At 39.7% G+C, this 144,179-nt stretch overlaps 1 protein-coding gene across 1 annotated transcript; it reads right to left on the bottom strand.

Moving 5' to 3' along the window:
- Positions 1–23,175: 23,175 nt before the first annotated feature.
- fgf22 (fibroblast growth factor 22) lies at positions 23,176–123,638 on the bottom strand. Its single transcript, XM_052037925.1, has 3 exons — positions 123,018–123,638; positions 31,164–31,267; positions 23,176–23,739 (listed from the first exon to the last, which is right to left on the bottom strand). Exons 1-3 carry the CDS (start codon positions 123,304–123,306, stop codon positions 23,545–23,547), a joined length of 588 nt encoding a protein of 195 aa, XP_051893885.1. The 5' UTR covers positions 123,307–123,638; the 3' UTR covers positions 23,176–23,544.
- Between the last annotated feature and the right edge of the window lie 20,541 nt (positions 123,639–144,179).

Below are 144,179 nucleotides of genomic sequence, written 5' to 3'. Positions count from 1 at the left end.
TGTTCAAGTAGCCTGCTGACCCCATCTGCTTGGGCTCACAAAATTATTCCTTGACTCAGCTACAAGTGTGATCATAATTGTACCCCATCGGCAGAAGCAGAGATTGTTACATAAACATCACTTGTGTTGAAGAAGGTGGGTATGTTTCCAATTTTGTGGAAGATCAGTTGATACAAATTGAAAATAAATGGGCTTTTGATCTCTTTCAGGCTTTTAATTCACAGCTGTGCATAAGTAAGAAATCTGTACTCCACTTGCAATGTTAGAGGCACCTTGATGTATCAGCACCAGCTTGCCAAGTTATAAGCATATTATTTCTATTAAATTGTCAAACTTCTTGCTGCCCTGTTGGAGAACCTTTCTGAAGTTGCAAGATTGGTCAGCTGAATAAAGCTGTGACTTCTTCCCATCTACCAATTTTTCAGCTAGTGAGCAGGAGGTATAATTTCCAATGGCTGCTGTTGCCATATGAGCATTTAATACATGTGCTGAAATCATTGCCTATTTTAACACTCATGTAGAATTGGTTAGCAGATACGGTTGATCAAAAGCTAAAATACTGGAGGAAATCTGGATTAAAATCAGAATAGCACAACAGAGAGTCATAGAGTCATACAGCACAGAAACAGGCTCTTTATCCTACTGAGTCCCTCTGACCATCAAGCACCCATTTACATTAATGCCTCTTTATTCTCCCCGTATTCCCATCCACTCTCCAGATTCTGCAACTCAACCACACACACAAAAGGCAATTTCCAGTAGCTAATTAACCTACCAATCTGCACATCATGGCACGTGGGAGGAAACCAGAGAACCTGGAGGAAATCCATGCAGTTCAGGGAGAACATGCAAACTCCACGCGGACAGCACCAGAGGCAACAGGCGCACTCCTTTTCTGCTGAACCATCATTGACCTTGTTTCTCTCTCTACAGACGCTGCCTGACCTGCTGAGTATTTCCAACATTTTCTGTTTTTATTTCTGCAGTCTTTTGTTTTTCAGAATCAGGTTCACTGACTTATATGATGTGAAATTTGTTGTTTTGCGGCAGCACAACATAAATAAATAATGCAAAAGAGTAATAATGAGGTAGTGTTCATGGGTTTATGGACCGTTCAGAAATCTGATGGCAGAGGGGAAGAAGCTGTTCCTGAATTGTTGAATGTGGGTCTTTGGGCACCTGTAATGATAAATTAGCATTTAAATAGTGTCCAAGCAGCTTGAGACTATCCATCAGCCACAGACAGGTTAGAAAAGCAGCTACTAGATCTAAGTAGTTCCTAAACACTTTTTTGAATTGAATAAAAAAATTGCAGTAATTTACTTGTGCCATGAGGTACAATTGGGCTAGTGAAGAACTCATTCGAGCTGCTGTCTTGTTTGCCAGCAGATGGCAGTATATCACAAGCAGTGACAAAATAGTGATGATGCAAATGTTTGTACAGGCCCCTTGGATTAAGAATGCTTGACTAATGGACACCCCCCACCCCCCATGTATGAATAAGCTCCAATAATAATATTAAATTCAAAAGTCTGATGCGCATACATATCTCAGTTCCTACGAACGGCTGCACTACTTTCCTCTCTTGCTCCACTTTTAGTAATTGATCTTTTCTTATCAGTCTAATGTGCTTTTGATGCCATTCATTACAATACTGATGAGATATGGTTACCATATCAAGTGATTTCTGTCTATTTTCCACCTTATGGACAAAATTGACTTAAGGATGTCTGTAAAAACGGAGCTCGTTTATTACTGGGGACGGTCTGTTTCCTTTGTCAATGGACTCTCTTAAAATTTCAATGCACATTATTTTCTAATGCAAATATATCAACATGCATGACTGCTTGTTTTAGTCTTACAATAAAACATACTTTAAAATTTTTTTCTGATGAAAAGTTAAAATCTGGAATGTTCAAATGTTTAGAAAGAGAAAAGAACGTTTCAGTTTTCATGTAAAATATTTTCGGGGAAATGATGTTGTCTGGTTTAAATTTTGAACTGTTTTAATTTATTATTGACATGATGTTGAATGTTGAATTATATTAGGTCAGTTTTGTCTGTGCACACGGCACCAGCAATATCTATTTATCTAACAAGATCCAAAATAGGAAAACGTCGCTTAAGGGCACCTGGTCCTCTATACTCAATTTGGTTGTATTTCTGTGCTTCCTTATTCCAGAGTAAGGAAGTTATCTTTCCTCAACATTCCTGTGTTTCTAATTATGCAAGGTTGCAATTATATGAAGTTTTAGTTATATATATTTATATCTCGGCAGAACCTGTTGCTTTTGGTAGGCAGGGTAGTGTAGCGGTTAGTGTAACTCTATTACAGCGCCAGCGACCTGGGTTCAATTCCTGCCGCTGTCTGTAAGGAGTTTGTACGTCCTCCCCATGTCTGCGTGGGTTTCCTCCGGGTGCCCCGATTTCCTCCCACGTTCCAAAGACATACGGGTTAGGAAGTTGTGGGCATGCTATGTTGGCGCTGGAAGCATGGCGAAACTTGCAGGCTGCCCCCAGAACACTCTACACAAAAGATGTATTTCACAGTGTGTTTTGATGTACAGTACATGTGACTAATAAAGAAATCTTATCTTGACAGGGTTGGGTTGTGGATGCTGTGCCTTATAATTAGTGTCACAGAGTCAAAGAGATATACAGCATTGAAACAGGCCCTTCAGACCACAGTGACCATCAAGTACCCACTCTTACACTAAGCCCACCTTAACATATTTTATTCTCCCCACATTCTCATCAACTTAACTCCAGATTCTACCACTCACCTGCACACTAGAGGCAATTTACAGTCACCGATTAACCTACAAACCCATACATTTTTGGGATGTGGGGCGAAACTGAAGCACACAGAGGAAACTCGTGGTCACAGGGATGACGTGGAAACTCCATGTACACAGCATCGGAGGTCAGGATTGAACCGAGGTTACTGGAGCTGTGAGGCAGCAGTTCTACCAGATGTGCCACTGTGCTGCTCAGAAAAAGTGTTTGCAAAGACTTTTTTTGTAGCTCAATTGTAAATAAAGATGCTCTTTAATAAAAATTTAAATGTAGAGAAATAGATTTTGTGGATCGCATTTTAATGCAGCGGATTTGTCTCTTAATGTTAATATTGAAGATGTAGTCAGTAAGCCTTTTAATCAAAAAGATTCTTCATGAAAAATTAGCATCAGATCTTTATAACTGGTCAAATGTTTGGCTGATACCTCAGTGTTGTACACGAGTGCTGTATCCGAGTGTTGCTCCCTAATGTTGTGCCTCAGAGTTATGCCTCAGTGTTTTACCTGGGTGTTGTACCTCAGCATTGTACACACTGAGTTTAACACACATTGTCGGTGAATATTTCAGGGAACATCATTATTGGGTTGAGGGACTGTTATCACTGGCATTTCCAGTTTGCAAGAAAACATGGCAAACACACATGATTGCAGAAACAGTTGCAGGGTGTTATCAATGGACAGTCCATAGACATTTTAAAATCAATCTGCCTCCTCTAGCTGATCAGGACGGTTATTATTTAGTAGAACTCAGCAAATCTGATGGGCGCAACAGTGGTGCAGCAAGTGTAGCCGCTGCCTCACAGCACAAGAGACCTGGGTTCGATCCTGACCTCAGGCACTGTCTTGTGTGAAGTTTGCACGTTCTTCCTGTGACTGCTTGCGCTTCCTCCCACATCCCAAAAACGTGCAGTTTGGTAGGTTAATCAGCCTCCGTAAGTTGCCCCCAGTGCGTAGGTGAGTGGCAGAATCTTGGGGGAGGGGGTTGATGAGAACGTGGGGAGAATTTAAAAATAGGATTAACGTGGGATTAGGGTAACTGGGCGGTTGGCACGGACTCAGTGGGCCGAAGGGCCTGTTTCTGTGCTGTATCTTTCTATGACTCTACAAAAGGCAACAGAAACAATAAAAATGCAAATAATAAGCATTATAAGATGTTTCCAAATTCTTTTTTTTCCTTACGATAAATCTATGTTGCTTAAATGTTAGCTGTGGGTTATTATTTAATTTTAAAAGTGATTTTTGTTTAAAAAAAGCAGTTTAGTGGTATTTTTTATACTGACAGCATGGAAGTAAATGCACACAATTTCACAGGAGGTGAAATCTGTGGCTCTGCTGAATGTTCAAAGCAACACGAACAGGCCAGAGACCTGTAATCCTTAATCCATGTACCAGTGAATCCAGAGACATAACGTTATAACCAACCACTCATCAGTTCACCCTTTCCTCTCCCTAGTCCGTATAAATGTCTCAGTGACAGGTTGAAAAGACAGGTATGAGTGAAGGGAAGGTGCTTTCCTGAGCAACAGGAACGAGGGCCCAAATGCAAGGTATTTCAGCGCACTGTAACACTCGGAGTCCCAAACACTGAAGAAAACGAGACAAAAGAAATAGCAAGAATAGCGTCTGCAGAAACAAGACGGTCTGGGTCACAGTGTCTCAGAGCAACTGACGTGGTGGCTAATTATGCATGGGGAGGAGGGGCTGTCTGCTCAGGGCATTTTGAAAAAAGTTTAAAAAGAGATAAATAGGTTTAAGATGATTAAGGATCCCTTTGAAGGCTTTCTACGGGTCTGAAATAGATTTAGAGGTCAAGTCCTTAAGATACAGCAGATAGATAGACGATAGAGAGAGAGGTGGAATTGATGAGTGTGGGCATTTTTCACAAAGATATTGTATCATATAACAATTATACTTCTAAATAATCACAGAGTCTCAAGGTATTTCGTTTTAATTTCTTGCGTTTGGATTTTTGCAGCTTTGCCATTTTTCATTGCGATATCAATGACCCCCCCCTCACTCCCCCAACGCTGCTCACTAGTGTGTTTCAGGAGGTAAATTCACTGTTCTCTGTGAAACTCACTCAGATAGGTCAGCCAAACTTGAGATTTGGGAGCTGATTCATGTTCGGTTAATGGATCTCAATCAGTGTAGCACAAGGTGGTAAGTAAACCAGCCCATAACAGTTGGCGGAAACTGTCCTGGTGACGAGGATCAGAATCTGCTGTTATTAACTATTAACTGTTGACTGTTGGGCAGCATTGTAGCATAGTGGTTAGCATAATACTATTACAGCGCCAGCGACCTGGGTTCAATTCCAGCTGCTGTCTGTGAGGAGTTTGTACGTTCTCCTCGTGTCTGCATGGGTTTCCTCCGGGTGCTCCGGTTTCCTCCCACATTCCAAAGACGTACGGGTTAGGAAGTTGTGGGCATGCTATGTTGGCACCGGAAGCGTGGCGACACTTGCGGGCTGCCCCCAGAACATTCTATGCAAAAGATGCATTTCACTGTGTGTTTCAATGTACATGTGACTAATAGAGATATCTTATCTTATTATCCCATTGGAATGACCGACTCACCTTCCTGATCCAACCATCTCAGAGGCATGGAAGTAGAGACTGGAATAAGACTGTGCTAACTGTAAGAGTAAATTCTAAGGAAAGGCGCCAGTCCTAATTTGATGTAGAAACCCAATGAGACAAGATAATCATAGATTTCATTAAAAACAGCAAAACCACTCTTTATTTTGCTTGCACACAAAGGAGCTGGAGGAACTCAATGAGTCAGGCAGCATTTATGGAGGGAAAGGGACAGTCAATGTTTCGGGTTGAGATCCTCCATCGAAACTGATGAAGGGTCTCGACCCGAAACGTCGACTATCCATTACCCTCCATAGATGCTGCCTGACCTGCTGAGTTCCTCCAGCTCCCTTGTGTGTTGCTCCAGATTTCCAGCATCTGCAATCTCTTCTGTCCTTATTTTGCTTAAATTGACATGGAAAATGTTACTCTTTTCATCGTTGAAGAGGAAGTAATATAAATGTTGGCAGTCAAGGTTGGGTAATCAATTTCACGTTATTAAGTAGCAAGAGACCACTTAACATTATACTTAAGGAAGAAATTTTACTTTACCAATCTCGAAAGACTTCACTGCATTTCTTGCTTAACAGACACTTTCAAACTATGCTGGCTTCTTCACCAGCAGTGAATTTAATTACGCCATCATTTGGCAGGTGTATATTTAGCTGCCAGAAATTCCCCCTGTAAACCTTTCTGCTCTTTCTAAGGCTTTTTCCTCTTTGACCAAGCTTTCTATCACCTGCCCTGATTTCTCCTATGGCACTAAGGTGTAATATTTTGATAGATTACACCCTTGTGAAATGTCTTAGAACAGCTTTAAATATAAGTTGCTGTCAATTTTGATCTTCACTATTTTCTCTGGGATTCCATCCCGATTGCTGATAACCCAATAACACTTGTAAAAAAAAACCTTCCTCACTTTGAACCCATGTGCTCTTCACCATCCTCTCACAACTTGATTTAAAATAAAATTACCTTTCACATGCTCTCATGTGTATAATGTATCTTTATGTCATCTCTCAGATGCATCTCTCAAACTGAAGGGCAGAAATATTTGCTCAAAATTCATTTAATTGGGATTGACTCAATCTGATTAAGACCTTCTGCAGTGGTAAAATAAAATGTACTGGTGCTATTGAAAGGCTGGCAACATTACATTGACATTCAATATGAACAAAGCGATAACACAATATTTTGATGTACAGTCAAAAGGCTTGCGTGTGACGCTGAGCACACAGATGTTTTAGGAACCTCATTTTTTATCTGTCTGGTGAAAAAGATGACTTGTAAAAATTTAGGTGGATCAAACAGAAGTAATGCACCATGGGGGTATACTGTGTATCTGAGTGCTTTTATCATAAGTGAATAGGGAATGATTTGTTGCAATGAAAACATACAGTTACAAGGAGTAAACATGGTAATCTGGAGTATAGGTGCTTACATGTTATCCAGTGTTTTATTTTAATAACTCAGGTGGTTACAGATACCAACACAGGTGTTTGAGTCTGAGGCCAGATGGTCACATTTGGGTTTTGCAACTTTAGTAGGAATTTAACTTACCATTGGTGAATCTAGGCCAGTATTTCTTCCGATGTAATTTATTTTTGGACAAAATTGGACAATCCACGAGATCACAGTCAGCAATTTTAATTTACAGTGGCACAAATGAACGTATTTTTTGTTTTGCTGCAATCTTAATTCAAATTTACACTCTGAGCAGCTTCAACTGAGAAGTGGTTTATAGAAATCATGTTCAGTGAAGATGTATGTTTTAAAATCCAAGGAGCTAATGTCCATTTTCTAGAATACATTGAAGTGGTGTAAATTAAATGTCCTTCTGACTGGAAATGTAAAGGCATTTTCATTGCTCACAGACCCATTCAAAGACTTCCATAACAATACTGCTGCACAGTCTATAACACCTACCCTGGGGGTCCAATGTTACGAAGGTAAAAATGATGGAGCGTTGAATAGTGGATTGGGGAGGAGGTGGATTTCCCTCATTTAAATCAGAGTACATTTCACCTGCCAATGTACTGACACCTGTGTCGGCATGGGTACATTGGTTGTTGCTGTACCCTGCTTATGTGAAGTTTAAGAAAGCAGAAGGAAAGTCACAGTGAATTCTGCAGCAAATTTTAATTACACTAAAATTCTGGCTGGAAATCTGGCTACAGTTTTTCAACTATGGAATAGCATAACAATTATAAATTCCATCACTACACCCTCATTGATAAGGTTTATCTATTCATGTTCTTCCTTTAGAATAAGTTTTAAATTAATCATTTTATTTAAGATCTAGAAATGGTGTTGTCACACCTGTGAAATGACTTGAGTGCAATGGAATTGCCTTGGGTGTGACTGGTTTTAGGTTTAGTTTTGAGGAGACATCTCCTGGCATGACTCAGAGCTCATGACTTTCACCTCAGGAATCCTGGCTTCTGTCCAGCACAGGCTGCTGAGAGTTTGTAGTCCTCTATTTTTCCTAGTAAAATGGAAGAGAAGACCCGAGCTCAATTTCTACCAGGTCGAGGTAGATATGTTCAAACATTTTTTTTAGTCAGAATCGAGGAACGTCCTTGCACTACCAATTAACTAGAAGCAAATCATTGGGGCTGACTAGTGGGAATTTGCTAATGAATCTAACATAGTTGAGCTGTGTAAATTGTTTTATCTCCTCATCCTGAAGTAAAAGAAAATCGAAATTTAGCAGTTCCCATTTTCACCATGCTGTGTAGTTATTGATTTGTAGTTGTGCCAATGCAGATACTCAGATCTTGTATTCAGTTTGTTGATGAACTTCCTGGAAGATATTACCAGGGCTGCAAAGTAGTCTACTGAGTAGTAATTACCATCTTCACTTCATGAAAAAAACACATCCACACTTACAATGACAGTGGCCAAGAATCTGTGGTCAGTGAGAAAGCAATGGTTCTCTTCGCTGACCTCAAGAAAAACCTGCACACAGATCTAGGGATTTCTGTGGCATGAATGTCCCCTTTTCCCATTTCCTGCTGATCTTACTGATCTTACTTGATAGAGGTGTATGAGATGATGAGGCATAGATCGAGTGGACAGTCAGAGACTTTTTCCCAGTGCGACAATGGCTAACATGAGGGGACATAATTTTAAGGTGATTGGAGGAAGGTATAAGGGGGATATCAGAGGTAAGTTTTTTTACACAGAGAGTGGTGGGTGCGTGGAACACACTGCTGGCAGAGGTTGTGGGGGCAGATACATTAGGGACATTTAAGAGACTCTTAGATAGACAAATGAATGATAGAAAAATAGGGGGCTATGTGGGGGGAAAGGGTTAGATAGATCTTAGAACAGGATAAAATGTCAGCACAACATTGTGGGCCAAAGGGCCTGTACTGTGCTGTAGTGTTCTATGTTCTATCCCCGGTACCCAGCAGATGTGATGTCATCAAGCTGGCCAAGCAGCCAATCATGCTGAAGAACTTGACCAGAAGCAAAAATTCACAATTTTCAATGTATTTTTTAAAACATAACGGGTATGCCAAATAAAGATTGAAACATACACTAATGTTTACAGCACAAGTGCATATATTATAAACAAACTTTTTTTTTGAAAATCCCTCATGAAATATGCATGGAAATATTATAATATATTTGCATAAAATTAATTTTTAACACTAAGTCATTTTCCAACTTGTAATTAAGGCTTAGTGCTCTTTAAACCAAGTGTAACTTAGTGCAAGATTTTCAGGGTATCCTATAGTGCATTGGCATGTGAGTGGCTTAAATTAATGTCAGTTCTAATGAGTTCCCTGGATTGTAATGGAGAAGGCAGCAACCGCCACTCCTTATAGAAGTTTGCTGAATCACTGGTTTTAGTTTTAGTATTGTTGAGATTATCTGTCCTAAAACTTGGACCACATGCCCTTCATCTCAGGAATCTTGGCTTGAACCCAGCTCAGGTTGCTGAGATGTTGTCCTTTATTTTCCTGTGTAAAATGGGTATGAAGAAGCTTAAGATACAAGAGATTCTGCAGATGCTGGAATCTGAAGCAACACACACAAAATGCTGGAGGAACTCAACAGGACAGGCAACATCTATGGAGGGAAATAAACAGACGACATTTTGGGTCGAGACCCTTCATCAGGACCCAATTTCTACAAGCTGGAGGTAGACGTGGACAAACTGCAAGCAACTTGCCAACCATGCCCAGAGTAGCATGGTAACACACATGTACAACGTCCCACAGTTGGTGTCAGTTTCACAGAGTAATGATGATGAACAATGGTAGTTCTGCTGCATCAAAAGACAGACCCTTGTTTCCAGTTCAGCCCATATTTTGATGTCCACCCTGAGGAAGTGAGGGTTATCTTGGCAAGTGTTGCTCTAATAACCCGGCAACTTGCGAGATCACTTCAGAGGGTAGTGTGTGTTCCAGGTTTGGTATTAATCAGTATTCCTTCCTGGAAGGACACTTTAGAGCAATGCTGTCACTTTCTTGGAGATTATTCCATTGCTGCCCCATGAATTGCCAGTGTTTCATTGAGACACATGAGACTGCAGATACTGGAATCTGGAGCAACAAAAAAAAAAACGCTTGGAGGAACTCAGCGGGTCAGGCAGCATCTATGGAGGGAAATGGACAGTCGACACTTTGGGTTGAGACTCTTCATCTGGATTGGGCCAGTCCAGATGAAGGGTCTCAACCCGAAACGTTGACTACCCGTTTGCCTCCATAGATGCTGCCTGACCTGTTGAGTTCCTCCAGTGTTTCACTGAGTTCAATTTCTCATCCTGTTGTGGTGATAATTAAGGCACATCTTCAGTGATGGTAATCCAGCAATCATCTACATTCCAAAGACATGTGGGTTGTTTGGCCAATTGGCCACTGTGTTACCCCTAGGGTATAGATAGGTGGCAAAATCTCAGGGACAATTGATGGGACTGTGGGGAGAATAAAATAGGATTGGTGCGGGATTAATGCAAATAGGTGCATTATGGTCAGAGTGGACCTGCTGGCCTGAAGGATCTGTTTCTGTGCTGTATGATTCAATTACATTAAATATTATTTTTTAAGTTTTTAGAAATTCTGCTTCTGTCTAAAGTAGTTACAATACTGAAACAGACAAGCGAGTAGATTCATGTTGTCCAGATGAAGCATCTCGACCCGAAATGTTGACTGTCTACTTCCCTCGACAGATTGCTGCCTGACTCGCTGAGTTCCTCCAGCAGTTTGAGACACAAGTCACTGCAGATGCGGGAATCTGGAGCAACAAACAGTCTGCTGGAGGAACTCAGTGGCTCCAGCAGTTTGCTTATTTGCTCCAGATTCCAGCATCAGCAAGCTCTTGCATCTCTATGTAGTCTTTGCTGATTTGTTAAGCTCTAATTGGGTAATGCTGCACCCTTGGAACTTACTTCACCTCAGCCGGGGCTCACGCTCCAGATCACTAATCAGTGACCTCCACAGAAAAGAGGACATTGGCTGAGGGCAGGATTATGCTCAGCAGCTATTTCTCCCACTAATTCTATATCTGAGCTCACATATGCCAAATAAAAGGTTGGCTTGCAAGTTCCTGAGGAATAGGGATGAGAAGGAAAGGGAGTGAACATGGGGGAAGGAACTTGGGGAACAAGGAGGCAGGGAGGGCATAGGAAGGAAGGAAGGCTACCATTTTATGATGGGAAGTTACATTTGTTGGGGAAGATTTTCTATTGCCCCAACCTGCTGCCTTCCCCTGTGCCACGTTGTCTGTTCTGGAGCACCCAGGGTGCAGCCTTCTGCTGGGAGTCTGGCTCCCAACACTTCACATGGCCCAGCGCAGTGTGTGGCCCATTGCAGTATGGGCAGCTGACTGCATTTAATTATGGTCTCACCCCTATGTTCAACAGCTGTCACCGGTAGTGGATGTTTACTGATGCCAAAGACAATACTTGGAACCCATCAAACTCTACAAGTCTTATTAAAAATTAAAGGTATATCTTTTACATGTAACACTAAAAGATAAACACACTCAAAACATTTAAAAAAATTGAACTTAACAATTTTGCTCCATTTATCTTTCTCCTTGCAGCCAATACCTTCTCTTCACTTGGATGGTTACAGCTCAAATTGAATCCAACACAGATCCTTCTGGCAAGTTTAATCCTGGCCAGCGAGTTGGGAAGTCTGAGGAAGATCATGCTGTCCTGTTAGGCTCCATGAGGAGTCTACTGATGCTGCCTAGGACAGGTGCAACACTAGTGGCAGGACACAAGGTGGGACCAGCTTAGATCCATGGTGGCACTTGGAAGTGAGAGTTCAGTGGGAAAACATCCATTACCCTTGACATCAATGTTGGCTTGGAGTTGGAAGATCCCACCGAATCAGTAAGAAATACAGCAAAGTAAGTGGGCCTTTCAATTTTACCATTAGATCACATCACGATCCATTGTACTTCTATTTTCCTCCTTTGCCTTATATTCCTTGATAGCTTCATATAACTTAACTTCTATCAAAAACACGATGATGCTGGAGGAACTCAGCAGGCCAGGCAGCATCCGTGGAGAAAAGCAGGTGGTCAACGTTTTGGGTCTGGACCCTTCTTCACGACTGAAGATAGGAAGAAGGGAAGCCCAATATATAGGAGGGAAAAGCAGAGCAGTGAATGGTGGGCAAAAGAGGGGAGGTGGGGTGGGCACAGGGTGGTGATAGGTAGATGCAGGTAAGAGATAGTGGTAGGCAGGTGTGGGGGAGGAGGGGAGAGCAGATCCACCGGGGGATGGTCAAAGGTCAGGAGAGAGAGGGAAAAAAGAAGAAAGAAAAAAGGCTAGGAAAGGGAAGAAGAGAAGAAGCATAGTGGGGGGGGGGGGTTGTTTGTGGGGAAGGGGGGTGGGGATTATCTAAAGTGGGAGAATTCAATGTTCATGCCGTTAAGCTGCAAGGTTCCAAGACAGAAAATGAGGGGCTGTTCCTCCAGTTTGCACTTGGAATTCTTCTGGTAGTGGAGGAGGCCGAGGTCTAGTCAGTATCATTGTGTTTTTCATTTAGATTTCTCCACGGATGCTGCCTGGCCTGCTGAGTTCCTCCAGCATCATCGTGTTTTTCATCTAGATTCCAGCATCTGCAGTCCTTTGTTTCTCTCTTGTAAATTCTATCAATATCAGTATTGGAAATTTCAAATGATCCATCATCCCCTTGTCTTTTGTTGGAGTACAGTGGTGTAGGTCTACTCACCTGTATCCTTCTCCCCTCTTGAAGGCCCACTGATCTGTCACCAATATTCTGGCCTCCTACAACAGTCCTATAGTATGCTGGGGATATCCAAATGCACAAACCCTGCCTTGCTCCCAGCAAAAGAAACATTAGGAATTTGGATCCAGTTCCTAACAAATATAAAACCAATTTCTACTTCTCATACCTCATATCTTCATGACACAGCAGGAGGCTATTCACCTTCTCAAGCCCATGCTGGCTCTCAGAGGATTCCGATCAGTTTCTGTCCTTCACAAATGATTAAAATGACGATTTGATTCATTGAAGCTGTAATATTGGGTGGTGTACATAATGGATGTGTTCTCGCAGTTAATGTGGTGGTACACTCTGTACACTCAGCGGTACACTAATGTGTTGGGATGCTGTATGGGATTACCATATAGGAATCTGGCTAAGATGCCCTGGTTGTGCAAATGCTTTCTCTTGGTATAGAATGACTTACAGTAACGCAGCACGGAAACAGGCCCTTCAGCCCAACTTGTCCATGCCGACCAAGATGCCCATCTAAGCTAGTCCCATTTGCCCATGTTTGGCCCACAACCCTTTAAAGCTTTCCTATCCATGTACCTGTCCAAATGTCTTTTAAATGTTGTTATTATTCCTGCTTCAACCACTTCCTCTGGAGCTCATTCCATATATGCACCACCCTCTACGTGAAGATGTTGCCCCGCAGGTCCCTTTTGAATCTTTGCCCTCTCACCTCATACCTTTATCCTTGAGTTTTTGATTCCGCAACCCTGGGAAAAAGACTGTGTGCATTCACCCTGTCTACGCCCCTCATGATTTTATGCACCTCTATAAGGTCACCCCTCAGTCTCCTACACTCCAAGGAATAAAGTCCTAGCCTGCCCAACCTCTCCCTATAATTCAGGCCCTTGAGTCCTGGCAACATTCTCCTAAATCTTGCAGGGTGCTTTATTTCTGGCAGATGAGTAACATATCAGATATGGAAATGCAGATTTTGAATCTGGTTAGATGACATATCCTAATAAATGGCAAGATAAGAAATTCATTGGCAAAGAAATATTCTTTTCTGTAAGAATGTTTTAGCTCATAGTCACACTTTGAGATGATTTATAATTTTTAAATGTTTATTTTTAAACATTGTTTTTAACTCAACTTGAGATTACTATTTGATCCTCATGATCTTTTTAACCTTCTATTTTCTTTTCTCGTGATTATTCATTTCTATTTTGTAATCTTTTTATTGGACTTATTCTGGTTCTGGCTGAGTTAAAAGCATGCTCATATCAGATGAAAAAATGATGATATGTTGAAATGTAAAATGGCAAAGAAAGTGCCTGCAATTATATAGCACGTTTTCACATCCTGAGGAGTATCTAATGGAACAGTACGGAACCTATTGATTCCTTGCATGCACTATGAAAATGAACAAAATGCACATCATTTATTGGCTGTGTTAAGACCTTGCGCAAAATATTGTTGGCTGTTGTTTATTCATTGATGTGCTGATCCTTCACATTAAAAATTTACTAACACAAACAAGAGAAATGTTAATCTTGTATAAATTGGTAACTGAATGTAGTAAACTCCTTAACTTCAAGAAACTCATTCTTTAGGAACTAATAGGATGGAGTCTTGTGACCTCACTTTTGACTCATTTCAAAATTGAATGGAAACCACTGATCACATGGAACTTTTCTCTTAGATATTATCCACGCCAATACTTAATGACTTCACTCCGTTCTGTGGAGAATGGTTTTGCTTATTCTAAGAATACACTGAATTCTTTCCCTGAAGCCCAACAAATTATCTTTCCTCAAGTGCCTATCTTCTTTCTTTTTGGAATCCCATATCACCTGCTTCCACCAACTGCAAGACAGTGAGTTCCAGACAATTTTCTGCATAAAAAGATAACATCTTCTCCCTTTTCCCTCATCCCCACTCCCTGGGTCTTTTGCCCATCTTTTAGAATTTATGTCCTCTGGTTTTTGAACCATCCGCTATTGGGAACAGCTTCTTTTTGATTAATCCTTTCTAAACCAGTCATGATCTTGTACACTATCAAATTTCCTTTCAATGTCAGAATCACAAACAGAATCAGGATTATTATCACTGACATACGTCGTGAAATTTGTTGTTTTGCAGCAGCAGTACAGTGCAAGACATAAAAACATAAAAATTTACCATAAGTTACAAAAATAAATAGTGCAAAAGAGGAACAATGAGGTAGTGTTCATGGGTTCATGAACTTTTCAGAAATCTGATGGCGAAGGGGAAGAAGCTGTTCCTGAAACTTTGAGTGTGGGTCTTCAGGCTCCTGTACCTCCTCCCTGATGAAGAGGGCATGTCCCAGGTGGTGAGGGTCCTTAATGATGGATGCTGCCTTCTTGTGGCACCGCCTCTTGAAGATGTCCTTGATGGCAGGGAAGGTTGTGTCCGTGATGGAGAGAACAACAACAGCTTCTCCAGTCTAACCTTACAGCTGAAATCCCCCAACCCTGAAACCTATTGACTTAGATGACGTTGTTTTTTACTTATCCCCAAAACGAACATGGTCTCACCTTATCGGAGATTCTCCCTTTCTCCTATATGCTTTCCCCCCTCAATCTTCTTGGCAACTTGTTTTCTCTCTTTCCCAGATCTGGTAAAGTATGTTTGACCTGAAACATTGACTCTGTTTCTCTTTCCACAGATGCTGCCTGACCTGCTGAGTGTTTCTAGCATTTTCTGTTTTTAGTTCCAAACTCTGTCCATTTCAATGTTGGAACTGTTATTTGAACCAATGTTTCTTGGACTCATTTAGAGAACGTTAGTTCTATATTTCTCATCCATCTGTTATAATTTGTGACTAGATTCAAGGATTGGTAATTATCAGGGCAAATAATGTAATTGGTGAATGTGTATCTGTGAAATGGCATTGATATGTTTTGTTTTGTTGTAGTGGATAATCCTCCCATTATCTGTATGGAGCTTGCACATTCTCCCTGTGACTGCATGGGTTTCCCACAGGTGCTTTGCTTTCCTCGCACATCCCAAGATGTGCTGGTTAGTAGGAGTCACAGAGTAAAATAGCACAGAAACAGGCCCTCCAACCCAACTCATCCATGCCAACCAACATGCCCATCTAAGCTAGTTCCATTTGCCCATGTTTGGCCCATATCCCTCTAATTTTTTCCTATCCACGTGCCTGTCCAAATGTCTTTTAAATATTGTTATTATTCCTGCCTCAGCTACTTCCTATGGCAACTTGTTCCATCTATGCACCACCCTCTGCATGAACAAGTTTCTCCTCAGGTCTCTTTTAAATATTTTCCCTTTCACCTTAAACCAGTGCCCTCTAGTTTTAGGTTCCCTTTCCCTGGGAGAAAGGGTAGGGTGTATTCACCCTACCTATGCCCCGCATGATTTTATAGACCTTTATAAGGTCACCCCTCAGTCTCCTATGTTCCTAGCCTGCCCAACTTCTCCCCATAACTCAGGCCCTTGAGTCCTGGCAACATTCTCATTAATCTTCTTTCCATCCTTTACAGGGAAATGAGTGGAGGAATGAGATTGTTGGGATTGCACTGAGCCAGTGTATGGACTTGATGGGCTGAATGGCCTCTTCCTTTGACAGAAGGAAGTATGAGAAATACATATTTTGCTCTATTGAATGCAAAATATTGAAATTACAAATTAAAGTCACAAAAGACTGGATATGTTTTGGAGGGAAGATGAGATTAAAATTCAATTTAAATTCCTGCACATATACATTTAATAAAAATTAACAAAGTCCAATGAATTTGGATACAAAAAGTAATTTTCCACTTTGAGTGAAGTCTCAGAGCGGGATTCCAATATCAGTGAATTAAATGCAAACACAAACTTCGCAAAGAGAAGATTTTGACAGTACTTAGTTTGACCACTAAATATCTATAACTATGTTAAGATTTTAAATTGAAAATGTATTAGTTTGAAATATGAACTCCACTCCCTCCCACATAGTAACAGTACTGGCTGTAGAACAGTGACTTGTACATTTTGCAGAAAGAAACTGCACTGTGGTTAAAGAGTGTTTTATGCTTGGGAGTCCAAAGGTTCATTCACAAAGTACCATAGAACTGTTTTCTTTAAACAAAACAAGCCTAATCCCAAGTTCTTGTGCTTTGAAAAGCAGGAACAACTGCAGACCATAGATGAGGGATTTAGAATGTTTTTTTGTGTTTGTGATGGCTGGGGAATTAAATTTGTGGCACTTTGTCACTCTTGTAGACCCTGTGGGTATAGAGTGGTTCAACCCTTCAGTACTCTTTAAAAAAAAGAATGTGGCATTTAAGGGTTTGTTCAATTTATTCATTCAGTCAAGTCATGAAAATAAACATCTGCCAATAAGAAACAAAACAGAACAAACATTACAGTTTACTAAATATCTAAGTTACAATTCTAACACTAGCCTCATCTGGCTTATAAGTACAATCTGATAAAAAGAATAATGACCACTTAATACACAGTAGGTAGAACATCCTAGTATAATGGTCTTGTGTTTGTCCCTATGTAAAACCACAGAAAGCACCTGCACTTGTATTGTGCCCGTTAAGTTGTGTATGTTTGGTTGAGCATAGCATCTGACGTTCCTTTTGATTCAGACTGGTGTGCCGACTGCAGTTTCTTGAAAAAAAACATCAAAAGAGCCGCTTTGATCTGCTAAGTGCTAGCGCAGAATTCTGCTTGTTGTGCTGCTGACTGAAACACAAAATCATTATAAACAAAATAGTTATACTTTACTTGGGGCTGTGAAGCTTTATCAAAATATTCTCTTTGCGTTGGTTACAATCTCAGAGATACGATGAAAATTGCGGACAGACCCACAGGTAGTGGGGAGAATAAACTTCAGGACTTCAAACACAGCATGGCACGCAAACCTCTATTACAGACCTTTATGGAACATACTTGGAGAGGGTGTGGAGGAAGAAGTACTCTGTTAACTGCAAGAGCAACTCATTCTTGAAGATTTCCTTAGATTGGTACTTCTAGTGTGATCATAGGGGGAATGAGAACATTTGGAGCTATAGTCAAAGTCCAATCCTTTCACCTCTTACTGTTTTGGGAAGCTTGCAGAAGCCATTTTATACGCATCCTGGTCCCACAAGCAACAACCAGGTGCACCACCAGTTTGGTGATATTGATTGAAAGAGGAATTGCATCAGATCAATGGACTCTGCCTTTGCAATTCTATGAATTGTGGGCAAGTCAATTTTCTGTTTTTCAATGATGCCAGGGAATTTTTAGCATTTCTGTTGTGGTCAAGCAGCTCATGCAAAGAGTAGGTCCTCGAACACTTCAGCACCACATGACACTGACACAGTAGCCTAAAGTTGTACACCCAGATTTAGGAAACACACAAAAAGTAGACAGTGCCAACATGTTTGAAAATGTATTTCCAGTATTTTGAATACACAGACAGGATTCTCAGCCTTATCACAATTGCATGAATAACATTAATGTAAGAATAGAAGATAGATGTGATTCTTTGCAAAGTTTCCAATGGAAGTGGATACTTTTATCACTCAATTTCTGGATGCTATTTATAAAGGCAATAAGATTGACCTAAAATTTGACAGGAAGGCTGTTAAGTTACAATGTCGATTTCAAAAAATTAAGCAAGGAATATATTTTGCTGAGACAAGCTGAGGAATTAAAAACTTCTCTATTTATTGTTATTGTGATGGCAGAATCACTAACGTTCAAGAATTAGGCCTACTGTCTTTTTCTTGAGGCAAATAGTGGTGAACACTAAGTGTAGTTTTGCCAACGTCATCTGTCTCATGTTAAAAAAAATCCTGTACTTTTGTGCACTATATTTGGACAATCATTAATCTATTTAAAATAAATGCATTAAAAGCCATCTGAAAATAGATTTCAGAGGGATGCAGTAACAATGGAATCAACCATTTGATAAAATATCCTTAAAACACACCAAGTTCTAGGACTGGAATGTCCAAACCAGGGCCACAGTTAAACTGACCTATAAAGTCCATTGAAAGTACATCTAGTTTGCATTTATGTTACCTTGCTGGGGCCACATACCATAATGGAAATGACTGCACTCAAGGTACTCCTTGCTCAGCAGAAATTTCTAATTGCATTTACAATTTGGGTGAATTGCACAAAAACTATCAGAAAAAGAAAAAAGATGAATCTATCTTTCAAGATATCTCAAAGTGCTTTAAACCTAATGAAGTCCTTTTGAAGTGTAGTCACTGTGGCAGAGCAACGAATGCAGTAGCCAATTTATCCATACCAAAATTTATTTCTTGTCATTTATTACTTCTCCCACAAAAATTATATGATAATTACCAAATAATTTGGTAACGTAACATTGAAAGAAGGATTTTGTAATAGATAGGATACCACAAATAACTCTTCTTTGAAGAAACACCACTGGATCTTTTACATCTGACAGCGCAAGTTGAACTTGTTCTGAGGGAATGTAGATCTGAAAAGGCAGAACCTCCAACAGGGCCGCACTCCCTCAGAATGCTCCTGGAGTGTCAGCCTGGATTCTTTCGTTCTTAGTTTGATTGTGGTGGGTGATGGGTATATGTTTTGCTTTGTCACTTCATAAATGTGGCCTTCATGGCTACATGGAAAGGAACCAGATGGTCAATGAAGATGAAATAGTGCTCTCTTTAAACTCCTGCTAATTGAGTTAAATGTCTTTCACTGGCAAGTTATTGTGCAGGAATATTATTGATGACGTTTTCACTCATAAGGATTAACTTGTTGCTGATTTTCATAAAACTACCAGCTAAAAGATCCGTTTAGATTGCTGTGTAAAATTTTCCAAAGTATGTAAATGCAATTTGCACACAGTGGTGAAGGTTTCAGAAGTATCAGTTACAACCTTCACCAAATCAGTTTAATGCTTTGGCATAATTTGCGCTTATTGTCATGAACTTATATCTGCAAAGATGGTCACCAGTCTCCCCAGAAAGGGTCCATTCCTTCTGGGCAGTATTAACATAGCCCTTTGTTGACAAAATAAAGGAACTAGGAGGAATTAGTTGAATCTATGTTAGACTTGTTTAATTCCATTGAGACAGAGTTGTTTTTACTTACCCAGTTCTCCAGTCCCTGGAGCAGGGTAGGTAATATATGAAGTAATCAAAATGCAAAAATCTGCAAATGTTGAGTATCTGAAAAAATTGCTGGAAACACTCAGTATATCAGGCAGCTTCTGTGGAGAATGAAACAGAGTTAACTTTTCAAGTTGAACTTAAATAACAAATGTTCAGGATTTTATATGATTGCAATTTTTGGACTGTTTCCCATCCACTTAAAGGATTGCATTTCGAATGAATGGGGCTTCGACAATATTACAATTATTGCAGGATTTTTAGCCCTCTTCAACTTACAGCAACAGAGAAGTTTTAGTAACTTTCGTGCATGAGATTCACTTGTCTCAACGTAGTGGCAGCCATGAAGGAGGCAACAAGTGCTAAATATACCCAGGATGGAAATTCCACAACAAATGTTCCTTCCTCAGTGGCAAACAAGCTGCCACTGGTAATTGAGCTCCTGTAAACTGATTATATTTTTTCCTTGTCAAGAAGCCTTGCGAATGTGTTGTTCAAAACCCTGGCCTGCTGTGTATTCTGCTAGACTGTTGGGTGGCGTGCTGGCAGATTTCTTGGGATGAACCAAAACTGGATGCAGACATGGAGGTTTTGGGGGAGTGTCAGAAGACTTCCTGTCCTTCCTATAACATGCATTAAAAAATATTTTTCAATTGGTTGTAAGCTGACAGCTTCGTTTTGCGCCATACTCCGACCTTCTCAATAGCCGACCTGTTTAAATCCCGCCATCCAGGTGCTCAGAAGTCTTTGTCTCAAGCCCACCAGAAAGACTGAGCTGTACCAGAGTAATATGAATTTTTCTACTTATTCATTTTTCAGGATTTGGGCATTGTTGGCAAGGTCAGCATTTCTTGCCCATCTCTGATTGCCCTTTAAGATGATGGTGGTGGCAAATGAGTGGCTTGGTGGCTTGTTAGGTCATTTGCTTTTTAAGAACCAACTACCTTGGGTGAGTCTGGAGTTGTATATAGGGTAGACAGGGTAATGTATGCAGATTTCTTCCCCTGAAGGACAATGTGAACCAGATGCATTCTTAATGTCAATCCGGCAGTTTTTGTGATCAGTATTGCTAAAAATAGTTGTTACTGTTTTTCCACATTATTAAAGATTAAATTCCACAGTCGTCGTAGAATTGACCTTAGGACTCTTGGATAATTAGTCAAGGGGTCTGGATTCCTGGTCAGGTAACGCGATGGCTGCATAGGTAACCTAAGATGTAGCAACAACTGTAATAGATAAGATTCAATCTTATTTCTATAGCAAGGACACTGAGAACTCTCTACTCCTCTTTGGGGTCATGTCACTGGATTTTTTTTATCCACCTGAGAGGACAGGCTAGACCTTTGCTTAACATCTCAGAATACGGCACCTTTAGCAATGTAGTAACAGCATCACACTGGAGTGTCAGCCTAGATTTTGTTCTTAACTCTCTGGAATGAGACTCCAACCCACTGAGTGTTGACTGAGATTGGGAAAGGTGCTAGATGTAAATGTGAAACATTGTCTTTATAATCAGCAGACAATAAGTTTTATTTTTGCTCAAGATTCTGTTTAAAGCAAAATTGGTGGTCACCAAAAAAGTGGTGGGTACATTTGAAATAATTTTCATGTTTTTGCTTATGGCTGTTTGAGCAGCTGGTCTAAGTTGTAGTTTAAGGTTATGCATCAACTCAATGAATGCAGATCAGGTTGTGTGTACCACTATTAAAAATCATTTAGGACAAGAATTTGTAAAATAAACTTTATTCTGATTAGTGTAGCCACAACTGCAAGTGGGATTCTTCTTCACTTTTCATATGTACATCTTTCCAGAGCCATTCTCAAATATTTCAAAGGATAAGACCCCAGAGTTCTGCAGATGGATTCCATACTGGGGCACAGCTGTAATGCAAGAGGTTAAGGAAGTATTGTATCTTTGAACAGGGGGTTAGTCTTCTGTTTAAAGACTGGATTCTAATAAGTTTTATGAAATTCCAGTGTTGATGATGTCAAAACCTGACAGGCACAAGATGGGGCAGTAAAGCCAACACATTATATGTAGCTTCACTGATCTAACTCAACAGAGGACTACAGCTGCTCAAACTGCTTGAAGACTTGCTACACATATTGAGTTGATGTTCAGTTAAGAGTGGCTATGAGAACATTTTCAGGAATGCTGACATTTAGCAAACTATCAAGCCTTCCAGTAAAGTCACAATTGAAACCCTGATGCTTGCTGAGAGCAAATCTTACTCAGAGAGTACAATGGTCAGGTGGTCAATGAAACACAAATAACCTTACAAGTAAACACCACAAATCTCATAGACCATGTTGGAACACAGCTGGTAATCAACTGCAGACATCCTTTAAGTACTGGAAAGGCAGGAAAATAACGTGGTGAGATTTCAAAATCTGTGGCTGATTTAAATTGCGCAGGTGGTGAGGGGCAAAATTGATTGGAATCTGACCTAACTGGAATGCACTGCAAGGGGTGGTAGTGGAGGCAAATATGATAGAGACGTTTAAGAGGTTTTTAGATGGGTATATGAAATTGTAGAGAATGGAGGGATATGGACATTGTGTAGGCAGAAGGGATTAGTTTGGTTAGGTGTTCAATTACTGGTTTAATTAGTTTGACACAACATCGTGGGCCAAAGGGCCTGTTCCTGTACTGTTCTGTGTTCTATGTAACCATACCAAAAGTAAAGCAGTTCTTGCAATTGCCCTCAGTATTTGCCATTTTCCCTAGAAGTGCCAGTGACATTTAAACAATTTTTATGATACTAATTCATTTGCTCAAATATGATCATATAACACAATCAAGGAGTTCAGATAATATTATGAACTACAAGGATAAAATTAATAAGATACCACTTTATTCACTATGTTATAAAAGAGTTGCAACACTCTAATAAACACATTGTAAACCTTTAGAAATCCATCAGAAAACAATATTTCTTGCATGTGCTTTCTAGGAAAGAAAGAGATTTATTGAGTTGTTATGTTACATGAAAGCCAGCTTCCCCTGTTCTGAAGTGATGTTGGTGGTTCGGTAAAACCACCATCAGGAATGTTCCGTGATCGCATTAACCTAGGAGTAACATCACGATTTATAATTGCATAAATATGACCATTTCCTACAAAATTATCAGCCTATCTAACGGTCGCTTTGCAGGGCTGCATTGCCCTTGTATCTGTGCGTAACAGAAGAGTCACAAATCCATCTCTTCAGAGCTCACAATAGTTCAGTTTGGATTTCCCATGTGTGGATCTTCCATGATGAGAGCACAGTTGGTATGCAGTCCAGGAACTTACAGAAGTTAGTTTTTAATGGTTTACAAGTACATTGTTTCTCTAAAGCTGGTGCAAATTACAAATGCTGTCTTCTTTGACTAGAGCATAGTTTTCTGTGCATTGCAACAATTCAGAACTTTGGTATAGGTGCTCAATAGTACTTTAATTCAACCCCTCCCCTGTTATCCCACCCCAGATACAAGTATAGCACTGTTAATCCATTGTCCACACTCTGAGTCAAAAAAAAATCAGCTTCTTTCAGGCTTTTTTTAAAAGGCCAAATTGTTCCATTAAATCCTACTGCTTCACTTCTTTTGTCTATTGTGACTGAAGGGTTTTCCTTTCCTCTACAGAAGTCCTAAGGTTATACTGAAGAAGAGGCACTGCAAATGGTCCCAGTAAAACCTACATTTACAACAGTCTATGCTCTGTTGCCTCCACAAGCTTTACGCAGAAAAAAAAATAGCTCAGTATAAGAGATCCACGACAGAAAGAAAAGAAAATGTGCATTTCTTTCTTTTGAAGCATCAAGTGGCAAGACTTGGTAATGATATAAGTTTCAGGGCTAGTGGGCACAAGCTGACCTTTAAGGAACCATCATAGGTAGAAAGTGTGCTGAGAGATGTTTTCTCCTTGTTTTATGTCCTCGGCGAGGGGACCCTTTCCCATTCAATGAGATGAACATTTGTCGCCCTTTGTGCTTCCATTTCAGTGAGGCGTAGGTATTGTAACCATTCTCTTCTATCCTTTCCTTAAACTTGCAATTGTTGTTGTACTCTTCCTAGAAAAAAAGATCAATAGTTCAGGAATGTTAGACATTCTTTTCACTTATTTTTTACCCATAAGGTGACAATGAATTTTTCTGATTCATCCTACCACAAAGTATTCATCCATGTCATCCTGAAGACTTTTTCCCTACACTGTACCCATGGAACATAGTGTTCAAGTAGGTGACTGCAACAAGGAGTTAGTTTTTAATGATTGGTTGGTAAGGGGTAAACTTTGATTCCAATTCACAAAAAAGTTTAGGTATTTGTTTTTTTATGCTGTGTGCTTGGATTTTGATCTTATTTTCCACATAGTTGCCTTTAAACCAGACCTGACACTTTCTTTTGAAAGGAAATGTAATGGCTTGAAAATGAAAATGTGTATGAAGGTGAGATGGGATTTAGTGGTTCATGGAGATCTGTAAGAAAACTAAATATCAAGATAAATTTGATGTGCTTTAACTTTCTGTGATTTATAAAACCTGCAGTGTTTTTCCCTCTGTGAGTAGATTTTGCAGTTAAGTAGTAGTTGACACTAGTGAGGTCATGTTTTCATATTTCCTCATGAGAGAGAGGGAGGCCATTCAGCCCATCAAGCCTGTGCCAACTGTCAGAGCAATTCTATCATCCTATCATTCCAATTACTTTTCCTGTTACTAATTCTCTCAAACATACTCATTAAAACCTCCCTATTTCGCTTACTATTCATCTACACAAGAGGCAATGTACAATAGGCAATTAACCTACCAACCAGCACGTCTTTGGGATGTGGAAGGAAAGGGGAGCTCTGGGGGAAACCCACACTGACACAGGGAGAATGTGTGAAATCTGCACGGATAGCATTGGAGGTCGGAATCGAATCCAGGTTGCAGGAACTGTGCAGTACCTGCAGCACCATTCACCAGATGTGGGTGGAGGAGAGAGTCCATGAATTCAAAAGGTGAGTGCTTCTCTTTCTCCATTTATTATGTATACCTGAAGTCAGATCAGTTTAAAAAGAAGTAACATAGATGGATATATGTCTGGAAGCAGAGTGGCCTCAGTCACAGCCTGGGAGAGAGTACTTATGTATTATAGAAAGGAGTCATTGGATTTTGTTAAAGAATCACTTTGTTTTTTTTTGTGTTCAATTATTTATAAATGAATTACTACATTTCTTCTTTTTTATTTTCTTGCTGAAAGTGGGGCTGCTTACATGAAGGTTTGACCACTACCAACTTTTCTGCAGGTCCTTGGGAACCAGGCACTCAAGTACACAGTCTTTTTTTCTCTTCTTACTCATTTGTATGGTGTGTACCATTCTATCTGTCTGCCAGTTCCAGGGAAGCGAAAATTAAGTGACAAGTAGCCTTGTTAGCAGTTGACAATCTAATATAACCCCAGATCTAAAACAAAAATGAAACCTGTAATATCTAATCAATCCTTCAAGTTCATGATGTGATCTTATGGGAACCATTAACCTGCAACACATTACCAGTGTGTTTTGGCTATTGACAGAATTTTCTGCTCTCCACATCAAAATGAAGTTACTGAATCTCTTCCATTGCCTTTCATTGCATTTCATCCTAAATTTCATTTGAAAGTGCTGATAAAACGTCAATGATCAAAGTTTCAACCAATCGTGGTTGTCAGTAGCAAACGTGCAAGATACTGCTGCATGGACAAATTTAGTGTTGTAATGCTGAGATTACAAGGATTGGAATTCAAAGCACAGAGTTATCAAAATTATTTTTGCACATTGCTAAAGGTCCCTTGTGTGGTATTGCGGATGGAATGAGCTCCAAATGAAAAACAGTACGAATCAAAGTAGAAATGCTGCATTGGGTTCGCTGCTAGAGAATTGGAAGACAATGCATTCTCTCTCCAAATCTTGATTCCTTTATTCACAGTATTGGACCAAAAAGTATGGAAAATAAGGCACCAATACCTTCAATACGTTTTAACTCTGTACCTCTCCCCTTTCTGTTCAACCTGCCTAATCGCAGCAGAGCAGGGAACTATCCATATGCGTCAGTCTTTTTGCTTTCACTCTGACCCTGTGGCTCGTTGTTGGAGTCCATTTAGATATATCTTCGCATCTACTTACCCTTCATGATCTTAAACCAGTCTGTGGCAGTGTTTGTTGTCTGAAAGTATATTGATATCCAGATCTTTTACATTTTCCTGCCCCTCTTCAGATGTTGAATTGCAGTTTGCTGCTGAATCTGAGGCTTAAGGACCCGAGTGGCAGTAGGACAACTTGTATAGATGTACACATAGGGATGTTGTCACACTGACCTGTGCTACCCATCATGGTCCATTTGAAGCTCTCCCCTATTTATCTAAGCCTTTAGTGCAAAGTTCCATTTCTTTCTCTCACGTTTACTTGTTCTGCTTCTCCTTAAATATTCTTGTGCTATAAAAGAATTGAATTAACCATTTTTTACTATTGCTTGTTAGAATAAAGTGGTGCACTTGGGTGGCACATTGTGTTCAATCCTTCAGCGCTGTCAGTGATGAGTATGTACGTCTTCCCTGCGACCATGTGGGTTTCCCCTGGGTGTTCTGGTTTCCTCACACAGACTAATTAACTCCTGTTAATTAACCCCAATGTAGGGGCAGGTAGGAGAATTAGGCTGAGTTGATGGGCATTTGAGAGAAACTAGGTTACAGTGAAATAAGTGGAGGAATAGGATTGATGGGATTGCTCTGTGAGCCAACATAGATTTGATGGGCTGAATGGTCAACTTTTCTGTCAATAGAAAATACGGAGAATGAGAAATATATTGAAGAACCATAACTGGTGAATTGATAGATCTGTAGCATTAATTAAATAATCATCCAACTCAGAGGATTGAAAATGTTCCAGCCATTTAATAGTTAAGCTCTGGGATTTCCCATAAGGAATGTAACATAGCTTAGTGTTTGGGTGCTGTAGTCAAATATTTGTGTAATGGACAATTGCTTGTGAAACTTAGAGGACAATGAATACCTTTTGGCACAGAAATAATCTTATTCAGAAAGGAGTTTCTATGGGAAATAGAAATATTTCTCTGTGCTTGAAGTGACTGCTATTCTGAGGCTGGGGTTCTGTCATTATTGTTGAAGGAGGGAGAGTGGCTCATCAACAACAAATGGAACTTTTCAGGCACCCAACTTCAGCATGTAGATTAGAAAATACTCACATAATGATGGTAGATGTGCTGATGAAGGTTTTTTGCAGCCTGTGCTGCCAATTATTGAAACTAGAGGACAAAATTTGTTAAGAACATTGCAAATGTGCCATTTGTTCAAAAGAGCTTTACACTGCATATAGATGAATGCTTCTCGATGTGTGCACAGTCACTGTACGCCTGGAATGGGATGTTTGTGATGAGGACAAAGAGTGAACTCCCCATCCACCCTGGCTCCCACCTTAAAAATAAAGACAAACCAATTCATTGGGTAATTAGTGCAGTAAAACAAGTGTTCATAAAAAATTTGCTAAGATGTCTCCAGGATAGTCTGGTGTATTGTGCTCTAGCCCAGAGCAGTAACACTGATATAGAAGCATGGGATAAAGTAGGGATTTATTGTGTGTCAGGTTATGAAAGATGATCCACACCGTAGGTTTTCTTTGTATTTCATTCTTTTGTTGTTCTTATCAGTGATGAAATTCATCACACTTACCAGTATCAGTGGCAGGTATCAGAATCCACTCAACTTCAAGGTTGGCTGTGAAGTTGAGCAGAAGGTATTATTCTAACAGCTGTTAGGTAATTTAGTAAATAAGTAATGTGGGCAGGGATAGGCTGATCTCCTTGTCCTTTGCAGTCAATAGTCCACAAAACTTTGGTACATTATTTAGGCAGAGCAACAGCCCAGAAATGACAGAAACTGTGATCATGTTTCCTATTATAGAGCAAAAATTGAACATTTTGCAAAGACTTTATTCTTTCACAGGATGTAGATGTCACTGGCTAGACCAGCATTTATTGCCCTTCCCTAATCCCTTGAACATTGTGAATTGTGAGATAATTTCAATTAAGATTCAGCCATGATATTGTGGTTCCTGAGTCACATACATGTAAGGATGGTAGATTTCCTTCCAACAAGGATACCAGTGAGCTAGGTGGGTTTTTGCAGCATCCAGCAATTTTGTGGTCACTTCTACAGATACTTTTTAAAAAAATTATAAACATGGAATTAATTGACTTTAAATTCAGTTCTTGGCACAGGCTTTTGGCTGACTTGTCCAACAAAATAACAAGTGTTCTATTGTCACCTGCAGGTGGCATTTTTACAATGATGGACAATAGATAGTAAAAGAAAGCTAAGATTTGCGATGCAGTGTTGGAGGTTATGATTTGCATCAGGGTTTAAACAGATCTCCATCTGTTACAATCTTGAGAAACAACTTCATCTTCCATCTGGGCACATTGCAGACTTTCAGACTCAATATTGAATTCTCCAACTTTGGGGAACTCACTCTTTCTTTGCGCCTGGATCAGAACTGGCTGATTTCTGCCTGTCGTAACTTTGGATATTTTTCTTATATTATTTGTATAGTCTGGCCTACTGGCATGTCCCATAGTCTTGCTATTAGCAACATATTACACAGACAAGGAAATATAACTACCTCCATTAACCAATTTGGTATCACCCTTTCCCTCTGTTCTATCCATCCCATTCCTCCCACCAACCCCCCATCCCTTCTCTGCTACTGAAAACTAATTTGTTTTGATCTCTTTCCCTGTTCTAATGAAGGGTCGCAGACCTGAAATGTTATCTGTTTCTGTTTCCACCATTGCTGCCTGACAATAAATGTTTCTGCTTCTCTCTCTGACTGTCTGTTGTGAATGTAAAATAAGAAGAGTTGAATGTCCTGGCCTGTGTTCATCTCACAGGTAACACGATGTTCATATATGGATGAGGGATTTCACATATAGGGTTAGACAAGGGAAGCTGGGATTGTTCTCCTTGAGGCAAAGACAGTTGCGAGGAGATTTACAGTGTATGAGATCAACCTGGGCTTAGATAGGGTAGATTGAAGTTGTTCCCATTAACAAGATGGAGGGTCAAAGATGGAGGGCTTGGGGGGTGGGGGGTTCATAGACAATGTTCTGGGCAAAAATCAAAGAGGGATGAGAAGGAATACTTCTTTACATAAAGTGATTATAATCTAGAGTCCACTACACGTAGGGGATAAGGAAACAGTCAATCAGGGCCCTTAAAAGGGAACTGGATAAGCACAAGCTGGCTATGGGGAAGGAACAGGGGACAGGATTGCTCCAATGAGTCTACAGGAGATCGAATGGTCTCCTTTGCCAGATCATACCTATGGTCCTGGGAGTCTATAGTCATTCAGCTTAATGTTGCATGTGGAACGTTGCTGTTTTGTAGTTTGATTTCTACACTCCAGAATGATAGAGACTTTACTTCAAATGTAGCTAACTTGAAGTGATAGCAGAGGACATCACTACAGCCTTCATGCTTTCTTTTAAATTAACATTTTTGTGATTTAAATATTGCTTTAATGTTTATTTTATTCAATAAGAAATCACCAGTTGATATTCTTTCAATGTAAATGATACTAGAAATGGTGGCCTTTCCTATCTGGTCAAGAATCTTGTTAGAAAGTCAAGAAAATGAGTGAATAGAAGCAGGAGTAGGCCACAATGTCCCTTGGGCCTGCCTCGCCATTCAATATGATCTTGGTTGATCTGTGCTGGCCTCAACTCCTCTTCAGTGCCAGTTCCTCATAGCTCTCAATTCCCTGATCTTTCAAATATTTAACTATCTCTACCTTAAATATATCTAATGATGTGTCCTCCACCACCCTCAAGGGCAAAGAATTTCAGAGATTCACTACACTCTGAGAGAAGAATTTTCTAAACACCTCAGTTTTAAATGACCAGCCCCTTATCTGCAACAATGTCCCCTTGTTCGTGACTCTCCCACTAGTGAAAACATCTCAACATCTACCCTGTCAAGCCCCATTAGGATCTTATATGTTTGAATAAGGACACCCTCATTCTACTAAATTCCAAGGAATACAGACTCAACCTATCTAGTCTGTCTTGATAGGACAACTCTCTCATTCCCAGCATTAGCTTGGTGAACCTCCTTTGGACTACTTCCAATGTTACTGTATCCTTTTTTACCTGTTGAGTAAGGGCAAAAACAGAATAAAGCCTGGTGGTCTTGGCCTTCCCTTTCAGTCAAAGAGAGTTAGCTGGCACAAAAATAAGTGGTCACTTAAATGAAGAAGGAGCCATCTGCAAGCACTGTAGTGTACTGATGTATAACTGTCTGTAATTGTCTGAGTGTGTTGAGGCACAAGAAAATGAAGACAGGTGGCAAAGGAGAGAAAGTTGACAATGGTATATTTTTATTTTGCAATAACTTGCTGCAAATTGAATCTTAATTTGCAATGTCTTCTTTGTGCTAATCATTTTATATTAAGTTACAAAAAAATATTTTGATCAGGTAATACCCAAGACTCGTAGATGTACAGGTACCCACCAATATCATAAAGTACACCACCATCTTGTTCCTCACCCGCACCAATAATCCTGCTCTGATGGAGTCAGAGGCAGAGGTCACCCAAGGAAGTTCCAGGTGCTCATATTGGGAGTAAAAGATCAAGGCCAATGTCTACATAGAAATGTGTAATGGTTTATATTTTTGTAAAGCTTGGATCGGTCAAATATTTCTGAAAGGTAAGGGGGAATTTCTGCCCCAGTATTAATGCCATAGAGTTTGAAATCTTTTGTATTTGCATTTAAATATTAAAGGTTAATCTATTGCTAAGTAGACTATATTTTTCCCCATCCCTGAATCAATTTTACATTAAAAGAAACTTTTCAGATTTCAGTCACTTCTGCATCTACCATGTTGAGACTATCAGTTCCAGCTCTGTAATGTGCCTCTGGTTTGGTGTTGATTGAGCAGACATTAATAGACAGGGCAGGACATCTTCTAGTTTCTTTAAGTGAGAATTTAGGGGAAGTTCTAAAGTTCTATGTTGTGAGCCATTGTTTGTTAGGAACCAGATTGAGTGCCTATGTTTCATTTCCTTAAAGGGTAGAAATTTACCCCTAGTCACATGTGCTAAACACACAATATAATAGCAACTGTACATTGTACTCCACTGGTTCCACTGGTACAATTGAATTTTGGAAACAATATACAATGCACAGCTGCTACTTAGTTTATGTTCAGTGCACAAAGGTGATGACAAATTTCTATGTGTTGCAGTCAACAGACGAGGTACTTTTAGTCTCGCCATTTTAAACAGCATTTGAACCCTGCCCCCTGAAGAAAGAACTAGTGTGCCAACCACAAGTAATTCTCCCAACCAGCCCCTGCACCCAATTCTCTCTCCACATTCCCCAACCAAGTGCACATAACGCTTAACAGAAATTTGAGGACCTGCTTTTATAATCACTAAGAAACTGAGATGTTTGTATAACCTTACCGTGCCGTATAGCTTTCCCTTCTTGTTCATGGCCAAGTAAAAGCCAGTGTTGACCGCTTTGATTGCGACTACTCCAACATTAACTGACCTGATCTCCATTATGCCTGTAAATGAAAAGGGAACTATATTACAAAAGGAGTTGATCTAGCCCTACTGATTGACAGTCCGAGAGTAGCATCATGCTGTGGCAGAGTTCTAGATATCACTGCCCCATTGTTGCTGCCTGGAACTGTGTGTGTATTAACACTTATAGACAAAATTATTACATCTGTCACATTAATTCCCAATACATCTTATGTTGTTTCCTAATTACAAACCTATCTCAATTGATAACTAGGTAGACCTTTTCCAGCTGATGCTTTAAAGTTCTCCCACTGCACTACCATCCCTGTTTAAATTAACATACATAATCGGCTGTTTTTTTAATAAATCATGCACATAAATATCAACAGTGTTAAACTTTAATGCCCATACTAAGAGAGAACTTTGGCCTGGCGTTTTTGTTTGGCTTCCTCACGAACAAAGGCCAAATGGAACCAACTTCCATGCACAGGAGTATTTGATGCTGGGCACACATCCTTATGTCAGTAACCATATTTTTTGTGTGCTTTACATTTCTCTGGAGTGTCTGGAGAAGACTTTCTATGTTAAAGGTGCAATAATGGTGCAAATTGCGATGGCGTTATCGTTGTGCTCATAAGTTTGATGGTGCAGGCTTTGAGTTGGCTTTTAGTTGTGTATTCCCAACTGCAGAACAAGATAAAATCTTCAGTTGTGGATTGAATGAAATCTCATGATATCATCGTCTGGATCCTGCTGATGGCCAGCTACTGGCTTTGTGGAGAATGCTGCCTCACAGCACTACTTGGGGCTGCGTATTCCTGACTTCCACACCTGTACACCTCAGCGCTGAAATCAGGAGTGCGTTGGAGGTCAGAGGCCAATAGATCTGCCCTCCTGCCCTGCCACTGGACTCAGCACTCTCCCCACTGGGTTAAATGGGTTTGGAGTGTGAGTGGAGGAGAATGTGTTAAAATCTATTCCATGGATAGATGTGCTGTTCAATCAAGTGTTGTTCTGACTGCTCCCTCTAAAATATCAGTTACTAAAGATAAGATATCTTTATTAGTCACATGTGTGCAGCCTCTATTTTCTGTATATTCTATAAGCCCAGATTTGCTGATTCCTCAGCACTGTACTGGGGAATTGCCTGAGATCATGTACCAGTTCCTCGTAGCAGAGGAGACTGTAGAGGTGTGCTGGGAGTGTGCAAGTCCACGAGTGGCACAGCTTGGAAAAGGACACAGAAATTGTGTTCATTGGATGTGGCCCGGTAGTGAGAGCTTAAACCTGAAGGGAGAGTCGAGGGCACCAGGTACAACAGGAGGAACGTGAAAGGAATTGAACGGTTGGAATTTCGCATATTTCCTGGTGGTGTGATGGATACACACTGGAGAGTGGTCCCAAAACAGTTTTGTGGAAGAATATAGAATTGTATCTGACTGGAAAACAGCAAAGTATCAGAGTGGGTCGGGTAGAGGGCGGATGTGAGGTGGAGTGCGTGTAAGACCGTTCATGGGAAGCAAGAAGTGTCCAATCCCTCCCACTACCCTCATGTTCCAGGGAATGGGTTGGGAAACTCCACTAAATGTCCAGGGAGCTGTCGATTAAAACAAGTCCATTCAAAAACTGCCCTTTCCCAACTCTGACAATATCCCAGTGAAACACACAGTGAAGTGCATCTTTTGTGTAGAGTGTTCTGGAGGCAGCCCGCAAGTGCTGCCATGCTTCTGGCGCCAACATAGCATGCCCACAACTTCCTAACCCGCACGTCTTTGGAATGTGGGAGGAAACCAGAGCACCCAGAGGAAACCCACGCAGACACGGGGAGGACGTACAAACTCCTTACAGACAGCGGCCGGAATTGAACCCGGGTTGCTGGCGCTGTAATAGCATTACGCTATTGTAAAATGCCACATAACAAACCTTTGTACTCTAAGCTCTCAGACAATTGACTTCAAAAAGATGAATTTGTTCCAGTAGCCAAATAATTCATAAATTTAATGACCAATTGATAGTAACCATGACATGTCACTTAAAGTTCATACAACAGGCTTTGTTTGATTCATTCATGGGACATGAATGCCACTGGGAAGTCAACATTTATTGACCATTCCCTGGCTGCCTGTGAGAATAGGAGGAAGCCTCAAATTATTCCAGAATATCCTGCACCCTCAACAGGGCCCTCCCATCCTTTCTGTGTTCACCTGGGTGAAATTCCCATTTATGGCCAAATCAGTATTTTATAGATGTTCAACATAACCTACTTGCTTTTGTACTCCAGTGCTTCTACATTTACAAGTAAAACAGCAGTCTCTTTTTATGAAAATCAAAAAAAAACTGCAGATGCTGGAAATCTGAAATAAAAACAGAAAATGCTAGAAAAACTCAGCAGGTCAGGCAGTTCTGTGGAAAGAGAAACAGTTAACATTTCAGGTCAAAGACTCTTTATCAGACAATTTTTATAACAGACTCTTTTTTAACTTGGTTTCTAACCTGACCTGCAACTTTCAAACATTTGTGCATGTGAACACCCAGGTCTTTCTATTCCTTTAGAATTGTACGATTATCCTAGTCCATGAGGTCAGAAGTTCCAATGTTTTGATGCACTAATGAGCAATCAATGATATATTTCCATGTTAGGACACTTTGATGCATGTGCTTGCCCTTCCTTTGCAGTTACTGCCCTTGTCCTGTGTGGTAGAAGTCATAAGTCTGTGCTTTGTACATGGTGAAAAGGCTTTAGAGAGTCAGGAGATAAGAATTTTGGCGCAGAATAACCAGTACAATGTTTTATTTTGTAGTATTTACTTAGCTGGTCTAGAGTTCCTGTACAATTTCCCAATCAGCTTGGGGAAAGGCTTATGTTCCTTAAAACTACCAAGTGACTATATTACAGATTGCTGGAGGAACTCTGGGTCAAGCAGCATCTGTGGGGGGAAAGGAATTTTCGACATTTCGGTTCGAAACCCTGCAGCAATTTACATTAGTAGTGTTAGTGATGTTGACAACTGGACCCTAACCTCTGAAGTTGCCATGGTTAATGCTGAGTCAAAACACTTGAATTCACTAAAATTTACCACATTGATCAGCCTTTACTGAAATGATTCAAACAGACATCACTAAATAACATCAGCAAGTGCGATTTACTGTTCCAGGTGTTCCATTAAATATTATGAGAAATTAATCATTGGGGAATGCTTGTCATAGACAGCAAAATATTAAAAGCTGCAAAAGGCTGCAAAAGCAAGTACTTTGCTCAAAACAGTCATTTGACATTTGTTGTAATAAACAGTCAGAGTCCTGGAGTCAAATTGTTCTGCTTAAGCTTTAAAACCATAAATACTTTCAATTACTTAGCTTTATTCTGTATCATAAATTAAACAATATTTCAATAATGAAATTTTAATCATTTTATTGCTGTTTTTCTACTCTATTTTTCCTTTCCAATTACTTCCAGGAGCAGCGACTTACTGGGTTAATTGTTCTCATTGACTCTTGACATGAAGTCCTGACAAAGATCATCAAACTAAAAAGTTAAGTCTGCTTCACTCTCCTCAGAAGCATCTTTCCTGATTTCCAATATTTCCAGTGGTTTAATTTTGGTCAAAGTACAAATTACTTACACGCTGGTTATGGTTCACAGTGATTAATTGTTGGGTTATAGTTTACAGTGTTACCTTCCTTTGTTACAGCTTATCGAGACTACTTTCTTGGTTACAATTGGCAGTCCATTCCATTCTGAGCTTTGTTATGGGAAGAGATTAACACATAATTCCGAAAACTAATATACAACTTCCCCACTGACTCTTGGGAATGCTTGGTGCAAGACCACTCAAACTGGAGAAAGAGCATTTGGGATGGTATTGGGAACCTTAAGTCCAGGCAATGGAACATACAGAAGCCCAGTGTAAACATTGGAAGGAGCAGATCTGCTCACAAACTACCTGTCAGGCACCTCCTGCCTCATCAGTGGAAGAATTATTATTTAATTATTATTATTATTATTATTATTATTACTATTAAAATATTTTTTTAGAATCACTGCCATTTCTCTATTCCCATTATTAATTCCCCAGTCTCACCCTGTAATAGACCAACATTTACTTTAGCTGCTCTCTTCTGTAATATACACCTGTAGAAGTTCTTTCTGCTTGGTTTTGTACTTTTGCTAGTATACCCTTCTGACCTATCTCTTTCTTTATAATTTTATTAGTGATGCTTACCTGGTTTCCAAATTTTCCCAATATTCGTTCTTGCCACTAATCTTTACAAAATTGGATGCCTGTTCTTTCAGTTTGATACTCTCCTTAATTTCCTTACATAGCTATGGATGGTGCCTCTTCTCATAGAGACTTTCTTTCTCACTGGAATAAACCCTTCCTGAGATCTTTAAACGTCTGACACTGGTGTTCTACTATCTTACGGTTTAACCTTTTTTCCCTGTCCACATTAGCCAACTGCGTCCACATGCAGTTCACAATGAATCCTTGCTGGGTTACAGTTTGCATAAGAAATAGAAGCAGGAATAGGCTATTTGGGCCCCTCGTGCCTGCTTGACCACTGAGTAAGATCACAGTTGGTCTTATGCCTCAGTGCTGCTTGGATGCAATAACCCTATGTCCATCAGTTGCCTTCATTTCTAATTTCCTGGCAAAATCTGTCTTGAATGTTTTCACTGTTGTATTACATTGTTACAAACCGAATAGATTGATATCATTGTAATTCTTCCAATGGGTTGACATAATTGAATGATGTTAATTTCAATGCATTGGGTGAATTACAGTGGAAAACATTGTGCCATCCCCAGTTCAGTAAAATCAAATGGGTTTATACCGCAGCACTCTCAATATGTTGGAATCAATGGATAACATTATGCTCAGACTGTACTTTGATCAATGGATAAACCTGCAACATTCCAAATCAACAGGTTATATTGTAACAGACACAATAGGAAGAAATTAGTTGGTAATGTTGTAGTGCTTCCAATGAAATGATGTCAGTTACTGCCTTTACAGTGACTCCTTGCTGGGTTACAGTTCACAGTGATTTTTTTGTCATCTAACAGTGCACATTTTTTTCCCATGGGCACAAATTGACGGTGAATATCTGTGACTTACTTCACATCAGGAAGAACCCAGCAACTTTTGCTTTCGATCAACATCTACTTCCTTCAAAACTGACCAAGGGTGTCCCACAGAATCCAATACCAAGAACAGTAATCGAAGATCTCTTGTAATAGCCTTGGCTGTGATTCATTTGCTGGGGACAGACCCTGGAATTTTTGCCCTGTATAGCACTACTCACTGGTTCCATTTTCTGAGCCACTTTAGGAAGCTACACTTTTATATGTAGAATTTTCCTTTGTGTCTTCTGAAAGTCAATTAAAGAAATCAGTATTATGATGTGTAGAAAATGTTTATGGATTGTGGAAGGGATAGTGATGAACTTCCTTTTGGTATCATGAGTTTTGTGGGTGGTTAACCGAGCCAAGAAGATCTCAGAATTTGGTTCCTAAATCTAAGTGACATATTTCCCTTCAAGATTTCTCAGTTATAGAAGGAAAATAACATCCCATAATATTCCAGATCTCCCATCCCGATGTGTGAAGTTGTGTCAGGTCAGACAGCATCTAAGCTTGGAGTTAAATAGCCTCCTGGGACTGGTTCAGTGGACTCGTTGGGCCAGAAGGGCCTGTTACCATGCTGTAAGTAAAATTTAATTTAAAATTTAGGACATACTGCCAAGACTCTGTACTATGAAAAGTTTTAGTTTAAGCACAGTAATAACCAAAATTGTCAAAGGCTTTTTTTTTGTTGTGCTCTTCAGTCAGGATGATGTCAAATCAAATATGAATTTTAAATCAGATTATCAAGCTTCTAAGGAAGCCATCAATTTGTAAGAAGATGTGGTTCTTAACTTCAATACATTGACAAGTGAAGACTCTTCAGAGCGTGTTATCTCAACAGAAAATGACAATTATCTAACAGCTGATACATTACTTTTGAAAACATGGGGGCTACAGGACGTTATGTTGCTGCACCTACAATTGTCCAATTGAATGTAACTCCAAAAGAAGTTGTATATATTGTTGGCAGAAAATGATTGACTATTTGTAAAATAATAAAACCCGTATCAAAACAAACCCAATTTTCAAAGCTACCTGGGGCTGAAGACATGCTACTTGTGTTATCTGATGACCTATCATCGCCTTGTCATGCATTTTTAAGTTGCATCTTCACGCAACCATCTATATGTTTATTCTTGTAATATCTACAATCTTGTTGCTACAGGCAAGATGATGCTATTTTATATGTCACCTTTCCTATCAATCAAATCTGAAAGAGCTTCGCATGTCAGGCTGTGCTCATGTTCTTCACAACATAATATCACCCATAATTTTGCATTAATTGCTAATTGCATAACTCCAAGTACAGTTGGACTGTTAACTTAAGGGTTATTTCATTAGTGATTGTGGTGAAGGGCATTTCTGAGTTCACTATGAAGAACAGTCCCCTGAATCTAATCTGCTTATTATATAACCAGACAGCAGCAGCGAAATATCCTCTTGACAATTCAATTCAGCGAGTTGAGGTTAATAGAGTACCATGAATTATATCCAGTAGAACTGATTTCGTGCACGTTTAAGAAGGTAGGGACTTCCCTCTGCAATATCTAAAGAAGAAAGAATGTGGTGAGCTTGCTCAGGTCATTGGGAATACAAATCCAAAACGAGTAAGATTCATGAATAGCTAATCATCTCATATGGTAATGTGCTGATAACTGCAGGCCCAATTTCATACACTAATTAGAAACAGCATCAAAACATTTGCAAAATTAATATTTTGGTGCAAGTACAGGAGCAAAAATTAACTTCTGGAAGCTTAAGCACTTCCATGCGTGGTTCTGCTGTACTGGATGTGGGTAGTTCAGTGTAACACTGTAGTAAATCATCACTGGGAGATAATAATAAGGCAAATTCTGCTCATTGCTCAACCCCAAAAGTGGCTGTTAAATTCCAATTATAAATGTTTCTAATCTTTTCTGAAACAAAAGACAATTTCCCCCTTTTTTGCCAACCACACCCCATCATCGTCCTCTCCCATTCATATCCCTCGCCTCAAAGAATGGACATTGAATGGACGAGATAGACGAGATAAGTTACTGAAATGCTCAATACTCTTTCCTCCTTAGATCCCTCCACTCATCTACAGTGTGCCTTCATTTAGATAATAGTCTCTCTTTTGAAGAAGAAATGAGCACCACTTGTTAGGATATGGGGACAGATATGGGGAAAATTGCCGGCCAGGTCAAAAACTGCTTGCCATGTCATGGCAATAATAGTTCAGCTATTGATCCAGTTGGCTGTTCATGACTGATAGAAACTGATCTGTAAGTAATTTTAGCATTACTTTCTCATCCTCTCTCTCTTTCTTTCATAGAGATTATGCAAATATTTACGGAGAGGGTGGTTTTCACATTAGTTTCCATTACTAAGACCATAAGGATAAGATGCTCATTAACCTTTATCCGGGTTCATGACCAAACATGCCACCTCCAGTTTAGTAAAGAGAATAAACTGGGTTTTAAGAAAGCACAATAAATAACGATGACACACTACTTTCCACCCATTGTTACAACTTGCTCTCTGTGTCTTCCTTGGAAAACATTGCCCACTAATGGTAAAGAGATCCATTAGAATCAGGCACTCTCTGATTTTATCATTTTTCCAGTCTCAATCTAGACAACAAATGATAGAAGGTTTATCTATTGTAGGTTTTGTGTGGGCAATATGCCAGCCGTACGTAACCTCCCTTTGTTTAACACACACATTAAATAGGTACAGTAGCACAATTATAGTTTTATTAGTTTGCTAATCTGGAGATGCGAGTCCAAATCCCATTACAGCAACTGGAGAATTTAAATAGTAAAATAAATCTGGAGTTTGAAAATAGCCATTATCAACAAAGGTGACCATGATAGTTTGTAAAAGCTATCTGGTTCCTTAGGCCATCCTCATCCCCATCCCTAACAGAGAATGAAAGGAGCCTGGCCTTCATTAGATACGATGCCAAAGATCAACGAAATGACCGAATCTTAACTATCCTTAGCAGTGGTGAAGTAAGTGACTTAGTTGTGAGGGAAGTGGGTGGCCACTATTTCCTCAAGCCCACTTAACGGTAGGTAATAAATGCTGGCCTTACCAGTGAGAATTACTTTCTAAGATTGAATAAAAGAAAATTACATGCACTTTCCAGGAAGCAAAAGTTTACAGGCATCAGGAAGCTGCCCTGATTCCCCCACCATGTCCCAGAGAGATCAGCAAATATGGAATTCCCAGACCAGGGTTGGATTTTTGGCCTTTCTCACTTGAGTGAATTGGCTAGGTCTTCCCAAGAAAAGTACTTGAGGGCTTCGAGTTCTAATCATGGTTGAAGAGTAGTTACCATGCGTCTCATTATCAACAGAAAGAAGCTCAAAAAAAACCTTCAACAAAGGCAGATTGTCCAGTTAGTGGAACCGACATTGAGCAATGGCCACGGGATGTGAATGTTGGGTAATTGGGAGTGCTCAGTGCCTGACTTTCAGACTTTTTAAGTAAATGATTGGAAAATTGAGTGTTGCAGGCCAGTGATTTCTGCACACCTGACTGAATTAGCCCTGTAGGTGATCCAGAACATTATGGTGCTTTTTATGTAAACACAAAGTGCCTTGAGATAATGTAAAGCTCCCCTGCTCTTGTCTAATTTTGTTTGCTAATTAGAGTCTAATGTCTAGTACATAATTCACAATAGCCTTGGAACTCATAACAAACAATCTATTTGTAATTGGTTACAAGGTAAGAAGATCTATGATAATACCTCCTGTTATCATGTGCAGTTCATACTGCATTTTCCTACACTTTCTTTGGACAATAAGCCTGTTTTACCTTGACAGTATGGTTCTGTTTCCCAATTTTTATTGATCCCTTGTCTTTACCGAGTACTTCTAACAAACTCAGCACATTCAACATGTAATATAATAAAAGGCATTGAGGCTGATTTCCTCCCACTAGTCTATTGTGGTTTCATAATCATGGCAGATGGATTTCCTCTGTGCATCAGTTCCACTCTAAGTGATCTAAAAAGGACACATTTATAATCCCATTAGTAATAGCGTTCAGAGCAATTATTCTCGTGTGTTTTTTGAAACTGATAATGAATAGGGACGAGAGCAAATCATTCCTCATTAACCAAATCTATACTGCAACTTGCAGGCAGCCATCTGCCTCTAGTACAGGTTACACTTCCATTATTAACAGGGCCACAGTCTGACCGCAAATGGACAAGTTTAATTCCATTTTATTACATGGAATTCCAGGATATCTTTTTTTGCTTGCAGGGATCACATTCTGCAATTCTAACCATGAATAATCATGCCCACTGATTTATGGTGACTGGGGCATTCAAAATCTCTTTTAGTTGTAGTGGTTAATGAATTTTCCAGGACTTTTTCTGATACTTAAGGAATTGTATTCCATACTTAGGTACATACTTTTCATATAACTTTAGCACTGAATGGTATATAATTCCACAAGGTTTTTTATTATGAAATTTTCCAAATTTCAGAGTTGCACTTCATTGAGAATTGTTTGTTTTGGTGTAGGTACATTGTTATAAAAGTATCCTAAATGTACTTTAATCACAGAATGAGAAAAAAAATCCAACGATATAATGTCCACCTGTTTGTCTGGTTACTGTGTGTGGAATATTTTTGTCTTTTAAGTACGTTTGCCTCTAATGCTCTTGGGCTGTTTAGCGAAGCAATACAAAGCCGTTTTAGGACTCTCTTTGTCATTACGCATTTAGGCTTCTGGTGTGCTGGGGCAAGAAACTAGTTAAATGTTCTGGGCTTTGAAATAAAAGCTGTAACATGTTCGAAACTTAAGAGTGACTCCGCTTCATCCAAAAGGAAACAGGCCTTGTGGAGAGAAAAAGACTGGGTATAAGATCAATCAACCGTCTCTGACCTGATGGCCTGACTGGGTCTTTTGTCAGGTTTAAAATACTGTGTGGTCTATAGAATAAAGCCCTGACAAGGCTCCTTTTTGACCCCAAAGTGCTCACCTGAGAGTGGCTTTAACAATAGCTCCCAGTTATATTCAATGAGTGTACAAAAAAGAGTAAAAGGCTTATTAATTGTACAGATTAAAGGGCAGACCCAAAGTCCTCTAAGGCTTTAGTAAGCTTTTCCTGTGTTGGCCTCATCACCACAGTCCAGTTAGTACAATACTGCATGGGAACTCATCAAATCCCACCGTGGCCTTCCTCTGATTGACATACCTTTTCAATTATTTCACAGTTTGCTCAGTTATAAATGGAGAGGGCCTGCTTCTAAGACATCTTTTCATGTTGACTCTGCATTTGCAGCTAATGACCATGACTAGCACCTTTGATCTGGGACCCTGTGCCCCATGCTGGCTGCACTTGTGTAGGCTTAAGGTCTATCTTCCCATTTCAACACGCCTTTCTCATTCTGGCCCTGTAGTGGTGATCTGTCACAGTTAAATGTGAACAAAAGCCTTTCTTCACTCCTTGGATTTTTCTTTGGGTGGGGGTTGGGGAGTGCTGGGTTGTGGGGGGAGTGGTGGTGTTGCGCGGGGAGAGGAATCTGTCTGCTGCAGCACACTTTATTTTGTAACCCTTTCTGATCGAGACCATCCTTCAGAAGCTGAAATAATTGCTAAGGGTTACTGCTCTGCATTGGTGACCATCAAACAGAACTCCAAATTTCATGTCTTGGCAAATAAAAATGACATTGATCTTGATTTTAATAAAGCTTAATGCTATTACAGAGCAGATTATACACTGGGAATAATTTTAAATGATTTCAAATACGATTCAGGAAATGATAGTACTCTACAACAAGTTTCAAAAGAGGCAGTCTTTCAACACGGGCAGTGTTCATTATCACTCTTAAAGGTATTTTCAGAAGGAAAACACAAATAGATTCTTACCCCATCTCTTGACTATTTTCCCCAATTTTTTTATTGTTTGCCTTTTACTCCATTAATGTAAAACTCTTAATGCATTGGTTCACACTCTGTTTTTGAAACACTCGTCAAGCTATTTATTTTGAACTATAGATCTTATATGGCCCTCCAGAAAGTGATTTAGCGGATTAATTCTTGACTGTGAAATCTTACTTTTGTAAACATTTGCCCATCTTTAAACTTCCTTTCCTCCTGAAATATCTCACAACTGTGCTAATCTTTTTTGCAGCTGCCCTTTCTTCAACCCTCTCCCTCCAGTCAGATTGTAGGAAAACAACACAACACACAAGACAACTGACCTGCAGTGACTATGACTATGGTGCATTAACAATGTAAGAGAGCCCCTTAGCCTATTCCCATGTTAGGTTTAGTATATGTGTGCAAAGGTCAGCATCCCGCCCAATCAGGTGTTCATTTCAAAGAGCACCTTACATAGCAAGTTGTTTAATTCTGATAAAACATGATGCTTAGTTCTGTAGGTACAGATATATGCCTCAAAATAATGTGTGAAATTATTTTCATTGAATTCTTCCTTTGAAATATGAATAAAGTAAGCATTCAAACCGTTGTACTCGAGTACCTATTCTCAGAAATAGTTACTTTAGCGTTCCTTCAACTATTGTTATTACTTTGAATTGAATTGTCAGTTGAACTCCAATTGTTTTTTTTGTTAATAGAAAGTAATACTTGTTTGTCTTTCGTACCTACCTCTCTGCTCTCTTCCCCTTATTCTTTATATCCTATTACTTTTTATCATTTTATTTTCTTTTTTAGCATGGCTATCCTCAAAACTTCCTTTTTCTCTGGTGCACTTTTTGTCCTCTTCTGCAAACTTTTTCCACCCCTGTGCATTCTCACTCTTATGCATGTAGTCAGTTTTATCGGGACACATCCCATATTGGTCCTGTTACTAAGTTTGTAAATTGTTGTTCTTTTATTAACTTTAAGAGGAAGAGAATCAACCAAAACACACTCGGTTAGGGATGGATATCGGAAATGGATGATGAAGAGTATGTGTAACAGAAGTTTTAAGTTGCTTTGGCGTTGAGACAATGGGGACACATTAGTGAGAGAGGGATATAGAACAACATGGGGCTAAGTTATACATCAGAAAAGCATTCAAAGTTTCATAGTAGATCCATATTGAAAAAACAATTCAAGGAAGATCTTCCCCATTAAGGGCAGGAGGAATATAAAACTGACAGTTAAAGAAACAACCCAACAAAATACAATAAGAACACAACAAGAGAATCTGGCACCAGTCCCTTATTTAGTTAATACTAATTAAAGGAAACATGAAGCAAATTAATCATGAGTATTTTGAGATCACTGAATATTGGAAACTGTGCAAAGACACTGAAGAAAGGCAAATATAATACTGTTCCAGGGAACAGCATAAATGGGTACTATAAACAATGTCATCAGCTAAATGAAACTGAAATCACTCCAACTTTATTTTGTAACCCTTTCTAAATCTAGGCCTTCCTTCAGAAGCTGATATAATTGCTGAAGGTTACTGTTCTGTATTGGTGACCATCAAACAGAACTCTGAATTTCAACAAAAATGCCATTGATCTTCATTTTAATAAAGCTGCATACTATTACCAAGCAGATCATACATGTAGGGTCACTTAAAATTATCTTAACTACAATACAGGAAATAATAGTACTCCACAAAAAAGTTTCACAAGAGACAGTCTATCAACAGGGTTAGTCTTCATTACCACTCTTAAAGGTATTTTGAAAAAAAAAGCAAATATATTCTTACTACTGTTTATAGAAACTGTGCTTAGACACTGAAGAAAAGCAAATGTAATGATGTCCAGGGGACTGTAAACCTGAGAACTATAAACAATGCCACTCTTATCATCAGCAAAATAAAACTAGGTAGCAGATATCACACTATCTGAGATTCAAAATAAAGAGGGTTGCCTAATAATTCATAGTTGGTTAGTTGCACTAATGTGCTATTTAGTTGTATTCTGTCGCTGAAATTCTGTCCATTGAAATTAATAGAATAACTTTTGGAGGCAAAGTACAATGTATTGAAGTTATAATATAGCACATTCAGCACTACCCAGAGAGGATGAACATCTATGAAAGTCTTTGATAGGAGGTAAAAGATGTTGTTACAAAGTCAAAGTCGAGTTTACTGATATACTGTATGCACTAGTACATGTATGCACAGGTGCAATGAGAAACTTACTTGTTGACAAATCTACTCCACTTGAAAATATTAGTTAATCAAGAATTATTCAGTTTATATAAACCTAGACTTTTGTTAATCCAAATCAAAGACTCTTTCATAATGTAAGAAGATCTCTTCCAAATTCTTCAAACAAATTCAAGAATTCAAGATTCAAGAATTCTTTATTTGTCATTGTACTGTTGCAACAACACAACGAGATTACGATGGTACTCCCTTGCCTAATAAAAACCAAAACAGTAAATTAATAAGAGCAATTATAACTATAAAATAAAACAAACATACTTACACAAATATAAAGTATAAAAAAATAAAAAGGCAGTGTGCAAATGAACCATGATAATAATAATAATGATAATCAGCAGCATATCAATATCAATATATTAAATAACACCATGATGAGTCCAGCAGGTAAAGGGGGGAAGACATAATATGTGTATGTATTTATGTATAGGAGGTGTCAGTCCATGTTCAACAATTTAACAGCTTTGGGAAAAAAGCTGTGTTTCAGTCTTGTAGTGTGTGCATGTATTGTCCTGTATCGCCTACCAGAGGGGAGTAATTTAAAAAGGTAGTGAGCAGGGTGAGCTGGTTCTCGAATAATGTTTAAAGCCCTCCTCTGACATCGAGCCTGATAGATGTCCTCCATCACTGGTAACTGAGTCCCAGTGATGTTTTGGGCCATCTTGATGACCCTGTGCAGAGCCTTCTGCTCCTTCCTAGTGCACCTGGCATACCAAGCAGTAATGCTGTATGTCAGGATGCTCTCCACCGCACACCGGTAGAAGTTCACCAGAATGTTCTGAAACAGTCTGGCTCTCTTCAATTTCCTCAAAAAATAGAGGCATTGCTGTGCCTTCCTAATGACAGCTGATGTGTGTATTGCCCAGGAAAAGTCCTCGGTGATGTATGCCCCCAGGAATTTAAATGGATAATCGAAGACACGAAATGCAGTTGCTAAGAAGATCAGCCTCTATATGGAGGGAGGTGATCAGTTGAGTACTCTGGAAAATGTCCGAAGATGTTCTGTAAGTATATCAAGAGTGAGAGAGTAGCTAGGGATAAAGGGACCAATGGGGTAATCTATATGTGGAGCCAGGCAATGTGGGTAAGATCTTAAATGAATATTCACCAAGGGGAAGTGATGGAAGATTGTGAGTTTGGAGATGGGTACATGGACCCATGTCCATAAGGAGGAGGAGGTTTTAGTTGTCACCAGACATATAAGGATTGATAACTCCCCAGGGCAAGATGAGATCCACCACAGGTTGCTATGGGAAGCAAGGGAGGAGATGGCTGGGCCCCTGACAGACATTCTTGCATCTTCATTAGCCACAGGTGAGGTGCCAGAAGACCAAGATAGATAGTTGTTCCTTTATTTAGGAAGTGTAGCAGGATAAGCCAGGTAAGGGAGGGAAATTATTGGAGAAAATCCTAAGGGATAGGATTTATGTACATTTGGAAAGGCAGGGGCTGATCAGTCAGCATGGCTTTGTGCAGGGGAAATCCTGTCTAATTTGAGTTTTTTGAGGAGGTAACTAAGAAGATTGATTAAGGCAGGGTGGTAGATATTGTCTATATCAACTTTGGTAAGGCATTTGACAAGGTCCTGCATGGTAGGCTTGTCCAGAAGGTTAAGGCACATGGGATCGAAAATGAGCTGGCTAATTGGATCCAAAATTGGCTTGGTGATAGGAGACAGAGGGTAAAGGTGGAAAGTCGCTTCTCTGGTTTACCACAGGGATCAATGCAGGGATCAGAGTCGGTGATACATATTCACGATTTAAATGTATGATTAGCAAGTTTGCAGATGACATAGCAGTTGGTGGTGTTGTGGATAGCAAGGAAGGTTGTTTAAAACTACAGCAGAATATAGATCAGATGAGAAGTTGAGTAGAGTGTTGGCAGATGGAATTTAATCCCTACAAGTGTGAGGTGATGCACTTTGGGAAGTCAAATAGGGGTAGGAGACATATAGTAATTTGGAGGACAAAAGGAATGTTTGTGAACAGAGAAACCTTTGGGGTTCAAGTCCGTAGTTCCCTGAACAAGGTAGGCAACACAGGTAGATGGGATGGTGAAGAAGGGACATGGCATGGTTGCCTTCATAGTACCAAATATAAAAGTTAGGATGTTATGTTGCAACTTTACAAAACATAGTTAGGCCACACTTGGAGTTCTGGTCGCCACACTATTGGAAGGATGTGGTTACACTGAAGAGAGTGCAAAAGAGATTCACTAGGATGTTACCAAGATTGGAGGAGAAATTGGATAGGTTGGGCTTGTTTTCCCTGAAGAAAAAGAGGCTGAGAGGTGACATGATAGCAGTATATAAAATTATGAGAGGCATGGATAGGGTAGATAGTCTGACCCTTTTTCCCAAGGTAGGTTATCAAAAAACAAGAGGACATGAGTTTAAGTTGAGAAGGAGTTTCAAAGGGTATTTGTAGGGAAAGATTTTGTTTACACAGAGAGTGGTTGATATCTGAAATTTGCTGCCAGAGGAGTTGGTGGAATCAGATACAATCGCCATGTTTTAGAGACAGGTATTTAAATAGACAAGGAATAGAAAGATGCGGACCTAATGCAGGCACAAGGGATTAGTGTAGATGGGCAAAAAGGTCAGCATGGATGTGGTGGGCTGAAGGGCCCATTTCTGTGCCGTACAATTCCATGACTCTGAATAGTCCAGGAGCCACAGTTGTCTTCTGTCCAACAGGGATGATAGTAACACCTTCTGAGTTAGAATGGTAGCACTTCTGGGGAGCGGTTGTGTGGTTTCAGGGGAGATTTAAATAATACTCATTAAGTGAAGCCCAGTGTGGGGTAAGACATGGAACAAGAACAACAAGTGACAGAAAAAAAACCATGAAAAATCTGATGGAATTATCTGTTTCTTCATCTCAGGCAGTCCTTTGGGGTAGAGGATGATTTGCCACCTTAAATATCAGCAATGCGTTGTATTGTGCAACCTACACAGAGGTCATTGGCTCATCTGTTATTTAATATAGAAAAGATGTGGAAGGAAAGTAACTGGAGAGACACAAACTAAATGGAAAACATGACTCTGAGAATTGACACGTGAGCCAAGTTACACAAATCTGAGTGGAGATAGAGGTGGTGCTAATTTTGCAAAGATACATCAATGCAATTTGGAGAACAGGAGCATTGAAAGGCAAGGGAGACAAAATTAAATAGGAAATTCATCACTACTGGATTGAAGGCACCTGGAAACAGGAAGACATATGAACATACAAACACACACAAATTATAAACAGGAATAGGTGCTCGATTTTGCTCTGTTATTTAATAAGATCATGGTTGATCCAAATATAACTTAAACATTCCCATCTACCTGTGATAACCTTTCACCTTATTCCTTATAAAAAACCTCTACCTTGAAAATATTCAAAGACTCTGCTTCCACTGCCCTTTGAGGAAGAGAGTTCCAAAGATTCATAACACCGAGAGAGAGAAAGTATTTTGCCTAATCTCTGCCTGAAATGGGTGACCTGATGTAGGGCCTTGACCCAAAACATCAACTGTCCATTTCCCTCCACAGATGCTGCCTGACCCGTTGAGTTCCTCCAGCATTTTGTGTGTTGTTTCCAGATTTTCAGTCTCTCTTGTGACCCCTAGTTCTAGATTCTTCAACCAGAGCTGTAGCAGTGGGACCTGGAACAGCTTCTCCTAAAAAGGAGATGAAGAAGCTGAACCACTGGGTGGCCTATTGACAGAGAGGAAGTGAACTGGAATTTTGCAGGTAACGTTGGGCGAGATGGTAGAAGGGAAGAAGTGCTGAAGCACTCAGCAGGGTAACTTTGGAAAGGGGTGAAAGGAGTGAATGCAGTATTCAGGATGGGCCTGACTGAGCACAGAACAAAGGTTGGGTAATTGCTTTAAATCTTCCAGTTGGAACATAGAGGAATATAAGCTGGGGGTGAAGAAACAAGGTACTATAGTAAACAAAACCAGTTCTACCAACAGATTAACTGCTAGTGTAATCAGTATAATAATATGTAATCTTCCATTATTACAATCCTACACTACTCCATTTTAGGTACTGCACACTGTGGTAATGTGGACAGGTAATACTGTCAGTGAATCTGTAAGCATGTCTTCAAACTATTTCAATAAAGTCAAACTATGAGTTACATATTACTCAGTGCATTAACCTCTTCACATTATTCAAAGTTATTTTGTTCTTTTGCAGGATATGGGCATGTGTAGGCCATTGCTAAATGTCCTTGCATTGAGCACCTTGCTGGAGAATAGTTAAAAGTCAACCACACTGCTGAGGTTCTGGAGTTACATATAGAGTCACATACGGGAGGCTGCAGAGGGATGGAGACTCAGCCATCACGGGCACAACTCTCCCCACATATAGAGTCACATACGGGAGGCTGCAGAGGGATGGAGACTCCTCCATCACGGGCACAACTCTCCCCACTATCGAGGTCTTCTTCAAGAGGCGGTGTCTCAAGAAGGCGGCATCCATCACTAAGGTCCCTCACCAACTGGGACATGCCCTCTTCTTGTTACTACCATTGGAGAGGAGGTACAGGAGCCTAAAGACCCACACTCAATGATTCAGAAACAATTTCTTCCTCTCCGCCATCAGATTTCTGAACAGTCCATGAACCCATGAACACTACCTTGTTATTCCTTTTTTTTTGCAATATTTATTTATTTTTGTGATTTATGGTAATTTTATGTCTTTGCACTGTACTGCTGCTGCAAAACAAAAAATTTCATGTCATCTAAGTCAGTGATAATAAATCTGATTCTGATCAAATTTGTGAGGACGTAAGTGACAATATGAATTCAGTAGTTTCATGGTCCCAGTTACTGATTCATCTTTTTATTCAAGAATAATTTACTTGACTGAATTTAAATTCTCCAGCTGCTGTAGTGGGATTTGAACTCATGCATCTAGTTCATTAGTGCAAACCTCTGGACTAATTTAACTACTCTACAACCATACTCCTATATAATTGTACATATTTGAGGTTGCTCAGATACTTAAACCAATAAACATCCCAACTGTCGGTGGGAGAGCATTGTGGTTGTTTAGAAGATGATGGCAGATGCTGACTGGAATTTGAAACATTCTCTCGAGGGACTGAATTGGAAACTGGTCACTGCCTGTGATATGTTAAAACATAAGAACTTTAAGAATAAGTGCAGTTAGGCTTATGGACCTTCAAGCCAGTTCAATAAGACCATGGCTTCAGCTTTTCTGTATTGTCCCCATATTCATTGATTCCCCTGCAGTCCTAATATGTACCACTCCCAGCATTGAATATTCTATATATGACTTAGTCTCCTCAGAGAGAAAAAATTTCAGTCTTCAATGGGTGACCATATATAGGGGTAAAGCTTCAGGATAAACAGATAATAAATCTACTTATCCTGAAGTTTTATCCCTTAGGTTCTAGATTTCCACACCAGGGGAAGCTTTTATTCTGACAATTCATCTCTCATTTCAATAAAATTGCCTATTATTCTTCTAACTTCAGGAAGTACAGGCCAAACCTTTTAATCTTTCCTAATATGAGAACCACCTTATATCTGGAAGCAATCTAATGTTTAAGTAGTCATTACAAAAATCAAGTCTATGAGATTCATTGCTTGTACAGTTGTACCAAAATGATTAAACTATTGCTGTAGATATTCTCAATGGACACATAACTCCCTCTTCATAAGATGTTCCCATGTGGAAGATTACCTGTAATGAACAACACAGATCCCAAAGACCTCGGGGTAATTTTCTGAATTTGTGCTGTTGGCTAGTGATTGGCGATGAATCTGGTAATTGTTGTTATCTGCTAGTCCAAACCAAGCATGGAAAATTTCCCTTTCCCAGGTTAACCTTAACTGACAGGGTCAGATACCCAAAGGAGAATGAAGCCCTACTACACTGAAGGATCAGGAGAAATATACCAAAATCCAAAAACCTCAAGGAGCTCCTGAGATTCTGTCATAAACCTGACTGAGGTTAAACTTTTTAAAACTATTTTAAAAAAGCATGTGAATGGTACAATTTCCAACCCATTATGCACCTTGTTTAGAGAGGGAATTGCCAGACCAACAGTAATGGAGATAACGTCTGAGAACTTTGAAGCTCCCCTAATTGCTGCAAATAGCAACATTCCTACAACCCAAAAAAAGTATTTAATTTTGCTATCATCATTTTGAATAAACAGCATCCATCAATTATTAGGTGGTTTACTAATATTTCCTTCAACCTGGCCTTAAATAGATTCAATATCGCTCTACAGGGCAGTGGGGTGGAATGGTGCCTAGGTGATCCACTGGCATCACTTCAGAGTGATTAGTATTGCTTAGTCTCTGCAGAACAGATACTGATAAGGGGAGTGGTGTCAACATTGACACATCAACAATATATTGAGAGCAAGTTTAGTGGGGGAAAAATGCTCACTGCTTTCAGCTGCCCAACCTCTGAACCCCCAACTGTTAAGCAATAGAGACACTGCCTGTATTTAGATGAAAATTTGATTATTAATGCATAGCCGCCTAGAAATCATCCCTTTTCTGCACTATGTCATTGAAAATCATGTTAACAAAAAGTAAGTCATGTTTGCAACCCTTTCTGGGTCAATTCGTGCCAAATGGGATACTCAACCAGGGACTTCCTGTCATGAGTCACCCTTACGACCCTGATGTGATTTTCAGGTCAGGGACACAGGTCGGCAGACTTCCCATGGGATAGAACAGGAAATTGTGGTACAATCCAACCTGGAGACCCATTGCAAACTGGATGGAGTAAACATAGTGTAAGTTTCTCTGATTGTCACTGGTTAACGTTGCACAAATCTGAACTGAATTATGGCATAGAAAATGAAATGAGACTTTTACACACTGGAGCACATACAGTTAATGAAAGGGTTACAATATAACCTGGCATCTGGTAGATCTGATAAGCACTTTCATCTGGCATCTTTGACTGATAAGATGTATATCCAATTGGGAAGAATCAATTGTACTGCTGCAGGCCTGTTATCAATGGCTTGGTAATAATTAAAGTCATCACGCAATGGGAACACAAAACATCTCTCCCTGGGGTAATAAGAAAACAGTTAAAGTGCCTTATCAGGAAAATCTGCCACAATGATATCCTCAGAGACTCCAGTGATGTGGGAACAACAAATGAAGGTCTCAGATTAAAAAAATGGTAAACTTGGATATCTTAGGTCTGCTCCAGTGAACATCAATGGCATGTCATAAGGCTGATCTGGATTTCAGCTGATGGCTTTTCTTTGTATCTTTCAAGTTTCCATATGTAGCTTCTAAACCCTTAGGTACAGAAATTACTTAGTGAACCATGTTCTTTATTAAGTGTTTTTTTTAAGCTATATGCAGATATTTTACACTGTACCATCCAACTAGCTGAATCATTACTCTGCATCTGATTTATTCACTAACACAGAGGATAAAGATTTCCTGATGCTGTTTCAAAACTTTGTGAGTATTGTTGACATTTTAGAACTTAAGAAATAGGAGCAGGAGTAATCTATACAATTCCTTATTTTATCTTGTGCTCAAGTCCCCTTTCCTGCTTGTTCCCTCTAACTCCTTATTCCACTAAAGTCTAAAAATCTGTTTCAGCCTTGAATACATAGAATCATAGAATTGTACATCACAGAATTGGACCCTGTTGGCCCAACTTGTTCATGTTGACAGTGATACCAATCTACCCTAATTCCATTTGCCTTCATTAGGCCCATATCCCTCTTCACCTTTTCTATTTAAGTACATGTCCAAATGCCTTTTAAACATTGTAGTTGTATCTTCTTCTATCACCTCCTCTGGCAGCTTGTTCCAGATAACCACTACTTTCCTCTCAGATGTCCTTCTAGATTCTCCCCTCTCACCTTAAACCTGTGCCCTCTGGCTCTAGACTCCTCCACCCTGGGAAAAAAGACTCTGATATCTATGCCCCTATTGATTTTACAGACCTCTATAAGATCACCTCGCAGATTTCTATGTTCCAGTGAGAATAGACCCAGGTTATTCAAACTTTCCTTCTAACTACAGCCCTCCATTCCAGGAAACATCCTGTTGAATCTCTTCAGTCATACACTGAATGACTTAGCCTTCACAACTATCCAGTGGGGAAAATTCCAAAGATTCACAACCATCAAAGAGGACGAATTCCTCCTCAGCTCCATCTTACATGGCAGCCCCTTCTTCTGAAACTATGGCCCTTTGTCTCAATTCCCTAGGAGGAGAAACATCCTCTTGTCATCTGCCCTGCCAAATGCCCTCAGAATCTTATGTTTCAATAAAATTGCTCCTTTTCTTTTAAATTCTGCTATCGTCTCAACCTGCCAATTTCTCTTTGTAAGATAACCTCAAAGTAACCATGTAACTCAATCCAATTTTTGTTTTAAATTTGATTACAGGATGAGATATCACTGGGAAGGATATTTACTGACCACCCCTAATTCTTCGCTGGAGTCACGTATACATCAGAAGAGTAATGACAGCAGATTTTCTTCCCTGAACATTAGTGACTACATGGAATCTTATGATATTGTGGTAGTTCCATTGTCACCATTAATGATCCCAGCATTTCATTCCAGGTTTATTTCAATTCCCTGAAGCCATTCGAGAGCTGAGCCAGTGACAGTGGATCTTCTCCTTGTGTAGTCATTTGATACAACTTAGAAGGCCAAATCAGCATCACTTTTGTAGGACATCAGTCACAAATGTCATAAACTGGGATAATTCAATGGGTCTAAAAGGGTTTTTAACAACAAATTGTCATATTTCTTGATGCCAGCTTTTAATTTTCCAATAACTTCTTAAGAGGCTTACCTAACGCAATATGAGTGGTATGGTTTTTACATTACTACTTGTCAGTGATTTGTTGAAGAGTTCTGACAACTGTTGCTGGCTCAAAAATGGGGTTATAAATGAATTGCACCTCCCCACTCTCTCAAAATGGATACTCCTACCAAAATAAAATTAAATTTAGGCATATATACAAACTACAGCAACGATTGTCTGGAAAAGACCAGTTGATGCATTAAACCCCATCCCGCCACCAATTACTCCAATATTCAATATATCCAAAGTACTGTGTCCTGACATAGCCATAGTTACCTCTTCAACTACTGACCCATATAATGAGAAGTATGATACTGTAAAATCCATATACCACCCTGTGCAGTTAAAATGGAACCACAAACAACAAATCACTGGAGTACAAGGCCAGGTGTTGTATTCAAGCTTGTCAAGGAGATGTGAAACTACCAGCTGAGTCAGAAAAGCTTCTTCTATGATATTAAAAGGAAACCATGTAGTGTAGAGTAAGGTTTTGTGTTGGCCTGGCCGGAGTGGTAGGTATCCTTGTTTGAAGACCATTTGGCCCCTCATTCATTCCTTCTGCTTTTAGCCCACAAGTTACTTTTGAATACAATCGATGTAGGTGGAATAGAATTCATAAGTTAGTCCTGGGAAAAGACTGCATGGCTAGAAATGTTGTTCTCTTTTGTATAAGATGATAAATCATGACCCATTTTACTTACTCAGATAAACCTCAAAGATCACCAGATAGTATTTGAAGAAATTGTTTCAGTTTCCTGGCCAATCCTTCAATCAATATCTCCAAAACAGATTTGCTGCTTATTGATCCAAGAAATGCACGGATAGTCTGCAGTATACGCCTGTCTGATAAGACAGAACACACTTAAAGAGTGATTCATCGGCAAATAAAGGGCACTTTAAATATTCACCGTCTTTCTTTCTAGTCCAATGGCATAACCTTTACTGTCCTAAAATGTCAGACCAGCAGCTGTAATTATTTTGGCAAGAGTCCATTAGTGTTTTCTTGCCACTCTACTTGCCAGCTCAACCTGAGGTACATAAGAACATAAGAAATAGGAGCAGCAGTAGGTTATTTGGTCCCTGAATCTTTCTCCTGCACTCATCAAAATCAGAGCTGATTTTCTACCTCAGTGTCATTCATCTGTATATCCCGTAATTCCCTTAATATCCAGAAATCTACTGATCATTACTTAGAATGACTGAACCTCCAAAGGCATGAAGGATAGAAAATTCCAAAGATTCACCAATCTCTATGTGAAAAAATTTCTCCTTGTCACATCCCAGATAGCCTACTGCTTATTGTAAGACTATGATCCTGTTTCCGACTCCTCAGCCAGGTGACACATCCACCCTACCTCCAGGCTGTTGAGTCCTGTAAGAATTTAGTAAGTGTTAATGAAACTTCTCTCATTCTTCTGAACTAAAGAGAATACAGTACCAGTCCGCTCAATCTCTTCTCATACTAGAAACCTACCATCCCGTATACTGATCTAGTGATTCTACATCAAGAATATCCTTTTTTAGATAAGGAGAGCAAAACTGTGTACAATACTCCAGTCATAGTCTTAGAAAGACAATATGTCCAGAGAACATGTCTTATGAGGAAAGGTTGAGTGAGCTAGGGCTTTTCTCTTTGGAGTGGCAAGGATGAGAGGCGACTTGATAGAGATGTATAAGATTATGAGAGGCATAGCCAGAGTGGACAGCCAGCACCTTTTCCCCAGGGCGGCAATGGCCAATACCAGAGGACATCCATTTAAGGTGAGTAGAGGTTTAAGTTTCGTGGAGATGTCAGATGTAGGTTTTTTTTTTACACAGAGGGTGGTGGGTACCTGGAATGTACTGCCGAGGTGGTGGTAGAGGCTGATACATTTAAAAGACTCTTAGATAGGCACATGGGTGTAAGAAAAATGGTTATGGGCTGTGTAGGAGGGAATAGTTACATTAATTGTGGAGTAGGTCGGCACAACAACGTGGGCCAAAGGGCCCCTACTGTGCTGTACTGTTCTATGTTCTAAAGGCCTAATGCTTGCTGCGCCTACATGTTGACCTTCAATAACTTCTTCACAAGAACAACTAGGTCCCTTTGTATATCAGCATTACCCATTCTCTCACCATTCCAAAATTACCCAGCTTTTCTGTTTTTTGTGCACCACAGTGGATAGTTTCACATTATTCCACTTTATCTTGCATCTGCCATGTACTTGCCCATTCACTGAACTTATCTATATCCCCTGAAAGCTTCTTTACAGCCTCCTTTCTACGCACAATCCCACCTATTTTTGTATCACTGTTTGACTAAAAATACCGTTGGTCACTCTACACATCACTCTTCATTGACCACTGCCTTCCAGTACCAACTGGAAATTAGCAATCTTTATTACATCATTAGATCATATTTGACTGCCACTCAGACACCTTTTTAACCTATTGCTGATATCTTATTATTAAATAAACAGACAAGCATTTTAAGCCAATTTTTGACTTTCACCTGAGTTGCTGAATTCTCTGGAGATGAATCTTAATTCTTGGAGATTCCAGGACTATTCTACACAACCCTGTATGCTGCACAAAAAGGCAACTGACTTCCAATTGTGAAAATACAATGGAAATGTAACTCTGGCCACATGCAGGAAATCTTCACTGAAATATCTTTTTAAATACTATAACCAATTCATGCATGAAATTGGCTGTTACTTGTATTTATGTGCACATTAGTGTTGAATTTACTGGAGGTTTATAGAACCCTGACACAGCACTCAGATGTTTAGTTAAATCCAGACTGATTTTTATTAATACATTAATTGTGCTCTGCCTGTTCTTGTTGAATGGTTTTACCACTGGTATTATATTTCAAGCCTGTCATTTACACAACGCACTAGCATCCCCCTCCAAGGAATATTTCAAAGAATAAAATAAGAGAGGTTTTACAGATATGATTTAGATGACATGTACATTTTGAACATTACTTTTAGCAAGGAATTTGTCAGAATTTAGACATATGATTTGTAAGACTCAGAGTAATTTTGTTTGAAATAGTTTGTAAGAATATTTTGTAATATAATTCTATTTTATAATCTACTTAAAATGTAGTTATGATCTGACACCAACAGTTTAAGCATTGACTGAGCTGCTGCTTAGCTTATTAAAAGTGTTTGACATGAAATACAACAGAAAAGAACATTATTTATATATTTTTTATTCCAATTCTCTTTTCTTCTCAACTGAGTAGGTTAACCATTATATACGGCTTCGCTGCTACGACTGTGATACATGACCTAGATGTCATTCCTCTTGTCTGAGGAGGATAATGAGCATCAACAGACTATTTGACCATGTAATGCATCAATACTATGTGCTATCCAGTTGATGGCTGCACATACACATTTTTCTGTGGGGGATGAAATCCCAACCAGTGGTCAGAAGCTTGTTGATGTTTTGTGGTTAACCCAGTAGTGCTGAGGCCAATTATGGTATAATCTGTCGCCCTAGTTAAATATACAAACCAACACATCATACTGAGGATATTCACAGCTTTTATGTGTTAGTCTCATGTTGAATGTCACAATTTTATAAGTAAAGCAAAAGTCCATTTCATGTTTTGTTTCAAACAGCTCACTAATATACTCAGCATGATTTGTAATAGTGTGTTTGAAGTATATGCATGGTTTATGTTTGCATGTTCTTTTGATATTTTCTTACAACATAGAAGGAGGCTATTCAGCCCATTGAGTCCGTGCTAGCTGTCAACACTTTCCTATCAATCCCATTTCGCCAGTCATTTCCCTGTAACATATTTTCATTCACATGCCCATCAACTTCCTACTGATTATCCAACCACCCACCTACACTGGGAGAAGTGTACAAATATAATTGTATGAAATTCTTCTCTCTGTTACTTTAAAAAATATATCAATCTATTTATTTTAATAAGTTTGGTGAGAACATGAAGCCAATCCTGTTAGTCAGAGTGTTAAGTATTTATGTTAGCCACAGTTTCCAGTGTGTTGTATTTTACCCCATGACTTGGCTTATCAGTTTCTCTTCGTACGTAAGAGAAATCACAAGACTTTGAATAAGGAAAGTGCAGACTTGCAGGAGCATTGGGGAGTGGGGCGGTGACGGTTGTAGAGGTGTTGTAGCTGGGTGGTAGTTTACACTCCAGAGACAAGTTGTTAAGTTTAGCATAAAACCATCAGCCAGGGCAGTGATAGAATCAAACCCAGTGCCTGTTTGGTACCCTGCCCTGTTTTATTACCCTTGAGCTATGTGCAAAATAGGAAATTAAAAGCTTAAAAGGCAGAAATTGCGAGGATAAAATGGATGTAAAAGTGCCAGCTGCCATTTGCTGACATCGAGTTCCATTGGGTTCAATGTATTCTTGGGATTTGGTCTCTATATTTACATTAATTGTCTATCCTACGTGTATTGAGAAGAGTACCAATAAACAGAATTATTGGATGTTAACTACTGTGATAATAAACAAGGAAGACTGCATTTCAAGCTGGAACATACCCATGTATCAGAAATGGCTATTTCAATACAATTGTTCTCAAAGGCTGAGAGTTTGAATTTTAAAAATAGTTGAAGGGTGTGGGTGCTTGTGAAGGAATGTTAAGTCTCAGTTTGATGTTGTTTAGGACCAGTAGGGAAATGATCACTTTCGTAAGTTAGCATCTCATGCCAATATTTTATTCTGGGGATGAATAACAATCCCAACCAAAGGGGTAAAATAATAGCAATGGTGAAATCATCAGATGGATGTCACTTATAAATGCTTAACAACTTGTCAGAATGTTTGGTGTCAATTTTGTAAAGAAAGAAAATCTGTCAAGATGTTCCTTCATGTTACACCTGATTGCCTTGCTAGTCATCTTAAATTTTTGTGCTAAGGCTTTTAAACCCTTCCACCGACAGAAAATGATTTTTCTCATTCACTTAAGACCATCAATAATTTTGAAAACATCTACCATATCACCTCACATCCAACTCTGCTGCAGGACATAAGGGCCTTTCATCCCCTCAACTTGGATTTGAATCCAGCATAGATTAATGGAAAAAATTCCTTCCTCTCTATTGCTGGAGACTCTGTTGAAAATCACTTTCCTGCTATATTTGACTGAAGCAGCAAAAGCTTTCTTGCATCCTATATCCTGTTTATAGTTACATTTGCAGTAGAATTGAATATTGGTCAGAAAGTTTGGAAGATAATGTAGCCCATTTTGTTTATGGATGGAGTGGTGTCTAATAGCTCATGTGCCATTGGTAATAATGAATAAGTTTGTGAGATAAAATCTATTATATAGTTTGATGTTGTACAGTTCTTGTAAGTTAAATGCCATCAGTGATGACAACACTTTGTTTCTTACACAAAGGTTTGTTTATTGCTTTCTGTCTCCGTAGGTAAACACCAGTTACTTTGACAGCAATATTGTATTGGAGGGAATTTAGGTCTTTTTCTTTTATTAATTTTTCGGGATCTTGGTGTTGACAGCAAGACCACTGATTATAATCCATTCCTAATTGCCCCTTGAGATTAGGGCATTTTTTAAGAATCAAGCACATGGGGTGTGCTTGGGGTCGCACATAGGGTGGACCGGCTAAGATTGGCAGATTTCCTCTCCTGAAGGACATTATATCAGCTGGGTTACCATTACAACCTGAAAACTTTTGCAGATGACATTACTAAGAGTAGTTATTTTAACTGAATTTAAGTTCCAAAGTTAGTGTGATAGGATTTGAATTTGAGTCTCTGAATTGTTATCCTAGGATTATCATTTGGATGATCAGCAATGTGGAAATCATATCCTAGAGTTTGATTTTTAATGAGTCAATATTCACTTGCAGATTGTGGCTGCTTGTAGAAGCCCTCCTGAATGAGAGTTCCTTCACTCTGGTGCAGCTCAGCACTGTGTAGATCATGTCTTCTTATGGGAGAATTTCCAGTGAAAAGGTTTTTTTTCTCCAGACATCAATTACAAAACAATTATATTGGAGCAATTTTGCATTGAGTTGTGTGCGCTGTCTTCTCTTTATTTGTTATATTTTAAAAGATAAGACCAACGGCCAGAACAGATGCAGCAATTTCTCAACAGCTGCTTTTGTTTTACCATAAATCGTGCCTGATCTGAGAGGGAAGTTCAAAAGAAATTTGTATTCTTATGTTTTTTTCCCCTCACTGCAAATGACTAGATAAAAATCACTCGCTTCTGAAATGTAGCTATTCAGTGTGTACTTAAGGGAATTAGCTAGGATGTTCTTGGGCTATTAAGTGAATTAGAAGTATCCGATTTCTTCAATAGCGTGACTCGTTCTGTTTAAGGGTAGTGTGAGAAGGTTATTTAGACAATCATGGAGTAGAAAGGGTCAAAGCTACCAGACCAATGAACAGTCTAAAGCACTGGAGGTGTGGGATATATGCGGTGATGGATGAAAATGATCAGCTTAGCGCTGGTTACCATGTGCCCTCGGTCACACCATCCTTGCTTAAACATATGCAATGCATTATCAAAGGAATAATTAGCAGGCAATTCACTCTAGTGTGACTGACAGTTTATGTGTCTAGATGTCATGCTGGTCTGATCTTGTTCTTGTCAGTTTTCAGTAGCCCAGTCTGACAGTCCCTGCTCTCCATCAGCCCACTGGGGTGAGTGATCTGATCAAAGGAACAACTAACTCATCTGATTTCCCCAAACCAAATTTCAGCTCAGATTCTTTCTTTCCCCTGCTCTAATCAATTGTCCACCTCTCCGCCCCCACTGCTGCCACCCACTGCCAAGCTTCCTCTCCAGTCAGAGGATAGAACGGTCTGATATCACGGTCATTGTCAATGCCATACTGTGATCAGCCGACAAGACATGTGTGTCTCTAGGGCTGAGCTGGCCCTTCCTGCTATTCCTCTTTCTTGAAACACAATGCTTGCTCCACAGTCACAAAGTATTCTCTGTTGTAGTGTTTCCAGCGGCTAGCAATAACCACTGTTCAATGAGCATGCTACGTTAAAGACAAACAAAATGAGGCCTAATTAAAGAGTTTCTTCCACTGGAAATTCCAGGCTGGCTTTTAAAATCAATTTATTTCTCCCAATTTTGGCATTTCCGGTATTCATTAACTCAGTATTGTTGCTGAACTTCTGAGGTTTGTTGCAAATATTTTGCAGATAAAAAATTTGAGTTGGAAAGTGCTACTATTGAATTAATGATCAGTACTGATTGTCAGGAAGCTCATTTCAGGTCAGCAGCTGATTGTGGAGGAAGCTCTGGTACCTTTAATTGTACCAGACTGACTAGTTTTAGAGCATAGTTTGTCAATAGCATAAGGCAGAAAACACAGTAAGGCCTGACCAAAGGTTAGGTAAGTTAATGAATTAAATGATGTAACACCAGTCATAACCCATGACGGAATCATGTTTGAGAGGCAGAAACCTGATTATGAGCTGTCATAGTGAAACTGAACTGAGTTTTTAAGTGATAACCCAAACCATAAAAGTGAATTTTGCTCAGTTGTGATGAGAATTTGAAATCTTCAGCAATATCCTGGGTATATTGCTGTTTCGTGCATAGTACACCTGGGAACATTTGTAGTTAGCTAAGCCTGAGACTTTTCAAAGCATAGGCTTCTACTAGGTGTTTGCATACATCCCACACTGGGGAGGTATACACTGCCCTGCAAGCATTGAGGGGTAGGTGGATGGGGGCAGTCCCTTCAGTCCGCAGTGACCTGCAGTTCCACAGTTCCTTCCAAACTTCTTGGAGCTCTGATAATTCTCAGAAATTACCAGAAACACTAGTCAAGTCTGGAAAGATCCCATGTAATGCTCGTAACAGAGAGCATTGCTTATTGATTATACGTATGATCAAGTATCACCCCACCCTAAGGCATGTGTTCAAGAATCATTCTGTTGGAAGGTCACTTTAGTCTCTTTGATTGACCCATTAGTCTTTTCACCATCATGCTTTTTGTTATCTATTCACACCTGCCCTTCTCTCTATCCCAGAGTGTTATTCCTATCTGCCATTCTCTGCCTTTCAAGTATCCTCAGCACCCTTCTCCCTGCCTCTGTACTTGCTTAAAACCTTGCATATCCCCAGCTGTTCCCAGTGTTCTCAACCTGGTGCTAACTGCTTCTCTCTCTGTAGGTACTGCCTGAGCTGCTGACCATTTCTAGCATTTTATGCCTTTATTTCAGATTTCCAGCTTCTGCCATATTTTGCTTCAGCAAGGGAGGCTTAACGCATCCTTCAGAAAGATTTCAATGCACCTTGAATGCAATTAATCCTAGAACTCCCTCCCAACAGAACTTTGAGAGTACCTTCACGAGGAGTTCAAAAAGGTAGCTTACCACCAGCGTTTTGAGGGCAATCAGGGATGGACAATAAATGGCTTTTTCGGTGATGACCACATCCAGAAAATGAATAAATAAAAGAAAAAAAAGAAGAATTCCTGGCCTATCCTTTTAATTTTGTGAGCTGCTGATAGCTGGATAGTATGATTAATGCTGACTCAAGTGTTGCTACTGACATATGGTCACAACTGCTGTGTGAACCATGTTGTAGCATAGTACAGCTTATATCGATCAATTTGAAAAGAAGTTGCAAGCAAAGTGAACTGATTAAATGGTCATGGGATACAATCTGTACCATTTTGGATATTTCTGCTGATTATGATCTGGTGCCTGAAGTAATGCATTATCAGTTTTATATTGTCACATAGTTCTGGCCAATATTTGTACTTTAACGCCAAAAAAGATGAATTAATAAATGGACAGTCGGCGTTTCAGGTCGAGACCCTTCATCTGGACATGTCGACTGCCCATTTCCCTCCATAGATGCCGCCTGACCCGTTGAGTTCCTTCAGTGCTTTTTGTGTTGCTCCAGATTCCAGCATCCACAGTCTTTTGTGTCTCTATCTTAATTAATTAATCACTGGTTTCTGAAGAACTTTATCTGCTAATATTTATTTACTTTATGGTTTGGGGGGGAGGGGAGAGGATTTCAGGTCTGAAACATTAACTCTGCTTCTCTTTTCACAGATGCTACCTGACTTGCTGAGTGTTTTCTGCTTTTATTTTAAAATTCCAGTATCTGCAGTTTTATTTCTATTTTTATTTAGCAGACAGAATGTCTCCTGCTGTGGGAATATCTAGAACTACAGTTTGCCCTTTAGAGACAGAGAAAAGGCAGTTCTTTATTTCCCTCAATCTTTGGAATTCTGTTCCTCAAAAGGGCAGTGGACGTAGAGCTTTTGAATATTTTTCAGGCAGAGATGAATGGATACTTGATAAGCAAGGGATGAAAGGTTACCACAGGTAAACAAGAATGCAGAGGAGGTTTCAATCAAATCAGCCATGAGCTAATTAAATGGTGGAGGAGGCTTGGGGGAGAGTCTGTTGGGCTAGTCCTATTCCTAATTTGTACGTGTGTATGGATACTTGATAGTTCTGATTATTATTCCAATTACATTACAATCTAGAATTCTATGTGGTTAATTCATATCAGGCGTCTGATGATTAAAAGATACGGTAATTGCAACTATGTATATCAATGAAGGTTATTCAGGCTTATAATTGATCTGAGAAGGATTCACTTCACAATATATTCACATTCATAGGGCCCTGTTTGTCATTGTGTGTAGTACAGTCCAGGTGTTGAAAGGTGAAGGGATTAATCTCCTGCTGATTTTTCCATGGAATACACATACATCTGTGAAACTGTGAAGTAAGTTTTTCATAACACCTGTGCATTTGACAATAAACTCAACTTTGACTTTGAATTGCTCTATTCAATCAACGATGTTGACATCTTTCATTATTCTGCATCAGCTTTCTTTAAACATTGTACACACTTCCCTTTGTCAACATCTGTATTCCAGGTGTACTTGTTATTTGCAATGTCCACACCAACTACATTCTGTCCATTACATTACAGTTGCCATTATTCCCAACTTCTTATCAGTTATGTTCAAACGTTATCCATATTAAACAGAATTACAAGGTTATTTATGAAAAATACCAAATTTTAGCTTTGAAATCACTTTGTGCAATCATAAAATTACACAGACAATTCCTTTGTAACCACCACCTCCCTTTAAGCAGCTATTTTTAAATTCATTTAAAGGCTGTGAGCATTGCTGACAAGGCTAGCATTTATTGCCTATCCTTAATTACCTTTGAGAAGATGGTAGTGGTGAACTTTCTTAAATCATTGCAATTTACCTGCTGAAGGTATTCCCACATGCTGTTGGCTTGGAATTTCCAGGATTTAGATCCAGTGTTGGAGGACTGCTGATATATTTGCAAGTTCTGATAGTGTACGACTGGAGGGGGAACAGGCAGGTTGTGAAATTCTCTTGCTGCTGCCGTCAATATCATTCAGGTGGTCAGCAATGTAGAAATGGAAGCAGTCTGACTTTCATCCAAATGCATTATGTGCTTCTGTAGTAATATTGCTAAAGTATACCTACATGCTCATGGTGTCTTAAGCTGGGTGAGTAGGGCAGTCTATTACCAGCTGATATATCAGTATACCCACCAAATCCAGTGTTCATCTGGCCATTTGATATAACAGGAGCTTTGATACCATGTGGCAATATTTTAATGAAAGCCAAGAATGAAAATTAAGATGCTGGGCTTTGGTATAAATTTGTGTGATCATATCAAATACATGGGTTTTTTTTAGACCAGTTTTGTTCCATTGAATGGTGAGCTTTTGAAACCATGCAAGGCCATTAAAAAGCAAAATAATACAAGTATTGGAAATTGGGACAAAAAACAGGAAATGCTAGAAATACTCAGAGGTCAGATGGCTTCTGCAGCGGGAAAAACAAAAGTTAGTGTTCCAGGTTGAAGATCTTTCTCTGGATCTTTTTTCAGTTCTGAGAGAAGGTCATTGAGTTGAAATGTTGCTTCCGTTTCTTGCTCCACAGATGCTGTCCACTCTGCGGAGTATCTCCAAGCATTTTCAGTTTTATTCTATACAATACCATGCAATATTGCAGATGTTAGCTAGGATTTATGGAGGAATAGAAATATAACAGCCATGGAAGAAGGCTATTTATCCCATCAAGACTATGCCATTTCATTTCAAAAGCAATACAACTAGTTTCCATAGTCCCTCTCCCATCTTTCTCTAGACTTAGGGATAAATTTTAACCTTACCAAACTTGACTCTGAAATTCAAACTTGGGAATGCATATTGGAACTTGTTGCCCTTTATTCTGTAGAGTAAGTTTACTGGACATTTGCTCTGGGGCATTAAAATCAAAATTTTGACTTTACTTTATCAATATGATTAAAAAAAACCAATTGTCCTGAATCTTCGATAATTGTGAAAACGCATTGGCATTTGAATGCAATTCCAAAGACTAGCATTTTGCCAATTGTATGATCCGTTTCTGCCAATATTGCTTTTAGATATGCTGGCACAAGTACCATCTAGTACCTAAGCATTCATACCACATAAGTGCTTGGCATTGACCATCTCCAGCAAGATAGCGTCTAACTACCTACCATTTACATTCAAAGGCATTGCTGTTGCTGAGTCCCCCACATCAATTGTCAGGGAGATCACCATAGACCAAAGCACAACTCGACCAACCACAAAACTACTGTGGCTGCAGGAGTAGATCAGAGTCTGGGTATACTGGTACTCTGTGGCAAGTAACACATCTTCTGACATTCTAAAGTGTTTTCATGACTTATAAGGATGAAGTCAGGAATTGTCTCCATTTGCTTGGTTAACTGCAGCTCCAACAGCACTCAAACCTAGACACAAGAGAGACTGCAGACGCTGGAAATCTGCAGCAACACACACAATGCTGGAGGAACTCAACAGGTCAGGCAGCACCAATGGAGGGAAATAAACAGACGACGTTTCGAGTCGAAGCCCTTCATCAGGACTGGAAAGGAAGAGGGCAGAAGCCAGAATAAGAGGGTGGGTGCAGGGGGAGGAACACTCAAACCTATTCAGGAGAAAGAAGCCCACTTGATCAGCATCCATTTCATTACCCTAGACATGCATTCTTTCCACCATGTCTTCAAAGTACAATCTACAAAATGCACTGCAATTACTTGCCTTGGCTGTTCCAACAGCATCTTCCAAACCTGAAACCTCTAACAAAAAGGACAAGCACAGCAAATGCATGGGAACACTGATCCCTCTCAAACATACATCTTCCTGACTAAGGAATACATGATTGTTCCTTCACCTTTACTGTGTCTAAATCCTGGAACTCCCTACCTAACAGCACTGCGAGAGAATCTTCACCAAAAGGGTTGTGACAATAAAAAAACATGCCTCGCTATTATCTGTTATTTAGGGATGGACAATAAATGACGGCTTAGCCAGTGATGTCCACAATGTATTTAATAAACTTGAACCTTAAACATGAGATATCGATTGATGATTTACAAAATAAAGTAACTACAGAAAATAACATTTTGAGAAGAAATGATGTGCTCAGTGCAGTAAATAGTACCTAAATAGAACAACTGAACAAATGTTCTGTAGATTCTATGAATTGTTTAACATGATGTTCCTGTGAAATACAAATCTTTTATATTTACTTTTCAAAGCATACATTGAAGGATAGGGAGTGTGGTGCAAAATCTGCAAAATACTTCAATATATTTGCAATATTTGGGCTATTGACTGTAGCTCCAAGTCTAATGGTCGCACTGGCTAGACTCTACCAGATGAATGATTAAAGCAAATTTTTACTCACAAAGGGAGAACGGAGGCATGGACTGCAAGACTAAGCACTTGAAAGAGCACATTGCCATAGAAACCATCAGAGAATCATTTGGTTTCCAAAACAAGTGATACTTAAATAGGCTATATTCTAGGCTGTATCATTTAGTGTATAAGGCAATCTATTGTAGCCTATACTTTAGAAGTGTTAAACCTCAATGCCATTTTAAAATTCAGTTTGAGATAAGACATAGATATTTATCGTCCATTTGTGGGACAGGTAGCCACAGATGAATGCAGCAATTTTTAGTGCTGCTGCTTAAGTCCTTCAGATAGCCTTAGGGAGGAGAACGTAGCCAGTTTTTTGTTAGTCACTACCTGGATACTGTTGACTGGTAAAAGCATTCAAGAAGCTAAGGATGCTGTTCTGCATTACTAATACAATTATTCACCCCTTTACCCTCCAGTGCAACTAACTCTGATGTGCATACAATTGTTTTCTAAAATAAGATCGGCTCTGAGCCCTTGCTAATCCATTCACAACATCCATTTGTAACCGGTATCTCACCAGAAAGAAACACAACTTGTAATGTAGAGCCTGAAATATCAATCATCCACTTGGAATTCAATCTGTGTTTAGCCGTTTAACTAAAACATTTTGCTATCGTACCAGAAAATGCATAACACAACAATCCAAAGTCTTTACTAATGAGCACAGTGATGTTTGCCCACAGAACCAATGGCTTTCAAAATAATGATGTTGATATTATTAGCTGTTGGATACAGAATATAGCGTAACGGAGATGATTCTTTAACGTTGATTACTTTGTAGTCTATCTCATTCAATAATCTAACTTACTGGCTAAATAATGCAAAAGATTTCACTTAGGCTTAAACCTGAGATGCATGTAATTAGATTAAGTGTATACAATTTCACCCGTTTCCTGCTGCATCCGTACTGAGCTTTGTCACTGCGAGTGGATACCTAGTTCAGCTATTTTGTTACTCAAAGATATTAAGAGAGGAATGCAACCATATTCAAGTGGTATAATATACCTTCACTGGCTAATTCACAGAAATTTGTAGATGCAAATTTAAATTTCTTGAGGAACATTAGCAAATGACAAAATCAGTGCTCAACTAATAGCGGAACAAAGAAACATCCTTGACCTTACCATTCATCATGCTGGTCTGTGACTGCTTATTGAAATTCCTTTGTCAGTTACTTTTAAGGAAGTTACAGAGCTTGATCTGTTTATTTTAATTAACACTTCTGGTTAAGCACCTAACAGTGAAATTCCTGCATGCCAATATTAAAAAATATTAATTTCCATGCTTTTATTTCATTTTAGATCCTGGCCTAGCTTCAGGACACAAGGAAAATTAAACATACCAAATATTAACTCTGTTTCTCTACCCACAGATGCTGCCTAACTTGCTGAGTATTTCTGGTATTTTCTGTTTTGTTTCAAACTTCCAGCAAATGGAGTTTTGATCTTGGATACTATAATAACATTCACATATTAATTTTAGTTATTTTTTATGGGACACTTTAAAAAATAATTTTAAAAAGTAACAAATTTGTATTCACATTTATTAGAAAAGGGAAAGATTCTCAATATTTAAAAATGCACTACAATATATTTGTTTTAAGAGCCTTTATAAGTGCACCAATTGGCAGAGTGAATATGTTCATAGTAATAGTTTATTAAGATTTAGTAATAGGTATTAAATACTCATAGATTGACAATTGAAATCAGGCCTCAACATATCATTTTGGGCCACTCAAAGTGAGAAGGATCAGCACAAAGAGAATTGACAAACTCAGACAATAATAAGCAACATATAGAACAAACCAGAGGTAACATGGAACAATCAATGCAATCATTCACCCTCAGGATAACATCATACAGCATTTTCCACAGCATTAATTCTCAGAGCTTTTTTGTAAGATTTCCTAGTTGGTGCTAATTATTGTCGAATTTATATTAAATCAGAATTTGGTATGAGGTTGCAAGCCAACACTCTGAGACAGATTATATATATAGGTATTATTGTGGATGGAAGTTTGTGTGTATCTGCATTGAACCTAACTGAGATTCTTGAACTTATGTGCTATTTCTTTCATAACATTTGGAAGTGAGTCTCAAGCAGGGAGAATTAGCCAGAAGCAGTTGACATCAGATTCAATAAAGTTCTGTACAATGATTCTACCAGATAGGTGCCCACAGGCACTTAACCAAAAGCATTTTACTAAGTAAGTAGGAAGGGCACCTGCCTTGCACATGATCATTTTTAGTGTCCACAAAGTGATTGGAAAATCCAGTGCATGGTCACCATTGGAAGGGTTGCCCATAGTTAGCCTGAGTATCTTGGACAATCCATATATACTTACAATGACACAGAAGGAGCTCATTTAGCCAATCAGGTCCATGCTGCCTCCCAAGGGAGTCTAATTTCCCTCCTCTTAATTTTCCTATACCTCCGCAACTTATTCTCTCCCACACGTTCATGCATTACCCCTTGTCATCAACCCACACTAAGGGATAATTTATAGTAGCCAATTACCTTACCAGCACATCTTTGTAATATGGGAAGAATCCAGAACACCCAGAGGAAGTGGAGAGAACATGCAAACTCTGCACAGACAGCACCTGAGGTCAGGATTGAACCCAGGTTCAATCCTGTGGTGCAGCAGCACTAACCAAGCTACCAGGAATGAAGGATGCTTTTATCTACTGTTTTCCCTCATTGGATCTAGTTCCACCCAAATGAAGACCAATGTAGTATCTGTTTGTAAATTACTCATTTGCAAACCCACACTAGATTCCCATTTAGCACAATCCTTCAGATTAGGATTATACAATTATATTCCTCCAGAGGAATAGATGCTTGTTCAAGGTTGTCTGGAAGATCTGTGGAATAGCAAAATCTCTCTTCCCTCCCTTGTGAATTCAGACCCCTGCCATTTTCCAATGCTTTTAAACAGATTCTCATTTGGTTAGAAAAAGGTGCACTACTACACACACACAAACACACATACACACAGACACAGATACACACACACACACACACACACACACACACACACACACACACACACACACACACACATACAAACACACACAAACACACACACACACAAACACACAGACACACACACAGACACACACAGACACACACAGACACACACACACACACACACACACCACACACACACACACACATATTAAATTCAGGACCAAGGTTTAGAAAACATCTTTGAAGGAAATTCATGTAAAAAGCACCAATTTTTCACATTTTTGTTAACCCTATATGGAGGAAAATAAACCTGAAACATGAAAAAAGTCTCTTGTTTGAAATCTTTAACTTACACAGGTCCATGATTCAATCCTTTTTTTCCTTTCAAATGTATATACAATAGCCTAGAAATTAGTTGGATTAGTGCCTGTTTTTTAGACACCAAATACACAAAAATTGATTTTCCCCTGAATATATCACAATGGCGATCTTTCATGGGTGAAATTGTACTATTGCAAAATTGAACCAGACACTTCCAGTCAAGATCCATACAGATGGATTTGACCTGTGCACAGTGTCAGACTCTCACATAATGACGTCACAAGTTTGCCACCACACCTTTCACCTACTGTGGAACTGCACCTTCCATACTGAGAAAATAGCTCACATATGTCAATCACATAAATAACAGAGAGCAAAATCTACTGAAGGTAGCCATTGAAACATGATTCTATTCTATTCTATTACTACTGATGTATCACACAGACTGTCTGCCAGTCTCATTCTGCAGTGCTCCAATTATTTGTAGACATTGGTTCTTCAATGATTATAGCTCTCTTAGTTTGTATGCCTCTGTGGAACATGTTGCAGTCTCTGCCTCACTGATCTCCCTGCACCTTGCAGTGAGTCTATGGCCTCTCGTGTCACCAGACTCCATAGGGTAGATGATCCAATGGGTCTGAACATTCATGCAGAAAATCGCCTGATCGCCTTTCCCCAGCATTTTCCCTCATCTCTGTGGCAACCCTTTATGTTATGGCTACAGTGGGGATGGGTCATAGAGTAATAGGGTCATACAGCATGTAAACAGACCTGCCTCCACCACCTCTGAAGCAGTGCATTCCAGATTTCAATCATCCTCTGCGTGAAGAAATTCTTCCCCATATCTTCTCTAAACTTCCTACCCCTTACTTTAAATGTATACCCTCTGGTTACAGACCGCTCTGTTAAGGGGAAAAGTTTCTCACTACCTTGCTAATCTGCCCGATTCAAATTTGTAAATCTCAATCAGATCTCACCTCAGCCTTCTTTGCTTCAAGGGAAACAAACTCAGGCCTATCCTGTCTTTCTTTATATCAGACATCTTCATGCATCTCCAGTGCAAGCAGATCCTTTCTATAGTGTGACAACTGGAACTGCACACAGTAGTCCAGTTATGGCTTAACCTATGGTTGAAATGGTTGTATTATAATCTCCCTGCTCTTCCATTTCATACCGCAGCTAATGAAGGCAAGTATCTTTATGTCTTCTTTACCACTTTGTCTGTCTATGCTGCTGCCTTCAGGGATCCTTGGACTTGTACTTTAATGTATGACAGCCTTCCCAGTGATGAGAGCAAGGTAATGATGTGCCAACTGTGAGCTTTTTAATCAGTGTCCATTGCAAAATGCATAGCTTGACATTTACTGCCTCTTTTAGGTATGAAACAAGATAACTAGCTTTCAAAGAACTTTCATCCAACATTACACTTATTTTTTAGAACTTGAACCACAGTGAATTTATATACTCCCCATCAAGTTAACACTTTCTTTCAACTACAGAAGTAAATAATGGTTAAAAGTGGACACTGATCAGTTTTGTGCAATTGTGAGTGTGCTTTATAACCAGATTTTGTAACTTTTCTGGTTGCCTCCTTATAATACTTCAGCTGAAGACAAACAACTGAATCAGATAATGATACATATTCATGTGGAGGAAGTACCACTTACTGTGATATCCATATGTTCCCAATATCCTGATCACTTTGCACTTACTTAAAGTATGACAAGAAATTCTCATACACCCAAATGGGTCTCAAGGCCTTGCATATTATTGAAAAGGCGTTGCAGTGAAAAATCCTGCCTGGAACTATGGATGCATTGGAGGATCAGCAAGCTTGCACTTGGGCCTAGTAGAGTTGGCAGCAAGATCGAGAGGGTAGTGGTGGAAGGGATGGTCAGTGGTGTGTGGAAAAAGGAGCAAAGGTAAAGAACATATATTACAGGGGTCCTAATTCAGAGTCCCATTACCAAAACATGGTTGTCCTGGGAATGGCTGACAATGTTTGCTCCCAGGAAAACATAGTCTAAGCTTTCCCACATTGGTCCAAAACAAGTGCTGCATTTTTAAGTCAGGAGTATAAAAGTGGCTCATTTAGAGCAAACTTCAGGAGTGACACAAAACAACATGGAAAGCGTTGTAGCTGAGTTTCATTCTGGGTTAAGTCAATTTTCAGTCTGGTTGCCTGGTGACGGCATGTGGTGAGCCAAGTGTGCTTAGTAGGAAAAATACCCAGACTTTATTCCTTAACCATGTAAATCTCACATTAATAATTCAGTAGAGCATGAATTCTATTGTAATTTGAGAATTTGAGTTCAATTTTAAGAGATACTAAATGGTATAAAAAGTTCAGGTACCAATAAAAGTTAGGTAAACTTAGCAAGCTTGCTATTGTCTTCTAAGGAGGAAAATCTACCATTTAGTCTATGAGTGATTGCAGTCCCACATCAACATGCTTGGTTCCCTTTGATGTAACTTCGCAAAACACTCTGTTGCAGTAGGGATGGGGAATAAGTGGCAGCTTAGCCAACATTATCCATGTCTCAAAAATTCTGCCCGGGACTGAGCACTTTACATTACCTGGCCATTTTAGTTAAGCTTTCTCCACATTAATTCAACAATGCTGTTCAATTCAAAGCTTATTTTTGGCCCTCTAAATTGCCCTTTTTCTCTTTGGTTAAAATTCAGCACGTCCTGCAACTTCTACTAATACATTATTTAAAACTGCTAGCAGGACCTCCATTTGTAATGGGAAGCTTATGCTTATTAACTCCTGCCACTCGGGGAAAGCCACATAGATCTTTATATTGGATAGTTAATAGCATTTTCCTTTCAAAACAAAATGTCCTCATTATTGACCCACTTTGGTTCTTGAAAGTGTCTCTAATTCTGATTTAATTCTAAAGTCCTTTCTGTTATTGAAACAGTTGGACAAAAAGTTCTATTTGGAAGCACAAGGAATTGATTTTACTTTTTTAAATCTCTTGCTCATTGCTTTATTAGTTAAAGAAGGTAAAAAAAGGTCTGTAATGAAGTGTGATCCTGTCACAGTCCCCAAACGTACATTGGAGCTAAAGGTATGTAGAATATTTCCCATTTGATTGCTTTAAGTAAAATGAATATTGAAGGTCTATAATGAGAGAAAAAAAGAGGAGAAAGTATTGTAAATCAGCAGGCTGTGATTGTTAATTCATTTTTCGGTAATTGGGACATCACTGACAAGGCTAGGACTCATTGTCCATTCCATAATTGTGCTTGAGAAGGTGGTGATGATCCACCTTCTTGAACCCATTACAGTCTTTTTTGGTGAGGGTGCTCTTGGAGGAAGGAGTTCCAGGATTAGACCTAGTGATGACAAAGGCACATCAATATAATTCCAAGTCAGGACAGTACGTGATTTGGAGGGAATGTGCAGGTGGTGGTGTTCCCATGTGCCCGAAACTTTCTCCTTCTTGGTGGTAGAGGTTGCATATGCTGTTCAAGTAGACTAGGCAAGAATGTAGATGGTACAAACTGCAACCACTGGGGCCTGTGGTAGGGGGAATGAATGGTTTGGGTAATGGATGGGATACCAATTAAGTTGGATGCTTTCTCCTGATGGTGTTGACCTTCTTGAATGTTGTTGGAGCTACACTGATAGAGGCAGGTGGAATGTATTCCATCATATTTCTGACTTGGGATTTGTAGATGGTGGAAAGGTTTTGCAGTATCAGGAGGTGACTACAGGATGCTCAGCTTCTGACCTGGTTTTGTAGCCACAGCATTTATATGGCTGGTACAGATGAGTTTCTGGTTAGGGTGTTGTTGGTGAGGGGCTTGGAGCTGGTAAAGTCATTGAATGTGAAGGGTAATTGGTTAGATTGTCTCTTGTTGGAGATCGTCATTGTCTGGCACTTTTGTGGTGTAAATGTTACTTGACAATTATCAGCCCATGCCTCAATGTTGCTTAGATCTTGCTGCACTAGTCATGGACTATTTCATTTGCTGAGGTGCTGTGAATGGAATGGAACCTTGCACACAGTGAATATTCCCACTTCTGATGTTATGATGGAAAGAAGGTCACTGATGAAGCAGCTAAAGGTGATTGGGCCTAGGACGCTTTCCTGAGGAATTCCTGCAGTAATGTCCTGGATTTTGGATGTTTGAAATCAACAGCCACAACTACCTTCCTTCGTGCAGGTTATGACTCCATCCACCAGAGTGTTTTCCCCTTGATGCCCATTTTTACCAGAGATTCTTGATACTACATCAGCTCAAATGCTGCCTTGATATCAATGGCTGTCATTATCATCTCACTTCTGAAATGCAGTTTGGACCAAGGCTATCATGATGTCTAGAGCAAGGTGGTCCTGGCAAAATCCAAGCTAAGCACTGGTGAGTAAGTTGTTCTTGAGAAAGTGCTGCTAGATATTTCTATCACTTTGGTTCTAATTGAGATTGGACAGATTGGGCAGTAATTAGCCAAGCTTTTTGTGAACAGTACACACCCAGGCAATTTTTCACATTGTTCGGAAGATGTCAGCGATATAACTGTACTGGAACAGCTTGGCTAGAAGTGCAGCTAATTCTGGAGGGCAGGCCTTCAGTACTTCAGCAGTGATGGTGTAACAATAAAGTACACTGGGGCAAGAGCTATGTTGGAAATGGACTACGATTGGTTGGAGTTTGATGGAGAGAGGACAGTTATTTATCAGACAACGTAAGGAAGAAGTTTAATCTTGATTGCATGTGGTAAATGGAACTGAAGTTTGGAAGCTGTGCACGCCTGTCACTATGTTGCAATTAAGTTTATGAGGCCAAGGGCAGGTTTCTACACCAATATATTTTCTAGAATTCCATCCAATAGTCATGAAGTATACCATTGAATCATCCCAGCTGTGCTCAAGTCTTACCGGTGGAAGAGATTTCAGGCAGCTGTGAATGGTTGAGGGGAAATAAAATATTGGCATAACAGAGGTGAATGAGTTTCTTGTACATAGTATTAACTGAAGAGATGTATTATGTAAAATATATCATTTCTTTAAACATATGAGTGCTAATTTTCATGTTACACATTAATGATGATTTGAAATGTTGGCTAATGAAAATTGTTGCGGAGAAAGCGTGTTTTAGAAATGTAGGGTTGTGTGCATGTTCATAGTTGTTAACAGTTCAGATACTTTATCTTAAAACAAAGAATTTTGGAACAGCTGAGGGCTAAGGGGGCTCTACAACCACCTTGAACCTTGTCCATGCACAGTAGCTGCAAACAACCATTCCTCAGCTTCATTGAGGGGGGCCACAGATGGGGTTTCAGCTGCCACAGAGATTTTACTTTCCCATTTATGGAACTAATTTATTGGCATTTTCCACTTTTAACATCATTGTACAGCTTTATTTTTGGCCAAGTTGTAAAAAGTGAACAATTTGGGATCTTTAATATTGAATTGATGTGGATAGTTATATATTAACTGATCACTGGCTGGATGGAGATAATTAGCTTAGGCACTGAAGTTTTAGTTTGCTAGATCCCATAGACAGCAATGACCTGGTGATCTTCTCTCTTTAGTGATGTTAATTGAGGGGTAAATATTTACCATGGAATTGGGAGAGATCTTTGGCTCTTCAACAAATAGTTCACTTTAGAGTGTTCAATTCAGCACCTCAGCAGAAAGATAACATTTCCAACAGTGTAGCAGACTCTCAGTAGGTCAAGTCATTGCATTGGGGCTGCAGAAATGACAGAATTATTGGCTGTTCCACAGATGATGTCTTAATATCCACGCATGGTTGTATATTATCATTCTGCCTCAGAGCTTCTATCACTTTGATTACACTTATTAGGTTTGATGTTTTCTTTTTCCTAATGGTTGTTGTTAATGGAAGTCATGTTCTCAGTTAAACAGAGTGCTTACACACTTGTGCATTTGCACTTTAAAAATGCCTTCTCATCAATGATAACTCATCCTATCCCTCTGGATTGCTGAGTTGCACTAGCTGCTGATTTTGTACCATGAACTGAATATTTTCAGAAAGAGGGGAATTCAGGAAATTTTCTTTATTTGGAGATTCGTTATAAAATGGAATGACCTACCAGATGGGGTGGTGGAAGCGAAATTCATTACAGCTCCCAAAAGGGAAATCAATGAAGAGAAAACAAAAATAAAGAGATATAGGGTAAAAATTGAAACAGGAGACCAAACGCATTACTCAAGAAGGAAAACGGTTTTCTTCTGTTCTATAGAACTCTGATTCCTTCATTCCACTAGTTTAGAAAAGAAGACATCAAAATACCAGCAGTATAATATTGCAAGATGCAGTATTCCCCATTGTAAAGCAGAAACATCTGTGGCCGTGAACTTAATGATTCATCGCTAACCCATAATGATCTCTCCCCCACCACCCCTACTCCAAGTAAAGGTTTTAATGTTAATTGTAATATTTCTCAGTGGATGAAAAGTTATTAAGCTTGTATAACCTTTCTTAGTTTACCATTTTTAGGATACATTGTCTGGATTTTCTGTAATACAGCGATGCATAGAGAAATCTAATATGAATGTAATAGTTTTCTAGCGTTATACATTAGTTTTAAAAGAGCAACCATTTATGTTATTCTCTCTTTATCTGCATAAATAAAGCTTGCATTTATAACACTATTCTTCAGATTAAGAGTGTGATTTGACACAGAATTGCTGATCAATTGATGACAAACCGACGTTCAAGTTCCAGTTTGGTGCACAATTCTTAAATGGTATAGTAAAATATAAGTGGAGGCACTGTAATAATCTCCAGACAACAAGTATAATGCACTTACTCCCAATTTTTTTATATTCAGACAATAAAATCCTCCACTTATTTTCACTTAAGCGTATCTGTAATTTTCATTTAGCATACCTGTTATTAAATATGACTGCAACATAAAACAGATCTGTTCACAAGAAGGAAACATTTAATTAGGCAATTACTGATGTAAAGCAGATAAAAGGAGTGTGTCCATAGAGCAGAGTCAAAGGTCTCCAATTATACTATTTCCACAAATTACAGGGCAGACTCATTATTGAGAGGCCGAAGCTGAAAGAAAATGGACCAGAACTTGGGTCTGTGAAGTGAGGCATGTGCTTTGTTGTAAAACAGAATGGAGGCTTCTATATGGAGGTGCATTGTGCTCTCTTATGTGCCAGCAATCCTGGGATTATGCTTAATAGTATGGGCCCAACATACCCTGCAGTCTAATGCTAACTCAGATGCAGAGGGCTTTAAAAATAATAGCAAAATTTATCAGGAGATGAGTAAGTATCTTTATTGCTTTAATCACAAATACACTGATGTCCAGATTTACCGCAACAACAGAATGTGACTAAATGTATATTACAACTTAAGTGGAATAACTTGTCCATGCAATCAGCTGTGTAAAAATATGAGGTAAATATTTCACACAAGACTGTATTGTAAAATCCCTTGCATGGTTAAAGTGAAATTGCAATGCTGATTCCTGATGATGTCAAATTAGCAGTGACTGGGGCTGCTGAGATAAATAGGATTTGAATTCAAATTCAGAAAATATAGTTTAATGCTCTGGGAGCCTTCCATTTGAACAACTTTCCGAAGATTTCTTAAAGATTAAATATTGATGTCATCTGTGAATTGCTGGTATTTTCAGTCTTTCTAAAATATTTCCAGCATTAATATGTTTTTTTAAATATAACATTGCCTGATGCCTTCACAGAGAAGGTGCTTTAAGATACAGAAGCTAACTGGGTATAACTTCTTTGTCCCACCTATCCTGGCTATATAAATGTTTCAGTATCAGTCAGGTAGATGTCTTGCAATTACAGTGTCACAATGTAATTGATTCAATTTGGTCAGGACCTTTGACCTTCTAACTGGATTGTTCACCCACCATCCCCACCCCTTGACATTTCAAGCAATAGAATTGAGATTGACAGCAATGTTAGCTATGCTCAACAAATAGTGAGAACCAAAAATTTTCCCTTTCCCCGCTATTTCATCTCCACAGTCATGAAATATGTTTCCAGTAAAGAATGTGGAATCAAAAATGGTGATTCACCTTCTGCTTTATTTTTTTATCCTCTGCTCGTTCCTCGACTAAAGGTAAACTTTTTTAGTACATTCAAGTGTGTACCAATCAGGATGGTAATTTCAGGAGAGAATTTCAGGAGTATTGATGGTCAGAACTGTTAATTCATTTAAAGATTTTTGGGTCCTGGATGACAATGTTGGGCTAAATTACAAGATATATGGGACAAGAAAAGACTTGGAAACCTGAAAGTTTAGGACCAGGAGTCTGCCATTCAAACGTCGACGGGTCTGCTCCAGCATTCAGTTGGATAAATTATGGTCAACTTTGTTCTGTAGTTTCACACCCATTACTGTTTCAATTACTCTGTTCTTATTATGGAAGATCTAACAACAAGATTAAAGAGGCTTTCATATCATTGTTCTGGACTAGATTCTTACCTTTAGCCTAAAACAATTAGTTGATAATTTAATTCATCATAAACCCTTTGGCTACATAGATTTTTATTATTATCTTCAGATTAAAGAGCAGAAATTAACTTTACATTGTTTGCATTTGCTAAATTGGGAATAATGCCACCAAGTTGATTACCTTGTGATAATCTGAAATCATTAAATTTTTAAATGTGATTCTAATTACACTTTATAAAACCTTGCACAGCAAATCCTGATAAACCTGAGTTAGTTGGCAAAGGATTTTACACTTGAATTACGACTCATAAAAGCTGCTGATAAAAAAAATAATCAGTTTGTACAAGGCCTCTTTTGGTCAAGCATCGAACAACTTAATTCCATTGAGAAGCACAAATAATATTATGTATCTAATGCAAATATTAAAATTTGAGAAATGGTTTCAAGAATGTCCAGTCTCTAGTTATTGATTAGTTGTTCATTTATGTTGCACTGAATATTGAAAAATAACTTATTTTAAAAATGAGTTACAGAACAATTTCTGGTTGAATTTTGGAAGAAAGCTTGGATGTGAAATTGTAAGGACCGGCCAGAAATTGGATTAATGTGACTTATTTTTGCCTTGATGACACACAATAAGTTCCCAGATTCAAATGCTAATATTGAATATGGTCACTTTGGAAGGAGTAGATGTTAAATGAAAACTAATCTATTTGTTCATTTATTATTGGGTGACTGATTCATTTTAAGGGGAGCACATAATGATGAAATGCAGTACATAATGAAATACAGTAGAAATGCATTTACTAAATGTGAATCCTATTCTCTCTCTTACTCTCTTCTCATCTCCCACAATGACTTCTGAAGGAAAAACAGCCAGTTTTGCTGCAGAGTTTGATATTAGCATTGTTGCCTGGCAATGTTATTATGTGAAAACTGCAAAACAGTACGTTGTTAATGACTCCATTATTAAAAGGACGTATACTTAAATGAAAATCAAAACATTGCCGATGCTGGAAATAACAGAAAATGCTGGAAATATTTAGCAGGTCAGGTAGCACTTGCGAAAGAGGAACAATTAGCGTTTCAAGTCCGGTGTCCTTCAACAGATCTGTATACTTAAGTATCCTCCTCTATTAAAATTTGTGTCAGAATATACTCAAATTGGTGTTTGATATTAAGAATGCGCCATGCTGAATGTAGTTGATTGAAAGCTCCTTTGCACTCCATTGGCTGACATATTCCTACCTGGATAAATTCCCACAAAATGGACACATTCTGGATGCTTTTAATTTCTGTGTCCAGAATGAGGTATCTATAAAAATGATAGGCAAGGCGAGAAAAACAAAGGACTTCAGATGCTGGAATCTAGATGAAAAAACAACAAGATGCTGGAGGAACTCAGCAGATCAGGCAGCATCCGTGGAGAAAAGCAGGCGGTCAATGTTTCGGGTCGGGACCCTTCTTCAGTACTGAAGGTGGGAAAAGGGGAAGCCCAATATATGGGGGGGGGGGGGATGGAAACAGAGCAGTGATAGGTGGACAAAAGAGGGGAGGCGGGGTGGGCACAAGATGGTGACAGGTAGATGCAGGTAAGAGATAGTGATAGGCAGGTGCGGGGGAGGAGGGGAGAGCAGATCTACCAGGGGATGGGTCAAAGGTATGGAGGCAGGCACCGTGGGGGGAGGGGAGGAGAGGAAAAGGAGAGAGAAAAAAGTGGTGAGGAGAAAAAAGAGAGAGGCTAGGAAAGGTCCCAAGACAGAAAATGAGGTGCTGTTCCTCCAGTTTGCGTTTGAACTTCTCCTGGCAGTGGAGAAGGCCGAGGACTGACACATCAGTGATGGAGTGGGAGGGGGAGTTGAAGTGACTGACAATGGGGAGATGCAGATCGCGGTTATGGATGGAGAGCAGGTGTTCTGCGAAACTGTCACCTAGTCTGCATTTGGTCTCGCCAATGTAGAGGAGGCCACACTTGGAGTACCGAATGCAGTAGATGATATTTAGGGAGGTGCAGGTGAAAGGACTATTTGGGTCACTGGATAGAAGTGATGGAGGTGGTGTAGGGGCAGGTGTTGCACCTATGGCGGGGGCAGTGGAAAGTTCCCGGGGTGGGATTGGGATGGGTGGGGAGGGAGGAGTGAACTAGGGAGCCGCAGAGAGAGTGATCCCTACGAAAGGCTGAAAGGGGTGGGGAGGGGGAGATATGCTTGGTGGTGGGCTCCTGGTGATGGCGGAAGTGGCAGAGAATGATGTGTTGGATACATAGGCCAGTGGGATGAAATGTGAGGACAAGGGGGCCCTGCCCCTGTTGGGTCTGGGAGTGGTGGGAGTGAGAGCGGAGGTGCAGGAAATGGCAGAGATGCGGGTGCGAGCTCTCTCGACCACAGTCAGGGGGGGATGCCATGGTAGGTAAAGAAGTTGGACATCTTGGATGTCCTAGAGTGGAAAGCCTCATCATGGGATCAGATGCAACAGAGGCAGAGAAATTGAAAGAAAGGGAATCACGTCTTTGCAAGAGAGAGGGTGGGAGGAGCTGTAATTGAGGCAGCTGTGGGCATCAGTGGGTTTGTAGAAGATGTCGGTGGATATGCAAGGCCTTCCATTACGCCACACTTCAGCAGTGTTTCAAAATTGCAGAATTTTCAACATCTACACCCTATCTACCTGCACTGCACATTCTCTGTAACTGCAACACTATACTCTGCATTCTGTTTTCTTTTTAAAATTTTTAAATTTAAATTTAAATTTTTTTAAATTAAATTTTTAAGTTTTATTTACAGCGTGGTAACAGGCCCTTCCGGCCCAACGAGTCTGCACCGCCCATTTTAAACCCAAATTAACCTACCCGTACGTCTTTTTGGAATGTGGGAGGAAACCGGAGCACCCGGAGGAAACCCACGCAGACACGGGGAGAACGTACAAACTCCTTACAGACAGTGACAGGAATCGAACCCCAATCGCTGGCGCATATCGCTGGCTGTAACTACGTATGGCATGATCTGCCTGGATGGCAAAAAAAACAAAGCTTTTCATTGTATCTCAGTACCTGTGACAATAATAAACCAATTCCAATCTTACGTTGTACTAGGCAAACAGTGTCTAAGCCCCTGATGTCCAGTACTGATTGTGTTGAACATTGGCCTTAACATAGGGCAAACACCAGCATAAACAGGCTTGTTAAACAAAATATTTATGGTTTAAAATAATCTTACTTATGCATAATAGGGTGTTTATATGGAAAGTTTTCTAAGAAATTTCATTATGATTTTAAGTTCCTCCATTTACAAGAGGACTTGAGGTGTAGGATCAGCTCTGACCTTACGGAGCAGTGAAGTTCAAAAGGATGAAAGGCCTACCCTTGCTTTTATTTCCTATGTTCTTAAGCCAAGACCAGCATCTAGATTGAAACGAACCTTGAAATGAGGGGCCACAAAAGTTCATCAAGCACTTTAAACAGAAACTACTCCTTCCAGTATATATTAAATATCAGCACATCAACGTCAAACAGCAGAGAAGTAGTTAAGCAAAATAACTTTCTTAGATGTAGATTTACAGCTTGGAAAACAAAATTACACCAGATTTACAAATTACAAATGGGGAATGACTTCAAGCAAAAGGGGATTTTCTGCCTGTGTTATAACTGACTTACCTAAACTTCCTATGGCTAAATTCCCTCCACATCTAGGTCATTTAGCACTATATTTTTGTGCACTATATATTCAAAGTACTATGGAAAATGAAAGATGAAATTTAATGTGTTAATTGCAGACCAAGTCTGCAAATTTCCCTTCCAGGACTCTCTGTGCTTCTGATGCTGATGCACAGTGGACTTCAAGCATGGGTTCTTTGTGTTTGGATCCTTTCCCTTGGAGCTTTATTCCCATATTGTTGAGCCTTGTGGTATGCCCCTTTGAGCAGAAGCAAGCTCCCAACACACCTCCTTTTATTGACCAAAGTGAAGCTACCCAAGCAGATTTCAGGCTGGCTCTAAGAACTTGACAGGCAGGCCACCTATACCTTGCTGCTAGCTTACAAGCCTTATTCTCCTTTGGGATCCAACCACGGTAGCAAACCACCAAGCCTGTGGTCCCTCCCTTCAATCCCACTCAATCCAATCATCCATTCCCTGCCTTTGTGACCTGATCCAATAGACATCCACCCCATACAAGGCAACCACCCACCCCTAAATGACTGTCCTACTCCACTCTCAGACTACTGATCCCACCCATGATCAACACCCCACAGCATGATACCCCAATCAACAACTAGGGCCTTTCAACTCAACTGAACTCATCAGCACCATTCACAGACCCTCAACAAAATTACTCAGCAATTGAACAACAATCAATCACTAATCCTCAGTATTGCCAAAGGGCACCTGAGAAAGGCTTCACCATGTATAAATCCTATCGAGTCATCGTGAATCTTACGTTGTCTTTTCTGGATGTTGACAAAGTTCGAGGCTAATACAATATCTTCTCGTGAATTGAATCTCCATCATATATCCCATGGTCCTACTTGCATTGAAGCTGAGGAGGTCCTTTCCGTAACTCTGCTAACTTTTTACATTTTATGATATTTATAAAAGCAACATTACCTAAAATTATGGCAAGAATGTATTTAACGAAAGAAATAAATATACACAAAGGTTGAAACATCCATCTATGCCTGATTTAGAATTTAAGACATAAATGTTTATTTCTTTAAGCCAAAATTTAGTTTTACTGAAATATGGAAAATCTTTGAAAAAATATGTTTTGTTTAGTTGTGTTTATGCACTACATGAATAAGCACCAATATCTGGCACCAGTTATTTATAAATAGAAAGAAAACTAAATACACTGACCAACTTTTAATTTTTGCAATAATTAAACATGCTATAAAAATTGTCATTTACAAGGTTTATTACATTATAAGCCTATTAAATAACACTATTCAGATCAACTTCTGTAGCTCCTTTTGTGCAATTGCTTTAAATATTTTGTAGTATCTTTTTAATGCATCCCACGCAAGCCTTGGACAGTCAATGTTGGGCCAAATAGGAGGCCCTAGTGGGTGAATGGGGAATGAGTTAACATTCTTCCTTGATTTACTAGAAACCGCAGCCAAATCTAGTTACCAGCACTGACTTATCTTAAGGTTTTGTGTCTCTGGCAGGAAAGGTTCTGATGTTACTCTGGTACCTAGCTTAGCACTCAAGATTTGTTCCTAGGAACGAGAACGTTAATGGAATCAGTGATAAAAGGGGTCATTATATATAAAGAAATGTGTTACTGACAGTGCTGCTGTGCCAGGAACCCAGCACAAATCCAGCAATGGATCTCCAATGGCTCGGTGTTGAGAGGTTGCCCAGGAGGGCTGGTATTGGGCAGACTGAGGTGAATGGGATAGCCATTCAGTACTGAGATACGGGAGACAGGGCTGCACCTGGCCACTGCGAGGGATTTGCTCTGTGTGTTGACAGACCATCCAGGTCCCACAGTGTTTGTCATCATCACCTGTTGGATGTGATGGAACCTGCTCTCTTTGGCTTCACAGTTCTCCCCAACCCAGAGATTTCTTGGTGGTAACAAGCTCAGCAGAGGGGAGGAGACAGCAGCTTCCATCACACCCAACAGTGAGTTATAAGGAATAACAGTACAATTAGTTACCTGTAGCCCAAGCCCAAGCCAACAGCATATGTAACAAAATCAGAAGGTCTTGTGCCCAACTAACCTCAGAGGCTGAGAGCAAAGACTCAGGGGAGGATGTAGGATAGTGGATCAAAAGATCAGATAAGTTCAAGCTTGCATAGGGAAGGGATGGCCACTGGGGGCAGTAGTTAGTATTGAAGGATGGGATGGTGACTTATTTGGATTTTTATTTTGAATAATTGCATTTATTTGTATGCTTTTGTTATAAATTTAGAGGGATTGTCTTGGGGACGATGGGAAAAAACAACAACGCCAGTGAGGATTTTTTTTTTTCACTAGGATCCAGCTTTTTTTTTAACTAAAGATATTTTTTAAAGAGGCTCAAGTATTTTAGGTATTTTTGTTAGAACATTTCAAATTTAATATTCCTTAAAAAAGCCAAATTCAAAGTTTTAAATAGGTACTTTTTTAAAAGAAGTATTGAATCGGAAATTTGTTATCATGCTTAAATCATTGAGAAAATCTAAATATGTGATTTTCATTTCCCTGAATATGGAATTCTCTCTCAGCTATTGAAAGGTTAACAAATATCTCTGAGGAACATTTCTTAAAGGTGTCCATATAAGTGACCTTAACAAATGCCTACTATATCCCACAATGTGTGTTATGTATTGTTTTGCTTCAGAAGGATGCTTTGGCAAGCTAACACATTAAATATCTAATAAAAAGCACTGGACAGAATCTTTCTGGAACAAAGTTGGAATGTGAGGAATTTCCACGTGGAGTACAACCAGACTATTTCAGTTTAGTTTAGACTTTGTTTTAAATTAACCAGTTTCACATCTTAGAAGTATTGATTTCATGTTTTGAAACATTAACTCTGTTTTCCTCTCCACAGATGCTGCCCAATCTGATGAGTATTTCCAGCATTTTCTGTTTTTAATTTGATTTCATAAGAACATAGGGAGGCAGAAGTAGGCCATTGTGCCTGCTCCAACTTTCAATAAGATCATAACTGATCTTGTACCTCAGTCAGCTTAGTCATTTTAGAAACCTACAATAAACTGTTCAGGTATTTTCTTGTTTCTGTTGCACAATGCCATTTGTATTGAACACCCACATGTCACAATCTAGCACTTAAACTTTCCTAAACAGAATGCGATCCACAACATTCAATGGCTCTTTCAGTAACAGATACTAAGAACTACTTTCCCACCTTCCTTTCCCATACACAAACACAAGGACTGCTCCAGTGAAGGTGTTATGATTCCGTGCTGCGCTTTGTCACTGTGGAGAGTATAAGTTAGTCACCATTGTGATTAAATGTGAAGGTCTGCTCACTGTACACTATACTCACAAATCATGCAGATCAGGTTGCGTGTTAGTTGTGTGTCCCACATCCTGTGTTTGTTTCTTGGGTTTATAGGTTGGCACGACAGGGGACATTATTGAAAAACAACTTTGCAGATCATAGTTTACATTGCTCACCACAAAATTAACCAGAGTCACAGCACAGCACAGCAATAGGATGAGACATCTGGATCCATGTCAAATACCCTCCGAGGTCTGACCATTACTTGGGACTTAATTGAAAATGTGTCTCAACCAACTCAGCTACTAACTGTTCATAAGAAGGTTTCAATATGAGTTCAGCAAGCCTCATCTGTTAGGTATGAGCTCCTCAAGGGTCATAAACCAATAAGGAAATGAATTAATCCTCAAGATGGTTCAATTTAGTTTTAAATTTGAAAACAAAAGTACTCAAGAAAGGAAATGAAAAGCTTACATTTATTTAGTGGCTTTCATAACTTTAAGATGTCCAAATATACTTTACAATCAGGGAAGTATTTTTGAAATCTAGTCAGAGTTGTAATTTTGGAAATGCACCAGCTAATTTGTACACAGCAAAGATCCAACAGACAGCAATGGATTAATGAGCAGAAAGTGTATTTCAGTAACGGTAAGTTGGAAATAGTGATTGACAATAAACTCAACTTTGACTTTTGACAGGACACCAGGGAGAACTTAGGGCCATGGGATCTTTTATAACCAGCTGAAAGAACAAATGGAGCCTTGGTTTCTCATTTTCCTGAGGGGCTTTGAGTTGAGGGTCTTTTCCAGTTTTGGTTGAGGACCTGAGATGATGATATCCCACTACACACCCAAGATCCCAGGCATGGTGCAGGGTAGATTAGGCCTTACAGAAGACCTCTCCTATATGTAGTCCTGGCACCAAGGAGAGTGGAGATCACAGGGGAAATGTGTTCATCAGCAAATTGGGAATTATGTTCCACTCCAGACACTTGAACACACAAACCTAAACTGATGTGTTGTTGGTGTATCATGAAGGTGTTTCATCTTTCATAAATGATATTCAATTAAGGCCCCATTTTCTCTCATGTGGTCATAATAGATCCCACCATGGTATTTCAAGGAAGAGCAGAGCGGTTATTCCAAGCCAATAGTTAGCTTTTAAATAAAATTGCTAATGCATATAAAAAATTATCTGAGGCCATTGTGCCTGCTCCAACTTTCAACTGACCACGCTCAATTTCATTAGCCCTATGTTCACCTCACAGCTGCACTTACTTCCTGTGGCACTCATAGAATTCACTGTACCCGAAACCTCCTCTCCAGTGGCAACCAGGCCTCAGGTGGCAGAACATCAGGCCCTACCCCCAGCATCATGCTGATGGCGTTTGACAGTTTGCTGCTATCAAAGGCATTTTCACTATTCTTAAGTTGTTCTGATGTTGAGATACATTTAAAACAGTTTAAGTGGATTTAAATAACTAATATAAGCAAAATTATAAAAAATACATTTAGTTAAAAATCTATTAAACTATTGCAAATTAATTAATATAACAATTGTTAAGTGAAACAAACAATAAACATAACTGGAACTTGCCTTTTGAGTGAACTGGTGATGCCACTTGTTATTTGTACACCAGCAACTGAATGGGAAGTGAATCGGTACATTTGATCTCACAGCTGAGAGTCAAAGCAGCAGAGTGGGAGGTTAGATGCACACGCATTTGACCTCCAGTATGCTTCCGATTTCCGCGTTGCTGTATGCAGACCATGGGGTGGAAGGGTGGTGGTTCCCTGTTGAACCACGTTCACACATTGCATCTCAATCCATTATCACTTTGCTGGACTTGGGGAACTTAAAGTGCACAAAATGGCTGCAGTCTTTCCTACAATGTAACAGTGGTGCCACCTTAAAAGTACTTCATTGGTCATAATGTACTTTTGGACATCCTAACATTCGCCTCACTCACAGGAGGGCAAATTCATGGGACTGACTTCAGCAGAGAGTAAAATTGGTACAGACATAAAATTAAACCAATACCCAAGCTTGCCTGAGCCCCAAAGGACATTAAGTTAAGCTTCCCCTTTATATCTGCTGCATTATAACTTGGAGAAAAGACGATCAAGGACATAAGACTGCCTAAAGCCTGACATTGTTCCTTGAAGTACCACCATCTAATTAAAACTGTTGATTTTCTGTCTGCACCAAGCAATATAATCAAGCATCTGCAGCTGGAATGGCTTATTATTTACTCATTATGACCTTAATTCACGGAACATTTATTTTGTAATAACCAGGGATGTCCTAGACAGCTCTGGTAGTTTCAGACTGCATATAAAAACACACAGACACTTCACAGTTCAAGTTAAGGAAAATCAGTTGCCACCACATCATCCCTTCTGATTGGGATAACACTCAGATTCTATACAAACAAACCTGTAAAACACTTGTGCCACAGGCTCAGTCATAGGGTTTTAAAAATATTTTTGATGCATTAAGTGTCACATTTTAAAGATATCAGTTTTGATGTATCAAGTGAAAGATGGTGAAGAAACATTCTGCACTGAAGGTGCCCCCAGCCAGTCCAGGTCATAAAACCAGCATACTTACAAATGAAAACTAAAATACTGCAGATGCTGGAAACCTGAAACAGAAACAAAGACAGAATCACTCAGCAGATCAGGCTGCATCTGTGGAATGAGGAACAGAGGCCTCCCAACAGTCATCAACTGAAACACTAACTCTATTTCACTTTCCACAGAAGCTGACAGACTTACTGAGTTTTCCAGCATTTACTGTTTTTAGCATTCTTGCAAAATACTTATCAGGAGATAAATCTGCAAAGGGTAAAAAAAGAAACAGACGTGTAATCCTGGAGGGTTTTAATCTGCAACTTCACTGGCCCAGAAATTTTTCCATGTCTTGTGTTATATTGGTATTGGTATTGTGCTGGAGAGATGAGGTCTTGGTTTAATATGCTTTGTGTGGGTGTAGACTGCAGTAATACAGCACTGCATGCCAGGAAGCAAGGGCACCATGTGCAATATAATAGGCCTTGCATTCAAAACACACACAGCCCTCTTCCCTTTGCTAATACTAATACAGCCATGATGGAGCAACCAGGTAGGTTCTAGTTTACTGGTGGGGTTGGGGTTGCAGAGTGGGGGGTGGTCTTGTGGTGTAGGGGTGACGGGGGTGTTAAGGCTTCGATCAGGGCACACTTAGGGAGAAAAGTCCTGAAATCAGCTGAGGTTGTTTGGGGTTGTGATTGGCTAGTGGGGGGAATGGGAAAGTCGAGGTCACATTCAGCCTGGGTCTGTAGATGGGGAGCCTTAAGGATGTCCATCACAAGGTAGGGTGGGGTTTGAAGCAGATGCAGAGAATGGAGTGTTGCAACAGGGGAAGACTATGCTTTAAACAACACCCACCCATAGCAGGATCCATGAATCCCCAGCTGTTGAGCAGGTCAGGCTAGTCCAGTTTAATGTCATAGATCATATAGCATGAAACAGTCCTTCCACCCATTGGCTCTGTGCTGATCATCAAGCAGCCATTTACACTAATTCAATACTAAATCACATTGAGGTAGCCATGCATCTCTTGTGAAGGCCTGCTTCCTTTTGATTGGCCAGTGTCATTCTCAGACATACATTCATAGGCATTCTTTTCACAACTGACATCAACTAATCACAGTGGCTGGTACAACAATGCTTCAAGTGTCATGCCACATGGTATAATCAGTTTTTAGAAGTTTGTATTCAAATATTAATGTACATACCTACAACCAATTTCTCCTTGTATCCATTGTGCTAATACTCTTGCCTTTCAGAGATGTTTCAACGGAAGATTAAAGTGAAAGACAAAGTTGAGCGGCAATTCAGGTTTTTAAATGCCCCCATTGACAAGACCAACAGCAAATAGTTCCTGCTTTTTTCACAGAAGGAAATAATGAGGTGGATCAACAACTACCGATCGGTCCCTCAGCCAGCCAGGGCTAAGAAGTTCAGCGTTTCTTCTGCTTTACATCATTTGCTTCATTCTCCTGCTTGGGTCTTGCTCCAAACTGTGCAACACCTTTTGTTTCTTTGCTGCTTTGTAAGCACATACTTTCGTTCAGCAGATGAGAGGCCCAATTGCTATTGTTATCTGCAAATCTTCAGTTACTTGTACTTTGGAAGCACTTTTGCTCATTCACAGAAAAGTGAGTTGGCAGAAGTGGAATGTGCATTAAGTAGGACAGAGATAGATCAGTGTGATCTCTTACTATTGTAGATATGTTAACCAGCCTGAACGGCTGGTGTTAGACAGTTGTACCCAGAGGCTATCTTCTGTTCTGTCCAACCTTGTATTATCATCCCACCTCATTAGCGTCTGGCAATTAGGCCATTTCCTTCGTCCACCCCCTCCCCACCCCCCACCCAACCCACGTTGTGACACATTTACAGCTGTTTGATGTGCTAACTCTATCAGCAGAAACAATCGACATTTTGCAACACATCCAAGCATAAAAATTCATGTTCCCCCAGTGTAATTAATGGACTGGAAGAACACATTATTGGTGCTCAATAGTTAAATGTAACTTCTTTCACATTATTCAGCCTAGTTCACATTGATGTGCACTGAAAGAAAAATTAATTGAATACATTTTTCCGTGTGTATCTGTTTTCCAAATCATGTTGGCTTTATCTGAGCCCCAGCTCAGCAGAATTCCTGGTCCAGTGTAATGCTCTGTGATAATAACGTGCTGCAAATAATTTGAAGGCATTTTGAGACAGAAGCTTGGTGCAAATGGTATATTTCCACTTTCTAGCGATGTTATCTTTTGGCAGCCAAGAGTGCAATGAATTTGAAGTTGGAATCCCAAGTAGTGACCTCCTTTTGTGTTTTGGGGATTACTCTCCCGCCTGTTTTGTGGGCCAGAATTTGTCGGAAGCTGTTTAATGCTCATGCTATAAGTAACATATAGATAACCATGGAGAAGCTAGATTTGTTAAGCTTGGAGCAGAGGAGGTTAAGAAGGAAAAACATTGAAGAATATAAAATTATGAGGGGTATACAGTAGATAGGTTAGATTGCAGAAAAGTTTTCCCCATATCAAAGGTAGATAAAACTAAAGGACGGGTAAGGGGGAAGAAGCAAATAATAGGAAGCCAGAAGTGAATGAGCAGGAAGCATCCAAATCAAAAGTGAGAAAGGTGGTAAGGAACTAATAGAAGTGAAAGTATTAAGGACTTGAAGTAATTAATCAATTATAATTGCCCAGATAGAAAAGTTTATGAATTAAAGAGAAATGAAACAACAGAATCACTGGAAAAAAACATTCTAAATAGTTTCTATTCTATATAGCTTTCATTTTTCTCAGTAATTGAAATTTCTAATGTCCAGAAGGAAAAAAAAATGTAATTTGTAATATCTTTTATGTCACTGTTGTTGCATTTATTTAATTTTTAGTTCAGAATCACAGCACCTTGCATGATATTTTATGACTCTGGTAGCTGAAGATGAAGATACAGACTGGATGTGTGCTGTGTGTACAAATTACCAACATTCCTCTAACATAATTTGTTAACTCAAATATTAGGCATTTTTCATCCAACTTTTTGGTTCTCTTTTGAAATTATTTCAAGAACATTGTTCAAAGATTTGTTCTGGCAAACACTACCATGACTATAGATGGCCATGAAAACCTTTTCCCTCAGGGAATAAATTGAGAACGAGGGGACTTTTCTTTAGAAACAGATATTATTTAAGATGAAGAGAAGGATGTATTTCCTCTCTTAATAGGGTGCAAATCTCCACAATTCTCTATTCCTGAACTGTGTGGACTGAGTCATGGAACATACTCAAGGCTGAGATAGATGGATATTCAGTGTATAGGGGAATGAAGGATTATAAGGATCAGGCAGGAAAGTGGACCTGAGACCAGATCAGCCACGATGGGACAGGCTTGAGGGCCCATACGGCAGACTCTGTTCCTTATGTTTTTTAATCTTTTTGGTTTTTTAGAAAATAACAGAATGAACGAGAGAAAGAGAGATTGTGTGTTCGTATGTGTGTGTGTGTGTGTGCGTGTGTGTGTGTATGTCTGTGTGTGTGTCTGTGTATGTAGAGAACATGACATACCAATCATACAACAGTGGCATCTTCTGATTACATTTGGTTTGAAACAATTTATTAATTTCTCTGCGCAATGGCATCTCAGTTTTGTATGGTTTTGAAAATGTTTTCTATCCAGATTGGCTGCTGAATTTTGTGTAGATTTAGAGCAGAATTTTTAAGTATATACAACAGATCCTCCCAGGTTATGGCAGGGTTTCCATTATTGTGAACTGCTCGGAACCTTGACAGTTCACAAGTCAGAAATGTGATCACAAACCGAGTGCCCACACGGCAGGAGGTGCCTGCAGCCTCGTAGCACCCAGCAAGTCCATCCCTCTGATCTCTCAAATGCTTCTTTGTATGTACGGGTTGTACATAAGTCAGGTGTTCGTAAGCTTGAGAGGACCTGTACTCATTAGGAATTACATACAACAGTGTAACAAAAAGAAACTGCTCCATTATTTACATTTAAAATTCAGAACAAACTGTGGTTAATATCAAATTTAGTTAGACAGCTACATAACAAATGAGACACTGGCCATTTACAGTTTAGCAGAAAGTTCCAGATATGAAACACACTGAGCTGTTGTTCTCAGTTTGTTTCTTTTTCCAAAAAGTCTCCATCTCAGGTAAATGATGTTTTTTTAAGAATTTCTTTTGACAAGGGAGGATCAATTATAGAGAATGCTGGTTGTAAACCATGTCTGCTTCCATTCACTGGCAAGAGATGCACTAATCACTGTCTAAATTATGTTATTCGGAAATAAAAGTATATTTTATTTTGATAGCACAGGTTTTAATCACAATGCTAAAGAAAGACAACCTCAATGGCCTAAAAATTCATGAGCGCAATGCCCAAAAAACTGGTTTGCAAAGATGAATTTGTATTAATGATTACTGCATGTTTTCCAGTAAGATTTAACACTAGTCATTAATTAGGATTTTGATTTTTATTAGTGTGAAAGATCTTAAACACTATTTTACTGTTTTACTGGCTCCAGGGTGCCCAAACCCAAAATTCATCTCTGGCAAGACTTCCTTCAACATTGGTGGAATCAGATAGTCGCTGTTCACTCATAGCTTTTAATAATGCCGAAGATTAAAACTGAAAGTTGTTTTAAGGCCATGGATATATATCCTGCATTCACAGACAGTACAACTTCCTGTAAAACAAACTTACAGTAAACTGCCCCAGATCGAGATCCAAGTCACTACTTCACCAGGTGATTTCACCAGGTTCCCTCTCACGAATCAATGGGCAAAACTGCAAGAAGAAATCCTGCTAGTGCAAAAGTGAGTCCATTGTCATCAGATCGGGAATGAGCAAGAAGCAGGAGAAAGACATTTGGCAAAAATGTGGCAGCAAGAAACCTTCTTCATCTTTCCTCACAGCTCTAACCTCAGGAAATAGCTCAAACCACCACACTTTCAGCTACTTCTGAGTCTGGGTGAGGAGTGAGAGAATGGTACAATGATGATAAATGGATGGATAGAGTCAAAGGAGGGGGTGTCAGAGGGCACTGCACAGGCTTCTGAATGACAGCTTATGCACAGACATTTCAGACATTTGCCTGCACTGGAAGGCTCAAAGAAGTGCAGGCATTGTTGGAGAGAATCCGTGCCCTTATGGGTATCTGCTTGGCAACTTTCTGCTGTAAGTGCCTTTTTGTGCAAGGAGACTGCCCCCGGCATACACTGTTGTTCAGAAGCATGTGTAGGCTCCATTACCACTCTAGTGAGACTCCTCCACCCTCCATTCCATCAGCGGAGCATGCACTCATTCCCTGGCAACACCCCCAGGAATCCAAGCCATGTTGTTTGAGGTGTAGACCTTTAAGGTCTGCTTCCTGAGGTCATAACCACGAGGAAACAGCATTCGACTGCTTGAAGTTCATCCAGCAGTACTTGCTATTCCTGGAGCAGAGCATCATTACACAGGGGAGAAAACACAATGGCTTTTGCATGAAATCAATGAATTTTGTGAAAACGGCTTTGGAAATATTGCTGACAGAATTTTTAATGTTAGAAAACGACTTTGCTTCCTCCACTGCATCTAATTTGGATCCAACTTGTCCTCAGATCCCATGAGCTTTTACTTGTCTGATCTGATGTCTGCCAAGTACCTTGCTGAAATCTGGTAATCAGCATCAGACGGCTGATCCTTATCAACCTTATTAGTTATCGTCTCAAAAAATTCAATCAGATTAGAGAGGTGTGACTCTCTCTTAATAAATCATACGTACTGTCCTTGATGCTTCAGTAAACAATGACAGATATGGTCCCTCAGAACTTTATCTAGTAATTTCTAACATTTCAAATGATGGACACCAATGGAACCCTCCTGTTCCCCTTCAAATAATGCTAATGAGCTGCTTTACTTGACACTGAGAAAACAAACAAATCTTGACTTAAGAAGACATCAGACAGAATGTTTTGCCTGGAATATTCATTGCATAAAGCAGATTTTTTGACAGCACTATGCAACTTATGGTCAATTATTCCCAGTGTGGAATGTTGTTATGTCCATTTCTAAGCCAAACTGTGTCACTGCTGGGAAATTGAATTTTCCACTCATAAGTTATCCTTACATTGATGGTGCAATTTCGGCATCATTTATGGAAGGGATGATGTCATTCCCATGCTAAGCATTGTCTCTGAAATTAGTGTGTACTGGTCTCAGAAGCAGCCATCGTTGATTATTCCTGGAACAACTGAACAACTGGGTTTTAATAATGCTACTTTGGCATGGGGCCTCATTCAGTTAAGTCCAATTACTTACTTCCTCTGCATCATCTCTCTCCCCCATGGAATCCAGCACTGAATGCTACCCCTCCCCACCCACCCTGCACACACACACACACACACACACACACACACACACACACACACACACACACACACACACACACACACACACACACACACACACACCTTCTCTCTCTCTCTCTGTGAATTGACTTGTGCCCCATCCCCCTGACTCTCCAATGCCCTGAATCACCAAACTCTCTCCAAGCAGCCAACACTCTTTAAATGAAATATTTTGTGGTATATATTGATGAATCTTCTGTGCATTTCTAAAATATTTTTATTAACTCAGACATTTTTAGTCATTATAATATTGGTGTTATTACACAATTGTAAAGATGTGCTTTGCCAGATGCTTTTTATGATTTTAGATTTGTTGTTTGTTGTAAACAGAACATATTAAATGATTAAGTTGATAACTGTTTCACATACAACCTTTACTGAAATGCAGCTGAACAGCAAAAGAAGTCATGTATAATATTGTTTGAAGAAATGCTGCATTTATGATTATTCTTCTTATGTCTGGTTTGAACTCAGTTTCCCACAGTAACATGTAATGTACTCGTTAACATTTGTCCATGAGTTGTTTGCCTCAGATATCCGCCTCTGTAACACCAAAGGTCAATTTCACAAACGTACCTGACTCCAAACAACGCAATTGAAATATCTTAGTTGTATCACACACATCACTTGTTAACCAAAAACCACTCTGAGTTTAACAGTGACAAGTCCAGATGAGATTATATGAAAGGAATGCCTTTCTCGAGGATAGCAAAAGCCCCATCACTCGCTCTTTCATTTCTGTAAGAACAAAGAGGTTTTTTGAACCAAATCCATTCTCTCTCTTTGTGAACAGTGGGTCAATTCAGATACATCCAGTAAAAGCCTAACAGCTACATTTAGTGATATGAATCCCTTCCAGACTGCAGGAGATCAATCTGAAATAGAGACTTGAATCGATCGGCACAGCTTCTTAGAGACAGTCAGCAAAGCATTTTCAACATGTTGTATGTGCTCTCATTTTAAAAAGAAAACCTTTTAAAAAGATAACCTTGTCTGCTATCTAAAAGGGGCAGTGTCCTTTGCAACCGTTGTTTTATAATGTAGTAACATTATAGAGTGTTATCAGGAAGGAAAAGAGCCTGGGGCATCCAAGGTTGTTTCACACAAGTGCATGCTCTGTTGGTGCAGCTTAGACATTGATCCTTAGCACCACATCAGGGACAGAATCTTACTTCTTGATGTCACTGCTTTCAAGATTTATAATATTCTAAGCAAATCACACATTATACTGACTGTATACACCAACAGCACAGACTAAATGAGAGAGCACATAGTGCAAAAAAACCTGTAGTTTTGGAGTCAACCTAATAAGGGAAAGTACATTTCTCAGGTCATCATGACCTGGTTTTGGCCTTGTGTCTGTCTTCAGTTACCTCAGCAAGACAGCTTGCTGCCTGAGGAAGGATCGATGCACTGAAGCCCATAAGATAGAGAGCAAAACAGGAATGAACTAAAATAGAACAAATTGGTTATCACATACTCCACACAAACCCAAGTTAAACAACAAATGAAGAATTATTTTCAGAGGTTTGGCTGAGGAAAAGGAACCAGGGTATACCATGAGAGAAGGAGCATAGATTTGGACAGGAATTCACATTACTCCTATGAATGACTATATCTATATTCAAGATATGGAGCCATTTTTCAGTAGATGGCTCCATTGCAGATTGGTAGCCCTTGTGCACAACTAAGTTTCAGTCTTATATTTGGCCAAAGTCTTGCCTTGACTTTTTTGGTTTCCTAGGAAAGAAGAGAGTGGGGTCAATTTCAAACTACTGCTGTCATGTTACAGAATTTTGTTATGCCTGAGGGCTGTGTTCTGAAGCCAATGGATCACCACAGGTTATCAAAGGAAGACCACAGGCTCTGAAGAATACATGCAAATGTTAGGTAAGCTATCTTGAGCAGGTTGGAACTTATAAGGCTAGCTCAAACAACTTAAACAAAGGAACAAAAACAGAAAATACTGGAAGAACTCAACAGCTCAAGCAGTATCAGTGGGGACGGAAACAGAATCAATGTCTTGTGTCAAGGGCACTTCATCAGAACTGGAAACATCAGTAAACAAGTGTTTTAAGTTGCAGAGAGGGGAGGGGAATGTCTGGATGAAGACCAAAGTTGTCAAGGTCATAATTTCTGTAAATAATTGCAGTTAGATACAGAAAAGAAGGAAGAAACAAATTGAAACAGATACATACAGCCACATCTGTGGAGAGCAAAAAAGAAACAAAAATGAAATGGTTTCCTGAAATCGTTAAATTCAATATTATGTTTCAAAGTCTTCAACTTACCCAGACGGGAGATGAGGTACTGGCTCCTGACCTTATGTTGGGCATTGTTGCATCAATGTAGGAGGCTGAATACAGAGATGAGAGTAGGAGATGGATGGAGAATTCATGTAACTGGGGACACAAGCTCGAGGTTACTAAGATCCATCCCTGTCTTCAAACCTGCTGATAAGGGCGGTGCTGTTTGATTTGTTACTTTAGCAAACTGACCTCTACCTTGCAGATTCTAAACATCAGACCCCAGACACCTCTACATACTTCCCACTGTACCCCGACCCCACCAATGTACATCGGACCATTGTCTCTAGACATTCCCTGACATTTTTCCCTTGGGAGATAATCCCTCCACAGTCTCTGGACCTGCACAGCCTACTTCAACTTCCTCTCTAGGATCCACAATCAGGACTGTCCTGGTAGAACCATTATTTCTGCCTGTTTTTGCCCTACAGGACTTACTTTTTTCCTACCTTGACTCTATTCTTTCTCCACTTGTCCATTCTCTTCCCATTTGTATCTGATGCCCTCTTCAATGTGACAATTTCTAATTTTTTGTTCTCAGCTGGCTCATCTTCACCATGGACATCAGTCCACTGCACCTCCATCCCACACCAGCAAGGTTTGAAGGCCTTTTAATTCATAGTTGAAGAGGGGCCTAACTAGACCCCTCCACTTGCATTCTCCATCGCCTGGCTGAACTCGTTCTTACATTGAGCAAATTTTCCTTCAAAACTCACTCCCTCTATATCAAAGTATAGTTATGGGAACTCACATGTGGCCCAAGCTATGTCTGTTTCTTTGTTGGAGACATGGAACAGTCTTTGTTTCGATTCTAATCAGGTCCCCTCCTTCAACTCTTTCTCCATTACGTTGACGACAGGATTCAGGTTATTTCCTGCACTCATATAAAAATCAAAATGTCATTATCTTTGCTGCCAATTTCCAGCCTGCCCTCCCCTTCACATGACCCATCTCTGACTCTTTGCTTTCTTGACTTCTCTGTCTCTACTTCAGTCACAAACATCCATTACAAGCCCACAGGTTCCCACAGCTATCCTCACCACACCTTCTCCCACCTGCTTCCCTTCAGGATTCCATCCCTTCTGCCACTTTCTCTGTCTCCATTGTATCTGCTTTGATAACACGACTTTCCACACCGGTGCCTCTAAGAACTTTTTTCCTTAACTGTGGCTTTTCATCTATCATTGTAGGCAAGGACCTGAACCTCATCTCCTCTTTATCCTAGACTTGTGCCCTCAGCACCTATCTTCCCATCCAGAACAAGGATGGGGTTCTACTTGCTTTCACTTGACATCCCACACATTCAGTGGATTGTGTTCCATGATTTCTGTCATCTCCAATAAGATTCCTTTCCTGTCCACTTGAAGGTACTGTTCTGTGACTCATTGTTTGCTCTTCCATCTCCATCACCAAGTCCCCTTCTCATGGCCCTTTCTAATGCAATCAAGGGAGATGCCACACCTATCCTTTTATCTCTTCCCTTTCCAGGGACCCAAATAGTCCTTCCAGGTGAAGCAGCAATTCTCTAGCCCTATAGTGAACTGTATTTTGGTGTTCATGATGAGGTCCCCTCTACATTGGAGATACCAAAGGTAGATTGTGTTTGTGGAAAACCCGCATTCAAGGGTGACCCTGAGCTTTCTGTCACTTGTCATTTTGGTTCTGACATGGATGTGTGGTTCACTTCACAGGATCTAATTATAATACTTTGGATTATGTGTTCATTCAATTAGAAACCGAACATTACAGGTAAACATCTCAGGTCCCCGATGGCACTGATTGACTCTCAAGACAATATCTAAGAATTGAAAAGTATAGCCTCCATCTGAACGGTTGAATACAAATACCAATTAATTCTCTGATCTAAACTATATTTAATAATTATTCACATTTCCCGTTATAACCACATACATGTCTATAAGTGTTGCTTTTTTGTTGTTGCTTGCATAAGCAAACAGAGGTAGGACTATCGATAGAATGTGGGTTACCGAAGGCAATGGCTCTCAACTAACTTTTCTTTTTCTTCTTCTTCTCCTTATTCTTAGGCAGACCACTGGGATTGAGGATGACTTGCTTTCCACTCTGGTTATGTGGATTCTGCGGTGGCTAATGAAGCCAACTCGGGAACTGCAGACTCTTTTTCAGATGAGGCGGATGGTGGCTGATGGTACAGGGATATGGGTAAGTTGTGAAGTGACCTACTCCTTCCACCACCTGCAGAGCCTCTGCATGCTCCTGATTCATGCATGAGTGGTTCTGAATACTGTCCCAAATGGTCCTGCTCAAATCCTTCTTCATATGGGCCCGAGATTCCTTGGAGTCAGTGGGGATGCTGCATTTTTGCAAGGAGTCTTTGAGCCTTTTCCTTTGTCCATCTGGGAATAAAAGTGTATGTTTTGATAGACTGGCATTGGGCATATGAGTGAACTGGCCTGTCTAATGTAACTAACTGAGTGTAACTCAGGCCTCAGTACTGGGGATGTTGGCTTGAAGGTGGACACTCTTATTGATCTGTTATCTTTCCAGTCAGCTTGGAGGATTCTGTGAAGGAGGCATTGGTCGTACTTTTCCATTGCCTTTGAGATGCAAGTTGCAGGTAGTCCAGAACTCAGAAGCATGTAGGAGGGCAGGGATCCCTGATTTCCAGTAGACCATGAGCCTTCTGCCTGCTCTGAGTTTTCTCAACTAACAGCAGCATCTGATACAACAATGTATCAAAAGTCAGACCACATGATATATTCAGTCCTTGAAGATATATTTATATTTATACATGTTAAAATAGTGAATAGTAACTCAAGCAACAAGCAATCTGCTGGAGGAACTCAATGGGTTGAGCAGCATATGTGGGAGGAAAGGAATTGTCAATGTTTCGGGTCAAAACCCTGCATTCAGCAGTATCTGCAGTGTCTTGTGTCTCCAGAATACTAACTCGTTGTTGGCAGAGCTGAGGCACAGAGGGAAGCCTTCCACAGACTGAGGTCTGGGAGAGTTTAATCCCTGGCCCCACCACTAGGCTTCCATTTGAACCCAGAACTCCTCCTGGCACCCAAATTCACAAAAAAATTCCAGCTGACGATTCTTTTACATAATTAGCCTGGCAAACAAGCTGCTGTGGATTCCCCACATAGGTTGCAAAATGCAGTTAAGCCCCAGTGACATAACCAAAGCCTGATGTGTATCTTGGTCTAAGATCTCTCGTGGTTAAAAATGGAATGCAAGGAAAGACAGTAGAATTGGTGTAAGATAAAGTATGAGCCATTTCAAACACCCTGTCTGCTAGCAGAGTTAAAATCAATCCTTGGTAGCCAGAGAAAAAAAAATGCAAATATATTTAATAATTCATCCCCAGTCAATTTTGGGCCCCGTATCTAAGGAAAGATATGCCAGCCTTGGAGATGGTCCAAAGGAAGTTCACCAGAATTATCCCAGGAATGAAAGGCTTAACATTTGAAGAGCGTTTGATGTCTCTGGGCTTGTACTCGATGGAGTTCAGAAGGATGACGGAGGATCTTATTGAAACCTACTGAATACTGAAAGATAGACTGAACTAATGAATAGAGTGGACATAGAGAAGATGTCTCCATTAGTAGGAGATTATAGGATTCGAGGGCACAACCTCAGAATAAAGGGATGTCCCCTTAAAACTGAAATGAAGACGACTTTTTTCAGCCAGAGGGTGGTCAGTCTGTGGAATTCATTGCCACAGAGGGCGAGGCCAAGTCATTGGGTGTATTTAAGACAGAGATTGATAGGTTCTTGATTGGTAAGGGGGTTAAGGGTTACAGGGAGAAGATGGGAGAATGGGGTTGAGAAAAAATATCAGCAATGATTGAATGATGGATCAGACTCGATGGCCCGAATGGCCTAATTATGCTACTATATCTTATGGTTTATGATTATTAGCATTAAACTGGCTATGTGGTAGTGAGTTGCACTCAACACATAGCTGCTACCATACCGTGAGTTTTGGTGCTACCAGCAGGAGGTGAATCTTTAGGAAGTTAAGCTTAAGGGGATGAAGACAATGGATAGGAAGCTCCGTCTTTTTAATTCAATGAAGTATTAAAACCAATTGGTAAACATCTCAAGTTAGGTTAATGTTGATAAGACCTGTTCCTGGATAGAGGGGGCTCCCTTGAGCTCAAGATTACAGTCCAGCACTGCAGCTATTGAGCCTCTCTCCACTATTCAGTTACCCTCCATCATTGATTTGGGGCTCAGAGCAAGTTTGAAAATTATCATATTTCATGGAGAAGGAAATGATGCAACTTCCCATTTAATTATGCAGCTATCAAGGAAAGAAGAATTGTGTTATAAGCAATGAAATCAATAACACTTCCGGGCATCTGTGAGTGAATGATAAGGAGGTCTTGTAAACTCCATTCCATGCAAAATGGCAAATTACAGATCTGCTGAGGTCAAGGAATATCAGATGTACTTTACTTTTCAGTGGGACAAACACATTTGAATTTTTGACAATCATACTCTTTAAAAAGCTAACTGCTCTTTGTACAAAGCTGTCCAATACAACCAACAACAGCTTCCATTCAGAAAAATTAATCACTAATCACATTACACACTTACACATTTACAAAACCTCTTGGGAACCAGGAGTCATGATGGCCTGAGCTGGTTGATATTTTCCTGTTAAATGCTCAAATGCTGGTTTGAGTATAAGAATTTAAAATGTGCTTAAGAGTACAGAGAACAATAGTACATTTGGGAATGTTGGGAATGATGCTTTCTTCTTTCCTCTGTCTAAAATGACTTTGTTTGAACGCAAAGCATATCTTTAAAAAGTCTCATGACATAAAAATTAAACATGGTGCATTTATAAAACATGTTACCTCATTTTATGCCGTTGTTAACAGTTGACAATGGACTGGTATAGGCTTAGTGAGACTCTCTGTGGAATGATGAATTGAAAACTATTCAGTCAGACGGTTAAAATATCATCCACGTTCATTGCAACTGAGCTTTATTCTTGTAAGGACTGAGAGGGAAGAAAGGATAAAAGCCAGCCTTCGCCTACTGGTAATTCTCTCAAGAGTGCACCATCAGCTGTCAACATTGCAGATAAATCAGGGATCGGGTTACTAACAAGAAGGAAAGGTGAGGAAAGATAGTTGCAACTGAGCCACTAAATCGGCTGAGAAAAATCCGCCCATCTAATTTGGCATGTGGTTTGCTTAAAAGCTTGCCAAAACAGAAAACATTTATGCCTGTGATAACAATTATTCTTTTTGTTAAAAGGCATTTTCTGTCAAAAAATCTTCAGCTATATCTGTTTACACATCAAAGACTAGTTGCAACTTTTTAATTGTGCCTTATTCTATCTCAGATCCTGTACATTACAGCAAATTCACCACGTGTGTTTGCTTTTAATGTAGATTCATGCTGCAGACCTTGTTTAAGCAGCTCCCAATCTATGCTAAAATGTCAACTCTGTCCATTAATCAGAATTTTTGCATTTATAATAGTTAAATTTTATTGGCCCAGATCTGTTTCTTGTTTGAGTGTCGATGCCAAATTTCCACAATTGTGCAGCAGTATGTAGTCAGATCCCACAGAAAATGAACAGTTTATGTGGGTCTGAAGGGATCTTGTCACTTATACTGGAGCAAAAATTTATTTGGTTAATTGTATTTCTCCTTCGGCAGCTCTTTTCCCCCACCATTCTTATAGGTTTCAATGTGGTTTAAACAGCTTGTGGAAGATTAGCGAAGTGACTATTATTCATGTGTGGGCTGTTGATACTGCATCAAACAGGCTGTTGGTACTGCATGGATCCAGAGGGGCATCCAAAACAATCCCAATACTTTCTCCATATGAGATAGATTTATTCCAGTTCTACGAGTTGCTATTGGTGATTGTAAATTGTACAGTGAAAGGAAAAAGTTGCAATTATATTGCATTTTTCATGACATTCCAAAGCACTTTACAACCAAGGAACTCATGAAGTGTAGCCACAGTTGTAATGGAGGCATGCAGCTAGCAATTTGTACACAGACCTGACAAAGAGCAGGTAATCTCTACTGGTAATGTTGGTTTGGGGATAAATATTGTGCACTTCTCCAGGAAGAACCTTGTTCTTCTTCAAAGTTGTGCCTTGGGATCTTTTGCATGTTCCTGAAAGAGCAGATAGGGTCTCACTTTTATGTCTCACCAACTCCAACAGTGCATCATTCTCTCAGTGCTTCATTGAAGCGTCAGCCTAAATTTTTGTGCTTACTTTTTGGAAGGGTTCAGTCGTCCAGAAGTAACAGTGCCTGCAACTGAGCAACAATTGAAATTCATCAGGAACACTGTTTAATTGTTCTTTTTTCAATCTTCAACATCTAGGGAGGTCAAGGTCAATTGTAATATCTTCCATCTCATTGCTAGCTGAGATTAACTGGCAGAGCAGAAATCAGCAATTGAATCTGGGATCATTCTGGTCAAGCTGGTAATTTAATAACTCAATTTAGTAAAACTTGGTTACAATCTCAGTTGTCCAAGCCTTGGGAGATATATGGTTTCATATCGTGGTTTCATACCTTTTAGACAACAAATAAAGATTGAAAAGCAAAATACTGCAGATGTTAGAAATCTGAACAAGAAATAGAAAGTGGTGGATATACTCAGCTGGTTTTACAGCAGCTGTGGAAATTGGAACAGAGTTAACATTTTGGGTCAATGATCTCTCATCAAGCAATGGCCCTACATTTTGAGCAATGCAGTTTATAGATTTACAATTACTACTTCTGTCTCCACAGATATTGCCTATCCCGCAGGATGTTTCTTGCATGTTCAGTTTTTATTTCATTTGGGGTTGGAGGCCACATGTTTGCATATATAGGGGAGTGGCTAACTAACAGAGAACAGAGAGTCGAGATAAATGAGTCATTAGTGGTGTGCCACATGGATCAACACAGGGTCTCAACTATTTAAAATCTACACTGACGACTTGGATGAAGGGATCGGCTGATGATACAAAAATAGATGGGTTAGCACGTTGTGAGGAGGACACAGAGAGGTAGGATATTGATTGGTTAATTGAATGGACAAGATGTGTAAGGTGGGAAAATGTGAAATTATTTACTTTGGAAATAAAAATGAAAAAATAAATTATTGTGATACTGTAAAATACTGCAGGTGATCCCAACACATGAAACATAATGTTAGCATGCAGGTACTACAAGTAATTAGGAAGGCCAATGGAATCTTGGCCCTGATTACGAAGTGGCAAAGATTTGATGCCACTTTACAGGAGGTGGTGAGGCCTAGAGTTTTGGTCTCCATATCTCCGTAGAGTTTGGTCTCCAGATTTAAAGAAGGCTGTGCTTATATTGAAGGCAGTTCAGAGAAGGGCTTTTTCATAAGTCAACCTCTTCATCCCAGGAACCATGAGTAATATTGAACTTCCACAAGGATTCTCCTGATTTTCTAAAGGTGTTGAGAGCTCTGTGGAAACCCTGAGAAACAGTATTAATGGCCATAACCAAATAAGTATAAAAATACTGTGGAAAATCAACTGCTTTTCCATATCTTTACTTCCAGTAAAATTGTAATTTTAACAAAGTGTATTTCTGATTTCATTAACTGAAGTGGCCAGATAAACTCTTCCCACATTATGGTGACCGTTTTATTGATTTGCTGGTGACCACCATGAAGCTACTGAAATGAGCCAAATCTATCTGGCTGATTAACATCTCTCACCGAAGGAAATCTGCTGCCCTTGCCTAGTCTGACCTATATGTGACTCCAAACTCCCTAGGAGCTGATTCGTAAGTGCCTTTACAGTTAAGGCAGTTGCGGGTGAATAATAAACACCATTGTTGCTCACATTTCACAAACAACTAAAAACAAAATATTGCTTTTTTGTAAATTAACACTGGTACATTAACAATGGTAACTCAGGTCTCTGATATAAAACAATTTTTATGTTTATTTCCCCAAATGACTTAATCTCTAATATCCAACCTGCCAACCACTCACAAAAAAAACACATAATTAGCAGTTTCCTCTTGCTCACACAGTTCTCAGGGTCTGATGACCAGTTAGCGACCAGCCCACAGAATGATGGCCTTCTGCTTTAATCAGACCAGCATTAGTGTGGCTGCAATGTTTTCCATATTTCATCTTCTTCTCCTCCTATGTTTAGCCTCATACTTCTGTACTCTCTAGACTTGGAACATATGCTGTGGGGAATATTTGCTCCTAAGTCTTATTCTCCAGCTGAACTCAACTGTGTTTATTTTACTACTTGAAGGCATTATCTTTGTTCTCTGTAAGCATGGTGAAGGATTATGATTGGCTATTAACTATACATTTTCTCTCAAATGAATGGTACAACTGGCTAATACAGTCTTGGTTCAGGTTAAAAACCTGATGCACTGTTTGATTTGTTGTTTCTGGTGCTTCTTTTGTTCTTGACTGCTTGGACGCAAATGGACTTAGCAAACATCCTTACTCTATTGGAGGTGGGACAGGCACAAAGCTAACTTGTGACAATCAAGTCCTGAAATTAAAGTGGAGGAAGAAAGCAGTTAAAATTCTCCTTTGATTGTGAAGATAAATGGGGAAGAGAGGGACGGAGGAACAAACACGTGTTGTTGCAAGTTGACTGCAGGTTTGTGGTCATGAGCTGCCTTTATTGTTCTCAACCATAGTCCATTTGTTCTTGGCACTGTTGGCCAGGCATGTAGAATATAGAACATAGAACACTACAGCACAGTACAGGCCCTTCGGCCCACAATGTTGTGCTGACATTTTATCCTGCTCTAAGATCTATCTAACCCTTCCCTCCTATTTTTCTATCATTCATGTGTCATGTAAGCTCTGTAAGATTCCTATAGCCCAAATGGTGAAGATCAGGAGAGGCAAACCAATTACAATAAAATTATCATCAAGTATTTTATACTAAATAGATAAGAACAGCTCTGTGTATATGTAAAGTTGCAATCAATTTAATGGCTTTTTGGAGGTGGAGGTTGGTAAACATCATTGATTGGGGAAAGGGTGAAGTGGGATATTGTGTGAACTTTATGATCTTGGGAGGAGGAGTAAATGTTGCTCCTTTGATGGGGAGTGGATGGTAATATGGGTCCCAAAGGAAAACCCAACAAGTGAATGACATAAAGGTGACCAATGTGAGATGGATTCTGGCACTGGACTGGGACCTGCTCAGGGGGCTCAACTTAAATCATGCTATGCTGGTGTGTTGGCAGCCCACTGATTCAAACAGCATTTAAGACACGGTGTCCAGACATTTTGACACACATCCAAGGTCCTCCGTGCATTAGGTTACTGACCCACATAGGAACTAAGAACAAACTAAGATCTTGACCTGAAACATCGACCATTTCTTTTCCTCCACAGATGCTGCCTGACCTGTTGATTTCCTCCAGCAGTTTGTTTTATGTTCCAGATTCAAGCATCTGCTGTTTCTTGTGTCCCCAACAGACTTTGCTGACTTGCATGGTCCTCAATTTTCAGTAACATTTGATTTTACATAGTACAAAGAATGTGCTGTTTCTAGGCATTTATCTTATTTGCTGTTTGTATGTTTGTATTATGCAAGCCACTGACGTCACCCACTGACTGCCTCACTCCCCCAATTACAAATCAGCCCGGGCCCCGTATCTTGCCAGTAACCCAACCTTATGACCCAAATGACCCACCTCCACCATGCTTCCTGCCACATTCCCGTACTCCACCAGCATGGCTCCAAACTTCTGGGACAGTAATCACACCCCACAATTCTAGGCCTGGGGATGGTCCTCTCTTTACTGTGCTGATACGAACAGATTTGCTACACTAACAGTCTATTTGGTGACAAAGTTCCCTCTGAGACCCTTGGTGGTTTGCTGAGCTAACCAGTGAATAGCTATACATTACAGAGTTTGAAGAAACCTAATGTGCATTGCAGTGGTTGATTTCAGCTGGGAATGTTAGCATTGATGCCCCTGGGTTAGAACAGGGTGCATTACAACTTGGATTCCTGCATCCAATCACCACCCTAATATGTGCAGTCTGCAGCCATGTCCCTCTCACTCCCCCATTCAAATGGAGGTATATTCCATTTTTAGAAAAGGTTTGATAAAGTAAAAGAAGGGAAGAATTTGATAGCAGTATATTTAGTTCTACCACAGCATTTCTCGATAATTTCCAGGGCTAAATGTAAAGCACACATGGTACAAAAACATTGAACTGATTAGCCTTGCTGAAAACTTGATTATGCTTTCCATAAATGCAGGAGATCAGTAATATAATTTTGAACCATGTACTATTTCTGCTTTGTTTATTTTATTGTAAATTTGAGAGTCTTCAGCTCCAACAATATGTGTGGGCATTTAATTAACAATTAATCTGTGATCCTTAATCAGTTACAACTGGGATATGATAACCCACCCATAATTTCTGAATTTACTGATGACATTTTGCTCTAGATTCAATTAATTTTATGCTGGTACTTTTAATAGAGAAATGGCAAGGTAATTGATACAACAAGATCTAGAATTATAACAACATTGCAATTAATGCAAAGTAAAACATTCAAACACAATGTTGTGTAGAGTCTAATTACATGGAAGCTTATGCTATTGCTGGTTGGAACGCAACATTAGTTTATCAGCTATGTATTTTACTACCATCTGGTTTTGTTCTTTATTGGCAATCATTTTAACATTTGTCACTGAGTAACAGATGAACAACACAAAAAAATAATATGCTTTACACCTATGTTGATATTTATTTCCCTCAGAAGTCAGGAAACTAAGGAAGATATGAAATGGGTGTCTCTCATATGTTTTTCACTCTGTAATAGATGTTAAACTGCTTCCTGACAGCTACAGTAGAAAGGTAATCAGATAGGGTGTAAAATGTGGCCAGTCCATGTGTCATTAAAAGTTAAAATGACTTCATAAAGTGGTACTCTCCATCTTGGTGGAGATGCTCAGATTGTCCAAATTGAGGACTTCTGGTTAGTGAAGCCTGATTCCAAAAATGGCAAAGTTCAAGAACTGAGAGAGAAGTTCATGGTCTGAATTCTGAACTGTCATCCAAGTATCTCACAGCTCCAGGGAACCACACTCAGTCCTGGCCTTGGATGCAGAGTGTGTGGAGTTTACGTGTTCCCTCCATGACTCCATGGATTTCCGCTAATTGCAACTTGCACATTTTAAAGACAAGCTGGTAGATTAATTGGTTAGTGTAAATTACCCCTTCAGTGTAGGGTAATGCCAGAGTGAATCAAAGCAGAGTTGATGGGCATGTTTGATAAAGGATAAATTTCAGGGAAACAAGGAAATGAAGGAAAGGGGGAATGGGACTAATGGGATTACTCCTCTAGCTGGCATAGACCCAATGGGCCAAATGGCCTCCTTATGTGTCACTATAGGAATAAAATTTGGCATTAACTATATTTCAGAAGCTGGATAAGCCAATATATCAGACAAGAATTTTTTTATTTAAATTGTGGTTGTTGTGGCTTAAAAAAAAACAATTTTGTGGTACCAAATAATGGTAAAACAAAGCATTGGAATCCAAAGCTTGGAGCAGGATTCTTGGATGCCACCACTGTTGCTTCCCTTGTCATTATGCATGTACTCATTGGAATCTAGGATGCATTTCACCAAATTCTAATTAACAGTCCCTATTTTAGGCAGAGAATGGTTAATTTGCTACCATCATTTTGTAGTTAGTTGTACTTTGTAAATATCTTTCTCAGCCAGATTAAAAACTCCAGACTATAAACACTTACGTTATTTTAATGAAGCAATGTCATTCTATTCACCGTGTGGCAAAGTGCAGCCACTGACCCATTTCATAAGCATTCAGTTCAGAGGCTGTAAGGGAATCATTGTCAGGGAGGTGGCATCCACTTTATCTCTGTTGTTCATCCATCCCAATTACAGCTGTAGTCTACCCTCCTTCCTTCCGTGATTTCCCTATGGATGTAATCTGAGTTCCAAAGCAGTCTGTGTTTTCCCTGGTGGCTCAGTTGGTTTACACATCTGAGTTAACTACCAGTTGTCAAAAGGGCCATCTCCTTGTGATGTCCCAGTAATCTGATGGTCTAATGGGTACTATACATCTGGATTCTCCCTTAGTATCAGCTATGGTTCAAATGCTTGTAAACTTACCTCTCAGTCACAAGAGAAATGAGCTAAAAAATCTAAGTTGCTAGCCCAGTATAGTATTGATGGAGTGCTGCACTGTCGGAGGTGTAGTTTGGTACTAATAATCATTATAAAATGTTACAAAGAGTTGAAGTAATTTTAAGCCTGGCCCACCCCACTAAATATGATGTGTTTGGGTTAGATGAGAAATTAAAAGTTTAATTTTTTCAGACTTTGCCCAACACTCTCTCACTCCTCCCCACAACAATTTCTAGATTTAACAGAAGTACGCTAGCTCTTACATTATGTTGGCTGGGTTTTCCCAGTTTTGTCAAACTTGAAAGGTAAAAGGAGGCCTCTGTTGCTACTTCTGGTGGAAGATCCGCATAAAATACTGAAGATCAGCAAGTCACTGAAACGTCATTTGGAGGAGTTGTTCAGCCTGTCTACTGAGGTGGATGTAAACATTTATAGAAAATTTGCACAAGCCAACACTTCCTTAACAGAAAGATTATCTTTGCTGTCTGAAGTGCTTTGCTGTATGCAATTGATTGCATCTAACCCTGCATAACAGTGATGCAGAAAGTATAGAATCACAGAACCATACAGAAATAGGTCCTATCAGCCCACCTCATCCATGCCAACCATGATACCTATCTACACTAACCCCATTTACCCACTTGTATCCCTCTACGCCTTTCCTATCCAAATATATATCAATGGATAAAATCAATGGATATTATCTCTATTTGTTACATTATTGAGTTGAACTAATTAGCAAAGAATATATTACTAACTTAAGACCTTGTTAAAACAGGTAGCGCAAGTGTATTGATCTGGAACATTAACTGTTTTTCCTTCCACAGATGCTGGTGACACGCTGAGCGTTTTCATCATTTTCTGCTTCTAGTTCAGATTTCCTGCATCTACAAATTTTTTTAATTTCCAAAGAAATAAACATCACTCTGTAATGCTAAAAATATTCACACTAATCTATTCAAAATATAAAGTGTTTGACAGTTTCATCTATTGAAGATTTCCCTTTATGTCTTGTGGATCACTGAGTTATAATAACATTTTAACATTAAACATGTATCCTATTTGATGTATGAACATAGTTTCATCCTTCATCTTCCTCCTACTGCAGCATTGCCTGTTTAATACCTATAGCTTAGGACAAATCAACAGCATATAGGCTTATACAGATGAGGTACACATAGCTAAGCAGATAAAGAATTTACGAAGTTTACAGACAGAACTTCCTGGTCTTGATTTCACTCCAGCAAAGACTGATTAGGCAAAATTCTTCTGCCTATGGCTTCACATGTGTCAGACAATAAGAATCTGGAAAGACTCGATCTTTCTTCTTGGGCCGACAGCTGAAACTTGGTATGCTGGCATTGTGAATCAGGACGGCTAAAGGTAATTGGCATGGGAAATTGGAAAATGCTGCACTGTGCAATTGGAGTTCTTCTGTGGTTGGGACTGAAGCACATTTTGAGGACGGGTTACACTTGGGTCACAGTTCATGGTCTTACAGTGTACAGATGCAGTCTAAGGTGCACACAAAAAAAAAGGCACGTCCTTGCATCCAACATTTATTGTTTTCCATTTTACTTAAGCTTCCCAAGCTCTGTTCATGAATTTCCACAGAATAAAATGGATGAATTCCAAAGATCCATAGCCCTCTGAGAGAAGAAATTCATTCTCATCTCAATCTTAAGCAGGAGCCTTTTATTCTGCAGCTATGACCCCTAGTTCTACACATCTCCACAAAGGGAAGCATCTATCTTGTCAAGCCCCCTCAGGACCTTGTATCACTCCATAAGATCAACTCTTATTTTTCTAAATGCCCAATTTATTTTTTCATTCATTAATCCCTTATTTCTGGAATCTACTTAGTGAACCTTCTCTCCATTACCTTTGAGGTATGTCCTTCCTTAAATGAGACCAAAGCTTTAAACAATACTCCAAGTCTGGTGTCACCAAAGGCATATACAGTTGTAGCAAGACTTCCAAGTTTTGTTCTTGTTTTGTACTAGTCTTGCGTAAAGTCCAAGCTTCTACTTTCCTTCCCAATTACTCTACGTCCTCATTGTGTAGCTTCCTCCCTACAACATAAGTGAGGGTGTCAGAATGTCTGCTGAGCCTTTTACAATGGTGGGTCCTGAATGCTCCAGGTCTCCTTAGTATGATACCATTGGACATCCAAATGATCTTAGATTTGTGGGATGTTTTATTCAGATACACCTCTGAGGGTGCTATTGAGAACCTATTCAGAAGCCACTGCTGTTGGCTCTGTATACTGAGTCCAATTTCACACACCTGGTGGATCAGAGGAGCAGACGTGTTAACCGAGAGGAAAGCCTTCAGCTCTTGCCGACTACTTCCTGAATTCTGGGGATCATCCCCAAAGGCTTCAATCCCTGTCCCCTCTGCTGCCAGTGTCATCTCCCAGGTACCAGCTGGGTTCACCAGTTGATTGAGAGCCAGGTTGGAAATGGAACTAAAAAATTAACCAGGGGCTGCCTTGACCTCCAGCCTTGCCAAGCTTCTTAAGTCTGCATCGGACAGTAAGGGAATCTGACAGGGTTTGTATTCAAGTGGATTAAAGAGAATTTTCACCTAATTCCATGCAAGAGCACAACAGCAAGCCTCTTTGTGTTTCTGCCATTCCACAATACATTTCACTCCCTCATGAGTGGTTCGGCTCTCAAATTCACTTTTCTAAACTGGGTGAGGTTTACAAATTCCCGGACACACCATTGTGCAGAGCACCAAGCAGAAGAGGTTCCACCTTTATGGGAAGATAAACGGACATTGTTGCCATCACAAATTCATAAATATTTCATGAATATTTTGTACTACTGACATGGAGTCAGTAGGGAACAGGTCTATATTTCCCCAGTATTCCTATATTTCCCAGCAAATTCCCAGCAAAAATACACCTTTATTAAATCAACACATCTGAATGTTGATTTCATTTGAGGCCCAAGACCTGCTACCTTGCCAAGGGATGGTATGAAATAAATGGAATTTTAAAAAGTGGGTTTCAGGTTCATTTCCCATGGTGAAGGCTATAATCTCCCAAACAAATTCTTCTAGTTGTGCAACATATATCCATATATGTTGCACCAGCAGTGATGCCAAATGTACTTCAGAGAAGTAGCTGCACATTTTCTGAAAGAGATTGATTCTGGTCAGCTAATAAAGTCAATGAACTGCATGGAACTAAATTTTGGATGTAACGTAGCATGCTTAGTGCTACCAACTTGGGTGTATTTCTAGGTTCATGTTATCAACTGCAAAATAACAACTGACTGTATTTTAACAATTTGTTGACAGTTATAGAACATAGAACAGTACTGCATAGTACGGATCCTTTGGTCCACGATGTTGTGCCGACTTACATAAACCTACTCCATGATTAATCTCACCTTTCCCTCTGACACAGCCCATAGCCCTCCATTTTTCTTACATCCATGTGCCTATCTAAGAGTCTTTTAAATCTCCCTGTTGTATCAGCCTCTACCATCACCCCCGTCAGTGCGTTCCAGGCACTCTCTTTGTGAAAAACCTACTTCTGACATCTCCCCTGATCTTTCCTCCTCTCACCTTTAATGGATGTCCTCTGGTATTGGCTCAAGAAATATAGACAAAAGGGTTAAATTTGTCATGCTTTGGTTAACACGTAGAAAAAAATTTGGGAGAAAATTCCAACTATCACAGGTTGGAATATTAATTGGCCACTGTAAATTGCCTCTAGTGTGTGGGTGAGTAGCTGAATCTGAAGAGTGTTGATGAGACTGATGGGAGAATAAAAAATGGAATTTATGTAGGATTACTGTAAATGGGTGGTCAATGGTTAGCACGGACTTGGTGGGCTGAAGGGCCTGTTTCCTTGCTGTATCTCTCTATGATTCTATGACAAGTCAGCTTTCTCCAATGATGTGATGAGGGTGAAATGTAAATTGGTAGCATTTCAGAATCAAGAGGTGATAGGTTCAAGTCTCTCTCAGAGCCCTGACAACAAAAACCAAGGCTGACAAATACTACAGTGCAGGACTGAGGGAGTACTGCACTCCTGGAACACCAACCTCACAAATGGGACATTAAAACAAGGCTCTGAATGCTTTCAGGTGAATATAAAAGATATTGCAATGCCATTGTGAAGAAGAAGGGAGTTATGCCCTGGCACCCTGGCAGGTACCTACACCTCAACCAACATCACTATCTGGTTATTATCACATTCCTATAGTGGGAGCTTGCATCTTTCCTAAGTTACAACAGAGACTACATCAAGGAGGTAAAATTCACCGTAAAAAGACATGAAAGCTGTTATGTGAATGCAAATCTTTCTTTCTTCTTTAAAGTGCATCTGGTACTTACAAAACTAGCACTCTGGGGAACTAATTGTTGAAGAAGGCAAAAGGGCATACCTCCCAAAGAATTACCTAAAAACAGCACAATAACTGTACCTTTGATGCAATTTGAGATATCTTCAACTTTCAGTCAAAATAATCACGACTTCTGCAGCAGATATCAAGGAAGCAAAAATTTGAAATGCTTAAACTTACAGGCACCTTGGAACAGCTTCACAGGAAAAGGATTTTTTAGTTTGTCCAAATATACCATGCTGTGGTGTATCTTTATTCAGAACAGCTGCAATGGTGTTCAGTTACAACAACAGGTAACCTAGAAAGCCATGGCTGAAACATTTAGATTTTAACCCCTTTCTGTCATGAGTTGCTCAAAAACAAGATTTGATTATTCTGGCTTGCAAGGCTTTCCACAATGCTTGGTTCCCCCACTGTGGCTAGATTGATCAAAGATATTAGTAAATAGATTGTCTCAGGAGATGAAAACAATCTCAAACACTTTGGTGTTGTCTACATTCTCAGGACAAAGGTAACACATTGGTGAGGCCACTTGCATTGTCTACCTCTAGTTGCCCTGACAACTGAGTCACTGCAAGACCACGTCAGACGGTGTTAAAAGTCCACCAATTAGTGTGGTACAGTAGTCATTTAGGCCACTCCAGCAGTAGAGTGCAGACATGGCAGAGTATTGATAAGCCAGTTGGACTTTTAATGGTGCCAGGACTGTCATTGGTCCTTCTTAATTAGTGACAGCCCAAAGCTGATCAGAATTAATGGATTCAATTGCACAATTAAAAGATGGTCATTCTTTGGGATTCTACTCTTGTTTCATAAACATTACACTACTTTCAATCACTTTTAAGCAAATTTCATCAGCTATCAAATACCAACGCAATTTACCTGGTGAAGCTTTGAACCAATTGCTGGAGTTCTGCATTAAGAACATTTGGTGAAGTGAGTGAAGGAGTTTTATTTTGTGCATAGATGAACCATAATAATGCACCTTTTAAAACAGCAGCAGGGCTGGCACATTTAAATTGCTGTGGAGACAAACATCATTCAGCCCATGTTCTTTATACTAATTCAACTTTTGAAACAAGTAGGACTAATGGGAATGATAATAAACCAGTTTACGTTGTATTCTTCATTTAGATTAATAAACTGTTCTTCTTTCTTCCATAACTTTTTAGCACAACTTATGCACACTGCTATTAGCTGGCAAGGACTACAATGGCTCATACTGCAAACAGCTTGTATCAACATTTTTAAAATTTTAATTTTTATTCACTTGTTTAGTAAAGTGCAAAATGTTCATGTATTTCAGAATTTCATCTTATCCCAAGGTTCCTTCGGCTATTTGCTTAATTGTATGAATACCAATATTCATGTTTAATTAAGCAAAAAGGGTTATATAAGTTATGCATTTTCAACTTGTTTAATTTTACAATTAATTCATCAGCAATAACCTGCATATAGCATAGGAATAATTTAGGAATACCAGACTTGACACTTATGCATTCTACTCTACACTCCATCTTCCATCCAGGCTAAACTCACCTTAACCTCTGTTGTTTACCAAGATGGATGTACAATCTGCAGATAAGGATGCTCCTTCTAAATCAATCCACCAAGTGCCGCATATATTTAGCATTGGGAAGCGCCTTCCAGCCAATTTGGTCACTCCCATGGGAGAACACTTACTGTTTTATTTATTCCTTTACATGACCTGGATGTCTTTTACTGTCAACTCAAATTGCCCCTGAATTGAGAAGGCAGTAGGCAGTTAAGGGTCTGGAGACCAGAACAGGTAACCATGGCAGATTTCCTTCCATTAAAGTGATTCGTCGGCCAGATGGGTTTTTACGGCAACTTGGTGGTATCATGGTTAGTGAGGTCATTATTTTTTAAAAAATAAATATCAGGTTTATTTAAATGCCACAGTTTCTATGCAACAATGCAAATTCCACAGAATTATGCACATAGTTTCCCAGATACTTCTGTTCTTGTACCCCATTTGGAATTGTGTCATCTAGCTTATGTTCCCACTTCTCTATCTTCCTCACCTTTCACTATGCTGCCAGGTTTTGTGTCATTTGCAAAATTTTTGAAATTTTGCCCAACCTCTTTTTTTCCATTTTGTTGGATGATAAACACCTTATCAAATACCTTTTGGAAGTTCATACACATGACATCTACTGCATTTCCCTCATCAATGCTCTCTGTTACTTTACCAAGAACTCCATCAAGTTATTTGGACATGCTAGCTACTTCTAATCTATTTACTTGCAAAAGTGACTGTTAATTGTGTCCTTGATCTTTGTTTCCTAGATCTTTCCCCAATACCAAGGTTAAAGTGACTAATCTGTAATTCTATGAGCAGCAGCTGTAGTCTCCGAGGTTGTCGTGAGAGTGTGGGAACTTCACATTTAAAGAAATAAGATGAGCTTGTAAAATAAGCAACATGTGGTTTAATCCAAAGGCACGATAGTGTTTGGTGGTTCATGAAGAAATGAACCACAATATCCTGTTATGCACCCTCTTCTTATACCTGATTGTTAAGGTAAAATAAATCAAGAGGAAAGAAACTTTAAAGATAATCTCAGTATACCACTAATGGGATTCACTGTTACACTGAAAGAAGAAGGCTTTCTGATCCATCATTTCATTATCTAATTGAAATGACTGGTCTGCAATGACTGAGTTTATGTCTACAACCTTTTTGTGAACAAGGGTGTAACATTTGCAATGTTTCAGTCCTCGGGCAATGCCCCTGAATCAATAGATGTTTGGAAGATTATAGCTAAGGTCACTGCAATTTTCTCCCTTATTTTCCTTAGCAACCAAGGATGCATCCTATCTAGATCAGGTGAGTTATCCACGTTAAATGCAGCTATCCTTTCTAGTTCCCCCCCTTTATCAATTTTCAACCCATCCAGAATCTCAATTACATTTTCCTTTGTTGGGACTTTGCTAGCATCTTCTTTCTTGGTGAAGACTGATTTACTCATTTAGTAGCTCAACCCTTCCATCTCCCTTCATCAGTAAATGTCCTTTTTGATCTCTGATTGGCCCACTTGTCCTTTTCCTGCTTATATGCTTACAAATATTTTTGGATTCCCTTTTATGTTTGCTGTTAGTCTTTTCTCATATTTTGCCTCTTTGTTTTCACTTTGAACTTTCTATGATCAGTCTGTTCTCACTGTGCTAACAAACTGCCACCTGTTCTATGCTGCCCTGTTTTATTGGTTATCTGTTTAATCTATGCTGGAGCTTTGACTATAATTTTCTTAGCCTTTTCCCTCATGGGAATGTACCTTGACAGTAGCTGAAACATCACCACTCTACAGCCCTCCTCTTCCCCATTTTTCACTTGCGGTTCTGTCTACCAAAGCTAGATCCCAGTTTACCTGGGGTAGTTCTGTCTATAGATTCATAAAGCACAGAAACAGGCCCTTCGGCCCAACTTGTCTATGCCAACCAAGATACCTATCAAAGCTAATCTGAGTTGCCTGCTTCTGAAACCTTTCCTATCCATGTACTTGTCCAAATGTCTTTTAAAAGTTGTAATTGTACCTGCTTCTACCACCTCCTCTGGCAGCTCATTCCACATATCCTATCCACCACAATCTCTGTGGGAAAAAGGTTCCCCACAGGTCCCCTTTAAATCTTTCCCCTCTCAGCTTAAACATTTGCCCTCTAGTTTTAAGCTCCACTTTCCTGGGAAAAATATTGTGACTATCTATCCTATCTATGCCCATCATGATCTCTAAAAGGTCCACCTTTCTTCACTTCAGGGAAAACTGTCCCAACCTGTCGCTCTTTATAACTCATGCCCTCCAGTCGTCTGAATCTTCTCTGTGCCCTCTCTCGCTGTCCTCATTACATTCCTTCTCTAAATGACTATTTTACCTTGGAATGCTCTATTTTTTTCTATATCTTTTCTAAACCTGTGATACTATGAGCAAACCTTATGGGATAGCCATTATGTCACTGTATAGCATGGCCAAAACTGACCAAAATCAATCTTTTCAAACCTTTTTGATGTTTTAATTGATATGAATCTTACTCTGAAAATGTTCATATTAAAATGTAGACTGGCATTCCAGTACAGGAGTACTGCAACTGTCCTTCAGATGAAGCATTAAACCAAGGTTCCATCTTTCCTTAACATCCTTCAGATGAAGCATTAAACCAAGGTTCCATCTTTCCTTAACATCCTTCAGATGAAGCATTAAACCAAGGTTCCATTTGCCGTCTCAGGTGGAAATAAAGGACCAAATGACACTTCTTTGAAGAAGAACATGTAAGTTATCCTCAGTGGCCTACCCTATAATTACCCCTCTCCCAACACTATAAAGAACAGGCGTAATGGTCTGTTCTTTATGGTGTTGGGTGAGGGGTAATTATACACTTATTTGTGGGACTGCATTATGGACAAGTTGGCTTGCCATAATTCCTGGATTATCATAGTAACTGTTCTTCAAAATTACTTATCTAGCTGGGATGTTCTAAAAGGAACATGGGTGGTACTATGTAATTGTGACCTTGTTTTTTTTCTTTCCTTTTGATTTATTTTACCTTAACAATCAGGTATAAGCAGAGGGTGCATAACATGATATTGTGGTTCATTTCTTTGTGAACCGCCAAACACTATCGTGCTTCTGGATTACACCGCATCTTGCTTATTTTACAAGTTCATCTCATTTCTTTGAACGCGAAGTTACCACACTCTCACGACAACCTCAGAGACCACAGCCTCTGCTCATAGAAGGTAGAGGTTCCTCCGCTAATGAAGAATATTCATTTAATACACACATGGATAGTCGATTATGGGGGAGAGAAAAGTGTTCCATAAGAATATATAATGATTGAATAGGTTTTTTTTGTCTAAATAAACCCCAATAAACTTTGAGATACGTATAACTTTATTCTATGAGGCAATTTTAAAAACGTTTGGACAGGTACATAGATAGGAAAGTTTTAAAGGGATAGTTTAAAACAAAGGACAAATGTGTTCGTCATTGCTTTTATTGCATAAACAGTAAGCAAGTAGAGAACATTTTAAAGTTTACATGCTGCTTCAGCTAGTGTAAAGGAAGGAAAGGAAGGGTAATACAGAAAGCAGCCATAATTTTTTCCTAATGCCTATAAATTCATGAATTGGGTTGTAGAAATAATCTACTGTAAGTAAACCATAAATGATATACCCAAAAAAATGTTAACATCATTTTCTTTATTATTTTAGCTTGTCAATGATAATCACTGCTACCATGGTGTAAATTGCATGATCCTTTGTTTCCATTGCTGAATCTACCATTCTTAGACAGATCTGTGCTTGGCATTGAATTGATCAAAGTGCCTTAAAAGTGGTAGAGGAGAGCTGAGGCTGGAGAAGCTGTTAGAGTCACAAAGCAATACAGCTTGGATTCAGGCCCTTCAGCCCAGTGAGTCCATGCCAACCACGGTGTCCACCCATCTAGTCCCAATTTCGTGCGTTCAGCGCATATGTCTCTAAACCCTGCCCCTCCATGTACCCATCCAAGTGCTTCTTAAATGATACTATTGTACCTGCCTCAGCCACTTCCTCTGGCAGCTCCTTCCATATACTCACCACCCTCTGCATGAAAAAGTTGCCCCTCAGGTCTCTTTTAAATCTTTCCCCTTTCACCCTAAATCTATGCCCCCTAGTTTTGGACTCCCCTACCCTGGGAAAAAGAATCTTACCATCCACTTTATCTATGCCTCTCATAATTTTAAACATTTCTATAAGGTCACCCCTTCATTCTCCTGCGTTCCAAGGAATAAAGATCTAGCCTGGCCAACCTCTCCCTGTAACTCAGGCCCCCTAGTCCTGGCAACATCCTTGTAAATCTTTTCTGCACTCTTACCCTTTTAACCACACTTTTCCTATAGCAGGGTGCCCAAAACTGTACACAGTACTCCAAGTGCAGCCTCACCAATGACTTAATACAACTGCAACATAATATCCCAACTCCTGTACTCAGTGCCCTGACTGATGAGGGCCAGTGTGCGAAATGCCTCTTTCACCACTCTGTTTACCTGTGATGCTGCTTTCAATGAACTATGCACTTGTACACCTAGGTCCCTCTATTCTATTACACTCCCTAGTGCCCTACCATTCATAGTATAAGTCCTATGCTGGTTTGACTTTCCAAAATGCATCTCTTCACACTTATCTATATTGAAATCCATTTGCTACTCCTCGGCCCACTTCCCTAACTGATCAAGATCCCCCCGTAATCTACAATAACCTGCTTCACAATCAACAACATCTAATTTTGTGTTGTCTGCAAACACTGATCAAGCCTTGTGCATTCACATCCAAATCATTTATATAAATAACAATAAGAAGTGTCCAATACCAACCCCCTGTGGCACACCACCAATCACCGGACTCCATTCCAAGAAACAACCTTCAACCACCACTCTCTGCTTCCTACTTCTGAGCCAATTTTGAACCCACCTAACTAGCTCTCCCTGGATTCAATGGCACCTAACCTTCCAGACCAGCTCACCATGTGAGATCTTGTTGAAAGCCTTGCTAAAGTCCAAACAGACAACATCCACTGCCCTACCATCATCTACCCTTTTGGTTACCTCTTCAAAAGACTCTATAGGGTTGTCAAGCATGACTTTCCATGCACAAAGCCATGCTGACTCCTAATCAGACTCTGTCTATCCAAATGTTGGTAGATCCTTTCCCTCAGAATTCCCTCCAGTAGCTTCCCTACTACTGATGTCAGGCTGACCAGCCTGTAGTTCCCTAGCTTGTCCTTGCTACCCTTCCTAAACAACAGAACAACATTAGCCACCTTCCAGTCTTCGGGAACTTCACCAGCGGCTAACGATGAAGCAAATATCTCTGCAAGGGCCTCCACAATTTCTTCTCCAGCCTCCCACAAAGTCCGAGGATGGACTCAGTCAGGCCCTGGGGATTTATCCACCTTAATGTGCTTTAACTCTGCAAATACCTCCTCCCTGGTACTATGAATTTCCTCCAAAACATCTCCACTAGTTTCACTTATCTCTTGAGCAACCATGATTTTCTTAGTAAACACCGAGGAGAACAATTCATTAAAAATCCCACCCGTCTCCTGCAGCTTGAAACATAGGTGTCTCTGCTGATCTCTATGGGGACCTACTCTCTCCCTAGCCATCCTTTTACTCTCTAGCTGTTGGCAAAGTCTGTCAGCAAGTCCATCTCAAATTATTCTGGGCACCTGAGCCTCTAGCTTCATAAGGGAAAACCATGCCATGTTCTTTTTTCTTTCCACCTCTCCCTAATCCAGGGGTTCAGATGCCAGTTGTGGACCCCCTCTATCAACCTTCTAAAAATTGATCAAATCAGCATATGAAGAGGGATTTCAACTGTGACTTTCCCAATGTCTATGCTTCAATTCTCTAATGGGCCGTCCATCTGCCGACTGATACATCAATATACCCTTTTTATCTGCCTCTCCTTTCCTTGTTTTGTCCATGTATCAGTGGCAGGGACACGTCTGTTCATCAATGGAAACAAGTGAAACACATCACATGACATGCATGATGCCATTTACACTGGAGTGGAATTATCATTTATAACCTGAAATAATAAATAAAATGATGCTCTGTGGCTGTCTGTTCATGTCAGAAAACGTCTGCATAAAATTCTTAAGCAACTAACTTTCCTGCAGCAAGTGATTTGTTGTTGCTTAGACATAACTAGAAACCAGCTTCTGGGATGTTTTACACAAAAGTCTTGTGTTCAAAAAGTAATGTCCACTAAAGAGTTGTTTCTCCATCTCAGTAGTACTCTTGCTTCTTGGGTCACATTGGTCTCCAGAAAATAAATAGCACAAACATTTAGGCTGTTCCTGCAGTTTTGCACTGTCAGAGGGGCTGTCGTTTGGTTGAGAAATGAAAATGGGGCCCCATGTGTATTCTGGATGTAAAATATCACTTGATGCTATATCAAAGAAGTGAAGGGTGGTAAATGTTCTCTAGTCAGTATTTAACCCCAGTCTCACAACTACCAAGTAGATTGTCTGGTCCTTTTCACACCAAGCTTGTGGCAAACTATGTGCAAATTTTTGCCATATTACATCAGTGACTATACTTCAATAGAACCTCACTGGCTGCAAAGTATTTTAGTATATCCTGAACACAAAAGGTGCTATATAGATGCAAGTCTTCCTTAATCAGTTGCTTTCTACGTATAAATATAAACTTAAAAGGGACCTACGTGCTGACCCGTTCAGAAATCTAATTGGAAAATCTTAAGCATAGATTAATTGCACACACAAGTGCTAACAATTCCAACCTCTGAGTAACATCAGAGAAGATAAAACTATAGGTCAATGCCAGGAAGGGTGAATCATTGAGTCAAGGCTCGGCCACAGTATCAACTCCACCTCTGCACAGTCAGCCTCGCCAGATGAAACTACAGCTTGAATTCTTTGTTAAAAGATTGTCGTCTCCTCTAGTCAGGTAACCCGAAGCTCCAGCTGATGGGAAAATGGGCGCAGAGCCAATTTTCAAGTTTATGAAATGGGTTCAAGTTCAATATTTCTGCTGTCACTTTAGAGTGAAGACTGACATAATGTCCAGATTGAAAAGCATTGCTCCTCTCCAGCTGGCAGCGTTAAGGCTGATAACTGGGAGGTTTCGAAGCTCTGGTTTCATTTACATAATTGTGCAACTTATACAATATATTTTACTGCTGTTTAAACATCTCATGATAGAGGGTTGAATTCAGTTTCATTAATCACTGATTCATGTTACCGGGAGACTAAAAAAGGTAATGGGAATGACCTCTCCTGGTCGTGTTTTTAACAAGGCAACACCCAGAAAAGTGTCTGAAGAAAATGTTCATTTTCTTTTTTTTCATGATTCTGCTCCCACTTCAAGCGGTTTTGCCCTGTCCATAATGACCTCCTCCAACTAATAGGAAACATCTCCGTCACCTCTCCACTCTATCCATGGAAGGCATGTACTTCAAGGAGAGCTGACTCCCTGGCTACTTTTCCCCTTTCATGAAACAAAGAGCAGTGCTGTAAGCTGAGGTCTTCCCTACTGTGACCTGGATAAGAAGAGGTTAAATTCACTCCAAGCCTGAGTGAAATGTTTGCTTGATCAACCAAACGTTGTGCACAGCAGAACAGCAGAGCCTGTGGGCTTCTGCCTTGCAATTTCCTTAAGTGGTGAAGACCTGGTCTTCAGCTCGAGTCAGCAGGAGGAGACACCCCACAGAGCATAGGCACTTCCCACAGGATGTGAAAATTGGCAGGTGATTCACCCAGTCCGTTCTCTCACACCTCTAAGCCACTGTTTATTGAGTTTAATAGTGCCCAAGGATGGTGTGTGGTGCTGGGGGAGGGGAGCGGGATGTGGTGGTGGGAACCAAACAAACAGGGAACCAGAGACATATTCAAAATACAGATAAAATTATAAATTAGAAATTTGCCTTGACAGTAATTAGTCAAATACAGAAAAGGTACGCAAAGTGCAAAGCGATCCATCACTGGAACACCAGTCCAAATCACATTAAGTACCCAATTTTAAAGGAACATGCACAATCGGAAGCTTTTGCTCATCTCTATTTAAGACTATTGCATCACTGCCCTAAAACCCTTATCGCTGCATTTTTCATGAGCATCCCTGTCTAGTGTCTTTTTTTGCAGTCAATAACATGTAACATCTGTGCACTGTCCTGTGCAGGAGAGTGGACATAAAGCAGAGACTCATTTAAATGTCTCGTACAAGTTTTTAGCAAATGAAAAAAGACCGAAAGTGATGTTTAAAAAAAAAGCAGGCAACATGTGCCAAATTAAACTTAATGCTGCATTGAGAATTTCTGCACGATTGCCGCTCAAATTGTGGATGTAAGTTAAAGATCAGTGTTAATGTCACCGTTCTATATCACTATGTGTCTGCACCTTTAAAACCTAGAACTATATTCCAAAAGTAAAATGATAAATCTGGTAGCTCAGATTGTAAGCCATGTGTTGTGTACACTATTGGCAACTTAAATGAAAATGCAAAGATCCATGAATTCATATTAGTTCCCACCAACATTTTAGAAAGCATTTTAATATTCCTGCAGTACAAAGCTGGGAAAACCACTGACCTGTTATTAGGCTAATTTTTTTCTCAGGATTAGTTAGAGTTTCCCAGAATGAGAAATGACGGGATTAGAAAACTTTCTTCACTGACATAACGTGCAGATTCCCAAAAATGATACTTCCCCACAATGACTTCACCAGCATGACCAGGAAATGCTGCCAAGATAGCACGAAATCCCAATTATCCTCAATCAAACATTGTACTGCTAAAATGAATGAAACTGCATTCTCATTGCTGCATAGGGCATCCAGTATTTAAAAGATAGCTGTAGAATAACTATTTCTGCCCCACCAATATTTAACGGGATCACTTGATGGCAGTTGCAGGATAATTATTTCTGCCCCACCAGTTCCTCCTGCCCATCACCACTACTGTAGCCCTAATGATCATTTTAGAATCATGTATTTTAAAAGAAAAGTTTGGTTACTCACTGTTCAGACAGTTCTTCTTTCTGGTCCCATTTACCTTCCCTGTTCTGTCAATCTTGAGGAAGTACTTAGTGGCAGAATAGAGTCTCCGCCACCGCACATCACCCTGCAAGTGGTTGTAGCTGCGCGTGTGGCGCTCCAGGCTCGAGGAGCAATTTGTAGCATCCAGCGTTAGCGCATCTTCGGACTCGCCACGGCAGCTGGCGGACACCGACCAGGCCAGGGATAACACAAGGAAGCAAGCAAGATGAGGCAAGGGAGAGACACCTCTGGTCAGCATCCATTTCCACATTGTAGTAAAACTCCTGGAGTGGGATCTAGGAAAAGACGCATACTGAAGCAGCAATGAATTCACCTGGGCAAAGCGAGAGGTCCTCACGAAAACTTCCCTTCAAAACACGCTTTCCATTAATATGTCCAAGTTGCCCTGAAACTGTTACATCCATGACCTAGTCACACCTGAAGCATCAGACCAACTGACTTCAGTAATTCCTTTAAGACAACTGTGCAGATTTCGACTGGGTGTGCAGATTCCTTCTTCACTGGAGCTTGCTGCAATTTGTACAGGAAGGAAAGAAAGAAAATGAAAAAAAATACTTCAGTCTTGAGTTTCTCAATTCTTCTAAATTTGCCTCATTAAAATGAGAGTCCTGAGAGGCTGCAGCGTGTGGGAAGGAATGGTTGTGTTTTTATCAGCACTACAGACACTACAAATCGCAAGCAGCTTGTCATCTGCTTACCATTCCACTGACAGCTCAGAAAGGGGTGGCCTTTTCAGATAGGAGGATGTTTTTTTTGTCCTTAACAGCCAGTAGTTTGTCGCCTGGTGATAGATATGTCATCAGGAGGGTTGGGCATTGACTCAAGTCACTTTTCCAGCAGCAGCACAACAGCTGCTTGAGTCAAGCTCACCTATGTGCTTTCAAATTTAATGACATTATATAGCCTTCCTTCATATCTCCTTGCAATCATATCTTACATTGCCAAATAATAATAACTCAGTTGTTCCTGATATGTAACAGAAGAGTCATATGTTTGTTCCATGGGAATTACATAGTGTTTAAAAATCCATTCATCATTTCTTACATCATTGCAAAGAATTCTTAAATGGGCACGAACATTTATTAATACTCTGAATTCTTGCTTTTGCCTATTGGAAACTGGTGTATCAATGCTAAAATGCTCATCTGAAATACCTCATTCTGTTATGTGAACAGTACAAATGGGACAACTGAAGAACAGGAGAGAGGAATTTTAGGCCAACACAGTATTGTTCAGAAGTTGCGATTCCACAGTGTTTTTTCACTGCTGAGATAGATCCGTGCACTTTTTTAAAAAGTTGCTTAGTATTGCAGACGTTTTTTTAGAAGTAAAAACTCAGCTTTAAAAATTGAATTACTGCCCATTTATTCCTGTCTTCCAAAGATCTTCAAAGAATCAAAGCCAGATTAATGTGGCTGATGTCCTCTAGGGACTCTCAGTACAGTGTGTTGCTGTGCGTGTGTGTGTCCCTTCCAAAGTCAATCAGTCCTATTACTCTTATTCAAAGAAGAAAGCATCTCTTGGCTTCTCTAATCTACTTTGCTTCAAGCATCACAACGGGGAAAGTGGAGGAACAAACAATTTAAAACTGTTTTACTCCTATGTAAACTGAATCTCTCTTGCACATCAAAGAGTTTAATTACGTTTTCTTTTTGTATATAACCTAGGGTCTTTGGTCTCTTCAGGTGAAACACTGACTTAAAATAAACACATTAATGGCTGTGATAAAAATAATTTACAAAGGGGATAATGCCTCAGTGGCTAACCAATGTGCGAATGGAAGAATTGATTGTTGAAGAAAATATTACCTTTCTTTATAGTGCAGCCGTATTTATAAGAGGATTCTTTAACTAAGCTGAAGTTCTCCAACAGGCCTGCCATCTGGCACACCACCCAAAAGCTTGCAACTTTGAATGCTAGAACTGTCTCAGGATTGCCTTCTCTTTTGGGGGAATGTGGTCAATTGACAGAGTATAGAGATCATGGAAATGAACTGCACCACACCAGGCTATGGTTGAGATGGTTTATCCAGAGCAAACATTAACTCTTTCAGGCTAGTGATATTTGAGAATCAGGGATGTAATACAGAAACCTTGGTCACTTTGAGTATTTTATTTTGATTCCTTCCCTTCCCCCACTTCTCCCACATAACCACTTAAGCTTCCTGTGTTTTCAATCAGTAAGTGGTGAAGAAAGCCTGTTTTTTTTATTATGCTTTATAGTCCCTTTGACACCGTGGCTTTTCAAGGGAAGACATACCCATCAAATAGCTAGGCTAAGAAGTGATGAACCTCATCAAACATATTGGCTGACAGGCTCAAGTGGCACCCACAGCTGGGGCTCGGACTTACAGCCACACTGACGTGGAGGAGCCATTTTAGCTATGCACTACTGGATGGCTCTTCTGTCAGTCTCTGTGTAGTCAGAGGGAACGGAGACCTTTACCTCCAACCAGTATATTCATGCCTCATTCACTTTCAGGAACACAATTTTTCTCCATGAAAAGAAAAATCTGACAGTTCCTCTCGGCTTGTCCATCACAATTAATATGAGTTACCAAAAGTTCAAAAGATAGAGAAATTAACATTTTTAAAGTTTAACATCTGTAACATAAGATATTGACTTTTCCTGATCTAACACCTACCAATGAGCAGTGGATAATCTATTTACAAACACCCCATGTGATTTGTTGGTAGTTTGAGTTTCAGTGATAAGTATTGAGGGTATTTGTTAAACATATATCCTCACACAGGTTGAAAACAGAGCCTTCCACTTAAGTATTAAAGTGGTTTTCTGCTCATTACCCGAAATCATTTAATGCTATGCTGTTTCTCTCTAACTTTTTTTTTAGCCTTAAAGTTACTGTCTGCACCAATAGTTTAAATAGTTGTAAGCCTTTGTAACAAAGCAGGGAAATTTTATATGACTGTATTAAACATCTTGACACTAACATCACAAAACTGTAATTTCTAAACTTCTGGGGAGGATCAATTCCTAGAAATCAAATGTTAAACTCAGCAGTGTTTGTGATTATAGTGGTTTGGTAATCTGACTTCAGTTGCTTAACCAGCTTTCGTACAGTCAGAATTGACACATAGCACCATGCCTGTGTAAATGTGACTTGTTTATACATTTGACGACTTAATGTTTGCTGAAGATTTATGTTTTGAGAGTGGGAGCTAGAAAAGAGAATGTGTCAGTGTGTTTTTCCTGCTGAGGCATTACAAGCACAGATACTTTCCCGAATGACTGGCCCATGGGATCACTTATGTAATTTGATTACTCAATGAAACTGTGCTTTAAGTCTACTACAGTTCCCATACCACGGAATGCGGGAATGGGCACCCTTCTAAAGCAAATCCTAAGGTTGCGTTACAAGGTTTCAATGACATCTTGGACCTGGGTACAATTCCAAAGGAGAACAAAATGGTGAATCAGGAATGGTGAATCAGGAATGCTGACTTGTGTGTGCTATTCTCTGATCACCAAGCAATAACAGGAACAGAAATGAAAAGGAAATATGTGTAAAGGATCAGCAGGTCAGGCAGCTTCTGTGAAAGAGAAACATTTATGGAACATTAACTATTTCTCTCTCCAAAGATGCTGCCTGATGTGTTGGGTATTTCCAGCACTTTTATTTCATACTTCAGATTTCCAGCATCTGCACTTTTTTTAGATTTTTCATAACAAAAGCAGCCTTTGCAAAACCCCTTCACGCAGTAACTTTAGAGAAAAAATGTAAAATTTATGTTTTGTTAATGAATTTAAATAATTGAATTGAGAAGAAACTAAGAGCAATGTACATTACCCAACAAGGAAACATTCACATCTCATCAGTGTTATAGCCATAAGTGAGTAATGGACCAACTTGGGATGGGACTAAATATCTCTGGCACGTAACCTACCAGTCCTGGAACAAGATATCAATCTGCATAATATTCCTGCCATTTGGTTATATTTGCAGCTGCTGGCATTTTATTTTGGCCAGGAAGGCTGGGTAAAATCACATCCAGGCCGGTTTCTGTCACTGGATAGCCATTCCCTCCAATACACTTGAGCTATTTGCACATTGTTTAGGCACTCAAGACATCTTTCTCCAACCCCCAGTTTTGAGATGTAGTAATTGATTGCTTAACCACATACACAAAATAACATTCACAGCATAGTAACCATTACACTGTATTTATTTGGGCCATGCCATCTTCTTGTAGCTACCATCAGACAGGAGGTACAGAAGCCTGAAGCCTCACACCACCAGGTTCAGGAAAAGCTACTTCCTTTCAACCATTCGGTTCTTGAACCAACCGGCACAACCCTAATCGCTGCAGTTTAACAACACTGTGACCACTTTCATCACTTTGCACTAAAATAGACTTGCATTTTTTGTTCTAACTGTGTTCTTTCTTGTAAAAATGTGTATATTTGATGCTTTCCTTGTGAATGCTGCTTATATTATGCTATGCGTCTGTGATGCTGCTGCAAGTAAGTTTGTCATTGCACCTGTGCATAAACGTAGTTGTGCATGTGACAATGAACTCGACTTTGACTTTGACTTTGATTAGACCACTATATAAAATTAGATAGAATGCCTAGCATCGTGAGAAGCCGTTGGGCCCAGAACAGTCTTTATTCTCCATGTGAGCCCCATCCCATCATTTTGCTTCTGCTTCATTTTGCCCCGTGTTTATCAAGCTTTCCATTAAATATACCTAAGCTATGTTTATTAACTATGCCCTGTGACAGTGTTCCACATGCTAAGCCCACTTGGAATATAAAGACGCAGAATTTCCTATTTGATTTTGTTAGTTATTACCTTCCTGAGTTTTGGTGGATTCTTGCAGAACAGACATATTTTAGCACTTCTCCAAAGTGACCACCTTCACTCTGTCAGCCCAGATAGGGTCAGATTGGATCGTGGATGACATTACAGTTAAGCTTGAACCTGTCCTCATCCAGCAAAACCACAGAAAAGTGATCAGGAATGGGGGAGGTAACACCTTTAGTTTTTCCCTCCCCTAGCCAGAATAATAAACACACATATTTTTTACTCTCCAACTGGTCAATTCAATCCATACCAGGGATTAAAACAGTAAAGTTCCTGACTCTTGTAGGTCAGTTTCACACCAGTTAGTGTATGTGCTGATTAAGTCATTAGTAAAGATTAGAGCGTTTACACTCTTATGCAACGTATTATGAATGATGCAAATGATGTGGCAATAATAGATACTCTTCTGTTAACTGTTGCAAAGTGCTAAACTTTACAATGCTCTAAGAAAACAGGACTGGCATTTGGGATGACATTGTATAATGACACAACAGATATATTTCCTCTAGCACAGAATGTCAAAGCATCCTTCCATTAATGGGGCATCGTCACATTAGGAATGATTAGAGCCGTGAAATAAGGGCTTTAAAGCCAAACAGATTAAGGAATTCAGTGATAGTTTCTTGAGACTGCTATGTTTTTCTGAATAACACCATTGCTGCATCAGCTAGTGCAATGAGACTTATTAACAATGCAACAAAGAGGCAGATAAGCACAAATTCACATTTATTATCAGTTTCCATTCACATCAAAGAAAGCATTTCCATTGATAGAACAGGTAATACGTCCCTAACCTGTAGAATAAAATGGAACTACAAAGACACAAGAGAGACTACAGATGCTGGAATCTGGAGCAACACACACAAAATGCCAGAGGAACTCAACAGGTCAGGCAGCATCTATGGAGGGAAATAAACAGTTGACGTTTCAGGTCAAGACCCTTCATCGGGACTAGACCAGTCCCAATGAAAGGTCTTGGTCCGAAACATCAACTCTTTATTTGCCTCCATAGATGCTGCCTGACCTGCTGAGTTCCTCCAGCATTTTGTGTGTGTTGCTGAAAAAAATGGAACTGCTGATATAAATGTACAAAATTGTTGCCATCATATCTGATGGCCCAGTAAGTTTACTGAATCTAGATCTGGAGAATCCAGATCAGGAATCTCTACAACTTAATCTCCACCTATCCTTGATATTATCTAAGATGACGGTAGAGATATGATTCATACAGTATAGAAGCAGGCCATTCAGTACCATCTGTGATTACAGCAATATTTGCTGAAGGGATCACAAATAATTTAGAATTTCCATATCTGATAAAAATACATAAGCATAACCTCCTGGTTTTTCATGATCAAAGGTAACAGCATTCAAACAATGCCCTCATACCAAAAGCTAACCGACTAACCATGTCAAAACATTCTAGAGAAAGAGCGAAAAATGGGAATAGAGAATAATCATATTTGAATGGTTCATTACTAAAAACAAGTCATTGAGCAATAGAAACAAACAAGCAAAAGAAAATGCAAATGTTAAAAGACAGTTGGACAGGTACATGGATAGGAAAGGTTTAGAAGGATATGGGCCAAACGCTGATAAATGGGACCACCTTGGATGGGCATCTTGGTCGGCATGGACCAGTTGGGCCAAAGGACCTGTTTCTGTGCTGTGTGACTCTACAACGGTAAATATGCTTGCAACTTCCTTGCAACTGTTTCTTAAGTAAACTGATGAAATAGTCAATTAATTTTCACGAGATAAATTCTAATATCAGTGCTCATCCCTGGTTAAATTGAATCTTTTTATCAATAGAGAAATGTTAGGATACAGAATGTTAGGATCGGGGATGAGGATGTTAGGATACAGAATGTTAGGATCGGGGATGAGGATGTTCGGATACCGAATGTTAGGATAGGGGATGAGGTCTACACGAACATGTCTAAGATAGTAGGTAGCGAAGATAGTAAGAAGGATGGACAGGTAGAAAGTCAGGATAATCTGCTGATCAATAGAGGTACAATAAAATCAATAGCAGATACCAGTCTAAACATACTATATTTAAATGCACGTAGCATCAGGAATAAAGTAGATGACCTAGTGGCACAACTACAGGTTAATAAATATGACATCGTTGCAATCACTGAGTCGTGGCTTCATGATGGATGTGATTGGGAACTGAATGTCAAGGGGTATACAGTATATAGGAAGGATAGGAGGGTAGGCAGAGGGGGAGGTGTGGCCATGATGGTTAGTAGCGATATAAAATCAATAGAAAGGAAGGACATTGGGTCAGAGGAGGTGGAATCCTTATGGGTGGAGCTGAGAAATAGCAAGGGTAAAAGAACAATAATAGCAGTCATATATAGGCCCCCGAACAGCAGTCAGGAAGTGGACCATAAGTTGCAGATTGAGATAGAAAAAGCATGTCAGAGTGACAATGTGAAGATAATTATGGGGGATTTTAACATGAAGGTGGACTGGGAAATGCAGCAAGGCGGTAGTACTCAGGAGAGTGAGTTTGTGGAATGTCTAAGGGATGTTTTTCTGGAGCAACTTATTGAGGAGCCCACCAGGGGATCGGCTGTTTTGGATTGGGTGCTGTGTAGTGAACCCGAGGTGATTAGGGAACTAAAGGTAAAGGAACCACTGGGAACAAGTGATCACAATATGATTGAGTTTAGTTTCAAGTTTGAGAAGGAGAAGCTGATAACTGGTGTATCGATATTTCAGTGGAATAAGGGAAATTACAAAGGTATGAGAGATGAGTTGGCCCAAATTGATTGGAGGAGTAAGTTAGCTGGAGGGACGGCAGAGGAAAAATGGAAGAAATTTCTACAGGAAATAAGGACAATGCAGGACAGATATATTCCAAGAAAAAAGAAGGTTTTGAATGGAAAAAAGGCACAGATGTGGATAACGAGGGAGGTGAAGGATAAAATAAAAGCAAAAGGGGCGGCGTACAAAGTAGCAAAAATTAGTGGGAAAACAGAAGATTGGAACGATTTTAAAAATCTGCAGAGAGAAACTAAGAAGGTCATTAGGAAAGCAAAGATGAGTTACGAAAGGAAGCTGGCGGACAACATTCGGAAGGATTCTAAGAGTTTTTTTAAATACATAAGGAATAAAAGAGAGACACGGGTTGACATAGGACCAATTGATAACGGTGCAGGAGGTATTATAATGGATGATAGTGAGATGGCAAGGGAATTGAATGAATATTTTGCATCGGTCTTCACCGTGGAGGACATAAGCAATGTGCCCATTAGTCAGGAGTCTCACGAATTGGAGCTGAGTTCAATTGAGATTAATAGGGAGAAGGTGCTTGGAAAACTAAAGGGGCTTAAGGCTGATAAGTCTCCCGGACCGGATGAGGTGCATCCCCGGGTTCTGAAGGAGGTGGCTGTGGAGATAGCGGAGGCGTTGGCGATTATTTTTCAGGAATCGATAGATTCTGGCATGGTTCCGGAGGACTGGAGGGTAGCGAATGTAGTTCCGTTATATAAGAAAGGTGGGAGGCAGCACAAAGGCAATTACAGACCTATTAGTCTGACGTCAGTGGTGGGAAAATTATTGGAGTCTATCCTCAAGGAGGAGGTTACCGAATACCTAGAGGCGCAAGGCAAGATAGGACCTAGTCAACATGGTTTTGTGAAGGGGAGGTCCTGTCTGACCAACCTATTGGAGTTTTTTGAAGAAATCACAGGTAGGGTGGATAAGGGAGAGGCGGTAGATGTTGTGTATTTAGACTTTCAAAAGGCCTTTGATAAGGTGCCTCACAAGAGACTGATTAATAAGATGAGAGGTCATGGAATTATGGGCAGGGTAGCAAAATGGGTGGAGAATTGGCTGGTTGGCAGGAAGCAAAGGGTGGAAATAAAAGGATCTCGTTCTGGTTGGTTACCGGTTACTAGTGGTGTGCCGCAAGGGTCGGTGTTGGGGCCTCTCCTTTTTACCTTGTACATCAATGATTTGGATGATGGAATAAATGGTTGTGTGGCTAAGTTTGCGGATGACACCAAGATAAGTGGAGGAGTAGGGAGCATAGAGGAAATAGAAAGAATGCAGAGGGACCTAGACAGTTTAGGAGAATGGGCAAGAAAATGGCAGATGAGATTCAATGTTGAGAAATGTGCAGTTGTACACTTTGGAAGTAGAAATAAGCGGGTAGATTATTATCTAGAAGGAGAGAAGATTGATAGTGCGGTAGTACAAAGGGACTTGGGGGTACTTATACAAGATACCTTAAAAGTTAACCACCAGGTTGGATCGGTGGTTAAGAAAGCGAATGCTATGTTGGCATTCATCTCGAGAGGTATAGTGTATAAAAGTAAGGAAGTGTTGATGAGGCTCTACGGGGCGCTAGTGAGGCCTCATTTGGAATACTGTGCGCAGTTTTGGGCCCCGCATCTTAGGAAGGATGTGCTGACGTTGGAGAGGGTTCAGAGGAGATTTACGAGAATGATTCCAGGAATGAAAGGGCTTAAGTACGATGAGCGTTTGTCGGCTCTTGGACTGTACTCGCTGGAGTACAGAAGGATGAGAGGGGACCTCGTAGCGACATTTAAAATGTTGACAGGTAAGGATAGAGTAGATGTGGCTAGGCTGTTTCCCTTGGTGGGCGTGTCCAGGACCAGAGGGCACAATCTTAGAATTAGAGGGTACAGTTTCAAGACAGAGATGAGGAGAAGTTTCTTTACCCAGAGGGTGGTGAAATTGTGGAACTCCTTGCCACGCACAGCAGTGGAGGCCAGATCAGTGGGGGTGTTCAAGGAGGAGATAGACAGATATCTAAATAGTCAGGGTATCAAGGGATATGGGGATAAGGCTGGCAAATGGGATTAGAATAGTTTTTTTTTTCTCTCTCTTTTTTTCCCACCCCATTTCTTTTTCCCTTTTCCTTGGAGCAGACTCGATGGGCCGAATGGCCTGCTTCTGCTCCCTTATCTTGTGATCTTGTGATCTTGTGAAATAAGTCTCAGGTTCTTGAGGAGTTACTGAGTGGAAGCTAGTTAACTACCTGCTTGAGGGAAGCATGAATTATATTGGGATTCGTGGTTAAAAAGTATATTGGTGAAGCTGCTAATCCCAACCTTTCAACTAAACATAATGAAGGGCCTAAGAGGGCAAAAGGAGAGAATGGTCGAGAAAAACAAATGCTACAAATTTCAAAGAAATTTTTTATTCTCAAAAAGATAGCCATGATTGAAATTTTGCCAGCAATGTTACCCAGTCCATGAATGGTGGGAATGAAATCTACTTCATTTTTAATCTGTTCTATGTCCACAGGTACAAGTAAAACTAAAGAATATCAAAAATTATTTAGATACTTGCCTATAATCTGTGATCTGTTTGGAATCACTAATCTCAAGAAGAAAGTGGTACCAAATTCTAAATGGAAGTGCTTACACCGAGGTAGCATCATGTGACAGGAATGGACAATGTTATGAAGTACACAAAATTACAATGCAACTTCAATAAAACATACTTTGTACATCGCTGTTTCCGATGTCCTGTTGGCATTATCATATCTTCCAAAACAGTGTGTATTTTTATTCCAGGATCACAAGGAAGCACTGATGTTTCCAGCAGAATGAAATAGATATTTGATTATGTAAGTCCCTCGGACATGGACAGTACTGAGGAGGGAGTAATAGATCCTGAGAAATTTTGGAAGCCCAGCATTGGAGATCTGTTCTACAAATTGTAACTGTAGGATACAGCAATGGAGAATGTAGAGGTAGAAATCTGTTCAAATTGTTAGTATGTGTACTGTACTATATATTAAAATAACTCCAAAATTAGGTAAATTTTAGAAAGTCGTGGAGAAATTTAGCACGGAAACAGGCTCTTCTGTTCAATGAATTATCGTCAACCATCAAGCACCAATTTTGATCTGTGTTATTCTCCCTACATTCCCATCAACTCCACCCTCCCAGATTCTATCACTCATCTACACACTAGGGGCAATTTACAGTGGTCAATTAATCTACCAACCTGCACGTCTTTGGGATGTGGGAGGAAACTGGAGCATCCAGAAGAAACCCACATATTCACAGGAAGAATATGCAAATTCCTTGCAGACAGCACCAGAGATCAGGAATGTAGTCGGGTCGCTGGAGCTGTGAGACAGCAGATCTACTAGCTGTGTCACTGTGTTACCCACATATAAAGCAGGTAAGCTTATAAAGTGGGTGCTAAAGTTATCCCTCATCATCAACATTATTGCACTGAGTTAGCAAATCATTCTTTGCTTTGCTTGGGTGAATAAAAGAATGAGTTAAATACTTAATCATGGACAAAACTTTTTTTAACCTTTTTTTACTGATTTTTTTTCTGATTGTCAAGTTTCTGCACTCTTCAATTTTCACTTGCTACTATCTTTTTTAACTTTGAACCAACCAGCAACATCCAAAGATTCAGGTGTCCAGTTTAGAACTATAACTTTTAGAACAGGCCCCTCAAACAAGAATTTCAATATATTATTGTTTCAACATAAGGTCTACTTAGATTCAGCATTAAATTTGAAAATAGATGCACAATATCACATGGCTACAATTCCTCAGTGACCAAGAATGCCTCCAGTTCTTGACAAATATATGTCACAAAAATTATGGGTATAAACACCATAAGCAATTTGCAGATTTGGGAAATGTTTGCTGCTTGCAGTTGATAGGTTTGTTAACTCCAGGTTATTTTAGCTCTTGCCTTATTATTGTTGAGGTCTGATTTTGTCCATGATGTTGCATTACTTATTGTTTAGAAACACAGTCAGGGAGCAAGGCACGTAGTGTAGGCCTATGATGGCTGAACAAAGGAGGGGGGTCAATGAGACAAATCAAGAAATGATCAGAAGAGGACAAATAGCTCAGGATCTCCAAGTCTGTAGGATATACAGGCCCATAACCACTGGAGATTAAAAGAATTAGAGATTGAATCATGTGCAAGGTCTACAGCAGAGGCACAGCAAACCATCCACCTGACCCATGCTCCTGCATAAACACCCCAAAAAATTGATCTATGCAGCATTTAGGCTGCGTGTGTTTAGCCTTCCAAAGATTTAAAGCCCTTTGTATGATCTTGATGACAGGTGATCTCACTGAGACATGACAAGATTTTGAGAGATGTAGTTGACTGAGTGGATAATGCTTCTCCAGCTACCAAGTTATAACTATGGGGTAATATCTGAAAATAAGGGGTTGACTGTCTTGGACTGAGATGATGAGGTACTGGGGGCTGTAAATGCTAGGAATTCTCTATCTCTGCAAATGCTTGCTTGTTTTTATTCAAGGATGTTAATCACGGAATTTTGGATACCAAGAGAATGTGAGGTATTGGGATTTGGGGAAATGTGGTGGTGAAGCAAAGGATCAGGCATGGATTTATTGAATAGCAGAGCAGGCTCGAGCAGCTGAACAACCTACTCCTCTTAAGTCTTATATTCTTTTGCCCTTATTACAAAGAGGGCATACGGAAATAATGGAAATTCCACTTATCTGAAAAAGAGATAAGATCAAAATTCCCATTATGTGACAAGCTAAAAATTGAGTTCATCAAAGGTAAATAGTGTTAGTTACTAATAGTTCTAGCATACGGAACATTTACCCTTGAAACTTCAAGAGGGATGATAGGAACAGTGTCTTTATTCTTCTTTATAAAGGCTCAGAAAAGCATTAGAAAGATTATGGACAATAAAAAATATGTTCAGGTCAAATGCAATTGTGCCCTATGATAACAATTCTTCCATTATAGTATTCAGTAACTGTATACTATTGAATAGCTGCAATGTTTACATGAGAGATCAATACTTAATAATTCAGTTAATCCACTGAATAAGAAAACATGGAATTCAGAAGAAATAGAAAAGTATTCTGCAGTCATATTATTAACAAAAGGGAAATCAGAATAAGGAAAGGGGTCACCAGGAGATGCAAAACTGGATGATATTAACAGCAAAATAGCAGAAGTATTGAAGAATTATTTTGCCTCTGCAATTAGAAGGAAACATGCAGTGGGCATGTTATTAGAAATAGATTTGGAAAAGTCAAAATGGAAATCATTATACTTATGGCCGGATTAATGATTACCTTCCATCTTAACCGGAGAAGCTGAAACCTCAAGGAATGCATATGCATGAAATTAAAGTTCAAGGAAGGTGGCAAGTTCAAGTTTGCCATTATGTAATCTGGTAACAAATGAGCTCACCAAAGGTAAATAGTGCCGGCTATTAGAAACTTCAACAGATGGAGAATTTTCTAAAACATGCCAGGGAAGAGATAATAGATGTGTGAAAATTAATGAGCAAAGAGAATATTGCAAATGGAGTGTAGCTAATATTAGCCCCATATTTTAAAATGGTTTTGGAGCAAGTGCGGGGAACAAAATTTAAATTAATTTTCACTGATAAATTTAATAGAAAGACATCCAGAAATTGAAAATTTAATAATGAGTAGACAGATTACTAAAGAGGTCAAGTCTGCACAATCCTATTGAATTTATGAAGAAATAATATAATGAAAGTAGGTGTCGCCCCTTCAGCACTCATGCATGCCCCACCATTTAATGATCATGGCTGGTCTTTTACCTCAGCAGCACTTTCACGCACAAACCCCTTATACCTTGATTCCTTTAATATCCAAAAATGTCTGATTTGAAGATACTCGACAACTGAATCTCCACAATCTTTAGGTAGAGGATTCCAAAGATTCTGGATGCAGAAGTTCCTTCTCATTACTGTCGTGAATGGTTGACTGCTTATATTAAGACTGAAATCCCAACCAAAGGAAACATCATCCTAACATTTATACAGATACCTTTTGTGTTTCTATGATCCTGGGAGTATAGGCCCAATCTGCTTAAACTCCCACAAACCTGCCATTCCAGAAATTGATCTGGTAGGTTTTCGCTCCACTCCCATAATCACAAATATATCCTTCCTTTGGTAGGGAGGCCAAATTGGCACACGGTATTCCAGATGTGCCATCACCTCCCACATCTGGGAAGAGGAGGACATGCTAGAGGTGCTGCAATTGTGACCATATTCAAGGGAAGACATAAATCTGATTACAGTAACCACAGAGGGCAATCCCTGCTGACCGGCACAGGGAAAGTCATCGCCAATATTCTCCTCGACCACCTCTTCACAGCGGTGGAAGACCCTCTCCCCAAATCAGAGTGTGGATTCCTTCCATCTAGGGACACAATGGACATGGCCTTCACTGCCCATCAACACCAAGAGAAATGTAGGGAGGAACGTCAACCGACAGAAATGGCTTTCTCTGTCTACACAAAGCCTTTGATTCTGTTGATGAGGAGAAACTGTGGAAAATACTTCTCACATCTGTCTGCCTGATGAAATTCATCTCTTGCTCATGCCTGCTACATAATGTTATACAAACTGTCATTTTAACCAATATATCCAAGATGACTTCAAGCATTATTGCTCCACTCCAGAACCAATTTTACCCAATGTCAGCCACTGGACAACAGTACACAGATGTTCAGAGGCATTCAGCTTTGAATTGTTCAGTCATTCCCTGAGGCATACAAAAGAATGGACCTTGCTCTTAACATCCATAAAAGTCTCCTGCTAGCTTGCTCCAGTTTTACAACACCACCTTCAGTGATAGATGTACATGATGACACCCTATAATAGATGCATCTCTTTCTATAACCATGGAGTCACCGCTCAAAGAAGGTAAACATCAATGATATAATTCATCATTGCCTTCAAGGCAACAGCCTGCACTAAAAGCTGACACAAAGTTCATGGTCTACAGTGCAGCGCTGATCCCTACCTGCCTGAATGATTCAGGGCTACCTGTGGCAGACATTTCAAAGCACTTGAGAAATATCCCTAAAACTGTCCTCCAAATCCTCTCAGGATAAACAAACCATCAGTGCCCCACGCCAGGCCAACGTCCCTGGTATTAATGTCCTGATTGCATTCATACAGTTCCAATGGGCAGGTCACGTTGCTTGCACGCCCAACACTAGACTCCCCGAACAGGCATTGTACTTCAAATTCTGTCACAGTAAGAGGTTACTAGGTGGCTGGACAAATTGATTCAAGGATGTTCGCAAAGTGTCCTTGAAAAAGAACCACACACTCACACCCTTACTTGTACCAGCATCACAGGCACACAGCATCAAATAAGCAGGATTCACAAGAAAAACATAAATTAAGCATAATTTATACACATTTTTACAAGAAAGAACACAATTAGAACAAAAAAAAACCCGAAGTCCATTATAGTGCAAAGTGGTCATAGTGTTGCTATACTGAGGTAGTGATTAGGGTTGTGCAGGTTGGTTCAAGAACAGATATGTGGAAATCCCTGGCCCAGGACTGCACAAAGTAGAAAAGGAACATTAGAGATGCCACTGAGAACCTTGAATCCATTCATCCAGAACACAGAGTAAACAGTGGAAAGTGCACATCATCTCTCAACTACTCACCTACCTGCTCCATTAAGCACCACCTACCTCACCTATGGCAGAGTCTGCAGCTTCTACACTGGCCTCGTCAGTCACCTCAGAACTGGAGTGGAAGCAAGTCATTCTCACTCCCAACAGACTGCCTAAGAATAGAAGGTATCCTTGAATTTTGAAAAGACTGATAAATATACTCTTGACCAAGGGTGTCGAATGTGAAGTCAAGGGAAAAGCAGCAAAATGAATTGCAGTTTGGCTGCAAAACAGAAACCAAACAGGAGGGAATCAAAGGTATTTAATTGGACTAAAGTAGAAAGGGGGATGAGGTCCACAGGGATTGGTGCTGGGACCATAAATGACAGAACTTGGGAGCAGGTAGCACAGTTTCAGAATCTGTAAATGACATAAAATTATGAAATGGGTATAGTTAATACTAGAAACCAAGGTAACACAAAAAAGCATTAATAAATGTCATTTTTAATGTAGGTGATTGAGAGGTTGTACATTTTTTTAGAATAAGATGCAAAATATTCCTTGGAAAATAGATGTCTAAATCGCAAGGACAACCACTTTAAAAGCTTACTCTAAAGCGAAGGGCAAAAGATACAATGTGGATAGAAAGATAAACAGTTTTACTCAGAGTGTGGTTCTGATCTGGAACTCACTGTCTGTAAGAGTGGTGGAAATAGAGTCCATCAGAATTTTCAAAAGGGAGTTGGACAGGCACTGGAGGGAAAATGATTTGCAGGCCTCCAGAGAAACTACAGGGGAATGGGTCTGACTGGACTGCACTACAAAGAGCTGGCATGGGTTCAATTGGCCAAATGGCCTCCTTCTGTGCTGTAATGAAACTATGGATACACAAATCACAAATGATGTTGCTTAGTCAGTCTATAAGAATGCAAATAAAACAGTATCTTGGTTTATTTCTAGAGGAATAGCAATGAAAAGCAGAGTAACTTTGTTATACTTGCATAGAATGCTGGTTAGATCATCACTGGAAATCTGTGCATAGTTCTGGTCTTCTTAGTACAATAAGGATATGAGGGCACTGGAGAAGGTACATATGCCTGGAAATTGTATTCTACTCTTTTATGATGTGATAATCATAGTGGGTATTGCATGAACACCCATAGAACCCAGCAAAAATCTGAGTAATTGGGCAAAAATACTTTAAAATGGTACTGTGGAGCTTTTCCATACAGAATCATGCAGCAAGATGGGTCCTGTGCAGTGAAAAAACAAACTGCTGGAGGAACTCAGCAGGTCAAGCAGCATCTGTGGAGGCAAAGGGATGGTCAGCGTTTTGGGTCGAGACCTTGCATCAGGATTAGAGGAGAAAAACTTCTTCAAAGTGGGCATACCTTGCAGAGATTTCACAGTCAAGTAGTAAAATGGAGATACAAGAGACTGCTGGAATCTGGAGCAAAAAAACAAACCGCTGAAGGAACTCAGCAGGTCAGGCAGCATCTGTGGAGGCAGAAGGATGATTGACGTTTCGGGTCGAGACCCTGCATCGGGAATCTGTTCAGTTCCTGCAGGGAGCTGCATGCAGAACGTGCAATCAACGCATCATTGCTGTGCTGATTACTGGGAAGCCAGTCTTAGGAACACGTTTTAGAGTCCCAGGAAGTATAGCTGAATTAAAAAGCTGCTGTGGAGGTGAGAGTGTGGACACCCTGAGCGCAGGGTCTGCCCTGGATGAAGTGCCCCATCCCTTTGTGAGGTGCAGGATGATCAAGAAGAGGACTTTGCAGCATGTCGCGCTGATGTGAATCGAATGAAAAAGGCTGTGATCAGTGAAGGGACGACCTGTGATGGGGCTTCCTTGGCCTTGAAAGCTGAGGCTAGCAGATACGTTGTGCAAGCCATCGATGCACAATGCAGACCCATTAACCGATAACTCCTGCATATTGTGCTCCTACAATTTTCTCTGAGTGTTCTTTGGAGATTAAAGGTTGCATCCAAAAGCACCAATTAATGGGGAAAACTTGTAGAGCATGGCCTGTGACATTATTAGGTCAGTGACTGATGCCAGGAAAACATCAGGCGAATCACACATGGAGATGCCCAGACTCATTTCCCATTCGGCACAATTTCACCTGGAAATGATCGCTAGCATGATCTAACCGGGGCAAAATCATATTTATGCTTGATTTTCACTTGAAAAACATGTGCTGATTGATCCAATTTTGAGCAACAGTGATTTACAAGGATGACACCAGAACAGAGAGACCATAACCATCAGAAAATAATTAACAGATTTGGGTTCTTTCCTCTAGAAATGTTAAAACTAAGTAGTGATCAGATTGAGGTATTTAAATTTATGAAGGTGTCTGATAGGGTTAATATGGAGAAAATGTCTCCAGCTGTGAGCAAGTCAAAAACTAGAAGTCTTAAGCATAAGGTGGTTACTACCAAGTCCAAGAAGGAACTCGGCGAAACTTCTTTATGTGGAGAATGGGTCGAATGTGGAACTCAAGAAGGTGAAAAGCATAGATGCATTTCTCATATTTTTTTTACTACATAGAACAATGTCATTTGACCATCAAGTATGTGGAAGGTCTCAGAACAATCCCATCAGTGCCTTGCCTACACTGTTTCCCTGTAACCTATTTTTTCTGACCCGCCCATCAACTTCAACCAATTGAAAAACATGATGATGCTGGAGGAATTCAGCAGGCCAGACAGCATCGGTGGAGAAAAGCAGGCAGTCAACGTTTCGGGTCACCCACCTATGTTAGGGGTCATTTACAGTAACTAATTAACCTACCAGCATAGCATTGGGATGTGGGAGGAAACTGGAACACCAAGAGGAAATCAAAGTGGTCACAGGGAGAATGAGCTACTCCACACAAACAGCTCCCAAGGTTGGGATCGTACTGATTGCTGCTTCACTGTGCTGCCGCATCTAAGGGGAAGCATACGTATACAAGGCAGAAAGGAACAGAACAAGACACAAGAGATTCTGCAGATGCTGGAATCTGGAGCAATACACACAAAATGCTGGAGGAACTCAGCAAGTCAGGCAGCATCTGTGGAGGGAAATAAACAGTCGACGTTTCGGGCCGAGTCCCTTCATCAGGACTGGAATGGAAGAGGGCAGAAGCCAGAATAAGGTGGGGGGAGGGGGAGAATCACACGCAGGTAGGTGACAGGTGAGTCCAGATGAGAGGGGGAAGGTAGGTGGGTGGGGGAGGGGGGGTGGAAAGGAATGATGTGGGAAGCTGGCAGGTGATAAGTGGAAGAGGCAAAGGGCTGAAGAAGAAGGAATCTGATAGGAGAGGACAGTCGACTGTGGAACAAAAGGAACTGCTAAAAGGAAAAGATGAAAACATGGTAAGTAGATTTCATGGAGTGTCAACACAGACCAGTGATGAAGGGTCATTAATCTGAAATGTGAATACTGTTGCTTTCTTCAGAGAGGCTGCCTGACCTGCTGAGTTTGTTCAACATTTTCTGTTTATTCTTCAGGTTTCCAGCATCTACAGTTTTTTGACATAGTTTAGCAGATCTATAAGAATGCTACAATGAAGATCAACTTTGCTGTCACAATCACACACTACCCAACAGGAAACACAGGACCTCTGGCAGACATGAGAATATTCAATCTTCCCTCAACACCCACAGGATGCTGGAGAAAATGAAACAGAAGTACTGGCGCTCTATCTGAGATTTACTAGTCCAGCACCTTGCAGAAATCAAACCTAGCACCTTCCCAGTTAAAACAAGTCTGCCACACAGAGAGAAAGTACAAACTCCAGGCAGGCAGTATCAGAGGTCAGGATTGAACTGTGAGGCAGCAGTACCTCTATGCCACCATATCTTTAAATATGTATTCAAAAATACTTTATATTGGAGTGTCCATAATGCAGCTTACAATGTACCTTATGCCCGTTAGATTCATCTTTCATTTATTAAATCCTCTAGTTTAAGATATTTTAAATCGGTGAATTTCTGTTCTGGAAATGAATATTATTCAAACAGTTGAATTCCCCAAGGGGGCGCAATTAGACTTGTATTAATTGAATTGAAGCCAGCATAATACATTTAACCCTGTTCGTAGAAGCTCCATAAGAATCCTTGTATTATAATGGGAAAATGTGGGAGATATTACAGAGAAGAGTTGAAAGAGCTGCTGTCTGTTCAGTAATGAAGGGGAGTTGCCTAGGTTTTTTTGTAGAGCCATTTCACACAGAGTACTCCAATGGTTTTATTTGACTGCATTAGTAACCATTGGATAAAACCATTTTCCTGATGGAGCCTGCAGAAATGGGATTGTTTTTGTCTGTGTGTGTGCAAAAAGTACCATAATGGTGAGACAATGATGTTTACAGCTAGTGCTCGACGTTCTGCTTTTTATTCATCAGCAGGGAAATGTTCAATGGAGTTAAAACTTATTGGCATGATATCTATGTAGTTTTTAAACGTTTCTACTACTGGATAGAGTCTCTTTCTTGTAATGTTTCTAATGGCTCTCTGTACTTTCTTAAGACATTGACCACTTCTCTAGCACTGTGTAATGGTTGCATCTAATATCTTTCCAAATTGTCTATGCTTTTCATATTTGAACTTAGATAGTAAATTACTGGAAGGGTAGTTGACCACAAAAAGCTGAGGTAGTGCATTATGGTTACTGACCAAGTTGAGAATGAACACCACAGTAAAATTTCTTAATAAGTGTGTCGCTCAGGCAGTGCACTACCTACTGAGTTATTGCAAGAACCTTTTTTGAGAAGCATATCCAGATCTTGCATTGTGCCAAAGTTTGCCATTAAATCTCTCTCTTTGAATTCTGCATGCAGCATTCATTATTATAAGCAATATTTCGCTGAATAAGGCAAATATTAAGTAGCCTCAAAAGAAACAGACCTGCTGGCAGCAAGCTTCCATTGTCTACCCAGCGAACTATAGAACCCGTCAGTCTCTGCTGTTTGTAGTCTTCTCTCCACCAGGTTAGAGGAGAGAATCTTGATCAGTGCACTTCTGAGGACAACAGCTCCCCTTCGCACTGCCCACTTCTGGTCTTAGGACATCCCACAAAACAAACCAGCTAATTATTGTAAAATCCAGAATTTTAGTAATTTCAGTGATAACCCAAAAATATACTGCATTTAACACTAAGATGTGATTTTTCTCTTACTTTCAATCAACGTTGTTATTCCATTAACATTAGAGTTGTTAACGTGCACTCATGCAATTATAGCACATCCTCAGCTATAGAATAGTTGTCACAGTAAGCATAAGTTTTGCCATGTTAGCTGAGTGAAATAGCAGTGGAGAACTGTAAGTGAAAAAGAGGAGTCATTGTATAATCCCTTCCCCTGACTCACTCTTTCCCTGAACTTCTGGACAGTGAAACCTTCTGATTGACTGATCTTTATCTGATGCTGCATTCCTATGCTGTCCTTAAGGCCTCTCCTGAATTTCTCAGTGGTGTATAAAAATAAATTCTATTTTTATCAAACCATATCTTAGACAGAGAACACCCCAGTAATCAATCTGAGACTCATTCTCAATAGGTTTCCAGTAATGAGTTCAAAGATTGGTCTCTTCAGGGAAATGTTATCATGCAGGACTTCACTGCAGATCGCCAGAATTTTTTTTTAAGTTCACAAACTTAAAAAGGATGGTAGCTCCCATTTCCAAAATTGTACCTGTGCCTCACCGTACTTGTGCACATGACAATAAACTCGATTTGATGTGAAGCTTCAGAACATCTTGCATGTGTGAAAGGAGCCATATAAATTGAAGTGTTTTTTTGTCTTGATTTAAATGTTCTTTTGCATTGGTTGAAGCTGATGTGCAGGTAATGCAAAACCCAGGTGACAACAGGCTCACTCTAATCTTACTCATGGAGTCCAAAG

Source organism: Pristis pectinata, chromosome 24, assembly GCF_009764475.1.
Source record: "Pristis pectinata isolate sPriPec2 chromosome 24, sPriPec2.1.pri, whole genome shotgun sequence".
Taxonomy (NCBI): domain Eukaryota; kingdom Metazoa; phylum Chordata; class Chondrichthyes; order Rhinopristiformes; family Pristidae; genus Pristis; species Pristis pectinata.
The sequence above is the reverse complement of the archived record's forward strand: the minus strand, read 5'-3'. Positions and strand labels throughout refer to the sequence as shown.

What these genes read in the sequence shown, in the direction of transcription:
- fgf22 (XM_052037925.1), bottom strand. Translation starts at nt 123,306, where the DNA reads ATGTGGAAATGGATGCTGACCAGAGGTGTCTCTCCCTTGCCTCATCTT. An exon ending in AAAGAAGAACTGTCTGAACA is followed by an intron (nt 31,268 to 123,017) that starts GTGAGTAACCAA and finishes TTTCATTTACAG; the next exon opens with GCATAATGGAGATCAGGTCA. An exon ending in AGGGAAAGCTATACGGCACG is followed by an intron (nt 23,740 to 31,163) that starts GTAAGGTTATAC and finishes CTTTTTTTCTAG; the next exon opens with GAAGAGTACAACAACAATTG.